Source organism: Schistocerca cancellata, chromosome 8, assembly GCF_023864275.1.
Source record: "Schistocerca cancellata isolate TAMUIC-IGC-003103 chromosome 8, iqSchCanc2.1, whole genome shotgun sequence".
Classification (NCBI taxonomy): Eukaryota; Metazoa; Arthropoda; class Insecta; order Orthoptera; family Acrididae; genus Schistocerca; species Schistocerca cancellata.
Genome location: NC_064633.1, coordinates 84845480 through 84989658, shown reverse-complemented (window position 1 = coordinate 84989658; position 144179 = coordinate 84845480). Strand labels below are relative to the sequence as shown.

Genomic DNA, 144179 nt, shown 5'->3' with positions numbered 1-144179 from the left:
CACTGTCACAGCGCCTTGAAATACAGCAACGACGGCAGATGAAAATTTGTGACCGACTGAGCTTCGAACCTAGACCTGCTGCTTACTAGACAGACGTTCTGACCACTGCACTATTACTTTTTTTTAAAGTTTGAGAAGAATTTCAGCACCAGGTAGGCGGAGGCAAAGAGGGCAGGGGTCGAAAATCCGAGGCCTGGCCATAGTGCCTCCCCCATACCTGTCACTGAGCAGCTGCATTATTCACATGTATTCCATGTTTGCACCCATATATTCCTTTAAATTGTTGAACAAAATTGAAGTAGTAATTAAGGTAAAATAAATTACAGATTGTCGCCTCCAATCGCGTGCGATCCTTGTGGAACATAACTTATAACAGTGAACAGGTTGACGGAAAAATAAATAACAAACGTTCATTCAGAAATATATTCATAATTTAAGTTATTATGCACTGGATGCATATGAAGTCTGTAAGGAAGCCATATATTTTTCAACAAATGGAAGAAGTTTCGGAGCCGGAGGGGGTTTGCCAAATTAGAACAGTTGTGATTTAAGAACCGACGTAAAAGAATATTCCAGGAATAAAAAAAAGTGAAAGAATAGTATTCTGCTTCTAATCAATAAAACTGTCCATCTCTTTGTAGCACACATAAAGCAATAGATAAAAATTTTTTAAAACATTCCTTACATTTGTTATTCTTCTTCAGCTTAAAATGTTCTTCTCCAATATAAAACATGCACTCTTCTAAGTTCTAAGTTTTGTTTATTACGACGTACAACACCAACTGTCCCAGAAGCCACGAATAACTGTTATTCTTTGCGGACGGGTAACATTTCCAGTCAGGTTTAAAGCTTCAGTTAAAAAAAAAATGGGTTCAAATGGCTCTGAGCACTATGGGACTCAACTGCTGAGGTCATTAGTCCCCTAGAACTTAGAACTAGTTAAACCTAAGTAACCTAAGGACATCACAAACATCCATGCCCGAAGCAGGATTCTAACCTGCGACCGTAGCGGTCTTGCGGTTCCAGGCTGCAGCGCCTTTAACCGCACGGCCACTTCGGCCGGCAAGCTTTAGTTATCGGTATATGACTTTCTGCGGTTCTGTGGATAGTGCTAATTTCTTCGTAGTCCAGTTCCAAATTCTGAACCTATTTTCACATAAGAAGGTGTGCGCTACAGTTTCTACAAGCCCACATTTGTCGCAGTATGAAGATGGTCTCAATTTGATTTTTCATAATGGTTCCGCTGTGGGTATGGTTTCGTTTACAACGTCGCACCATACGGCACTGACTCTAGTTGGTATTAATTTTATTGTTGATATTTTTCCAGACGTTTCTCCAGTTTTTTGTAGGTTAATTCACCGGAATTGGTTTGTGTAGATGATGTCTGGTAATATAATCATAGACGGTTCTAGTGTTGGTTTGTGCTGGAGGAAGTCTTATACAGCTCCAATCGCCATAGTACTTTCGGACGTAATCTAGGCTGGCGTGCTACATTAACAGGAGCGTTCCTATCTCCAGGATCTAACGAGGGGAACAGAAGTTTCGTGATGCCTGTCTTAGTGACGTGTATTAGTTTAAAAGCACGTCTTAATTCCAAGTCCCGTGTTTTGCCTCTGCAAAGTCGCCGTGTGGAAGGGTACTTTGAAGATATTTTGTTTCCACACATACCAAGAGGCTACAGCTAATATTTTATGTGCAGTGACCTGCAGTATCGGTAAGACTGCTGTGACATGATAAATTTTGCTAAGTATGTATGTATTTATAAACTGAACTTTCTGCAGTCAGTCTAACGATCGCATGTCATGGTCCTTCAACACGGTTCCGATGACATTAAGTTTCCTCTCCCAAGTGTTCGTGGCCATGCGCTTGAGATTCGCCCTTAATCACAATCCGAGTTGGAGTCTCTCTTCAGTTACATCTAACCAGTGCGCAGCTATTGCACTATTGTAAGAACCGACATGCAGTATTTTGGATTTAAAATTTTGTAAATTTGTGATAAGAACTTATGAGACCAAGCCCCCCCCGACCATTATCCACTCGCTCGCGGCCACACTGTATTCCCGCGTGGGTTTGGACGATGTCGTGCGCCTAGCACTGAAAACTTTAGATGAGCCGCCGAGACCCAAATAATTATACAGGATGTTTCAGGAGGAATAGTAAATATTGTAGGAGGTGGTAGTATGGACAAGTTGCAGAAGAAATGCCATATAACATGTGTCCAATTTTTATTTCGTACATACAGCTGGGTTCAATGCATTTACGTTTCGTATGTTGGTCCTTACAGGACCCAGTTGTCTACATTTCCTTGAAAATGACTTCCAGCGTTATTGGAAGAGGTTTATTTGGCTACAGGAATGCCTATGTTCCTCCAGCATGACGGGGCTCCTGCAAATTCTAGTCGTCAGGTGACACATTATCCAAACCTAACATTTTCTGAAAGATGGATCATTAGATATGGGCACTTCTCTTGGCCTCCAAGATCCCTGGACGTTCTCTCTTTGTATTTTTGCCTGTGGGGATGGTTAAAGGCGAAGTCTACAAAGAAAAAGTAAACCCAAGAGCCGATTTGATCGTTCGGATTATGAATGGTGCAGCCCTCATAAAAGAACGCAAAGACGACCTCAGAAGAGCTACACGTGGTGTTATCAAGAGAAGTCAAATGTGCATTGAAGTTGGTGGGGAAACTTTTGAAAATCAACTTTGAACGTCCTCATTTGCCTTTGATTTGAGTTTGTTAGGGTTACGTACTAACAGCTGTATCTCTGTCCTGAATAAAAAGTGGACGCATTTATATGGAATTTTTTTATGCATTTCGTCTGTACTACCACCTGCTAAAATATCTACTATTCCTCCTGAAACACCCTGTATATGGATATATGTGTGGTGTCTGTTCTTTCGGACATGTCCGAAAGAAAATGTTTCATGGCATTCTGCAACGACCTTCGATCTAGTTGTACGGGCTGATAGAGATTTCAGAGCTGCTTGGCTGTCTGAATAAAAGTAGATGCTACGATTTTTGTAGGGTCTACTCTAATTCTCCTCCGTGCTCTTGCTGATAGAAGATGTCATGTAATACTGTGGCCATATTCCCTAAAGAGATTCTAGGTAGTACACCAGACCCGGTACATTCATCTGTTTTCGACCTGTCAGCAAACCACTATATTATGTCTCCTGCACGGTTTAGTGGTTCGTTCTTCCACTGCTCCCTGCCTCCAACTGTTACATAGCAAGGTTTATTGAAACAGCTACAAGTTATTGTATAGTTAGTCGGCATTTCCCGAGCCAGCGCCATACTGATTTGGGATTCCGTATATTCTAACTATATCCAGCTATTTCCAACTTTTAGCCTTTATGTCCCTGCCGCTGTCTCCATTTTAAGCCACAGGTGTAAGGCTGGTTTGTCTAGCGTAATATCAATCCCAAGAGTGGATGTCCTGCTAATTCCATCTGTTTGTGAAAGCAGATCAGTCTCTGCACTTTGCCAGACTCCCTAGCAGCCACCTTATGTTCGACTTTGTTCATATCATAGGCCTATAAATTACCAATGGTCTTTTTACAGAGGTGTATATCCAGTAAGTACTGGGTTTAGACCCCATTTTACCCTACAGCAGCTTCTAGTGCTTATAAGATTGTCTTTCGCAGTGGAACACATTATTTATGTGAAGTGTTCATAATATTTTTCCATCCAGGGCTACCTCTAGATACATTACAACCCAGCTGTATGTATGTTCAATAAAAATTGGACACATGTTATATGTCATTGTTTCTGCAATTTGTCTATACTACCATCTCCTACAATAATTACTATTTCTCCTGAAACATCCTGTATAATTATTTGGCTCTCGACGGGTCATCTAAAGTTTTCAGTGCTAGACGCACGGCATCGTCCGAACCCTGACGCACGACATCGTCCGAACCCTCGCTGGAATACAATGTGGCCGCGAGCGAGTGGAATAATGGACGTGAGGAGGGGGGGGGGAGGAGGGGGGGAGTACCGCGCATGTGGTATACGGCAAAGATGGGAATTCGCGTCTGATGAGGAGCGTGTGTAGATATGTGCTGCAGAGAGGTTGGTTGCTGTGTCCCGACAGTGTCCACCGTCGGAGCTTCGAGTCCTCCCTCCGGCATTGTCCATAGTTTAAGTTAGATTAAGTAGTGTGTAAGCTTACTTGGTCCCATACGTTCTCACCACAAATTTACAAAATTTTAAATCCAAAATACTGCATCTCGGTTCCTACAATAGTGCAATAAGTGCGCACTGGTTAGATGTAACTGAAGTGAGTCTCCATCTCGGATTGTGGTTAAGGGCGAACCCCAAGCGAATGGCCACGAACAGTTGGGAGCGGAAACTTAATGTCATCGGAACCGTGTTGAAGGACCTTGACATGCGATCGTTAGACTGACTGCAGAAAGTTCAGTTTATAAATACATACATACTTAGCAAAATTTATCATGTCACAGCAGTCTTACCGATACTGCAGGTCACTGCACATAAAATATTAGCTGTAGCCTCTTGGTATGTGTGGAAACAAAATATCTTCAAAGTACCCTTCCACACGGCGACTTTGCACAGGCAAAACAGAGGACTTGGAATTAAAGACGTGCCTTTAAACTAATACATGCCACTAAGACAAGCATCACGAAACTTCTGTTCCTCTCGTTAGATCATGGAGATAGGAACGCTCCTGTTAATGTAGCACGCCAGCCTAGATTACGTCCGAAAGTACTATGGCGATTGGAGCTGTATAAGAATTCCACCAGCACAAACCAACACTAGAACCGTCTATGATTATATTACCAGACATCATCTACACAAACCAATTCCGGTGAATTAACCTACAAAAAACTGGAGAAACGTCTGGAAAAATATCAACAATAAAATTATACCAACTAGAGTCAGTGCCGTATGGTGCGACGTTGTAAACGAAACCATACCCACAGCAGAACCATTATGAAAAATCAAATTGAGACCATCTTCATACTGCGACAAATGTGGGCTTGTAGAAACTGTAGCGCACACCTTCTTATGTGAAAATAGGGTCAGAATTTGGAACTGGACTACGAAGAAATTAGCACTATCCACAGAACCGCAGAAAGTCATATACCGATAACTGAAGCTTTAAACCTGACTGGAAATGTTACCCGTCCGCAAAGAATAACAGTTATTCGTGGCTTCTGGGACAGTTTGTGTTGTACGTCCTAATAAACAAAACTTAGAACTTAGAAGAGTGCATGTTTTATATTGCAGAAGAACATTTTAAGCTGAAGAAGAATAACAACTATAAGGAATGTTTTAAAAAATTTTTATCTATCGCTTTATGTGTGCTACAAAGAGATGGACAGTTTTATTGATTAGAAGCAGAATACTATTCTTTCACTTTTTTTATTCCTGGAATATTCTTTTACGTCGGTTCTTAAATCACAACTGTTCTAATCAAAATATCCACGGGTATGCTGCCGGTCTATAGTGTCCAACGGGCACAATATTTCGGCGATCAAACATGTCGCCATCATATGATGGCGACATGTTTGATCGCCGAAATATTGTGCCCGTTGGACACTATAGACCGGCAGCATACCCGTGGATATTTTGATTATCAGATACGCCGGGAGAAACTCAAGAATCACACAACTGTTCTAATTTGGCAAACCCCCACCGGCTCCGAAACTTCTTCCATTTGTTGAAAAATATATGGCTTCCTTACAGACTTCATATGCATCCAGTGCATAATAACTTAAATTGGGAATATATTTCTGAATGAATGTTTGTTATTTATTTTTCCGTCACCCTGTTCACTGTTATAAGTTATGTTCCACAAGGATCGCGCGCGATTGGAGGCGACAATCTGTAATTTATTTTACCTTAATTACTACTTCAATTTTGTTCAACAATTTAAAGGAATATATGAGTGCAAACATGGAATACATGTGAATAATGCAGCTGCTCAGTGACAGGTATGGGGGAGGCACTATGGCCAGGCCTCGGATTTTCGACCCCTGCCCTCTTTGCCTCCGCCTACCTGGTGCTGAAAGACTTCTCAAACTTAAAAAAAAAAAATAGTAGTGCAGTGGTCAGCACGTCTATCTAGTAAGCAGCAGGTCTAGGTTCGAAGCTCAGTCGGTCACAAATTTTCATCTGCTGTCGTTGCTGTATTTCAACGCGCTGTGACAGTGCGGACGTCGGTCCTTCGATATTTAAGATGCAATTGTTTTTTGAGGCAATAGAGGTGATTTGCGAACATTAGTCTTGCCATCAAAATAACGGGACTCCAACGGGAACCAATCCTTAGTCATACCTTCGTGCCGGAGCTAACCCATGCCATATACATGCGAATTAGATTGTAGTTCATATTTAGTCAAATAACGAATGGTCAGTATACAAGTATGCCGGCCAGGGTGGGCGAGCGGTTCTAGGCGCTACAGTCTGGAATCGCGCAAGAGCTACGGTCTCAGATTCGACTCCAGTCTCCGACATGGATGTGTCTGATGTCCTTAGGTTAGTTAGGTTTAAGTAGTTCTAAGTTCTAGCGGACTGACCACCTCAGACGTTAAGTCCCATAGCACTCAGAACCATTTGAACCATTTTTGACGTATACAAGCATTTACAAACAGAAGAAGCAGGATTGCAGCGAACTGATCACTTAACCAAGTGCAACATAGAGTACCTGTGTAATGAGTCATTCCAGCTGCATAGCTGAGGGTAACATTTTTTAAGCAATTCATTGCAGAATTAATGTAATACCCGCACGATGATCTCTGTAGTCATACTGTATCATTAGCAGCCCGCGAATGTAGTACTATGTTCGTTAAATCGGATTACTCAAGCTGAGGCCAAATAAAGACAAGCGACGACGCCACAACACTATCTTTATTTAAGTAGGTAATCAGCGCTAAATTATGTGCGCCACCATTAACGTTGCCGTAAGCAGTTTGACAGCATAACACCATCACAACTACTGACAACCTGAACCATTATCATCACGCAGTTGTAACTCGCAGTGATTACAAGTTTCTCATGTTTGTCAAGAATAGCGGAAAGCTCCTCTGAAGTTCCGTTTCCATTACGCCTAGGACGGAGAGAATCCTAAATGTCAGTAATAGGTCACCTAGCGAAGAGAAGAGTCCACGTATTGTCTCAAGTTCTTGCAGTTTGATGTTAATGCAGTTCCAGTTGGTTTCGCACTAACGGTTTCTTTTGGCTATCTGAATACTCATATTGGAATTATATAAGTGTAATTGCTAGAACGTTCAACTACCTTAATAACACCTCATTCTGGGTTGAATACGACTCGGAAAGAAACGTTAATTTGACGTTTCCATCCAACTCCTGACGTCTTACTGAATGAAGTCTGAAGTGCACGCACAGTTGTGTTGCCCGCCGCAAGGATTCTGTGAAGTGTTGTGGCAGCTGGCGGTCATTGCTGAATACAGAAATGTGCTCCAGGGGAACTCGTCTTTGTTGCATTTTTTCCATACCATAATTAGCACAATAACATAAGGCTTGTTCTGCTGAAGAACTTGATGCCCACAAGTCCTTAAATAAGAATCTCCTAACGTGAGTAATGTATGAAAGGAAACAGACTTTAGGACAAAACAATGGACAGCTCCCTGCTTTTTGCGTTTCCGATAGCGTCTACGATAAGAATCTGGTGTCATATTATGTTTCAGAACCCTAAACTGTTTATTTTTTTACCTCATACTAAAACAAAAGTTATGATATGAGAAGAGGAAATGACTTATATGCTTCTCAGGAACTTGAGTTTTTCGTGTTTATTTTCCCACTTCATACTAAAACAAGGGCGTTAAAATGAGAAGAGGGAATGAAACATACGCTTCCAAGACATAATATTTCCTTGTGTGCTACTACTGCATACATGAAAGCCCTGCAGTTAATTTTTGTATGTTGGATAAATTTTGATATCACCTCACATTCCTTTGTGAGATGGTTCCTATTTTCTTGGGATTCATATAGAGTGGACATTTCATCACTGGTTAATAATCTGATGACTAATGACATGATACCCGTTGCAATTTCTCCATGGCTCCTGTGAGTAGAGTCTCACGTTGGTTACTATAAGAACACGCAGGCAGTGATATCCGCTCACTGCGGTCAGAGACAAGGTGATTTCTTTCTGTTTATGGCGAAGCGTCTGCTGCAGTGTCCACGCTCAGCCAACATAAACAAATCGCGGCGGCATTGGGCACTGCTGATCGCTGCGCTTGTCGCGAGCCTCGACAACAAGAGCGCACTGTCTCTGCTAACGATACTATGGAGTTAATACATCTTACTTAACGTAATATGCAGGACGTGGGTTGGGTGAAAATTCAGTTAGTAACTTCCCATCGCATTAAAATACTTTACAGTCATATTTGATGAATTATTTATTGTTGGTTGTCTCTCTAATGTTAATAGTATTGATTCAGATTGTGCATGAACACGAAAACACACACACACACACACACACACACACACACACACAGACCCACAGTCTTTGATTCTAGTGAGGCTGACAACTACTGTGTGTTGAACAACACATGCACCAGTCAGTTCCTCAGTTGGCGTCGAGTGGATGAGTTTTTTCAATTACCTTGCACTGCAATAATTGTAAGGAGGAGCCTGAAAGTAAATGGTCTTGTATGCTAAAGAGCTGCCACAAAGCAAATCTTGACCGATTATCAGATAATTGTCCACATGGGTTTTGTGGACGAGTATACTTTTAGTAGCCGCGCGGGATTAGCCGAGCGGTCTGGGGCGCTCCAGTCATGGGCTGTGTGGCTGATCCCGGCGGAGGTTCGAGTCCTCCCTCGGGCAAGAGTTTGTGTGTTTGTCCTTAGGATAATTTAGGTTAAGTAGTGTGTAACCTTAGGTACTATGCTCATTCAGAGCCCCAGTAAAAAATATACACTCATCAATGCGCGTGTCCCCACCAACATCGAAAATAAGAAAAACACCGAAAATGTCGAAAAATTCTGGTTCAAAATGGTTCAAATGGCTCTGAGCACTATGCGACTTAACTTCTGAGGCCATCAGTCGCCTAGAACTTAGAACTAATTAAACCCAACTAACCAAAGGACATCACACACATCCATACCCGAGGCAGGATTCGAACCTGCGACCGTAGCGGTCGCTCGGTTCCACACTGTAGCGCTTAGAAGTGCATGGGAAAAATTCTGGAACTCAGTCGAAAATACTATGAGCAAAATTCACCAGGATGACGTGAAAATACTAATGGGAAACTTCAACTCTTTATTTGGGCAGAAAAAACCTGTAGAAAAATCTTTGGTACAAATTCAACATACCGAAACGCTTAGACCAACGGCACACGTCTGACTGACATTTGCCAACAATTCAACCACAAAAGGACGTCTTCCCAGTTTAGGAAAAAACCAGTTCCCAGATAACATGCTTAGCTAACAGGTGCAAGCTGCTTTCGTTCGCCATTCGCGACTCGCTGAAAGCCAGATTTTTAATTCTTTTGTAGCACAGCTACAAGCAGGCTGATAAAAACTCAATAAGGGAATCGTAAGACAACGCTCGAGCAAAATTCGTCTTTCTACTTTCAGTAACTCTTAGTGTCAGAGCGAAAACCTTACGGTACTGCCAAATTCATAATGCCACTTTTGTTTTCTGCCGACATATTTTTTGTTGTTGTGAATACATAATTTTATCTATGAAATGTCACATTTTCATAATACTTGCGAATGGTACAGGAAATGAAATAAATACAGATCTTTTCGAAGTCAAAAGTTGGTAATATCCTACTAATTCGTGTTAAAATAGGTTCAATCGTCTCACAGACACTTAATGCTTTATTAAGATAGACTGCCGTCGTGATGTTTCTGTAGTAAGCTGAATTTAATTTGTATTAGTACAGTGAATATTTTAATTGCATTTTCCATTAGGTTACTAAACGCAACAGTAATTATCAAAGAGAAATTAATCAGCAGCAGAATTTTCTTTCACGATATCTAAAACGATCTGACAATGCTAAAGTTGTTTACAAATTCTACGCCTGTAGAAACCTACTGGTTCTAACGATGTCATTAAACCAGAGTAGTTTTAAGAGTATTTCCGTCTAGAAATGAATTGCCTTGACGGTTGATCGATCAAGAGCGGGAAAGGTAAAATTTTACAAATATATGACGAGAGGGACAAGTGATTGAGAGAGGACTTCCCTATCAATACAAGTGCCTGACAGACGACATTTCTATCTATCTCCTGGATTGTTTTGTTTCTCAAATCAACATAGTGCGTTATCATGCAGTAGCACAGGTGATGTAGTTTTGTTGCTCGATTTTCTTACACTGCGAAAGAAAGGTGTCTCAGTTGTGGCAACAAATGCCAGCTGTGTTGCACACACCCTGGGGGCAGAATTCGTAGCCCAAAACACACTTTTGGAATCATCAGATGTAAAATATCATGTTCACGTTACTCTTTCCTTGAGTTTACGTCTTTTGGTGGGGCACAGCCTTTATTTCTTCTTAGGAAGTTGACAATAAAGGCAACAAAATACGTCACCAGTAACAGTACTGCATAGGAATGCTCGATGAGTGACCTGATGACGTTCAATAATAGTCACTCCATTGAGTTTTGTTGTTTCGAATTAGAGCATGCAGTACTCCTACACCAGACTTCTGAACTTTGCCTGTTGAATGCAAACGTCGCATAATGGTTAAATAGTAATCTATCACATATATCAGTAGTCGAGACTTCCTTAATGTGGAAAATCATTCATGCCAGAACGATCTTTGTTGAAACACGAATATTTTTTTCTGGCGTATTTTTACCAAAAGCACTCGCTCCAGTTCATATCTTTCTAGCTGCCTCCTCTGCATTCACCCCTCTGTTATACCAAAAGTAAACGTTGTGTTTCAGGTGTTACACCTTTTTCCACTTGCGACTCAATTTTACAATGCTTAACTGTAGTTCATGATTTTCAAGTATGCAAAATCCAGTGCTTAACTGCAAGATGATAACTAGAACTTCAAATTCGAAAATGACAGTTGATACATACACTGACAGCGTGGCGCCGCGTTCACATGGGCGGCGCCGGATTTCAGGTGGCGGGTGGCGTCTGGCCGGTGGCCGGTAGCCGCTGCAGCGCGAGGAAACGCTCGAGCGTAAGCTGTTATGATCGCGGCGCAGCCACGAGCTGTCCTGCGGAATTGTTTCTGGAATACTTGTCGTTGCTGGTGGGTAGAATGTTAAGCGAATTATCTTCGATGCTCAATCAGAATCATAACTTTAGACCGAAATGTGAAAAAAAAAAAAAAATTGTTGGACACGAACAGGCGACCATAAGCTTAGAATGCATGACGATTACCATTTTTTCTTTTCTTTTTTTTCTTATTGTTCATTATTGATCGTGTGTTTGGACGTTGCGGACGTCGCAGGACATCCTGTTCAAATTCGGTGGTTGATCCTTCCACTCAGTTTTTTTATTACAGAAGCCAACCGGCTCTCTGACCGAACACGCTGAGCTACCGTGCCGGCTAGCACTAGACCACGGGCTCACACAATCCGAGAACATCTCGGAAGTAGACAACACTTCCTCCTAACGCTTCCGCATCTTACAGTGTTGCCAGATTGTGCAGATGGCCGGCCAGTTTTATTGGCTACGTTAAGTGAATAGACTCGGACTTAGTCTCTGTGGCAGGCGGCCGGCGGTCAGTTTTTATGTCTAAAACTGTACGCCAATGTGTTTCATTCACGTATCTGTGTGGCGCTAAAGTGTGGTTATGGATAATACGTATGCTCAGATTGCGAATGTAACATCATAAGTAAAGAGAGGGAAACGAATTAGGCGTCCTTCGTCTTCCGTAACATCAAATATATTTTAGTTATTCTATCCTAAATGAACTGCGCAGAAAATCATTCACCAGAAGTAAATAACTTGTTAGCTACATCAGATGATATTAACAGCTTTCCGGCGCGGGTTAGCCGTGCTTTCAACGGCGTCATATCGCGGATCGCACGGCTGCTTGCGCCGGCGGTGTTTTTATGTCTATGGCTGTACACTTGAGATATTTCGTTTCCCATGAAATGGTGGCAGACGTTGCTGTGGTGTCTTCGAAGCGCGAGCTTCGTCAGTGCAAGATATCTCAGCACAGCTGAGCGTACGTTTTCTTCCTGCTGCTAGTCTATTGGACAATGGCAATACTGTAGAATACTTTTTGACAACTATGTGATCATCGATTTATGTTCGTGGGTGGTTTATAATTATGTTAGTAAAATCACTCGATGTTTTTATGTCCTTTAAATTACATTTGCTTCATGATTCGTATTGAAGACGTAGGAAACGTATGTTATTTGGTCCAGGAAGCACGTTCAACATAAATTGATGCTTACACTGACATTTATGTTGCGAATTAGTCGTCTTATCCATCACATGGATAACGAGGATGCTCCATTTTGCTACAGCTGTTTCATAGCTATCAAGGGAACCTCCCCATCGCACCCTCCTCAGATTTAGTTATAAGTTGGCGCAGTGGATAGGCCTTGAAAAACTGAACACAGATCAATCGAGAAAACAGGAAGAAGTTGTGTGGAACTATGAAAAAAAAAAGCAAAATATACAAACTGAGTAGTCCATGCGCAGGGATAGTGTGAGTTCGGGAGCGCCGTGGTCGCGTGGTTAGCGTGAGCAGCTACGGAGTGAAAGGTCCTTGGTTCAAGTCTTCCCTCGAGTGAGTCGTTTCATTTTTTGTTTTCAGACAATCGTCACCACACGTACTGTTTATCAACAAATGTAGGAAATAATCATACAAATGTTCGACAATCGTTCGATCCCTTAAGGAACTTTCCGATGCCTTACAGTTCGGAAAATATTCATTGACAGTGTTATTGAAGTCGCGAGCTCTATTTGCTGGATTCATATTGCCCACGGAATGCATCTCACGTATTTAATGCACTCCCTTCTAAAGTAGCGAACAGTCAACTGCCAGCCATGGAGCCTCGTTAGCAGGAATACACTCTCTTCCGTGCGCTGTAGTCGACTGACGTCATGTGTTTCGATGTTTGTTTCGGTGTAGCGTCATCATACTACGGCGCAGTTACCTCGCATCGGACGGACGGACGGACAGATAGTAATTGTCTGAAAAGAAAAAATTCAAATTTTCACTCGAGGGAAGACTTGAACGTAGGACCTCTCGTTGCGCAGCTGCTCACGCTAACCACGGGATCAGGCGCTCCTGAGCTCCCTCTGTCCTTGTTGTTGCGTATCTTGCGCATGGACTACTCAGTTTGTATATTTTGCTTATTTTTTTCATAGTTCCACACAACTTCTTCCAGTTTTCTCGATTGATCTGTGTTCAGTTTTTCAAGGCCTATCCACTGTGCCAACTTATAACTAAATCTGAGGGGGGTGCGATGGGGATGTTCCCTTGTTAGTGGTATTGTGTGTTGGTGGCGTTGCCAGTTTACATACTGTGCATGTAACACACAATAAATGTGTTGGATGCCTCCTGTGATCAGTTTACTTGAAAAACGTTTGTTGCCATCGTAATTTATGTAACTGGCTCTCCGACTTCCAATTTGACAATTTGTGGAAAAATGGTTTACCTTGCTAGTCCTAGTTTCAAATATTGTCTGACAGATGACGTAGGCATGAAGGAGTCAGTAAAAGCAATTATTCGCTATTATATAGCAAACTTTTGAATCCACTAGACACTTGAATTCTCTATATTGATTCTGAGAGTTTTGTTATTTCTCTTGTTATTTACTGTCTCAATGTCATTCGTGAGAATAAAATTAAAGGCAGTTGGATTAGGTTCCTGATCTATAAACTATGATTTAATAGCCGGCCGCGGTGGTCTAGCGGTTCTAGGCGCGCAGTCCGGAACCTCGCGACTGCTACGGTCGCAGGTTCGAATCCTGCCTCGGGCATGGATGTGTGTGGTGTCCTTAGGTTAGTTAGGTTTAAGTAGTTCTAAGTTCTAGGGGACTGATGACCATAGATGTTAAGTCCCATAGTGCTCAGAACCATTTGAACCATTTAATATTCTGCGCTGCTAAATAAATTCTTTACGTAAAACAGAGTATCGGTTTCAGTCCTAGGATTGACGATAAACGTCAGAAAAACAATTACAGAATAGTGGCATATCGATTATTGAAACTTCCAGGCAGATTAAAACTGTGTACCCGACCGAGACTCGAACTCGGGACCTTTGCCTTTCGCGGGCAAGTGCTCTACAAACTGAGCTACCGAAGCACGACTCACGACCGGTACTCACAGCTTTACTTCTGCCAGTACCTCGTCTCCTACCTTCCAAACTTTACAGAAGCTCTCCTGCGAACCTTGCAGAACTAGCACTCCTGAAAGAAAGGATACTGCGTAGACATGGCTTAGCCACAGCCCGCGAAAGGCAAAGGTCCCGAGTTCGAGTCTCGGTCGGGCACACAGTTTTAATCTGCCAGGAAGTTTCATATCAGCGCACACTCCGCTGCAGAGTGAAAATCTCATTCTGGAAACATCCCCCAGGCTGTGGCTAAGCCATGTCTCCGCAGTATCCTTTCTTTCAGGAGTGCTAGTTCTGCAAGGTTCGCAGGAGAGCTTCTGTAAAGTTTGGAAGGTAGGAGACGAGGTACTGGCAGAAGTAAAGCTGTGAGGACCGGGCGTGAGTCGTGCTTCGGTAGCTCAGTTGGAGCCGGCACGGTAGCTCAGCGTGTTCGGTCAGAGGGATAGCCGCCCTCTGTAATAAAAAAACTGAGTGCACCGATCAACAACGAACTGAAACGGATGTCTTACGGCGTCCCCCCCGAGCCAATGCAACGAACGAAAGCGAACAAAATGAGATTAAAAAAAATTTAAAAAAAGTTGGTAGAGCACTTGCCCGCAAAAGGCAAAGGTCCCGAGTTCGAGTCTCGGTCGGGCACACAGTTTTAATCTGCCAGGAAGTTTCATATCAGCGCACACTCCGCTGCAGAGTGAAAATCTCATTCTGGATATCGATTATTGCTCCTCACCATCAACAATAGTTGTTACCCATAGTTTCGTATTTGCTATTTTACCGTCGTTACCCTTTAGAGACCAACCTGATCTTTCCACAATGCCATTTTTGACTTGCTTCTTAATATGTCCTGTAACTAAAGATTTGTTGAAAATATTAACTGTTAAATACGCTATTCCACAAATTAAAAACTTCCAGTTATTCTTCATATCTTGAAACTTACTACCGTTGACTTTCACTGAAGAAAAGATACATGATAATAAAATGAAATCAAAGATTAGAATGTCAAAGCATAGTGTGAATGGTTAAAATGAAATGAACTAAAAATCATCTTCTTGTCTAAAACACGTTACTCTCCCAGAGAACTTCGGCATCTCTCAAAATTTTTTACACCTCTGATGTTTAGCCACATGTGGACAAATAGTGGGTCTCATGATGCAGCACTGTTTAGCCGTCACAAAATAAAGCCTCAAAAATCAGTAAATAAAACTATTCTTCTACTGTTGCTCCGAATCGCATATACCAACCGCCCTCTGCAGCGACAACGACTCAAAGTCTACTGGGTATTTGATTTTTCTCTGCTTTCTCGGGCCTCATTACCTCTCCTTCTAGCCCAATCTATGTTCTCCAATTACGCCTTCATCGGCGAGCTTCTCCTCAATATTTTTCATTTGTGCTGAATTGTTTTGTACCCTTCTTGCATATACACGTGTGTCATGTATTTTTTACAGACTGCATGAATATATAAGGTGTGTATTTCTTCTCTTGTCAAATTAAATATTACATATCTTGCTGTGAATTAATTTGTTTGTCCACATTCCACTTACTGCGTTTCCTTGAAATTATATAAAATATACGTCTGTAAATAAAGAAAAAACTTGAAACAGCTGTTGCAGCTGATTGGTGAAGGGCTGAAAAAAAAAACCACCTCCGCTGATGCTGCTTAGTATCGCGTATAGCCTCCTCGGCTTCCACAACAGCTCGAAGTCTGTTGGGCCTTGAGCCCACAACTCGAGCCACATAACTAGGAGATTCAAGTAACTCATTCCAAGCGTCATGAATCACATCAGAAAGCTGTCGGCGAGTCGACGGTGACTGCCCCTTTTCTCGTATTACTCTGACCATTTCTGCCCAAATATTCTCAATGGGATTCATGTCAGCTCCTTTACGTGGCCATTCCATTACAGTAATATTACTATGGTCGTCGAACACCTCTTAACCACACGTGCCATATGAATAGGCGAGCGATCTTGTTGGAACATGATCTGATCATCGCCAAATCTTGCTGTCACAGAAGGCTACATCACGTTCTCCAGAATTGATATGTAATTGCGCGCATCGAATCTTCCTTCCACTTCCCACAGGAGCCCACACCCTTCGGCCGATATCCATGCCCATGCCGTTACCGACTCCCTGCCATTCCTTCGGCAACTGTAATATATTTTCGATTATACGTAGCACCTTCAGGCCGGTAAACAAGTACTTTTCCGGTTGATGCCGTAGAGAAAACTTTTTCGTCCGTGAAAATCACTCGCCTCCAAAACTGGAGAGGTTTGTCGACATTTTCAGCAGCAAAAGCAAGGCGAGCTTCTCTGTGGGAAACAGTCAATGTCTCTTTCACAGCAGCGCTTCTTGCTCTCAGTCCACCTTCCCTTAGACGACGAGTGACGGTCTTACTACTAACATTGAGACCCAAAGTCTGCTGAATTTGTCGTGGGGTGACAAATGGGTGGTTCTCACTGAAACGGTGTATCTGCTGATCCTGAGCTGCTGTTGTTTTGCGGCGACGCCCATGAGGTCTCCCATTCAGGTTACCACTCTCTTCCTTTCGTCTGATCCACCTGGCTTCCGTCGAGTTGGGAAGACCCATAGTTCGTGCTGTATAGCCATTTGAAGATCCCTCTGCATGGAGTGCTATTATAGCGCCCTTGTCTTTCTCAGCCAGATGGGCCATTTAGCGTTGACTGAATGATTCATCGCGGTTAATATCTGCTGCGGAAACAGCGCTAGTAGGAAACAGACTGCCTCCTCCACGACGGCAGCCACAACGCAGTGGCCAAGTATGTGTAACACGGAAATCGATGGCATAAACGAGAGGTCGCAAGCCCGTACCCGTGTCATTACATAGTGGAGCAACTTAGAATCTGTAATTTTTCTCAGAAGGGACTGGTCCACTCTTGTCATGTCTTATCCTGATAAATATTACATGAAATGAAATGTTTACGTTTTGCATATGCGGCAGGCCTAAAGCAAGAAACATTTCTGAAATATATGAGGCAACCTGAAAAACATTTCGTGAATTTTAGCTGTAGAAGGTTGCCTTATAAGAAGGAAAACGTGTTTATCCTCGCTCGCCGTGTTTCCAAGTGGTGCAGTTTTCTCTGAGGCATACATAATTCTCGCCGGGCGTAAGAAGCGACTCGACTAACGAGGAGAACTCGCCAGGCGTCATAGGCTGATTGTCCGGAAACTTTGCTCAGTGAAGGAGAGGACAAAATAAGCGAACCTTCTGCAGCCGAGAACGCAATTGAAGCGGTGGCTCAGTGGCTACCGTCGTTCCTTCTTAACTTTGATTCCCGTGTTCGAGACCATATTGGGTTTTTTTATTACTATTTTTTCCTACCTCTCTATCAGTACTATCTGCGAATGTTTTTTTTCTAATTTATGTTGAAATAATGTTGTCATTATTCGCCAATTAACTTTATGTGTAATAAATTAATTAAAAAAATAATAAACGAATGAGACAAGCTGATCTAAAATCATCTGGTCTGCCTCATGTATCGTTATATCCAAATGGTTTATAAATGTTAATCTACATTCAGATCCGATGACGGCACCTTTAGTGTGTTGAACCCGGTTACCCAGTAAACAGTATTTAAGCGATCTTGGCTTCTTAATTATTTCTACAACAGAGTGATCGCCCCACTACGCACTATGTGTTCCCTCTTTTTAACTTATTTCTTTACACAGTAAATTAACTGACGAATAACGATAACAGTGTTTCAACATAAATTGGAATAAACATTCGTAGATAATTCAGAGAGTGAGGGGGGGGGGGGGAGGAAAAACCGGGTTTCGAACTCGCAGCGCAAAGTTCCGAAGTCTCTATGGTAACCGCAGAGCCACCGCTTCAGTTGAATCCTTACCCGCTAAGAGGTATCTACACTATAGCAACAGCGCATTGAAAACTTTGACCGTCGTTTTCTCAGAAGCGGTAGAGTGTAAGCAGATAAGCTAAGACACGTGTTCGCTTATTTTGTCCCCTCTTTCACTGAGGGAAGTTTCAGCAAGATCGGGGTATGACGCTTGGCGTGTCCCCTCGTAAGTGGCGTGCGTTGGGGTTCAGTAGACAGAATGCGTCCTCTTTCCTCGACTACTCATTGACATGTTTGGAAACTTTCTTTCTTATAGTGGCACTTTGCATTATGAAGGCTGATTTTCCTGATAACGATCTACTAATGGACTTTGCTCCTAATTTACGTTACTGTGTAGTAGACCTACTGCAACTTCTTAAACCGGAAATGTTTATTTATTTGGATACTCCGCTTCTTAGTTGCTACATTTCGCTATAATATTTTCCTTTGTTTCAAAACGGCAAGTTAAGATGACCACTGCAACTTGGTAACATCAATAACAATTTAATACTTTGAAACAGTTATATGTGGTGTAGGAGGAGTGTACTCTGTTGAATGAGGAATACATTAAACACGATAGCTGCGTTCAATAACAATAATTAACTTTCGGTTACATGACAAAACACAAGTCGAAGCACTGTCAGTTCATCTCAGTACCCAGTAAAACTCAAACTGGAACGATCGAAAACATACTTTTGTGGGGAAGGCAAACGAATGACTGCGTTTTATTGGCCGCACACTAAGAATACGCAACAGGCCAACTGAAAACACTGCCTACACTACGTTTGTCCGTCCACTGCTATAATATCCTTGACAGAAGTGATTGACTGCGCTCGCAAAAACGTCCAAGGAACGGTAGCACGATTTGTAATGTCACGAAATAGGGGAGAGAGGGTGCCAGGTTTGATAATCGAGTTGGGGTAACATTCATGAAAACAAAAGCGTTTTTCGTTGCTGCGAGATCTTTTCACGAAATTTCAATCACCAACATCTGTTCTGAATGCCAATCCTCGGGAACTTACACAGGAAGAAACCATAGTAGTAATGTAATTCAAGGCTCGCAAGAAAATATTTAAGTGGTCCTTTTTCCCGCACACTGTTAATGACTGGGACGGTAGAGAAATAGTCCGAACCTTCTGCCAGGCACGTAAGTCTGGATTGCAAAGAAATCTTGTTGATGTAGCCATGTAGATGTAACAACGAAATTATGTTGTAATTGCAACATGTGACTTTTATTTGATTTGAACATCGAAGTTGATGTAGTCATGTAGATGAACAACGAAATTATGTTGTAATTGCAACATGTGACTTTTATCTGATTTGAACATCGAAGTTGTTTGCTATTTATTTACTTTTTGTTCATTAGTTTCAGCCATATATGAACACCTAGGCGCGTTAAATTGATATTGAAATAAAGTGTGATGCATGGACCAATAACAATAAATTCTTACCTACTTGTTATGGTACTGCAGTATCTGCCAGTGTCTTCAGAAGTGGATATCGCATATGACGTTCCTAGGGTGTTTATAAATGGATATTGCAGACGACTTCGAACAAAGTTTGAATGTAGCTTCGTAAAAGTTCCGTGATCAAACGATCTGAGTTGCTGGCGAATACAGTTTATCATTATACATGAGGTGAATAGGGCTCCGCCGGGTGCTGTGGTCGAGTGGTTCCAGGTGCATCAGTCACGAACCGCACGGCTACTTCAGCCGCAGGTTGGAATCCTACCTCGGGCATAGATGTCTGTGATGTCCTTAGGCTAGCTAGGTTTAAGTAGTTCTAGGTCTAGGGGCTGATGACATAAGCAGTTTGGTCGCATAGTTCTTGAAGCCATTTTTTGACCTTTCGCGTAAATTTTCTTTACATAAACGGCCGTATCTTTAGATTGCGTTGACATAGAAGCTCAGTTTTTTACACCACCAAGGGACCGGTTACCGCAAGAAGTGCGATACATTTCCGCTTATTATGTCTACCCGTTCTGGAGGTAAACGAGTTTCAAAGGTTGGGTAGACCGATAGACGGTCAAGAAAGTGAGACTAGTAGGGTTCCGTTTTTACCGGTTTAGGTGACGAAATCCTAACAACGAAAACAGCTACGACAGCTACTGAAGATGAGGGCCGCATAAATAACACCCCCTACTCTTTATTCGAAATGTTCTAGTTGTAGTCGATACATCAGCATATTAATCGTAGCTACGCTTTCGATCCAAATCATGTTTACAGGAATGCAAATAGAATCCATTTGCCTATACACGTTGTAATTCACATCCCAGTATTAATGCTACCGTGTTTTAGAAGTGCGAACATTCCCATTGCTAGCTAGCTTAAGAAACACTTAGGCTAATGAACGTTTTCTGGCTGTGGCGAGTCTAGTGGAGAATTCGAAACAGTGTAGAATATGTTTGGCAGCTATGTAGCCGTTTATTTCCTGAGGTGGTGCAGAATTATCCTACTAAATTTACCCTCTAATAAGAGTATTTTGTTATTTCGATAAACATCCCGAATGATTGTCACATAAGCGGTGACATAAAGGAAGAAAATTCATGTTTTTGAGCCCAGAAAGCTCTATGCAACAGAATCTGTAGATCATTTTACCATTTTCATTGAGAAATTGCCGGCTTATTCATGTCTGGGGTAATAATAGAGGGCTGCATGGGTTGTCTGCTAGCGTAGTGGAAGGAAGGTCTGGTTTGTTTTCGGTTCTAATCTCGATGGAGGCAGGTAGAATATCAGTAAAGCAATTTTAAGAAATTCTCGCGGCCCCAATACGTTTTATCGCTACCTTTATTCTGTACTGGCGCCCTGTGCATGTCAATATGACACTCTTGTAGAATTTCATACATGTTACTGCCTACTTTTTCCGCTTCTGTCAATAATGGAATTTACTTAAGTGTGGCACTGAATGATTTTTAACTGAATTTCGTTATAAATCTTCACGCATTGCTAAATTTGCACACTTTCATGGTAGGTCAGCAACGGTAATCCAGTAGGACTGGTCTGAACGTTGACACAGACCGTTTCGCGGCCGAAAGCGGATAATATTTTGCTAATTCGTAACGATCCGGCGTTCTTTGTCTTACTAAAACAGTTATGTTATCTCGATAAGTTGAAATTCATTTTTATTGGTACAGTTCATACCAATTAGCGTTTCTTCCTTCATTCTGTCTTATATTTACGTGTTGTATTTAACACACTAATCAGCATTAATATAGTATTACAAATTATTGAAAACAGCCTAAAAAAGGTCAGATAGTTTATCAATTTCACGCCTGTGCATAGTATGTTGGTAGCACTTCGTCGCCTTGCCGGTTATGCTGTGTAGCAGACTTTAAAGCCGTGCGGATCAGCATAACGAAAAGGCGAGGGGTCTCGCTCGTTTTGTCCACGACTGTACAATAGCACTCAAAAGAAAAACGATTTAGAGCAGCAGCTGAGGAACCGATCCACCTCCTAAACAGTACGTTGGAATAAATCTGTTATTTATTGAGGAAGTAGCGTCTTATACACAACCAATTTTCTTCTACTCAAGCGATGTAAACGACCGTAGTACACAATAATAAATTCATTTTATTAAAAGAAAGTGTACATATTCAAAACGAATAATGTAGAATATAGTTTCGCAAATTAATCTGAAACCTTAATTCAGCAGTCCCATTTCTGAAGATATTGCACTGCAGTTCAGTCTGCTCTCCTGTTAGTACCATAGTTATACAACAATTTACTTTACTTTGTATGAAGTATGTAATATTCACTGCGTAATTGTGCAGTCATTACTTATCACTTCTCAGTATTATATCTGATTACGTACACATCTCAGAAGACCAGTTGTCAGTTGCCTTTGCTTCTGTGATTCAAATTTGGGTTATTTGGTTCTCTTATTGTTGTTATGGATGATGAGAATATCATTAACGCGATCGTAATCTAGACAACTTCTTTTCTGAGTCAGTACCAACCCTGCCTTACTAAAATTTCTTTCAATTGAGGCACTACTGGCAGGTATACAGAAAACTTCTTTGCTGAGTTTCGACAGGGTACACGAATTTGTTTTCCACCATGAAAGAAGGTCTGTGAACTCATCGTTTGGACTCTCCATGTTCATATATTTCTCAATCTCATCTTTCGATTTTGAGGTGAATATTCGCCAATTTTTAAATTTATTTGTGGGAGAAGGCATGACTTCTTTGGTTACGTTCGTATCAACAACGTTATTTAACATTTTTCGCACATCTTGATGAATTTTTTCTCTTCTTTCTTCGGGAAAAACTAATAGTTCCTTGAAACAGGGATGCAAGAACGTTGCCACGTAATGAATGTCATGCAGTTCATTTAGAACTTTCTGTTTTATAAACAGTTCTGCCCTTTTGTTTAGCTTACACATTGTCACATCGTCGGTTCCAGTTTCGCAGAGACCTATCAGTTTCAAAATCCACGGCACTACAAATGGTAGTGTTGGCTCATTGTCTCCTTCCAAATCGTCCGTGGCCTCTTTGAAAACCTTCAGAAATTGAATAACGCTTTCCACAGTCGCATTCTGATACGACGTCATTATCTCGTGTTTGTTTGAATCATGCAAAACCGTCTCTATTTGGTCTCTCTGTGAATGGAATGAGTCTAACATCGTGTACACACTGTTCCACCTGGTTTCTACATCATGGTGTAAGGTTTTATCTAATCTCGTGACTAAGCCAGATCGCTTCATAAAGCCTACCAGTTTACGTACAGTCAGAATGGAGTCATACACTGCAGGAATCTCATCCATTAAGATACCTTCATTGAATGTGTGCCTCAGTGCTGTATTAATACGGTGCATCACACATGGGAGTCGTTTGTGTGCTTCTAGTGCTTTCTTGATGTTAGCTCCTTGATCTGTAACGAAAGTAACCTGTCTTAGTTCCGAAGACGTTATCTGCAACTCTGCCATTTGTTCATATATTTCCGTAATGATATGTTCACCAGTCTTGGCAACATCTGGAAACCTCGTAGTTAAGAGTACACTGTTTTTTAGTATCCATTTGTCCGTCGACTCATCAATATAGCTGGATGTGACAGTCAGGTAATGGGTCTTACGATAACTGCCTGTCCACAGATCGCACGTCATTGAACACTGGTTTTTACCAATTGCGTCTTTTACTACTGGAATAAGTTCACTCCTGACTTCATCAGCCAATTCCTTAATATGTCGTGCTACAGTCCTTGGGGAAGGTAGCAAGTCTTGGGCGGTGATTTGTCCATATTTTGCTCCTGTATTTATCAGTTCTTGAGCTAAGCTTATGAACCCTTCACCACTTACCATATTAAATGGTCGGAGGTCTGTTGCACACATTAAAACACTTTTGTCCCTAATAGATATTTTATCAGCACTGGCAGCTGCAATGCTTTTACAAGTGTCGATTATCCTTACATTTATGTCTGTTCATTCCAGTTGTGCTTCCTTTGTAAGCAAGCAATGCTCCACAATTTCCATTTTGGCACTGAACGTAACCAACTGGAAGGTGTGTATCTCTTTCAACAACCACCTGAAACAGTCGTAATAAACACCTTCATGTATTTTTCGCGAAGACAATTTTCCTTTTCGTTTACAGACACAAGAAACTTATCAATTCATTAAAAATGCTAGACAAACGAAGCGATTCGATTAATCAAATACTATCACGTATCGAATTTGGAAGCTCTATTCTGTAATTATTTAGTAATAATTGAAGGGCTTACCTTAAATTTTTCCCAACTGGAACTGCCATTCCTTACTCCCACTTTATTTATCAGAATGTACGTCCCATCAGCAAGTTTCTTCAACACAACATCTTTTGTGATGGTAGTCATTGCACTGGTCCCGGTTCCGGAACCACTCGTGCTGAGTTTAGTCCCGTGACAGTTTACAGCCTACCGCTACGTTACGATAATGCGAGTCTCTCGGCCAGCTCGCGCTCTCGCAGTCTCGGGCCGGCAAGTGTCCTATTCGACAACCCTCGTCTCAGCTCAGTTTCGTAGCGTGACGTCAGTCATCCCCACCTCAGCGCCTGTGCCAGCGTTAATGAGCTGCGTAGTCAGCGAGAAGCGAGCGAGACTGACAAGGGAGCCTCCCCATCGCACCCCTCTCAGATTTAATTATAAGTTGGCACAGTGGATAGGCCTTGAAAAACTGAAGACAGAACAATTGAGAAAACAAGAAGAAGTTGTGTGGAACTATGAAAAAAATAAGCAAAATATACAAACTGAGTAGTCCACAGCGAAGATAGGCAACTTCAAGGATAGCCTACCTCCGGAGCGCCGTGGTCCTATGGTTAGCGTGAGCAGGTGCGGAATGAGGGGTCCTTGGTTCAAGTCGACCCTCCAGTGATAAATTTGATTTTTTGGGAGTGATTATCACATCCACAAGAAAACCTAAATCGGGCAAGGTAGAAGAATGTTTTTACCCATACGCCAAGTGTACAAGTTAGGTGGGTCGACAACATATTTCTGTCATGTGACGCACATGCTGTCACCAGTGTAGTATAGAATATATCAGATGTGTTTTCCTGTGGAGAAATCGGTTGACCTATGACCTTGCGATCAAATGTTTTCGGTTCCCATTGGAGAGGCACGTCCTTTCGTCTACTAATCGCACGGTTTTGCGGTGCGGTCGCAAAACACAGACACTAAATTTATAACAATGAACAGAGACGTCAATGAACGAACGGACGGATCATAACTTTGCGAAAATAAAGAAAGTAAAATTTTCACTCGAGGGAAGACTTGAACCAAGCACCTCTCGTTCCGCAGCTGCTCACGCTGACCACGGTACCACGGCGCACCTGAGCTTGTTCTTGATGTTGCCTATCTTGCCTATGCACTACTCAGTTTGTATATTTTGCTTATTTTTTTCGTAGTTCCACACAACTTCTTCCTGTTTTCTCAATTGATCTGCGTTCAGGTTTTCAAGGCCTATCCACTGTGCCAACTTATAACTAAATCTGGGGAGGTTCCCTTGTGAGCAGCGTTTTGACGTGCTCTACAGTAGGTTGCCGCCGCAAATAAAAGCCATAATCGCCTCACAAACGGACATGCCGCTGGCTGACGTGGAGCAGTGCGCTGCTGGCACGTGACGACGACAACAATAGAAGAAGCCGATACAGACGGCGGCGTTCGAGAAGCAGATCTTCCGGCGGTACTACCACTCCGCAAGGCGAGGTACCGTGGTGCTGGTACCACCGACGATTCGGCGATCAGGCAAGGAAGTGCACATCGCCATGCTCGCACCCAAACACCACCGGCGGTCGACAATAGGCGCAACCGACTGCCAGTTATCCTCCAAGCGCCTGTTCGTTACCGATAGGCGTTCCGGCGTAAAGTTTTATTGACACTGGGTATCATACCACCAACAGCCGTACATCGTTGCCGGCCGCCAACTGCCTTCCGTCTGACGGCTGCCAACAATTCTTCCATCGCAACATATGGCACACAGAGGATGGAGCTTAATCTCGGCCTACGTCGCGCGTACGAGTGGAATTTTACAGTGGCTGACGTCACGGAGGCGATCGTCGGGGCTGACCTCCTGGCGCACCACCACCTGCTGCCGGACATCGCGAACGCACGATTGGTAGACAGCGCCACTGGCTTAGGCCGGGGCCACACGAGCGGAATAGCTGCGGAACGTCAGACGCGCGGTAAATGACCGCACCGCTATGGCGCACGGGGTATATGCAGCAGTCCACACGGGGCGGAACGTCTGCGGCCGCGGAATTTTGCCGCTTGCCAGCCGCATCGCCCATATCGAGGCGGAAAACCCGCTGCGGCACACGCAGCGCTATGGGTCATGAGAATCAATTGGGCATTTCACACGGGCGGTGCGACAGGTGTGCGGAGAAGGGCCAGCTGACAGCAGTCAGTGCTGGGAGCGGAGTAGAGTGGCCATTTGCAGCAGGCAGTTGCGTGCTCCGTTCCGTGTGACTACAAAGTGACTTCCACGATGTGCCCACTAGACATTGAGAAAATAGATATGGAGATTCTGATAATGGAAGTGGAAAAAAGGTCTTGTATTTGGGATGTAAGGACCGAGGAATACAAGGACAGAAATAAGAAGGATGCAGCATGGCATGAAATCTGCTGTGCATTATTCGATGATTTCGCAGATCATTCAAACACAGAGAAAAAATCCGTTGGTAAGTTTTTCGTCCACTATTAGAATAATACAATTGGTTCAAAGATCACTCTGAATTGCAACATAGTTAGCGAATTAGTTTTCTGGAACTCGTTAAGTATTTTTGTTTAGATTGCTGAACAGTGATAAGTGTTGAGAAAGCCCTGCATTTCTATTATTGTTGACATGTTACACATTGATAATGTAACAACAATGCACAAATATAACAATAGAAAAGAACAGCATATTTGGGCAGTAATATATAAGAATTGGCAATAATGGTATCGATTCTTTTGCATCGCATGAATTAAGCCACATGATCGCCTTGGACAATTACAATATTGGATAGAGTGATAAATCACAAAAAATAGAACATTAAACAAACCAGATTCAGTAAGCACTGCTCTCAAACGAGTTTCTGGATAGTGTATGAAAGAGTCAACAATAGCTAATTAGTTAGTTTTATTAAGTTTCAGGTGAATTTACAGGTGTAATTACCGATAATAAGCTAGAACAATAAAATTAATAAAACTGTAAATATTAAGGAAAATGCATAAAAAAGTTCATTTTCTGCTCTATGTAACACCTCAGATTTTGCTGTCCTGCCAAGGCACTTTACCAGCCTCACTTACAAAATAATTTGCCATTAGATCTCTGTTTCTTATTGCTGACACACTTCTTCTTCTTTCATCCAAGTTTGTTGCAGTCTCAAATCCATTCACAATAAATGTGTCTTCAATTTGGTGCCCATCTCTCTCGCGCACATAATTATGCAGAACACAACATGCTTTTGTTATGTCAACAGCAAAATCCAATTTCACATTCATGGCTCGCTGGAACACGCGCCATTTGTTCGACAATATGCCGAAGGAACATTCAACGTTCCTACGAGCCCGTGACAAACGGTAGTTGAAAATTCTCTTCCCGCGTGTCAACATTTTACCACCATATGGTCGTAGTACGTGTTCTGAGAGTCCAAATGCTTCGTCACTACAAACACATACGGTGTAACTATTCCAGTGGCATTTGGTAAACCAGAGGGCTCTGGTATACACAATGTATTTCCGTTCAGACGTTTCCACAGGGTAGATTTTTTAAAAATTGTGCTGTCTGAATCTTTTCCAAACGAGCCAATGTCAACAAAAACGAATCTATAATCTGAGTCTGCCACTGCTAAAAGAACAATGGAAAAGAAGTCCTTATAATTATAAAACAGTGAACCACTCGTCTTAGGTTTGACCAACCGAATGTGTTTACCATCGATTGCCCCTTGGGAAATTTGCACGGATTTGGAATCCATTGGCAATATTCTTCGACTCCTCCTCTGTCGGCTGAGGCAGACACTTGTCACGCAGGCAGCCCCAAATCGCACAGCACACTTTCCTCACTATGTCAGCGGCTGTTGACTTGCCTATTCTGTATGTATAGTGCAGATCAACTAAGCGACAACCAGTAGCCAAATACCTAAAACGAAAGATATAAATGTATAAAAACTACGTTCAATATTTAGTCATTATTTAATGATGTTAAAGATTTTAAAGTTACATCAAATTTCTGTTTCTTTTTTTCTCCTTTGTAGGCCAGAAGGCACAACAAAAGTGGCGTAACATTAGGGACTATTATCGGAAATATGTAAGGAAAGTGAAGAAATCTGGTTCAGAAGCAGTAAGAATATTAAAATACGTGTACGCTGACCAGCTGGGGTTCTTGGCACCTGTTTTAGAAACAAGAGATTCAGTTTCAAGTCTACAGGAAGACGAAATTCGGCACTTGGAACATCCTTTGGAATTTTCCCTGGCAGAAGACGACACCGGCAATCCAGTAACATCAGTTGACGCCTCAACACCTGAGCAGATTTCAGTAGGCTCATCAGTTCCAAAAAAGAAAACGAAAGTGAGAAGCGTGAAAACAGATCTTGAAGCTAAATTATGCAAATTTCTGCATAGTCCTCCAATTCGTTCTCCGTCCGCTGAGGACGAAGACAAATCGTTTTTTGATTCCTTGCCGGCCGCGGTGGTCGTGCGGTTCTAGGCGCTCCAGTCCGGAGCCGCGCTGCTGCTACGGTCGCAGGTTCGAATCCTGCCTCGGGCATGGATGTGTGTGATGTCCTTAGGTTAGTTAGGTTTAATTAGTTCTAAGTTCTAGGGGACTGATGACCACAGCAGTTGAGTCCCATAGTGCTCAGAGCCATTTGAACCATTTGATTCCTTGTTGCCCACGCTGCGTAAGTTTGATTTAGATCAAAAACTAGAATTCCGTATGGAAGTTTTACGCCTACTTCTGCGCATCCGAAACGCGAAATCGCAACCATTTCATGGCTGTTATGCAGCGTGTCAGCAACCTATGCAACATGCACCAACGCATGCATAAGCCCAGGACATTTCCAAACATTACATACACAAGGAAATATGTACAACCAGCGTGCAGCTCCTCAATTAGTGCAGATGCCGTCTCAACAGTATCGAGCTGAAAGAATTCTGACGTCTAGAGAACAATCGCCTTCTATTTCACCAGAGTTCATTGATTCTGACTTTTGAGTAGAGGGTTTTTGCAGAAAAGTGAATTAAAAGGAGTTACTTTCCCTTTTTGCATGTCCATTCTGTTAATTTCATTTACAGTTAATTGATGTTTCTTATCCTCAAAAGACAGATTTACATGTAACATTTCATTCAATATCAATAAAGAAAAGAGAATTAAACTTGTTCGTTTATTGACCTAATCATTATATATTTTTTAATTGAAATGAAAGTGTTGTTAAAACTAATGATAGACATTACTGGGTTTCTTTAATTTTAGCTGAGATAATTTTTGGCTGAGACAGGATACTTACACGTTAGAATTCGCTTACCTTAAAGTTATAGCCAGCATTTCCATTGAAGGTATAGCGAGTCTTATGTTCGTGTCTTGCTTCTGTAAAGCGTTTCTAAGCGTGTGATGTAATTCATCGAAGCTTGAGAAAGACATTCGGAAATAGTTGAAAAATTTCATTTCATCCTCTCGTAGCTCGTTAACTATAACGTAAAACGCTCCTTGCAACAACCGACTACTCACTACGGGATGAACCCAGTACTTTCGGTGTATTTTTCTTTTTTTCAGTATTTTTAACCCTACGTATGCCACTACTGCACAGTGTCGAGCATCCATCGCGACTACCACCTTGAAAAAAAGGAGGAGAGAACAATTCCGTCTATTTGCTTGGCCTCCTCGCGGCTACGGCGAACTATCTTCATTCTAAGAACATTTCGCGCTTTACTAGAATGAAAAGTGTGTTTTTTTTCTCGTCTCTATTGTCATTTAATCGCAAGGTAAACAGTTACCAGGTCGACTTCACTTACTTTCTTAAAAATTGTGTTGATAATAGTTATTTAATGTTTCGTGAATGAAACAGTGTAGACAAGAGAAAATGACACATACAGCAAATAGCTAACTCTGCACCTGAATCTGCAAATGTCTTTTTCTACTTTTAAAATGATGAACCTCTGAAAGATGCAACATTAACATAAAGTGTGACTGTAAATGCCTTCATAGACGACATGCGGAAAATAGACACGGCACAACTCTGCATTGTGAGCGAGAATCGCCTCGAGCGTGGCGCGCCGTAGGCAGATGCGGCCAAGCGCCAATATATATCACTCGATTACTCGAGACTGGAAAGAGATATGGCTCTTCTTCCAGTGTTAAAAACAATTTCGATATCTTAGCAACAATTCGTACGCAGCATTATACGACCTCAAATGCACCAAACGCAAAGTAGCCAGCGACGACATTTTTTACTGCAAACTTTTCAAAATATGCGCGCGCTGTATTTTACTTAATTATGAAGTATCACGATAACCATGGGCAGCAGCGAAAAGAAAACCAGTTCATTATCAAGCTGTGATATCAGGCTAATACATGCGTAAAAATAAATTTTTTTCGTCCAATAGCTTCCTCACAATCGAATGAGAGAGATTGCGTAGCGCAGAACACAGACGAATTCCAAAACAGGGGTTTTTAATTTTTACACGAAAAGTATAAGTTGTAATGAGAAACTAACTACATGGACGGATGTAGCTTTCCTTCGTTTACATGAAACAATTTTTTCGAGACAAAATAGATGACTAGATATTTGGCTCTCCGCACGAACATTCCGCTGCTAGCCGCATGGCTACAGGACTCTGCGTCTAGCCGCAGACCGTCGACCGCTGCAGAAACAATCCGCTCGTGTGGCCCCGGCAGTCACGGGTTTCCGTCGCAACACCGCAACGCACAGTGCCAAGTTGGTCCATGCTACGGAGGGTGAGTACACTGAATTACTGCTTAACTATCCGAACTTGACCAGGCCGCCCGGCGCTCCCAGGTTCATACCACATGACACGGTGCATCACATTCAAACGACTGATGGGCCCCCAGTAGCATGCCGACCTAGGGGTCTCGCTCCGGACCGATTGTCGATAGCGAAGGCAGAAATTGAGGCCACGATTCGCGAGGGCATAATACGGCCATCTAAGAGCCCGTGGTCCTCCGCATTACATCTTGTTCCGAAGAAGGGTGGAGCTTGGCGCCCATGCGGTGACTACCGTGCGTTTAACGCGCGAACAGTGTCGGACAGATATCCCGTTCCGTTACTGAGGGATTATAATCACGCTTTACATGTTACCACGGTGTTCTCAGTTCTGGACTGCGCTAAAGCGTATACACAGATTCCAGTGGCCAATGACGACGTTCCAAAGACTGGAATAATAACGCCTTTCGGTTTATTTGAAAGCAAATTTATGACTTTCAGTTTACGCAATGCCGCTCAGACCTGGCAAAGGTTTATAGACTCGGTTCTCCAGGGGTTGCCGTTTTGTTTCGCCTACCTTGACGATGCGTTAGTGTTCTCTGCTGACCATGAACAACAGCGACAACATCTGCGAGAGATTTTCGAGCAATTGGAGCGTTACGGTATCGTCTTCAACGTGGACAAGTGTGTTTTTGGGCAGTCAGAGGTGACATTTCTTGGCGATAAGATTTCTGCTGAAGGCTCTCTTCCTCTTTCCGAGAAGGTGGACGGTATCTTGCAGCTACCCCGAGCAACAACGATCAAATAATTACGTCGTTTTTTGGGGATGCTCAATTTTTATCGACGACACCTTCCCCACGCTGCGGAGCTGCAGGAACCTTTCAAAAATGGTTCAAATGGCTCTGAGCACTGTGGGACTTAACATCTATGGTCATCAGTCCCCTAGAACTTAGAACTACTTAAACCTAACTAACCTAAGGACAGCACACAACACCCAGTCATGCAGGAACCTTTGACGGCGGCATTATCAGGCCCTAAAGTAAATAGCAAGTCTCTGATACAGTGGACAGAGGACATGTGTTCTGCGTTCGAGGCAACAAAGAAGAGCATGGCCAACGCGGCGCTTCTCGCACACCCACGGCTCGACGCGCCATTAGCAATTGTCGTAGACGCGAGTCAGACGGCGATCGGATCCGCGTTACAACAATGGTCGGACAACGCATGACAGCCACTGGCGTATTATTCCCACAAGCTTTCGCCTGCACAGAGAAAATGGAGCACATATTACCGTGAGCTCCTGGCGGTATACCAAGCAGTGAAATATTTCCGCCCCCAACAAGTGGAAGCGCGAACTTTCACGGTATATACAGACCACATGCCACTCACGTTTGCCTTCCGTCGGAATAGTGTCAATTGTCCCCCCCCCCCCCCCGTCAATTTCATCACCTTGAATTCGTGGCCCAGTTTACTACCGACATTAGACATATTTCTGGGATCGAAAACATTGTTGCGGATTGCCTATCACGGATCAGCAGTATTTCCAGTACCATAGACTTTCCTGCACTGCCACAGGCACAGAGAGACGACGAAGAACTCCTTGCCTATGTTAAAGATACGGCTTCCGCATTGCAACTGAAACTCGTTGATGTTCCGGGGGAAGATACACAGCTAAACTGCGACGTTCCTCGCGGCCGACCTCGTCCCTTTCCGACGCCGGCTTTTAGAAGACAAGCCTTTGATACAGATTGTGCCATCCAGGGGTACGCCCGACATTCCGCCTAATATTGCAACGCTTCGTGTGGCCGGGCATACAAAAAAACTGCCGCGAGTGGGTCCGATCTTGTCTTCAGTGCCAACGCTGCAAGATTAACCGACATGTACACGCACCGATAGGCGATTTTCCTGATACCACCGCCCGCTTTGCCCACGTTCATTTGGATGTAGTCGGACCACTTCCACCTTCGAACGGACAAAGATATCTGTTTACAATGATCGGCCGTTTTACACGTTGGCCGGAAGCAGTGCCGGTGGTTAATATCACAGCAGACACATTAGCTTCCGCTTTTGCAATGACTTGGTTGGCAAGATTTGGGTGCCCACTACATATTACCACTGACCGCGGACGGCAATTTGAATCAGACCTGTTCTCACTGTTGTGTCTAGACAAGACAGCCTAGACACAATGAGAGGAAGCCGAAAGGCACGCGCTTAAACTCACGCAGGCTGGCGTGAGGTCTGAAACAGGATACGTAATGAATGCTATAAAGAAAAGTACGTAGCTTCTGGAATACTTAACTTTAATCCTCATTTGTAGAACATCGCTCTTGATGATACATTAATAGAATCTCAATATCAATTGAATACGGCGCCTTGCTAGGTCGTAGCAAATGTAGCTGAAGGCTATGCTAACTATCGTCTCGGCAAATGAGAGCGTAGTTGTCAGTGAACCGTTCCTTGCAAAGTCGGCTGTACAACTGGGGCGAGTGCTAGTACGTCTCTCTAGACCTGCCGCGTGGTGGCGCTCGGTCTGCAATTACTGACAGTGGCGACACGCGGGTCCGTCGTATACTAGCGGACCGCGGCCGATTTAAAGGCTACCACCTAGCAAGTGTGGTGTCTGGCGGTGACACCACACTCACAGCTGGCCAAGTTCTGTGGTTACACCCAGCATAAGACCACAAATGATCACCCAGCAAGCAACGGAATGATCGAACGCTGGCACCGTTGTTTGAAGGCTGCGCTGTTGTGCCACGAAGAAACCTGGCAAGTGGTCTTGTTAGGCTTACGGACGACTTTCAAACCAGACCTGCGGTCGTCAGCGGCAGAACTGGTTTATGGAGAAACACTGCGCTTTCCTGGTGGCTTTGTAGACGCTGATGCCATAGAGACAGTTGCTACTGGCCAGCCGGATTTCTTGCGACGCTTGAGGGACCATGTATCAAAGATTCGCCCTCCGAAAGCCACACGCCATGGCAAGCCGCCCACTTTCGGGCACCAGGACCTGGAACAATGTCGTCACGTCATGCTCCGCACTGAGGGCGTTAAACCGCCTCTACAAGCTCCTTATTCTGGTCCATATGAAGTGCTACGGCGCAGTGCCCACACGATGGATATCCTAGTGAACGGCAAAACTACGACTGTTGCGTTGAATCGGGTATGTTTTTCCTGACACCCCACTAGCGGCACCTCGTCGTAGGCATCCACCTACCGCTGTTCCAGACACTGACGCCACATCTCCGGCGCCGCCTCTTCAACATCCGCCGCCCAACGCAGCACAGCATCCGCCTCCTGACGCTGTTCCCCCTCCTCCGACGAGGACGACCCGTTCTGGACGTCGGGTGCACTTCCCGGCGCGGTATCTCGACGCCTACGCTCCGCTTCCGCCCGGGGGGCTGATGTACCGACGCTGCCGTGCGCTAATTCAAGCTCGCCGGTGTGTGTGTGTGTGTGCGTGCGTGCGCGTGTGTCAGTGCAGTGCTGTGCGGTCGTAATTACTGTACACGACGTCTGTGTAGTTCCACGCCCAACCTCTAGAGGCACTGTGTTTTCTAGCTTTTATATACGTTCTGTCTTCGACCATAGATATAATAGACTGGCCCTGACGTCATTTTCGTGGCTCCAACATCTCTGGGCTAAAGTCACGTGAATGTTGGCAAAACATGGTTGTTTCGCGTTGCGCTTATGGCTGTACTCAGTGTTTTGTCGGGGAAATGGCATTACATTTCACGTGTAAGTGTTCCTATGACAGTGCAGATGCGTTTATTGAAATCTGCTGACGTGATTTTTATATGTTTTTTACACTTGAAATAGAGTATCACGTAAATTAAAGTGTTGAAAGTGATGCCTGTAAAGTCAGACTCATATTACATTTTGGAAAGTATCTGTGATAATTCGGTTACAGAAGTAAGTATAGCTGTTTCTTGTTCCTACTCGTAGGTTCCCTAAGGATGAAAACCGAAGGCAGCTTTGGATACAGGCCCTGAAACGGAAAAACTTTATGCCATCTGCACATACGCGCCTTTTTGTATATACAAGTGAAATTATAAGAAGGTAAGAGCACCTATAGTCGACACACGAAGAGAATTTTTTTCTACCTTCTAATACTATTAAATAAATGTAGCCTCCAAAATTATTTTCTGAAACTTCAAAGTCTCACTTTTCATCTAAAATAGCATTTTTTTAAACTGATAGTTTAAACTTTTCTAAAAATAGTAGGAACTGAACCATTGAAGTGCACCTAAAATTGATACGCTACAATGGACCTGCTCCCAATTTTGGCACCTAAAGTTGAAATAATTGCCATAACCCATTTCCTTTTATAAGTGACTAGAGCACAAAACGCGGCGAATCCAATGTTTAAAGTTTTGACACAAGCCCACTCTTACTGTTTAAAAGAATTCTAACGACATTTTACTTTAATTGATAGATTATAGTAATTTCGCCCCACTGCCCACCAGAGGAGCGTTCGATTTATTTGTTAGATTTTATAAATGGTACTGTGAACAAATCCAGGTCAAATGTAGTTCTAACATAATTTTTCGCAAATAAAAAAGTAATTTTTGTTGGAAGCGTTTGGCAGTCAACTGAGAAATGTGGGTAAAATACGATACAAACATAGGATGGCAGACCGCTGGTTTGAAATCCCGCCACGTTTTGCCAACAGTCACGTGGTTTATGTTGGAGCCACACCAGCCCTATAGCTTCTGCACAGCAAGGCCAGTCTACCAGTATCTATGGTCGAAGCGTTCTGTTTATTATTATTATTCCTTGTTTTTTGAGTTAATTGGTAGTTCCGGGCCTCCTGGCTTGTGTGGACGACTACTGTTTTCTCTGCAACAACTACGAAAGTTTTCCCAGGATTAAGGATCCTTCTGTAGAGGCTGGAAGCAAATTTTGTAACTCCGATCAGTCCATGCACGCCGGGCGTCGTCAGATACGCGCTCGCAACAAAGTTATTGTTGCTGAACGAAAGGTCTTTATTCTCCTGAATCATGTTAAGCAAAGGTCGGACAGCCACCAGTTTAGCTGAACTCGACACCATTATTGCCTCAGTACCACAGAAACGTCGGCAGAGACCCTGTAGTATGCAATGGCGAAGAAATTTATATTCCCCATCGTCAATGTGATGGTGACAAGGCTAGAATAAACATGAAAAGGTGCATCGGTTACAAGCTATTTATACATTGCAGAGGTTTCACTTGCTTCCTGTTTTCGCCTCAGTGCCATAGAAACGTCGGCAGAGACCCTGTAGTATGTAACGGCGAAGAAATTTCTGGTTCCCATCGTCAATGTGAGGGTGCTAAGGCTAGAATAAACATGCAATAGTGCATAAGTTATTTATACTTTGGAGACTTTTCATTTCCTTACCGTCATCACCTCAGTGGGCCTCGGAGGCCTTGTAGTAAGCTATGGCAAAGAATTTCTGTGACTCATCGTCAATGTGAGGGTGCAAAGGGTAGAATAAACATTCAAAAGCGAATCGTTTAGAAGTTATTTACACTCAGAAGATGTTTCATTTACTTACCATTATCGCCCTAGTACTATAAAAACTTCGGTGAGAACCCTGTAGTATGCAATGACTAAGCATCGTCAGTGTGAGTCTGCCAGGACTAGAAAAAAACAAATAAACGCACATCGTTTCCAAGTTATTTATATTCAGGAGAGGTTTCATTTGCATACCATTGTCACTTCAGTACCATAGAAACGTTGCTGGCCACCTTTCAGTATGTAATGGCGAAGCAATTTCTGTGTCACATAGTCATTGTAAGGTGGCCAAGCTACAATATACATGATGAAGTGCATCGGTTACAAGTTGCTTAAACTCAGGAGGGGATTCATTTGCTTATCATTATCACCACCGTTTCATACAAACGTCGGCGGACAGCCTGTAGTTTTCAATGGGGAAACAATTTGTGTCCCATCGTAATTATGAGGGTTCCAAGTCTAGAACAACCACGCAAAAGTGTATGGGTTACAAGATATTTACACGCAGGAGAGGTTTCAGTTCCTTGCCATTGATGCCTCAGCACCACAGAAACGTCGGCAGAGACCCTGTAGCATGCAATGGCGAAGCAATTTGGGTGTCACATCGCCAATGTGAGGCTGCCAAGGCTAGAGAAAACACATAAATGTGCATCGGTTCCAAGTTATTTATACTCAGGAGAGGTTTTATCTGCTTACTGTCATCGCCTCAGTACCATAGAAACGTCGGCAGAGTCTCTAGAGTACGCAATGGCGAAGTAATTTCTGTGTCCTATTGTTAATGTGAGGGTGCCAAGGCTAGAACAAGCACGGTAAAGTTCGTCTATTGCAAGTTATTTATACTCACGAGAGGTTTCCTTTCTTTACCTTTATCGCCTCAGTACCATAGACACATAGGCGGATACCCTGTAGCATGCAATGGCGAAGCAAATTCTGTGACCCATCGTCAATGTGAGGGTTCGAAGGGAAGAATAAACTTGTATAAGCACATCGGTTACAGATTTTTTATACACTGGGTGGTTTACATTTACTTACTGCTATCGCTTCAGTACTATAAATAGTCGGCGGAGACATTGTAGTATGCATTGGCGAAGTAATTTCTGTGCCCCATGGTGAATTTGAGGGTGACAAGGCTACAAAAAACTTGCAAAAGTGCATTGGTCACAAGTTATTTATACTCAGGGGAGGTTTAATGCGCTTAGCATTATCGCCTTAGTACCGTTGAAATGGCGGCAGAGACCTTCTAGTATGCAACAGCGAACCAATTACTGTGTTCCATCGTTAATGGGACAGTACAAAGGCTAGAATAAACATGCAAAAGTGCACTGTATACAAGTAATTTATACTCAAGTTAGGTTTCATTTGATTAACATAATCATCTCAGTACCATAGAAGAGTTGTCGGAGACTTCGTAATATGCAATGGCGAAGCAATTTCTGTGACCCATCGTCAATGTGAAGGTGCCAAGGCTAGAATAAGCTTGAAAAAGTTTATCGGTTACGACTTATTTATACTCAGGAGTGGATTCAATCACTTACTGTTATCGTCTCAGCACCATAGAAATGTCGGCGGAATTTCTGTAGTATGCAATGGCGAAGCAACTTCTGTGTCCCATCGTGAATGTGAGGGTCCCAAGGCTAGTACAAGCATGCAAAAGTGCGTCAATTGCTAGTTACTTATAGTCAGGAGATGTGTCATTTGTTTATCGTAATCGCCTCAGTACCATAGAAACGTCGGCGGAGACTCTGTATTATGTAATGGCGATGCAATTTCTGTGTCCCATCGTCAATGTGAGGGTGCCAAGAGTGGAATAAAGATTCAAAAGTATCTCGGTTACAATTTATTTGTACTCGTGAGAGGTTTTATTTGCTTACCGTTATCGACTCCGTACCAATGAAACGTCAGCGTACACCCTGTAGTACGCAGTGGCGAATCAATTTCTGTGTCCAATCCTCAATATGAAGGTACCAAGGCTAGAATAAACAGGCAATAGTCCATCGGTTACACTTTATTTTCCACTCAGTAGAGGTTTCAGTTGCTTACCGTCATCGCCTCAGTACCATAGAAACGTCGGTAGTATAAGGCAAATTGTTTACTGATTGTAGAGTTTGTGGGATTGAGGTCCAGAATGTATGCATATTGTACAACAGTCGGGGACACCCAGAGGCTGGCAAAGGGTGTTCTTCGACCTGCTGCATCACCTGCCCTCACTATTTAAGACTATTTGCATTGTTTGTACAGTCGCAGCGTTCAAGACGCTTCTGTGCACATCATTTGGCTAACTAGTATTTGATCACGAGGTCACGAGGTGTGCACTGTACTGCAATCTAAAGTCTGATTGTCTCCTCATGACGATAAAAGAGTCATTTGTGAGGATGGGGTGGAAATCCTTCTATCCTCACACTATTTACTTGATAGGAAAGTAGGGGTTGGGGCTCTGACTGAGAGATAGAGAGGGAATGAGTGAGTGAGTCGGGTGGGGATTTTATGAATCAAATACTATGGTTCTTTTATCATAGTGTAATTATTGTTTGTATGTGATGCGTGGTTTGTGTGTGTGTGCATATGTGTGAGTGTAAAAAGTATCTATGAATATGTGTGCGTGTGTGTGTGTGAGTGAAGAATATGTACGAATGTGTAAATACATCTATATACACTCCTGGAAATTGAAATAAGAACACCGTGAATTCATTGTCCCAGGAAGGGGAAACTTTATTGACACATTCCTGGGGTCAGATACATCTACATGATCACACTGACAGAACCACAGGCACATAGACACAGGCAACAGAGCATGCACAATGTCGGCACTAGTACAGTGTATATCCACCTTTCGCAGCAATGCAGGCTGCTATTCTCTCATGGAGACGATCGTAGAGATGCTGGATGTAGTCCTGTGGAACGGCTTGCCATGCCATTTCCACCTGGCGCCTCAGTTGGACCACCGTTCGTGCTGGACGTGCAGACCGCGTGAGACGACGCTTCATCCAGTCCCAAACATGCTCAATGGGGGACAGATCCGGAGATCTTGCTGGCCAGGGTAGTTGACTTACACATTCTAGAGCACGTTGGGTGGCACGGGATACATGCGGACGTGCATTGCCCCGTTGGAACAGCAAGTTCCCTTGCCGGTCTAGGAATGGTAGAACGATGGGTTCGATGACGGTTTGGATGTACCGTGCACTATTCAGTGTCCCCTCGACGATCACCAGTGGTGTACGGCCAGTGTAGGAGATCGCTCCCCACACCATGATGCCGGGTGTTGGCCCTGTGTGCCTCGGTCGTATGCAGTCCTGATTGTGGCGCTCACCTGCACGGCACCAAACACGCATACGACCATCATTGGCACCAAGGCAGAAGCGACTCTCATCGCTGAAGACGAGACGTCTCCATTCGTCCCTCCATTCACGCCTGTCGCGACACCACTGGAGGCGGGCTGCACGATGTTGGGGCGTGAGCGGAAGACGGCCTAACGGTGTGCGGGACCGTAGCCCAGCTTGATGGAGACGGTTGCGAATGGTCCTCGCCGATACCCCAGGAGCAACAGTGTCCCTAATTTGCTGGGAAGTGGCGGTGCGGTGCCCTACGGCACTGCGTAGGATCCTACGGTCTTGGCGTGCATCCGTGCGTCGCTGCGGTCCGGTCCCAGGTCGACGGGCACGTGCACCTTCCGCCGACCACTGGCGACAACATCGATGTACTGTGGAGACCTCACGCCCCACGTGTTGAGCAATTCGGCGGTACGTCCACCCGGCCTCCCGCATGCCCACTATACGCCCTCGCTCAAAGTCCGTCAACTGCACATACGGTTCACGTCCACGCTGTCGCGGCATGCTACCAGTGTTAAAGACTGCGATGGAGCTCCGTATGCCACGGCAAACTGGCTGACACTGACGGCGGCGGTGCACAAATGCTGCGCAGCTAGCGCCATTCGACGGCCAACACCGCGGTTCCTGGTGTGTCCGCTGTGCCGTGCGTGTGATCATTGCTTGTACAGCCCTCTCGCAGTGTCCGGAGCAAGTATGGTGGGTCTGACACACCGGTGTCAATGTGTTCTTTTTTCCATTTCCAGGAGTGTATATAGAGTGATACACTGGAAAGGATAATAATAGTATGTGTAGCCACTATAGTTCCATCACTTAACCGACTGAGCTATATTGACTACGCAGAGAAAACAGCCATATATTTTACACATGAAGGGTAACTTGATGAATCATCATCTCAAGAACTCGTAGAGCAATGGAAAATAAATTAATAATTGTAATACTTTGACTATAATGAGAGAGGTGTGAAATAAAACACAAACACGGTTTGAGATTATAAATACATAAATTATTTATTTATTTAAATATCATACATGGGGTGTAGTGTTTCAGGAATATCATTACAATCTGTATGTATCTTCTCCTTTGCACCTGTACAGTATTTGCCAAATAAAGCTTTTTGACATGCAAGAAATTCAGCTCATATCTCCCTCAAGCCAATAGATGCCTCAAAGTACTCAGGTTCACAAACACATTTAATCTGTTTCTCTTTTGGTTCAGCGTTCATGTGCAAACAAAGGTGCTGCTTCAAATCATCAACATGTACACTATGCACACGTAGAGAGTTTACAACATCATTGCATGCAGAGTCTATGCTAGGCAAACAACAGTTCAGTCTCTCCAGTGCAAGACATATGGCAGTGTCCAGATCATATAACTTCATAACTGAGGCATGCCTTAGATAAACACAGTTGTCATCCAGTTTCACACAAAATGCACAGTCATCAAACGCAGTTGTAATAGAAAGTGTCACACCAGTAAGGCCAATGTTTGAGGGAGAAACAAGTGGATAATACTCTGTAGTCATCTCCTGAATGATGTAGCACTCTGCACAACATATTTCATCCCAGTCAAAGTTGGGAATTGGCACTTTAACACATTTTGACACGTTTTCAATCACTATTCTCGCTTGCAAGTTCCAGACATGATGTGCTTCTATAGCAATGTTCACATGTTGCGATCCACTGGGAGTTAAATTGTTTGTGGAGATGAAAAGCATAGGTGCACTCGACGCCTTCTTATCTACAGTATCTGCATTCTGTGGTTGCACTATCACAGGGATGTTCTGGTGGGATGGGTCATATGTTGGTGACCAGTACTGACCTCCATCTTGTTGTTGTTTAGGACCACTGCCAGTGACAGCATTCGAAGTGTTGGGGGCCGATCGTGCGTCCTCATCACACAAATCAATGAATGGGATGGACAACAGCAGCTCCTTGTCCCGCTCCAGCAAGTGGGCTATGTGCGCTACCAGATCCCACGTGGCCACTACTGGTTCAGACGTGCTGGAGGTTGTTACCACCACAGGTCTAGAGGTCACTGCAGCTCCTTGTCCTGCTCCAGCAAGTGGGCTACGTGCGCTACCAGATCCCATGTGGCCACTACTGGTTCAGACGTGCTGGAGGTTGTTACCACCGCGAGTCTAGAGGTCACTGCAGCTCCTTGTCCTGCTCCAGCAAGTGGGCTATGTGCGCTACCGGATCCCACGTGGCCACTACTGGTTCAGACGTGCTGGAGGTTGTTACCACCGCAGGTCTAGAGGTCACTGCAGCTCCTTGTCCTGCTCCAGCAAGTGGGCTACGTGCGCTACCAGATCCCATGTGGCCACTACTGGTTCAGACGTGCTGGAGGTTGTTACCACCACAGGTCTAGAGGTCACTGCAGCTCCTTGTCCTGCTCCAGCAAGTGGGCTACGTGCGCTACCAGATCCCATGTGGCCACTACTGGTTCAGACGTGCTGGAGGTTGTTACCACCGCAGGTCTAGAGGTCACTGCAGCTCCTTGTCCTGCTCCAGCAAGTGGTCTACGTGCGCTACCAGATCCCATGTGGCCACTACTGGTTCAGACGTGCTGGAGGTTGTTACCACCGCAGGTCTAGAGGTCACTGCAGCTCCTTGTCCTGCTCCAGCAAGTGGGCTATGTGCGCTACCAGATCCCACGTGGCCACTACTGGTTCAGACGTGCTGGAGGTTGTTACCACCGCAGGTCTAGAGGTCACTGCAGCTCCTTGTCCTGCTCCAGCAAGTGGGCTACGTGCGCTACCAGATCCCAAGTGGCCACTACTGGTTCAGACGTGCTGGAGGTTGTTACCACCGCAGGTCTAGAGGTCACTGCAGCTCCTTGTCCTGCTCCAGCAAGTGGGCTACGTGCGCTACCAGATCCCATGTGGCCACTACTGGTTCAGACGTGCTGGAGGTTGTTACCACCGCAGGTCTAGAGGTCACTGCAGCTCCTTGTCCTGCTCCAGCAAGTGGGCTATGTGCGCTACCAGATCCCACGTGGCCACTACTGGTTCAGACGTGCTGGAGGTTGTTACCACCGCAGGTCTAGAGGTCACTGCAGCTCCTTGTCCTGCTCCAGCAAGTGGGCTATGTGCGCTACCGGATCCCACGTGGCCACTACTGGTTCAGACGTGCTGGAGGTTGTTACCACCGCAGGTCTAGAGGTCACTGCAGCTCCTTGTCCTGCTCCAGCAAGTGGGCTACGTGCGCTACCAGATCCCATGTGGCCACTACTGGTTCAGACGTGCTGGAGGTTGTTACCACCACAGGTCTAGAGGTCACTGCAGCTCCTTGTCCTGCTCCAGCAAGTGGGCTACGTGCGCTACCAGATCCCATGTGGCCACTACTGGTTCAGACGTGCTGGAGGTTGTTACCACCGCAGGTCTAGAGGTCACTGCAGCTCCTTGTCCTGCTCCAGCAAGTGGTCTACGTGCGCTACCAGATCCCATGTGGCCACTACTGGTTCAGACGTGCTGGAGGTTGTTACCACCGCAGGTCTAGAGGTCACTGCAGCTCCTTGTCCTGCTCCAGCAAGTGGGCTATGTGCGCTACCAGATCCCACGTGGCCACTACTGGTTCAGACGTGCTGGAGGTTGTTACCACCGCAGGTCTAGAGGTCACTGCAGCTCCTTGTCCTGCTCCAGCAAGTGGGCTACGTGCGCTACCAGATCCCATGTGGCCACTACTGGTTCAGACGTGCTGGAGGTTGTTACCACCGCAGGTCTAGAGGTCACTGCAGCTCCTTGTCCTGCTCCAGCAAGTGGGCTACGTGCGCTACCAGATCCCATGTGGCCACTACTGGTTCAGACGTGCTGGAGGTTGTTACCACCGCAGGTCTAGAGGTCACTGCAGCTCCTTGTCCTGCTCCAGCAAGTGGGCTACGTGCGCTACCAGATCCCATGTGGCCACTACTGGTTCAGACGTGCTGGAGGTTGTTACCACCGCAGGTCTAGAGGTCACTGCAGCTCCTTGTCCTGCTCCAGCAAGTGGGCTATGTGCGCTACCAGATCCCACGTGGCCACTACTGGTTCAGACGTGCTGGAGGTTGTTACCACCGCAGGTCTAGAGGTCACTGCAGCTCCTTGTCCTGCTCCAGCAAGTGGGCTACGTGCGCTACCAGATCCCATGTGGCCACTACTGGTTCAGACGTGCTGGAGGTTGTTACCACCGCAGGTCTAGAGGTCACTGCAGCTCCTTGTCCTGCTCCAGCAAGTGGGCTACGTGCGCTACCAGATCCCATGTGGCCACTACTGGTTCAGACGTGCTGGAGGTTGTTACCACCGCAGGTCTAGAGGTCACTGCAGCACCTTGTCCTGCTCCAGCAAGTGGGCTACGTGCGCTACCAGATCCCATGTGGCCACTACTGGTTCAGACGTGCTGGAGGTTGTTACCACCGCAGGTCTAGAGGTCACTGCAGCTCCTTGTCCTGCTCCAGCAAGTGGGCTACGTGCGCTACCAGATCCCATGTGGCCACTACTGGTTCAGACGTGCTGGAGGTTGTTACCACCGCAGGTCTAGAGGTCACTGCAGCTCCTTGTCCTGCTCCAGCAAGTGGGCTACGTGCGCTACCAGATCCCATGTGGCCACTACTGGTTCAGACGTGCTGGAGGTTGTTACCACCGCAGGTCTAGAGGTCACTGCAGCTCCTTGTCCTGCTCCAGCAAGTGGGCTACGTGCGCTACCAGATCCCATGTGGCCACTACTGGTTCAGACGTGCTGGAGGTTGTTACCACCGCAGGTCTAGAGGTCACTGCAGCTCCTTGTCCTGCTCCAGCAAGTGGGCTATGTGCGCTACCAGATCCCACGTGGCCACTACTGGTTCAGACGTGCTGGAGGTTGTTACCACCGCAGGTCTAGAGGTCACTGCAGCTCCTTGTCCTGCTCCAGCAAGTGGGCTATGTGCGCTACCAGATCCCACGTGGCCACTACTGGTTCAGACGTGCTGGAGGTTGTTACCACCGCAGGTCTAGAGGTCACTGCAGCTCCTTGTCCTGCTCCAGCAAGTGGGCTACGTGCGCTACCAGATCCCATGTGGCCACTACTGGTTCAGACGTGCTGGAGGTTGTTACCACCGCAGGTCTAGAGGTCACTGCAGCTCCTTGTCCTGCTCCAGCAAGTGGGCTACGTGCGCTACCAGATCCCATGTGGCCACTACTGGTTCAGACGTGCTGGAGGTTGTTACCACCGCAGTTCTAGAGGTCACTGCAGCTCCTTGTCCTGCTCCAGCAAGTGGGCTACGTGCGCTACCAGATCCCATGTGGCCACTAGTGGTTCAGACGTGCTGGAGGTTGATACCACCGCAGGTCTAGAGGTCACTGCAGCTCCTTGTCCTGCTCCAGCAAGTGGGCTACGTGCGCTACCAGATCCCATGTGGCCACTACTGGTTCAGACGTGCTGGAGGTTGTTACCACCGCAGGTCTAGAGGTCACTGCAGCTCCTTGTCCTGCTCCAGCAAGTGGGCTACGTGCGCTACCAGATCCCATGTGGCCACTACTGGTTCAGACGTGCTGGAGGTTGTTACCACCGCAGGTCTAGAGGTCACTGCAGCTCCTTGTCCTGCTCCAGCAAGTGGGCTACGTGCGCTACCAGATCCCATGTGGCCACTACTGGTTCAGACGTGCTGGAGGTTGTTACCACCGCAGGTCTAGAGGTCACTGCAGCTCCTTGTCCTGCTCCAGCAAGTGGGCTACGTGCGCTACCAGATCCCATGTGGCCACTACTGGTTCAGACGTGCTGGAGGTTGTTACCACCGCAGGTCTAGAGGTCACTGCAGCTCCTTGTCCTGCTCCAGCAAGTGGGCTACGTGCGCTACCAGATCCCATGTGGCCACTACTGGTTCAGACGTGCTGGAGGTTGTTACCACCGCAGGTCTAGAGGTCACTGCAGCTCCTTGTCCTGCTCCAGCAAGTGGGCTACGTGCGCTACCAGATCCCATGTGGCCACTACTGGTTCAGACGTGCTGGAGGTTGTTACCACCGCAGGTCTAGAGGTCACTGCAGCTCCTTGTCCTGCTCCAGCAAGTGGGCTACGTGCGCTACCAGATCTCATGTGGCCACTACTGGTTCAGACGTGCTGGAGGTTGTTACCACCGCGAGTCTAGAGGTCACTGCAGCTCCTTGTCCTGCTCCAGCAAGTGGGCTATGTGCGCTACCGGATCCCACGTGGCCACTACTGGTTCAGACGTGCTGGAGGTTGTTACCACCGCAGGTCTAGAGGTCACTGCAGGTCTTGACAGGATGGCAGGCGAGGTTGCTACAGGTCCAGACATGGCAGAGATTGGCACGTTGGTGCTCGACCCTGATGGCTTGGATGCGTCGATGGCTACAACTGGACAAAGACAAGGAAGCATTAGACATGGACCAATATGAGGAAACAATGAATAATGATAATAATAATAATAAGGCTAGCCAGAGAGAAAGGTGTGATATGGGATGCTTACTTCTCCTTTTCCTCCTGTTCAGCATGACTGTGCTGGAGGGCAACCGCTGTTGAAACTCCATTGTTCTTCTCCTTCTTCTTCTTCTGCTGCTGCTGCTGACTGACTGAACAAGACTGAGGTCCCAGAGCTGCTGAGCTTCCCTATACCCCCTCCAATGACGTCACCAGATACTGCCATCCTACTGGTTGAAATCTTACACGTGACAGAACTAAGGGCTCCTATTGGCTCCCAAAATTTTCTCCCACCATCTTGGACTACATCACAGAATGGATGACAGTGCTCTCTGGTGGTGGTACTGTGTACTAGACCTCGAGACAAACACACTCGTTTCCCGCCATCTTGGATAATGGTACTTGTGTCATCAGCTGACATCATGGCAGCCATCTTGGATTATGTCACAGATGAGAGCGCCCTCTGATGGCAGTACTGTATACTGGGTCAGTTGGAGTCCGGACCACATGGTGAACACACTGGATGACTGTACTGCATTAAATAGTTTAAAAATAGACTTATGTCCAGCACTGGTTGAGTCCTCTCCCCAACCAATCCCTACTAGGAGGAGGTGGCGGTTGGGTGACTTAGGTTAGTGGAGGTAGCCCAAGTGACCTATCTTCGAGCCATTTTCTTAGGTTAGTAGAGGTGAGTTGCATTGTCCTAATGAAATTTGAACTTCCCGCCATTTTCTGTGGGAGGGGGTTAGGTTAGTGGAGGTAGCCCAATTGACCTATCTTCCCACCAAAATCCGCCATCTTGAATAACATCAGGCCACCATCTTGGATGATGTCATTAACTGACGTAATGGCCGCCATCTTGGATGACGTCATCGCCACCATCTTGGATAATGGTACTTTGGGGAAGAACCCCCTTGCCCCAGTACTAGCATCCCCCAGTAGCTGAGTGGTCAGTGTGACAGACTGTCAATCCTAAGGGCCCAGGTTCGATTCCCAGCTGGGTCGGAGATTTTCTCCGCTCAGGGACTGGGTGTTGTGTTGTCCTAGTCATCATCATTTCATACCCATCGACGCGCAAGTCGCCGCAGTGGCGTCACATCGAAAGACTTGCACCAGGCAAGCGGTCTACCCGACGGGAGACTCTCATCACACGCATTAAAAAAAAATCTGAACTAATAAGACTCTTTCCTTTTACCCACTGTGCAAGGAGTACACGTCTGGAACTTTTAGTTCCAAGCAAATTAACACACACATATAGAACTACAGTAACTTGTGAGATTCGCGCACACACTGCGAAGACAGTTTACAGAATGATTTCTGTTTAAGAATCGAAATTTGCTAGTGAGGTCCCACAAGATCGCTTGCAGCTGTTTATGACACATTCAGCAGAGGGTTGTCTGTCTATCGTGAGAATCTTAGATTTCTGATCCTGTAACTAACCCCCCCCCCCGCTCCACCTTTTTTCTTCAATCCTTATATGTTTTTATTCCCGAAAAGGTCAAAATATGAACGGGGAAGTGCTCCTATTTGGAATCAGAAAGTAACTACTAAGTTACTATGCCCAATGATCCTATAAAAACATGCATTTGCATGGAGTTCTTGTCTTTGTTAATTACATATTGATCGCAAAATTCCAGTTTTCATTGCAAATATTATTTATTAATTATCGATATTTTATAAAAGATTATTAATTTAGAACGCTTAAGTTAAGAAAATTTTAAGACTCTTTGTTTGGACTCTATCCACTGTTTTTACCGCAGGTATGGTTACACGCGATCCAGCGTGCTAAGCATCGTAGAAATACGGAAAACAGTAATTGTCACAGCGTCGAACACACCATTCAAATGCTGCATTTCTACCCTTGCCGCCTTATCATTTGCAATTTGAACCGAACAGAAATTATCTGGAGCCAAGCTAACGGATTTGTGGCGAGAAATAACTAGACGTTAAGCTGTCAGGCGTGCTGGAACTAATGCACGAACCTTCGTCACTCGTCACTGCCAAACACTGGAGGTGTGCAAGTCATAAAAATAGAGGAGAAGACGTAACACGTGGTTGGCTACATGAATTCTGTTGTTAATCTCCTCGTTATCAACATTGCAGATGACGCTTCCAGTGCTGAAATGGATTCCTCGGATTCTGATATGGAAGGAGTTCAAAGATTACCTGACGACTGACTATAAATAATACCTTCACTGGCTTCAGTATTTAACTATGCGCTGAAATCTCTGCAATACGCTCTTTCGTCACACTTAGCTTACGCAGAAAAATTACACTGTGCTTAAGTTGGCAATTTTCATCACTCTTGTATTAAATTACAGTTCTGTGGGAGGTTTCCGTATGTCGCGTATGGAGCATACTGCCGGAGTTTTGCCTTACATTATTTCATTCTATTTAAACATTAAATGACATTCGAAGCTGTATTATTTGTCTGCTCGAGACGAGCTTTTTACAACTGCAGGTTAGCATGACTAGCTGGTTGGCCAGTGCTGTCCTAGTTTAAATGCGCCGGTAAAGCTGTTGATATTGTCGCCGTGTCGATGAGCGTGTAACGCACAAAATAGAACGAATACTTATCATCGTGTTTGATTATACTCGAGACAGCTTGGCTTACGCTTCACGTGGAACGAAATCCAATACGATTACAGGAAACGCAGAAGAATACATAGTGTAATGTTTACATCAAGTTTATTCTTATGATGAACGCCTTAGAGCGATTCTGAACTAGTGACAATTTTTTTTGTTCAAAAATGGTTCAAATGGCTCTGAGCACTATGGGACTTAACTGCTGTGGTCATCAGTCCCCTAGAACTTAGAACTACTTAAACCTAGCTAACCTAAGGACGCCACACACAGCCATGCCCGAGGCAGGATTCGAACCTGCGACCGAAGCGGACGCGCGGTTCCAGACTGTAGCGCCTAGAACCGCTCGGCCACTTCGGCCGGCAATTTTTTTTTTTTTTTTTTTTGTGAATTGGGCAATAGATATTTGTATGCTACTACAATGTCATAGTAGAGCTATTTCTCATCGAGATTATTTCATTGATTCCATCTCATATCTAGAGTTTCATTTATAACACACGTGCGTGACATTTAGTTTCGCGGCATCGTTCTTATTTGGATTACGATATTCACTTATAAGTCAATGTGGACCAGTGGTGTGAACCCGCTGGTCACGTGGTATCAACACGAAGGGCATGGCGGGGATGTGTGTTTCATTTGACAGAGTTGAAACAGTCGTTCGCTGCTGTAGGTATGTGTACAGTTTACAGTTGATAATTTTATTTCATCGACACATCACGCAAGCTAACTGTGTTTGCGGTAACAGTATAGCCAGACTTTGACGATCTGTTCTACATGAAAATAAATGTGGTTTAAGACTTTATGAGAAAAAAGTAATTACCTCAGTGTGACATTCACATAACGACTCTCTTACCGGTAGATTTTAATTGACGATTTTGTAAAATCTAAAATATTTCATATCAAAAGTAAAATGAATGTGTTTGTAATAAATATATTTTTTTAGAGAGTCGACAGCATTTAGTCTTGTCATCGATTATATGAAACTTGGTGGAACAAATTAAAATTTATTGCCTACTATTAATCGGTTGCCCTGACAGGTGGTCTATTGTGTGACGTAACTTTCTTCATTGTCAGGCCAAATTTTTTGAGACTTCCACAGTTAGCTGTGTTTTCATGTAACTTAGACAGCGTTAATGGATTTCATGAAGCAAGAATGATCAGTTTCTTCATCTTAACTGTGTATTCGCCAGCCGTTCATCACCTAACCACATCACATGCCCATACCATTTGAAACTCCGTTTCTTCACCTCTTCGGTGACGCGCATGCGAGTTTTCTTTTGCTTCACAATTTTTTTATTTGGTATCTTCTCTCGCATTGAAACTCTTCAACTTCTCAAAAAATCCATTTGTATGGCTTTGTCTTCTTCAATCTTGTGTTGTTTCCCAGGATTGCGCCCTATGTAAAAAAGTTCTATTTATTATTGATTCATGTAATCTTTTTTGTCTTTTTGTTAATTTTATCTGACCCAAGAGTGGACCTCAGTTTGATAGCTTGTTTAGCCTATGTTGTCCTTTGCCTTATGTATTAAACTGCTTGTGTATTAGCTTTAGTCTTGTTTGGATAGAAAATGAGATCTTCATAAAATTATTGGTTAAGTGACATATTTATAAGGCATAGTTCATATCAGTTCAGCCAAGCTAGGAAAAAAATCTTACTTTCATAGTCTCGGATGTTATTGAATTTAGCATATGTTAAAGTGAAGAACTAAGTAAGGAACAAGTATTAGTTTTAGTTTTCTCCAAAAAAGTTTCTGCTCAGAGATACAGCCCTTCAAAGATGAGACTGTGCATACCATTTTGAAGATGTAAATTTTGGGAAAAAAATTAAAATGCTGTATTTCTAGAACAATTCCATATATTTTGTTCTTTTATTTAAAAGATAAATGCTTTATGATAACGGAAATCCTCTACTTGGTCTTACCTGTCAAAGTTCTTTTACCATAGCATTCTGAACTTGTTTAATAGTTTATGGAAAAAAAAAATTTCAAAAATGCCATTCCGTGAAAATTTTATTATTATTATTATTATTATTATTATTATTAGTATCACATAGTTCTATATTCCCTGAAAAGGTGATCTTCCACTTTTAGGTTGAACAGGTTTTATAAAAAAATTGAAATTTTTGCCATGCATAAAACCTGTTTTATTATCACATAACACGCTCATAAAAATAAAAACCTAGCCTTATTTAACATAATTTTAGTTTTGAAAGATGAGTAAGCGACTCATTTTTTCAAGCATTTTAATTGGTTCCAAAATGTATGTAAACGGTCCAGAGACTTAAAGGTTCAGTTTATACAACTTCTGTGCACTGTGTTTTGTGCTGAAATTAGCCAGTAAATGAATTAAAAATGTGTGCCACTGCTTCTGTATCTTCCTTTGATATACGCCTTCCTGTTGAACCAATGGGAACTGCAGCACTTAGAATTTCAACACACTGTATACGGCAAGTGAGCACTGATGGCATTGTTGCTATCTTTCAGCTGGAAACCTGTATCCGGTAGCTGGTCCATGTGGTGGCATAAAGTTCACTACAATTTCGTTTAAGTTATAACTGGTGTCAATAATCTCTACAATCCACCTGTCAGTCACATGCCACAAACATCTTCCTTCTCAGGTTGTGAATCTGAATATTTGTTGTTTCTGCTGTTTCTGAGGTGTCAGCTGAATGAACGAAATTTCTTTTTTCTTGCTCTCTGAAGTGCGTACAGTAGGAGTTCGCCCATCACTTTGAGTTCAAAAATGTCTTCTGAATTCCTTTCACAAGAGTAGTTTGTTTGGGCCATTCTTCTTCTTTCTGCTCATGGAGTTCTTAGATTTCCTGTTTGGACAAAAGAATGAGGGCTGGGGATGTGTAAGATTTCATGACTCTTATAAAATCCTCAGCATCGTGAATCACAGCTGTATTTGGTCTGGAAAGATTGCTTTGTAGCATGGTGCTTCAGCAGGCCTCCTACAGTCACAAGGCGCCTTCCCATGACCAGTAGCACTGTATACTCAGTCAGTTGGCACAGGCGACTTTCTCAATTCAAACAGCTGGTAACGATTTTTAAAGTGACTAGGAGCATAGTCAGAAATAATGATCTTCTCTGCCCCTGTTTGCAGTTGAAGAATTTTGCACATTGCTAGCAAAGCATTTGCTGAGTCATGTCCTGTGAAACACTTGTGGCCTTGATTTGAAAATGTCACTTCTGTAAAAACTGAAACCTGGTCATTACTCAAATGATTCCCTTGTACTTGTGGGGGAATTACAGACCAGTTCTCAGTAAAATTACAGTGAAGCACTAAACATGGTTCTTCAGTCTCTACACACACTTTTTCTGCAGTATGTTGTTGTTGCAACTTCTTCAGATGCTGGTGTGTTACAGCTTTCACTGACCATTTACCAAGTTCACCAACAAAATTGTCAAAGGCAACAGTTTTCTTAATTAGTTTATTTTCCTCGCATGTCGCATATGTAATTTCTGCAGAGTTATCTGCTACATCTTTCAGGCAAAGTGTCCATAAACACAGTCCTCCCTTTCCAGGGCAGTCACCACATTCTGGAAACAAACAAGTATCTCGCTTTATGTTATAGACTACTAATGACTTCACACACCCAACAAGGTGTCATATGTCACGTGCTCCAGTAAGTTCTTCGAAGTTACCACACAAAGTTCAAAAATCGCGCAGCACACACATAAACGGACACCTCTAGGTGGTTGTGGAACTACCCACTTAAGTCGTAGGGTATAGAAGTTTGATCTTCCAATATGTGGAGTTGTATAGTTGCTCTTATAAAGTGCAAAACTTTCTTTAATACTGAAAGCGTTACCTCTTCACTTTCACAACTTTTTGACCTTCAACTGTTACAGTTAGTGTCTTTTTTGTTGGCACTCTGGTGAGAACAATCCCATTTATCGTTCCAGATAAAATGACTGAGCTATTTGAACTTGAGCCGCTTCTACAGGATGACCATAATAGGGACCTGGTCTTCCAAAGACTCCTTTTACATACCCCACGTTTCTCGATTTGTCTACCATGTACTTTTGATACTGATTCAATGTGGTTCAAAATTATTTTCTTTTAAAGTGTCTCTGGAATAATAGTTAAAACCTGTGCCTTTTCACTGTAGGATGCAAAATATTCAACAGCTGAATTGATATTTGTGAAAAATTCCCGGCAAGAGTGCTTTGGTTAATTTTCTTCTGAAGATGGAATTTCTACTTTGAAGAGTGTAGTCAGTTTTGCTGTTGTGTATTCATCCATAGCCTTAGTAATTTCTGTGCATATTCTTGATGGATAGAGCTTAGGACTCGACTTCATTGACCACGGTTTCTTAACAGGACTAACACCTACCTCTGTAGTTGACTGATTCAGGGTATTTAATTCTTCCTCTATTGATGCAAAATCTGCATCATCTGCACCATGCGAGGCTTCACCTTGTTCAGATACTATCATTATTGTTATTCTGTCAAAACATTTAGCACACAGTCATCACTGGAAGCATATTCACTTTGAAACAGAGTCTTCAAATGAGAACACTTATTCCCAGCCTGAACGAAGTCTGTTTTGTGTTTGTCTTATATATCACAGTCAGCACACTTTCCCGGTGGCCCCAGTCAGAAGACATTTCAAACAGTCCTTTTCACAAAGCACACTGCAACTGTGTCAACTGGCAAATTCCTCATGAAAACACAGAACTTGCTGGATGGTCTCAGATTTCTTAGAAGCCTCTTCAATAAACAAATTAGCAATGGACAGCTACAATACAGAAACCTGCAATGAACAACCATGACAAAGAAACTACAACAAAGTGTAAGAAGTAACTGCAACAAAAACGCTAGAAATGAAGATTCTAACAAAGAAATTAGTTAGAAACAACTTCAGTGAAGACAAACATTACTCTTGAAGGTTAAAAAATTATTTTTTTAAAATGAAACTTGTCAAACTTAAAATTGGAAGCTCTCCTTTACAGAAAATTTATTCTTGTTGTCAGGTGCAGTATTTACATGTGTGTTTTTTGTGATGTTACACAATCAATGTGAGTGGTAGTTAGCATATGTGTATACCTTATAACCTCAAAAAGATGACTACAGTGGAAGAGACACAGAATAACACACATTCAAACATGACACAAAATATTTATGTACATATTTGCACTTAATGAGAAAAATCTCGAAACACATTGTGCTAAGTACAAAAAATACGTAACTAGTGCAATATTTCTTTCTTTAAATAATGAATGACACCTGCAAGCTTGCAGAAACATCTATTATTATGTATAAATTGAGTCAAATGTTCCTACTTCCCAGACAGCTATCAGTTTGTTACATCAGCAGTTTTTATTAGATAATAAACCTTCATTAGGTCTTTTTATGCCTGTTATGTACGTATCATACAGAAGGTGTGAAAATGTAAGGGGGTATCCTATACGTAACTTGTACACCTTAAAACATCATTACCCTCATATTACATTTTCCCGCATTTTTTGAAGTCTGTTGAAAATTGTAAAAGTGGATTTTCAATGTACTTCAGTCCATAAAATGAAGCCAAGTGTACAAAGTATGTTATGAAAATGGGTACTTCTTTGTTTAAATCTTGCATCTTAAATCATTAAAAAGTCACATTGCCACATAAAGAAAAAAATTTTTGTCATAAAGGGTTAAAATGAAATATAATAATTGTTGTGGTGTTAATTATGGTATCTACATTACTGGTGATGTTAATTAACATTTCCAAATGTCCACCAAAATGTAATTTGTGTATATTCAGTCGTACACAGTCCAACGCAAGTTAAAAATTATTAACATATTAGAAGCAGCAGATGTGTATGTCCTATCAACATTAAAAAAAGACACTTTTACATTTTTCTTTTGAAGGTTCGCCATGAAATTATCATACCTTCCCTCCTCCACCATCACGACTTCATTGTATTTTCTTTCCATGTGGGTAGAAGTTGAGTCCCGTCAAAACACACCATCTTTGCCTTGTAACAGTATCATGAATTTGACCTTCCACAGTCGTACATTTCAGGTATGATAGATACACTCCTGGAAATGGAAAAAAGAACACATTGACACCGGTGTGTCAGACCCACCATACTTGCTCCGGACACTGCGAGAGGGCTGTACAAGCAATGATCACACGCACGGCACAGCGGACACACCAGGAACCGCGGTGTTGGCCGTCGAATGGCGCTAGCTGCGCAGCATTTGTGCACCGCCGCCGTCAGTGTCAGCCAGTTTGCCGTGGCATACGGAGCTCCATCGCAGTCTTTAACACTGGTAGCATGCCGCGACAGCGTGGACGTGAACCGTATGTGCAGTTGACGGACTTTGAGCGAGGGCGTATAGTGGGCATGCGGGAGGCCGGGTGGACGTACCGCCGAATTGCTCAACACGTGGGGCGTGAGGTCTCCACAGTACATCGATGTTGTCGCCAGTGGTCGGCGGAAGGTGCACGTGCCCGTCGACCTGGGACCGGACCGCAGCGACGCACGGACGCACGCCAAGACCGTAGGATCCTACGCAGTGCCGTAGGGGACCGCACCGCCACCTCCCAGCAAATTAGGGACACTGTTGCTCCTGGGGTATCGGCGAGGACCATTCGCAACCGTCTCCATGAAGCTAGGCTACGGTCCCGCACACCGTTAGGCCATCTTCCGCTCACGCCCCAACATCGTGCAGCCCGCCTCCAGTGGTGTCGCGACAGGCGTGAATGGAGGGACGAATGGAGACGTGTCGTCTTCAGCGATGAGAGTCGCTTCTGCCTTGGTGCCAATGATGGTCGTATGCGTGTTTGGCGCCGTGCAGGTGAGCGCCACAATCAGGACTGCATACGACCGAGGCACACAGGGCCAACACCCGGCATCATGGTGTGGGGAGCGATCTCCTACACTGGCCGTACACCACAGGTGATAGTCGAGGGGACACTGAATAGTGCACGGTACATCCAAACCGTCATCGAACCCATCGTTCTACCATTCCTAGACCGGCAAGGGAACTTGCTGTTCCAACAGGACAATGCACGTCCGCATGTATCCCGTGCCACCCAACGTGCTCTAGAAGGTGTAAGTCAACTACCCTGGCCAGCAAGATCTCCGGATCTGTCCCCCATTGAGCATGTTTGGGACTGGATGAAGCGTCGTCTCACGCGGTCTGCACGTCCAGCACGAACGCTGGTCCAACTGAGGCGCCAGGTGGAAATGGCATGGCAAGCCATTCCACAGGACTACATCCAGCATCTCTACGATCGTCTCCATGGGAGAATAGCAGCCTGCATTGCTGCGAAAGGTGGATATACACTGTACTAGTGCCGACATTGTGCATGCTCTGTTGCCTGTGTCTATGTGCCTGTGGTTCTGTCAGTGTGATCATGTGATGTATCTGACCCCAGGAATGTGACAATAAAGTTTCCCCTTCCTGGAACAATGAATTCACGGTGTTCTTATTTCAATTTCCAGGAGTGTATGATGCCATTTATATTGATAAGAAGTTACATGGGAAGCTGCATGTTACAGATCTTAAGTTCCTTTGCATTACGACTTTGCAGTGTGGATAATTAGATATACGGTTTCTTCGTTTGTGTGCAAAGTAGTTTGTTGGAAGTAACTAAAATTAAGTTTGAGCACAGTGTTTTTCCCACCAATATCCATGTAACATAAACTGCCTTTTTTACCTGCAGGACATAATGACACTAACAATCAGCTTTCACCAGTGGCAGTGTCGAGACTGCATTTGTGACCACTTCATAAAGATGATGGTGACTGCCTCAAATCTGTCACCTGTATTTTATGTATAGTTGTCGGGACCTTTTCAGGAATGTGAATATTGAGATTTCAGTTGGATTGTTCGTGTTATTAATGCTTCAAACATATGAGAAAGTTCAGAGTTTGAGCCTGTAGATGGGAAGTAGGTGTTTTCTTCCCCCAACAACTTTCTGTTCCACTTACAACAGCTGGCTGCCTCTCAACCTTCCCTCCTTGAAGAATGATCTAACATTTCCAGAAGATACCTAATAGTTTTTTCCCTACTTCTAAATGTGTGTATCAACAGTACTTGAAGTCCTGCCTCCTGAAGCTGAGTAGGCCCCTGCTGGCAAGTCATTCTGTCACTTTGTAACCAAACAGTTTCGGTGTGTCGCATGAAGTGAGTGTTTGCCTAATTTGATGCTAACATTTGTGCACTTTTAAGGTCAGTTCACTCTGAAAGGAACATCACTGTCAAATGGTGATGTGTTCACACTGAGCAGAATGTAAACACACACTTCACTTAGCCCAGAACCAAATGGTGAAAGTACAGTTTATAATAAAAGATGTGATACAGGAAATTGAATACAGTATCAGAATTAAGGATCTAACAGTGATTAAGATTATAATAGGCCCAAACAATACTCTTGATGGATGTTCTTGACAAAAGTTGTACGGTAAATTTTCCACATTGCTGAGAAGTGAAAGAATAGCAAAAATGCCATCTGACTATTTCAGAACACCAACATTTGTGTGCTAGATTAAATACACTACTGGCCATTAAAATTTCTACACCAAGAAGAAATGCAGATGATGAACAGGTATTCATTGGACAAATATATTATACTAGGACTGACATGTGATTACATTTTCACCCAGTTTGGGTGCATAGACCCTGACAAATCAGCACCCCGTAATGACGGCCTTGATACGCCTGGGCATTGAGTCAAACAGAGAATGGATGGCGTGTACAGGTACAGCTGCCCATGCAGTTTCAACACGATACCACAGTTCATAAAGAGTACCGTATTTACTCGAATCTAAGCCACACTTTTTTCCGGTTTTTGTAATCCAAAAAACCGCCTGTGGCTTAGAATCGAGTGCACAGCAAACTGAAGTTCTGAAAAATGTTGATAGGTGCCGCCACAACTAACTTCTGCCGTCGAATATATGTAGCGCTACACAGGCATCCTTTGTAGGCACAAAGATAAATACTGGCGCCAAAAGCTCTACGTCAATAAATAAAATTAAAAAAAAAAAATTGGAAGACGAGCTTTTTTCTCCGCCCGAGTTTCGACCACTGCATTTTCATACATTATCCAACGAAGTAAATACAAATTCCGTATTGTTCATCTTCGAATTTCAATGTACTACGAAAATCCGACTGATAATACTGGGATTTTTGTCAATATGGCCAACTCTACGTTCTGAATTTTTTTCCTACCTGTGAGAAGAAATGGTTGCTAATAGGAACCTCATGAAATGTGAATCACATGCAGTATTCTCTTCACCATAAGAATAATACAAATATAAACATTTTGCCATGTATTCTTTCGTGTTTGCTTCTATCTCATTTAAATCCTGTCTGCCAAATAAACTACGAAACTAGAGTGAGACAACAGCAAACGTGGAAGAATATACGTATCGTGTCATGTTTATATTCGTATTACTCTTGTGCCTAATAGTGATACAGTCAGAAATGAAGCACGGCAACTGACTAGATTTTTAAATCTAAGATGACTAATTTCTGTGCAGAATTTGATGTACTAAAGAAGCGGCCGCAAAGATTTTCAAACGGAGAAAAATTTTCGCCAAACTCTCGTTCAGAACATGTTCTATCATAAGCAATCTATTATTTGGTTCTTGTTGATCATTATCAAAGAAAGCAGCAGTGTAAGTAACAACAAATAGCAGTCTCTTGCCATTGTTTCGGTAATAAGACGATTCTTCTCTTTTTAATTGTAGGCGGCGGTAGCACGCACAAAAGCAAGCCATGCCGCGAGCAGCGACAGGCCGTAAACACGCACTATCAGAATGCGACAAACAATGCATGACACAGTATAGTAATGCATTTTCAGCTTGGAGTGACTGACGTAAATACCTATAACATAGATAATGGCACTTATCAGATCAAAGCAAAATAAGCAATCAATTCAAACCAGACGAAGCACGTGAAAAAGGAAGGTATCCGTATAAATACGAACGGAGCGCCTGACGCATAGCAATGGCTACCTGGTAAAGCTTAACTGCTAAGCTTTCGACTCTAACCAAACTACTGTAGCTGTATCGTCATTCATTCGACCTAAATTGTGTCTCATATTACAATGGACCAACTTTGTTTCGATTTGAAGGTGGGGCCTAAAACTTTTCTCTCCCCTTGAATTTAGAGTCTCAAATTTCAGGTGTGGCTTAGATTTGGGAATTTTTTTTTTCCTTTATTTCGAGTCTCATTTTTCAGGTGCGGCTTAGATTCGAGTGCGGCTTACATTCGAGTAAATACGGTAGTGACTGGTGTATTGTGACGAGCCAGTTGCTCGGCCACCATTGACCAGATGTTTTCAATTGGTGAGATATCTGGAGAATGTGCTGCCCAGGGCAGCAGTTGAACATTTTCTGTATCCAGAAAGGCTCGTACAGGACCTGCAACGTGTGGTCCTGCATTATCCTGCCAAAATGTAGGGTTTTGCAGGGATCAAATGAAGGGTAGAGCCACGGGTTGTAACACATCTGAAATGTAACGTCCACTGTTCAAAGTGCCGTCAATGCGAACAAGAAGTGACAGAGACGTGTAACCAATGGCACCCCATACCATCACACCGGGTGATACGCCAGTATGGTGATGACAAATACACGCTTCCAATGTGCGTTCACCGCGATGTCACCAAACACGGATGCTACTATCATGATGCTGTAAACAGAACCTGGATTCATCCGAACAAGTGAGGTTTTGCCATTCATGCACGCAGGTTCATCGTTGCGTACACCATCGCAGGTGCTCCTGTCTGTGATGCAGTGTCAAGGGTAACCGCAGCCATGGACTCAGAGCTGATAGTACCTGCTGCTGCAAACGTGATTGAACTGTTCGTGCAGGTGGTTGTTGTCTTGCAAACGTCCCCATCTGTTGACTCAGGGATTGAAGTGTGGCTGCACGATCCACAGCCATTCGGATAAGATGCCTGTCATCTCGACTGCTAGTGACATGAGACTGTTGGGATCCAGCACAGCGTTCTGTATTACCCTCCTGAACCCACCAATTCCATATTCTGCTAACAGTCATTGGATCTCAAAGTTGGAAACATGATGGTACGCATTTCTCCTCCTTACACGAGGCATCACGACGATGTTTCTTCAGGCAACTCCGGTCAATTACTGTTCATGTATGAGAAATCTGTTCGAAACTTTCCTCATGTCAGCATGTTGTAGGTGTCGCCACCAACGCCAACCTTGCGTGAATGCTCTGAAAAGCTAATCATTTGCATATCACAGCATCTTCTTTCTTTCAGTTAAATTTCACATCTGTAGCACGTCATCTTCGTGGTGTAGTAATTTTAATGGCCAGTATTGTATGTACTACTGTTATGAAAAGAAAACCCCATCTATACTGTGTTGCTTTATTTTTTGTAGCCAGATAACATAAGAAATAATTGTGGTTTTGTCATTTGATAGATCTTTTTGGGTCAAGAGGAATGTTCAGTATGAGCCATCAGCTATGGCTAGTGACATAGTAATGGTTGTTGTGGCATGCCCTTTGGTGCATGTATTCAGTTCTGTTGTTAGTTGGCAAAGCCAATGAATTGGGGAAAAAGACTAGATCTTGTGACACACTGATCTGTATTTTAGACAGAGGTATTGGTTAGGTTTGAAGGTGGCAGTTAGTGTTGGCAAAGCCAATAAGCCTGGTACTGAAAAAACATTGGGTTGTGGTAACAGTCTGGTCTGTACTGTAGCCTGTTTGAAAAATCACCAATAACATGACATTATAGTTGCCACACTGTTTTTAAGGCATTTATTCCACATTTCCTATATCACAAATCAAAACCAATGACTGGCTTCAAACCTTCCTCTGTATCTGACTTTATTTTGTGTTAAAAGGGGCTTTTAATTAAAATTTTTTCATCTCTTTATGTTCTGGTGTGCATGTAGTAATATTTTTGTTCCATATATTGTAATACCTCAATCATTTTACATTATTTGAAAGCTAACGTCTTTTCTGGAGAATGCTTACAGGAAATATCTCGGTCCTCATGTCATAAAAACAAAGCTAGTAACAAAATGAGTGCTGAGCAGACAAGAACATGAAATCCAGCACAGTGACTAGCGCATTGCAAACATAGGCCAGCTTTTGTCAGCAGTAGACGATGCGGCTCTCCCCACAGAAATGTAAACATCAGAACTTTTTTCCTGGAAAACATTGACATTCTGTTCAGTTGATAAGTCTTTGTAAACGTTTCCATTTGGAATGCATTGGGTGATCTTTCAACATTCTTTCCTCTCAAATTTGAAACAATCTTTACTCCCATAATCTGTGTATCTGACAACCACTGCCATAAGGAAATTACAACACATTGCAACATAAGGGTTTGTTCTGGCTGAATCGACAAGTGGAATGAGGTTGATTATGGTACGTTGCGTAGTATTAAGGGAGATTGTGGGACAAAAGGTATATTTGATGCGAGTTACTGGCTTTGACCAGTGACATCATGTTAATAGCTGCTGTTACATCACATTTTGGTGTGTATATTGAGTTTTGTTGTTAGTTGCCAGAGCCAATGGGTGTGAAAGCAAAACACTGGTTGTGACAACACTGTTGTATAACGTATCTCATTTGAAAAATCGCCACTGGTCATCACAATAGTCACCTTGTTTACCCTGCTTCTCACGTGTTTGCTACATCACTGGTCAAAGTCAACAACTCACAGTGAATATTCCTCTTTGTCTGAGGCTGCATATTGGGTCTTCTCACATTTCACTGTGTTAACTTGTTCTGATACACTGTGATGGCAAGTCGGGGTATACGGTGTCCGACCTCCCTTTGCAAGGCGTAGTGCAGCTGCTCGACATGGCACGAATGGAAGAAGTCGTCAGAAGTCCCGGCAGAGGTATTGAGCTGTGCTGCCCCCGTAGTAGTTGTCCATAATTGTGAAAGTGTTGCAAGATTTTGTGCACGAACTGACCCCTCTATTACGTTGCATAAATGTTCAATGGGATTCATGTTGTTTAAAGCTGGGTAGCCAAATCTTTTGCTCGAGTTGTCCAAAATGTTCTTCAAAACAATCGTGAACCGTTGTGGTCTGGTGACATGACATCGTAGTTTGGGAACGTGAAGTGTGTGAATGGCTGCAGATGGTCTCAAAGTATACAAATGTGACCATTTCCAGTCAATGATAGGTTCATTTGGACCAGAGGACCCATTCCATTCCGTGTAAGCACAGGGCACACCATTATGGAGCCACTGCCACTTCTGCAGTGCATCCTTGACAACTTGGGTTCGTGGATTTGTGGGGTCTGCGCTACACACTAACGCTTCCGTCAGCTCTTACCAGCTGAGATCAGGACTCGTCTGACAAGGCCACAGTTTTCCAGTCATCTATGGTCCAATCGAAATGGACAAGAGTTCAGACAGAGGTACTGTAGGTGATAATGTGCTGTTAGCGAAGGCAATAATGCTGGTTGCTTGCAGCCATTAACACCAAATTTCATCGCATTGCCCTATCGGATACGTTTGCCATATGTCCCACATTGATTTCTGCTGTTAATTCACACAGTGTCTATAAGCACTGACAACTCTACGTAAACACCGCTGCTCTCGGTCGCTAAGTGAATGCCGTCTGCCACTGCGTTGTCTGTGGTAAGAGGTATTGCTTGAAATAGGGTTTTCTGAGCATGCTCTTGACACTGTGGGTCTTGGAATATTGAATTCCGTAATGATTTCCAAAACGAAATGTCACTTACATCTAGCTCCAACTACCACTCTGTGTTCAGTCTATTAGTTTCTGTCCTATGGCCATAATCATATCAGTCTCGTCACACGAATCTCCTGAGTACAAATGCCTCTGCCATCGCTTGGAGTAGCTTGCACCAGGGAGATTTTTTCTGGCTGACATGTTCAAAAATTCTCGTGTATCTGTTACTCTACATTCTCTCTTTGTGACACATAGTTGTTCAATTGTGTTGTAAAATATTAATCTTCAGATGTAGCTCTTTTCCATGTTTCTTGTTTCTCCCGTCTTAGTCAAATCCAGCCATTTGACTGTGTATAGACATTTACATTACTGCTGTTGTCTTCTGGTCCAGATTTTACAGGGTCATTATAATTAAACTCTGAATGATCATAGGACAATGACATTTCGTGGAAACGTCTTTGAGGACCTGAAGTAGAAAATGGATGAAACACCGAAGGGGACATATTTTGATTTCCACATGAGACAGTAATATCTGTTCATCATGTACCACATTAACATTCCAGGTTACAACTGTTGCTCAGTGTGATAACCACCTGGTTCTGTGAGTTATGTGCACTCTGTGTGGATGCCATTTCACAGCTGTTAACAGTGCTTTTCAAACTGTGAGCCGTGGAATATTCAGCTGTTGGAACACAGCACTGCACTGCATGGAGATCACCCATCACGTCGCGCATTCTCAGGAACATCTTGAACAATTTTTGTCACAGTTGGTCCTCTGCCTCTCACAGGAGCAATCCCCAAATTGCGAATTAATTCAAACTGCCAATCTTGTTCTTCAACCCCATTATGGAAGGGAACCTCTCTATGTATATCGATAGTCGAGGAGAGCAGCTGTAGCACTGTTGCTGTTTTGATGAAACAGCTTTACGAGTAAAGCCATACTCACCTTGTCCAGACTCATGTTGACTGCCTGCAACTGTAATGCACACTAATGCTTGTTTGAACCATACTTAGCCATACCAGTAGCGGCGTCTAATGGCAAGTCAGGGCACTAAAACTACTAACACAAATCCTGCAGTGCAGTCTGAAAATCATTCTTACAAAGTGGAGTACCCATACAGTAGACAGTTTTCAATCTGCACTGGGGCAAGTAGTGGAACTTTAGTTAAAACCGCTCTGTATGCCAATTAGGTTGTTTTCTTTCAGAGTATACTAAGGATATTTAGCAATTCTATGCAGTCACCCACTCTATTGGAAAGTTGTGCAGGTCACAACAGTACATAAGAAAAGAAACAGAAGTAATTCACTGCGTTAGAATATAAAGCGGTAGCTTTATTGAGAGGAGTTAAAGCTCATTATGCATGTCTTTACAAAACTGAGAGGCAGCTTCTGTGATCTGAGTTTATTAGCCTTCCTGTCACAATATTTCTTCCGTATTGGCTCACCAAGATATTGAAATTCATGGACTCCCACAAATTTTCCATAATCTATGTTCATGAAATCCCTGCATATTCATCAACAACAACAACAACTTGAACAGTTTCCAGGCCCAGGCTAGGTCTGTTTAGAACATAACATGCACCATGTAGTTTTGTTTTCCCACTGTCTGTGTCCACTGTGATCCAGTCCTCAACCATCTATCGCTTGGTATTCCTCTTGATCATTTCCTTTGTGTCTGCATTTTGTGTATCTTCTTGGGACTCCTCTTGTTTTCCATTTTCTTTGACTGCATGTACCATTTTAGCCTGATGTTTATATCCTGTTGTGTAAGGGTTCCTCTTCCACCCTTTCATTCCTCATCCTCTCTCTCCTTGTTACTCCTTTCCTATTTCTGAGGAACTTCATTTCACAAACCTGTAATTCTATGTACATCTTTAGTACCAGAGTTCAGATGCAAAGGTCAGTAACTTCTATATTTTACTTCTTTGCTTTTTTTGTGTCATGCCTTTGTTCCAAACAAGGCTCCTAACACATAGCAGTGTTGCTTCTACCTGACTCCTATGTTCACTGATCTCCTCCTCATTTCTTCCATTTTCATCTGTCACATTTCCCAAGTACTAGAGATTTTCCACCTTCTGAAATGGTTCGCCTTCAATCCCTAGTGTGCTAGTTGGTCTATTTTTATTTCTTGTTGTAACCAGATCCCACTTTCATTCATTAAATTTCATTCCATACTCTCTGTTTCTTCACAAGCATCCAGCTGTTCCTGACTCTCCTCCTCTCTTTCCCCAGATAAAGTGTTAACTATGGTACTTTTGTTGCAGGTGGTCAAATATTTATGCTACTTGGGAACATCTAGTGGCTCCGACATTGAATCCTTGCAGTAGTACGTGAACCTCATTCCCAGCATGTGCATCAACTAGTGATGAGGTAGGTACTGTAAACAGAGCAGCAGGGCATGCCGGGCACCTGCCGAATCTACCGAAGTCGTGAGTAGACTGCCCAGTGGTGAAATTATCTGCAAGCAACTGTAAAATCACTCCAGTTTGTTGAAACAGGCAACTGAGTGTGAGCAGAAAAATTTTTATTCAGTGATAATTTTGTTTGTGGAAATTTGTGAAACAAAAACCTGTCCAGAATACGAGAAGACATTTTACGTGTGTGTGTGTCTATTTTCTGAACTTCACATCACTTGGAGAGTACATACAGTGACAGAAAAACAAAATTACAACACCGAGAAAGACATTTGCAACATAAATGAAAGTTGGTAGGCATGTTGCTACATATCAATTTCATGCTAGTTGCACAAGAGTGGCACTAGTAGTGTCAAGAATGCCTTTAATACAACAAAGAAGTAACTATCAACACTTTTGTGAGTTTGAAAGAGGTTGTGTAATACGGAAACGAGAAGCAGGATGTTCCTAATCCAATACTGCAGAATGACTTGAAAGTAATGTAGCCACTGTACTTAATTGCTGGCAGTAGTGGTCGCGAGCGTGACGATCACGAGCGCAGAATTGTACATCAATCTGTGATTCAACCCATTGTTGCCATTGATAAATAGCATTACAGGGCCAGGCGCTAATGACCATAGCAGTTTTGCGCCCTAAAACCATAACAAAAAAAAGCATTACGGGGGTTTTTCCAACAGGATAATACTGGCCACATACGACCTGTTACCCAAAATGCTCTATTGAGTGTTGGCATGTTGCCTTGGCCTGCTCGATCAACAAATCTGCCTCCAATCGAGCATGTATGGGATATCATTGGACTACAGTTCCAGTGTCATCCACAGACAACATTAACAGTCCCTGTATTGACTGACCAAATGCTACAGGCATGGAACTTGATTCAACAAACTGGTGTCTAGCACCTGCACAACGCATTGCATGCGTGTTTCCATGACTGCTTGCAACTCCCCCTGCGGGTTCGGGGGTTAGAATAGGCCCGCGGTATTCCTGCCTGTCGTAAGAGGCGACTAAAAGGAGTCTCACATGTTTTGGCCTTATGTGATGGTCCCCTCTCGGGTTTGACCTCCATCTTTCTAAATTATTCCGAAGAGCGAGCCAATTGGGGAAGGGCGCCTTACGTGGTGCACTGTGTATCCGTCGTGCAATTAGACCTTTAGCCGGCTTTCACGTCGTTGCCATGGTGTCCCGCTCGTTTTCGATCTTTAGGGCGGGGATACGTCCCTGGGTGCGATTACCACGCTGCCCTCTGCAGTGTTTCTTTTAACTGCGGCGACGACCTTGGACAGTTTTGCACCTAAGATCCAGCACGGTAGCCAGTCCGTTGTGGTGGGGCCGCCATGTACCCTCTTGGTTGTAGCCCCCTGACAACACAGGGATCGCTCTACTGATGCCTGCGCCGTTAACTCCCCACGTATGCCAAGGAGTAGATGCCTATCCTCCTGGGGTATCAGGACTCCCGGCAATGGCCATCCTGCCAGGTGGCCTTTGCTGTGGCTGGGTGGCGCCCGTGGGGAGGGCCCTTGGTCGGAGTAGGTGGCATCAGGGCGGATGACCCGCACTGAAGCATGGTACATCATCTCTCGCTGGCGGCCAGCCGCCAGCAGTCTCTAAGCGTTCTCGGGCTCAATTTAATGCTCAGAAGTACGATCCGCAAACGTTCCCCTCCCTGGCCACGCCGTGGGAAGAGCGTAAGTCCCAGGATGGAGGTAACAGTTATTCGCCCCGATTCTTAGTTTGCACGAGAGCTGATGGGGAGTCTTTTCTCTCCACAAAGCCTCAGTTCTTCGTCGAGCATTTAGAGGACAAGTTTGGGGAGGTGGAGGGCTTGTCTAAAATGCGCTCTGGCTCAGTACTGATACAAACGGCATCCTCCGCCCAGTCACGCAGGTTACTTGCTTGTGACAAGTTGGGGGATGTTAACGTTACTATTACTCCACATAAGAGTTTAAATATGGTCCAGGGTGTTATTTTCCATAGGGACCTCCTTTTGCAGTCTGATGACGAGCTGCGCGCCAACTTAGAACGTAGAGGTGTTCATTTCGTCCGGCGCGTTCATCGGGGTCCGAGGGACAATCAGGTTGCTACCGGTGCCTTCATCTTGGCCTTCGAGGGTGATACGTTACCGGAAAAGGTCAAGGTGATGGTCTACCGATGTGACGTCAAGCCCTATATCCCTCCCCCGATGCGGTGCTTCAAGTGCTGGAAGTTCGGCCATATGTCTTCCCGCTGCACTTCCAGCCTCACATGTCGAGATTGCGGACGCCCATCTCATCCCGATACTCCATGTGCCCCGCCTCCCATCTGCGTCAACTGCGGGGAGCACCATTCACCTTGCTCGCCAGACTGCAGAATATTCCAGAAAGAGCGCAAAATCATGGAATATAAGACCCTGGACCGACTGACTTATACTGAGGCCAAACGGAAATACGACCGATTACATCCAGTGAGAATGACAACTTCCTACGCCGCTGTTACAACACCTGTGCTAGCCCCATCAGTTTCGCGCCTTTCGGCCGGATCGACGAGTGGTACAACTCCTCCTGCCCCCTTGCCAGTGGGGGGCTCTACCCACCCGATTGCTCCTGTGCCACCTACCTCAGGAGCAACACCATCCCCCCCATCGGGGACGTCGGTCCCCGCTTCTACGCCGGAGAAGTGTCCAACTTCTTCGGCTTCTCACGCTCGCAAGGGGTCCCTTGGGTCCCTCCCTTCCCAGGTTTCCACCGGCGGGAAGGCTGACGATAGACAGTGGCGTAAGTGCCCACAATCTGCAGGTCGAAGGGCTTCCCGATCCTCCTCAGTCCCGGAGACTGAATCGGTGAAGCCCTCCCAGCCAGTTAAACCCAAGGAGCAGCGTGAGAAATCAAAGAAGAGCAGCTCTAAGCCCAAGGAACGCGCGGTGGTAGCCACCCCATCGCAACCTTCTAGCTCTGCGTCTGAGGACGCGGTGGAGATTCTGGCGTCCGCTGAGGACCTCGATCTCGCCGGTCCCTCAGACGCCGTGAATAGCAATAGCACTAGCACGGGTGCTCAATCGGAGGCAGCAGGTGACCCAGCGGCGTAATCTGCCGTCCCAGTCCCGGCACGCCTTTCTCAGCCATGGACAAAACCATCCTCCAGTGGAACTGCAGCGGTTTCTTCCACCATCTAGCTGAGCTCCGCCAACTTATCAGCCTTCACCCTTTCCTCTGCATTGCTCTGCAGGAAACTTGGTTTCCAGCAATGCGCACCCCCGCCCTCCGTGGCTATCGGGGTTATTATAAGAACCGAGCAGCTTATGAAAGGGTGTCTGGTGGCGTCTGCATCTATGTCCTTAACTCACTTCACAGCGAGTCTGTCCCTCTCCAAACAGCTTTAGAGGCTGTCGCTGTTAGGGTGTGGACGCCGCAGGCTCTTACCATCTGCAGTCTTTACCTTCCACCGGAGGGTGATGTCGCGCAGCATGTCCTGGCTGCGCTGATAGCCCAATTGCCGCCACCTTTTTTATTACTGGGCGACTTTAACGCCCATAACCCTCTGTGGGGTGGGTCAGTGGCAACAGGTCGAGGCGCCACCGTTGAGCATTTATTGTCGCAGCTCGATCTCTCGATTTTGAATGATGGTGCCTCCACACACTTCAGTGTGGCGCATGGCACCTACTCCGCCATTGACCTTTCAATCTGTAGCCCTAGCCTCTTACCATCTGTCCACTGGAGTGTGCATGACGACCTGTGTGGTAGTGACCACTTTCCGATTTTTCTGTCACTACCACAGCGTCACTCTTCTGGGCGCCCTAGCAGATGGGCTATGAATAAGGCTGACTGGGACTTGTTCTCCTCCACTGCCGCTATTGAGCCTCTCTCAACTGATGCCATTGATGTGGTGGTTACATCGGTCACCGCTGGCATCGTCACTGCCGCCGAGTCTGCCATTCCCCGTTCTTCTGGGTCCCCTCGGCGGAGGGCTGTGCCTTGGTGGTCGCCTGAGATCGCTGAAGCGATTAAGGATCGCCGGCGGGCACTCCAGCGTCACAAGCGACATCCCTCCATGGACCACCTTATCGCCTTTAAACGGCTGCGTGCGCGGGCCCGCCTCCTTATCCGCCAAGGCAAGAAGGAGTGCTGGGAGCGGTATGTGTCCACCATTGGACTCCATGTCACTCCATCGCAGGTCTGGGCCAAGATTCGACGGGTCTTCGGCTATCGGACCCCTGCCAGCGTCCCTGCGCTCTCACTGAATGGAGCAGTTTGTACTGACTCCGACGTCATTGCAAACCGCTTAGCAGAGCATTTTGCTATGAGTTCCGCTTCTGCGAATTACCCCCAGGCCTTCCGCTCCATTAAAGAGCGGATGGAACGTCGGAGCCTTTCTTTTCGCACCAACGCTTCTGAACCCTACAACGCTCCATTCAGTGAGTGGGAATTTCAGAGTGCCCTTGCCGCTTGCCCTGATACCGCTCCCGGGCCAGATCGCATCCACTGTCAGATGCTGAAACACCTTTCAGTGGACTGCAAGCGACGCCTCCTCGACCTTTACAACCGTCTCTGGGTCGAGGGTGAGTTTCCATCGCAATGGCGGGAAAGTATTGTCATCCCCATTTTGAAACCTGGAAAGAACCCTCTGGAGGTGGACAGCTACCGCCCCATTAGCCTCACCAACGTTCTTTGTAAGCTTCTCGAACGGATGGTGAGCCGGCGCTTACATTGGGTACTGGAGTCTCGGGGCCTTCTGGCTCCGTCTCAGGGTGGGTTCCGGAAAGGCCGCTCCGCCGCCGACAATCTGGTGAGCCTGGAGTCGGCCATCCGTACTGCCTTTGCCCGCCGTCAGCACCTGGTCGCTGTCTTTTTCGACATGCGGAAGGCGTACGATACGACATGGCGTCATCACATCCTTTCTACGCTTCATGGATGGGGTCTTCGGGGCCCTCTGCCGATCTTTATCCGTAATTTCCTGTCGTATCGTACCTTCCGCGTGCAAGTCGCAGCCTCCTATAGTTCCACCCACGTCCAGGAGAACGGTGTGCCACAGGGTTCTGTTTTAAGTGTCTGTCTGTTTTTAATAGCCATTAACGGGCTCGCTGCGGCCGTGGGAAATTCTGTCTCTGCTTCCCTGTATGCTGACGACTTCTGCCTTTATTACAGCTCTGCTGGCATTGCAGCTGTTGAACGTCAGCTACAGGGCGCTATCCGTACGGCGCAGTCTTGGGCTGTAGCGCATGGGTTTCAGTTTTCGGCAGCCAAGACCCGCGTTATGCATTTCTGCCGGCGCCGAACAGTCCATCCTGAGCCGCGGCTTTATCTTGGCGACGAACTCCTTGCTGTGGTGGAAACCCACAGGTTTTTGGGGGTGGTTTTCGATGCCCGGTTGACTTGGCTGCCTCATATCCGGCAGCTTACACAGACGTGTTGGCGGCATCTCAACGCTGTGAGATGCTTGAGCCACACCCGCTGGGGCGCCGACCGCTCTACCCTGTTGCGGCTCTACCATGCGTTAATCCAGTCCCGTCTGGATTATGGGAGCCTGGCTTATGGCTCAGCATCCCCATCTGCGTTACGGGTGCTGGACCCAATTCTCCACTGCGGGATACGCCTTGCCACTGGTGCTTTCCGCACCAGCCCTGTGGACAGTGTGCTAGTGGAGGCAGGTGTACCCCCACTGCGGTTCCGGCGCCAACGTTTGCTGGCCGCTTATGCTGCCCATGTTCTAAGCTTGCCCGGGCATCCAAATTATCGTGTCCTGTTCCCGCAGTCAGTCGTCCATCTGCCAGACCGTCGGCCCCGGTCGGGTTGTCCGATCGCCGTACGCGTCAAGGAGCTTCTCTGTGGGCTTGGGTTTTTCCCTGTTCCACCTCCTTTCCGGGCGCCTCTGCGTACACCCCCGTGGTGTGTTCCTTGCCCTTGCCTTCGGCTCGACTTGGCACAGGGCTCGAAGGACTCGGTCCCTCCAGAGGCCTTCCGCCGCCGCTTTTATTCCATCCTGGCCACGTATCAGGGCTCTGGAATTGTTTACACCGACGGTTCGATGGTTGCTGGTCGTGTCGGGTATGCGCTAACTCTAGGGGACCATTCCGAACAACGGTCCTTGGCGGCTGGCTGCAGCGTTTACACTGCTGAGCTAGTCGCCATCTTTAGAGCCCTAGAGTATATCCGCTCCTGCTCAGGTGAGTCCTTCGTTATCTGTAGCGATTCCCTGAGCGGTTTACGAGCTCTCGACCAGTGTTTTCCTCGTTCTCGTCTGGTGATGGCTATCCATGAGTCCCTGCATACTCTTGCGCGTTGCGGCCGCTCTGTGGTCTTTGTGTGGACCCCCGGTCATGTCGGTATCCCGGGCAATGAACATGTTGACCGCCTGGCGAAAGAGGCCACGAATAAACCATCTCTGGATGTTGGCCTCCCAGAGGCTGATTTGCGGGCAGTCCTCCGCCGAAAAGTTTTTGCGCTTTGGGACGCTGAATGGCGCGATCGGATTACACCCAATAAACTCCGTGCCATTAAGGAGACGACGACTGTGTGGCGGTCCTCCATGCGAGCCAACCGCAGGGACTCAGTCGTCCTTTGTCGGCTCCGCATTGGCCACTCCCGGCTAACACACAGTTATTTACTGCGCCAGGAGGACCCTCCTGTATGTCGCTGCGGGGCGGCTTTGACGGTGGCCCACATTCTGTTGGCCTGCCCCCTTTTAGCTGTGGTCAGGCAGACATTTGCGCTGCCTGATACGCTCCCTGCCGTTTTATCCGATGACCCTGTTATGGCTGCCTTAGTTTTACGTTTTATTCGGGCAGGGAGTTTTTATTCTTTCCTCTGAGTGTTTCTGTTTTATTTTATTTTTTGTTTTGATTCTGGCCTTTGGCCTATGATTTTACACTGATCTTTTAATGTGTTTCTAAGTGGTTGGCTTTTCCTTTTTTATTTCTATGGTCAGCCAACCACTGTCACACTCTGTGTGGTTTTAGTTCGTTTTGTCTTGTCCTTGTCTCCGTTTCTTTTGTTCTGTATCGTCTGTGTCTATTCTGTTCCTCGTTTTTATTCTCTGTGGATGTTCTTTGTCTTTGGAAAAAGGGACCGATGACCGTAGCAGTCTGGTCCCTTTCATCCCCCAAACCAAACCAAACCAAACTGCTTGCAACAATCTGGTGGTTACACTGGTTATTAATGTACCAGCATTTTACATTTGCAATCGTTTATCTCGTGCTTACACTAACTTGTGATCTTGCAATGTTAATCATTTAAAAATGTTACTTGGACAAATTTGTTCTGTCAGTGTACATTACTTGTACACTAGTAGGTGATGTAGATTGTAGGCAGGACTCTTATTGAGGTTGTGCTGTTGTGCTATGTTGACCTTCTTCCAACTTCATGATGCATATTTGTGAAACATATCAAAGGATTTGTTGAGATTAAAGTGGAAACTTTTTTACTGGTATTTGTTTGGATTGAACTCAAATTGAAAAGAACTTTTTGACTGTTTTGTTCTCTCTCGTTTGAGTTACATGAAATTGAGTAAATTTCCCCTGTTAACATCACCTGTCTATGCTATGATTAGCTTCTGATTTCATTATTGGTATTCCTGCTGCTAGATCCTCTCTCTTCCAATTTGGATGGATATAGTGATCCATTTGGTATTGGGCATCAGCACTGATCTGTGACGTCATCAAAATGGTGGTCATGAATAGCTCGCCTAAAAACTCACTCACACTCACACTCTGCAGTTAGCTCCATAAAAGCCATGTGCAGAGGTAGTACATATCATTCTTCTGCCGAGTACTGTCATAAGCTATGTGATTGATATAAAAGTGTCATAATTGACAATCTGGCAGTTATCAAATTTAATCCAAAACTGTTAATTCATTCAGTAAAATATTGGACAATGATGTTTGTACGCACTGGTGTATAAACTTCTTCACAGCTTGGATTAAGTGATATTACTGTTAGATGTATTAACGTGAATAGTGAGGAGGAAACGTCATTCCATTGAAAATGTATCGGACAAAGTACGCCTAATGCAACAAATACTCGGGTGCTTTGTTTTATAGCCCAAATAAGCAATTATGGTACACATATGTAAGTGTATATTCAACCCTCAGATTTTGTAGGTGGTAGACTGTCAGTCATAATAAACAAAGAAAATATTCATAATACTGTGAGAATGCTGTAGCATTAGTGAATAGAGCATCGAATGTTAACTGATTAGTGGTGAAGATAGCCTGGTGTGAAATCTCCGTAAATTGAGAAGTTGCTAATCACTATGCAAACTCGTTGCAAATATACTCTTTAAAATGAAATTTATGAACATTTTATATATGTTTTGTTGCAAATAATCACACCAAGCTGCTGAAAGATTTCCTTTACTGATGTGCAAGTTGTTTTGACCTAGCCATAATCATCTGGCTGAAGTTAAAAAATTTTTAATGGCAAATTCCACGTCTGCCTTGGGGGACACGTCTGCCTTGGGGGACACGTCTGCCTTGGGGGACACGTCTGCCTTGGGGGACAGACAGTGGTATGTGATGGTTCCTTTTTTCCTGTTGTTTGCCTGATCTTGAAATAGATTCCTTCATTATCTTTGTATATTTTACCTGCATTTTAATGTAGAAAATATTTTAAAGTGTTAACCTCGGAAGGAAACTTGCTTACAGAAACAAAACGAGGGAAGACATATTATTTGGTTAGCAACTAGGTCCTAGAGTAGTAAGTGCATGACAATACTTTTCCCTTCTGAGTGGGAAGGTGTCGTGATAGGCAAACACGTTGCCTCCTGTTTCTGTTTGGTAACCACAGATCTTTTCTTAGGCTCCCGTTTAGAAATTTTGCGCTTCGAAAATGGATGAAAAGTTGTCGAAGATTGCATAGTTGAAAGTGTTGACATCAGAGAGAACATTTATATTTTCTGCTGACTTCACTTGCCTATGAAGATTTTGCTTCATCCCCAGAGATTAAACTGTCACAGGAACTGTACTTTCGTGTGAGTTTCAGGGTTTCACACAGTCTTGCTGTCCCAGGATGTGGCAAGTCCTTTATTATGATTTGTTGATTATCACCACTACCTGCTCCCACAGATAAGCCATTGCTGAAGACTCAGATTTGCTACCAGCTTTCTCAACTGTACATCTGCAAATGGAATGTGTTTACACATGTTAACTCAGATGGCTGAATAGACACAAATGAAGATGTATTTATGAATGCAGGCATTGCTGTCGGAACAATATAGCTCTCAGTTCCGTGGATTGTTTTCCAACTTTTTCATGACATATACCTCCTTGTTCGTTGTTGAAGCTACTTTTCCAACCTCTTATCTCCAAAATCATATATTCAGAAGTTATTTGCAGTGAAGATTTGTGCTGCTGCTCATATTTTAGATGTCTTCTAAAATTCCCTGGGAACTTTCTTAATCATTGTGTACCATTAACATCATAATAATCTTATGTGCCTGTACTTGTTACATCCCTTTATATTACATAGATTGTTGCTTCACACTCTGCCAGAGTGCTACTAACAGAACAATCTGTACTATAGTGGAGAAACTACTTTGCACCATGCATTGAAACACACATGCCAATATCTTTGTCTCAGCTGGCAGGGAACAACCTGAAAAGTAGTTAAAAACTTATTTATTGACACCATAAGTACAATACCTGGCGAAACAATTGAGCCGAACAGAGTAATCCCAAAACGAAGTTCAGTAGTAGATCAAAGGCTCTGTCTCGGAGACGGATGCTATCAGATGGTGAACAAGCATTGATGACATAGTGTGGTATAGTAGCAAAAGGTGGAAAGAGAGCGATGCTGTTAAAGTGGCCATATTTTAACTGTGTGTACTTTGAGTGATGGGTGGTGGCAGTACCCGTCGGAGGAGTCACCACTGAGGACATTGGCATCTGGTAGTGTCAGTGAGGTAGTACATGTGGGCATTACTACATCCCACTCCCTCAGAGTCGAGACGACTTGTCGGCAGCTCCGAAACCTGAGAGACCCAACTTGCTGGTTGGCCCCATGAACGCATCATCCACGGCACTGTCAGTGGCCGGAGCTGCTGCTGTCTCTCTGTTTGCCGGTTGCGGGCTGTCGGGCCCAAAGTGGCTGGGGTGGAGGTGGGCTCTGCACACTGACTGAGGTGAGGGAGCTCAAAATGGGGTGCCAGCTGTGACAATGCCGTCTTGATGTCTGGGACCACCTCTCCCCCCCTGGCCTGAACTGATTCCAAGGGAGAGACACAAGGTGCTGTGGTGCCCCATGTGTTGCCTGGAAACTGTGTGGTGGGAGGTTCGAGTCTGTCAGTTCAGAAGATGCGGGTGTTGCAGGGTGAGGAAAAGAGGGAGGCACCCAGATGGGAATGACTGGGAGTGAGTAAGGCAAGGTAGGAGGAGAACGGTCCAGTGGGGGAAGTTGCCGTGGTGGCCAGAGGAGGTGGCGGCGGTGACTGCCTGGCGGTGTGCAGGCAGAACTGGTTGAAGTGGTGGGTGACTTGCCTGTCCTCCACTTTCGTCACAAACAGCTTGCACTCGTGTGTCTTCTGGCCGACTGCCAGGATCTGTCTGCCCTGACGACCGAAAGCACGTACCCGAACTGCAGTGCCTGGGTGGAACTTTGGTGACAGTGAAACTGGCAGGGGACATAGGCCCGGTGTTGGCATGTGAATCGGTGAACACAGCTGGTGGCCATGCAGAAGCTCTGCCGGACTCTGTAACTCCAGTGGGTGTGGCTGTGTAAGAACTTAAAAATTACGTTAAAGCATCTTCCGTTGCACTGTGGCAGATATGTTTTAGCATTTCAGTTGTGAAGGTGCACACTGTACGCTCAGCTTCACCATTAGATTGTGGGTGAAAAGCTGGTGCCCAAATGTGGCAGAAGTCGTTTATTGCGTAGAAGTTCTTGAAGGTTTGCGATAAAAACTGGGGACCACTGTTCGGGAAGACCTCTGACGGAAAAGATTTTTGACAAGGCCATAACGGTGCTTCCCCTCCCCATTGTGGACCTGAGACTGGCTATATATCGGAAGTGGGAATATGTGTTGATCACAGTGAGCCAATTTGTGCCTAGAAAGGGCATTGAAGTCAAAGTGGACCTGTTCCCACAGCTGTACGCCAGGGGGGGCAGTCTTCTTGGGAGCTGTTTGTTGCCCGATTGGACCGTGTGTTCTGGTTGTTGATCCCTTGTCAGTATATGTGGAGCCACTCCAGTGTTTGACCGAGCGAGGTGGTACAGCGGTTAGCACACTGGACTCCCCCCCTGCGGGTCCGGGGATTAGAATAGGCCCGAGGTATTCCTGCCTGTCGTAAGAGGCGACTAAAAGGAGTCCATCCCCCTCACGGGGGTAGTTAGCGCCTGCGTCCGGAGACGGACGGTTCCACGACCTATAATTGTGGTCTTTTTGGTTTTTCACTTCTCGTTTCTTCCTTCCTTTGGTTGGTTCCTTTCTTTGTTCTTCTCCACCTCACTGTCTTCCTTTCTCTTTTCCTTGACTTCTTTTCCTTGCCTTCTCATTGCCTTCTTTTCCTTGCCTTCTCATTGCCTTCTTTTCCTTGCCTTCTCATTGCCTTCTTTTCCTTGCCTTCTCATTGCCTTCTTTTCCTTGCCTTCTCATTGCCTTCTTTTCCTTGCCTTCTCATTGCCTTCTTTTCCTTGCCTTCTCATTCCCTTCTTTTCCTTGCCTTCTTTTCCTTGCCTTCTTTTCCTTGCCTTCTTTTCCTTGCCTTCTTTTCCTTGCCTTCTTTTCCTTGCCTTCTCAGTGCCTTCTTTTCCTTGCCTTCTCATTGCCTTCTTTTCCTTGCAATCTCATTGCCTTCTTTTCCTTGCCTTCTCATTGCCTTCTTTTCCTTGCCTTCTCATTGCCTTCTTTTCCTTGCCTTCTCATTGCCTTCTTTTCCTTGCCTTCTCATTGCCTTCTTTTCCTTGCCTTCTCATTGCCTTCTTCTCCTTGCCTTCTCTGGTCTCCGCCTCGGCATTTGAGACAGTCTGTCCTCTTTCTCCCTCTCTCTCTTTTTCCTCTTCTTCCTTCCTCCCTGTGCGTGCCTGAAGGCCGACCCACGCGTTCGCACGCATAGCCGGTGACGGGGTAACGCGTAATTCCCGGCCCTGGGTAGACATGTAAGGCACGCGCGTACCCCCTGGTAAAAACCAGGCCCGGGGAGGGGTGATTGCCTGAGCTGATACCTTCTGACCATGCCGATTGGTCCCTCCGTCTGTTTCTCGGGAGGTGTGACCTGAGGTGTAAACATTCACCTAAGGCGGGAGTGCCCTCTGAGAGGGTCCCCACAAGGAAGGAGCGCGCCATCGGAGACGCTGGCAATCATGGGGGATTCCTCCGCAATGGATTCTACTCCATCTCTCTCGACTTCTGCCCAAAAACGGAAACGTGACCAGCCACCAGTGACAAAAGTACTACCGCCTGCCCCACAGTTCCTCGTAGTTTCTCGATCTGAGGACGGAAAGGATTTTTCCTCTGTCAACCCTTTCGTTATCCAGAAGGGCGTAGATGCCATAGCCGGATCTGTCAAATCTTGTACCAGGTTGCGAAACGGTACCTTATTACTAGAAACTGAGAGTGCCTTTCAGGCACAAAAACTGCTTCGGGCCACACTCCTGTACACATTCCCTGTCCGGGTGGAGGCCCACCGAACTTTGAATTCGTCTCGTGGTGTAGTCTATACTAGCTCCCTCGACGGATTGACTGACGAGGAGATTCAATCTTTCCTCGCTGAGCAGGGCGTGACGGCTGTCCATAGGGTCATGAAAAAGGTCAACAATGACCTTGTACCGACCCGGACACTTTTCTTGACCTTTGATAGTGTTAAGCTGCCATCGCGCATCAAGGCGGGCTACGAGGTTATTTCTGTTCACCCCTATGTCCCGACCCCTATGCGCTGCTACCAGTGTCAGCGTTTCAATCACACTCGGCAGTCTTGTTCCAATGCGGCTAAATGTGTCACTTGTGGCAGGGATGCCCATGAGGGTGACTGTCCACCTCCGTCTCCTCGATGTGTGAACTGTCAGGGCGACCATGCCGCATCCTCCCGCGACTGTCCTGTCTATAAGGAAGAACGCTGTATCCAAGAAATTCGGGTCAAAGAGAAAGTGTCCACCTCGGCTGCTCGCAAGCTATTGGCTAGTAGGAAGCCCGCGCTGCTCCCAGCGGGGAAATATAGTACTGTCCTCGCCTCTCCTCGGACTACCAGGGAGGTAGCAACCCAGACATGCGATCTGACCTTCAGCACCACGGTCGTCCGTTCGGCCAGTGCTAAGATCGCGCGGTCGACGTCTCCTCTTCCTCCCATCACCCCACAGACACCAGCCCCTTCATCAGCTTCTGCTAAGACGAAGACCCCGAAGTCAGATGCACGGGCCTTCAAGAAGGAACCATCCCGTGCAGACTTCCTACGTACCTCGACCTCCCAGCCTTCGACCGGTACTTCCACCAAACGTCCTTCCAAAAAGGCTCATAGGAAGCACAGTTCTCCTTCTCCGCCACGGCGCATTTCTTCTCCTGCGACACCCAGCGGTTGCCGCCCCAGGCCGTCATCCGTTTTGCCTGGCCGCACCGCTGGTAGCCGTACATCTGGCCGTTCACCGGCGGAGGAAGCTCCCCCTCCCGGCCATCCTCCCGAGATGGCCGATGAACCTATAGACCCAATGGACGATGACTGTCTGCCTACTGATAGCGGCGGCAGTGTCGCTCGAAGCCATGCCCTCAGCGGCCTTCGAGGTGACCCCTTTTTTCATCTTCCTTTTCTTACGATGGCACTTATTCACTGGAATATTCGCAGCATTCGCTCCAACCGAGAGGACTTGAAGTTGCTGCTCCGCTTGCACCGCCCGCTCGTCGCAGCCCTCCAGGAAACGAAGCTACGCCCATGCGATCAAATTGCCTTGGCACACTACACCTCTGTGCGTTTTGACCTACCCCCTGTGGTAGGTATCCCAGCTCATGGAGGGGTTATGTTGCTGGTCCGGGATGATATTTACTACGATCCTATCGCATTGCACACTGGCCTGCAGGCAGTTGCCATCCGCATTACTCTCCCCACTTTTACGTTTTCCTTTTGTACCGTTTACACTCCATTGTCATCTGCCGTGTGTTATCCATCTCCTGCAGCATACCCCCTCTCCGTGCTCCTCTAGTTGGACCATCTCCAAGGCAGACTGGGGGCTCTTCTCTTCCAGGGCGACCTTTCAGGATCAAACCTTCACAAGCTGCGATCGTCAGCTGCTGCTGCTGAATATTCCATCCCTCACCCTACTTCTTCTCCACGTCGCGTACCGGTCCCCTGGTGGACCGCAGCATGTAGAGACGCTTTACGTGCTCGTCGACGTGCTTTACGCACCTTTAAACGCCACCCTACAGTGGCGAATTGTATTAATTATAAACGATTACGTGCTCAGTGTCGTCGTATTATCAAAGAAAGCAAGAAAGCCAGCTGGGCTGCTTTCACAAGCACCTTCAACAGTTTTACTCCTTCTGTTGTCTGGGATAGCCTGCGCCGGCTATCTGGCACTAAGGTCCACTCACCAGTTTCTGGCTTGAAGGTCGCGAATGACGTCCTTGTGGCCCCTGAGGCTGTCTCCAATGCCTTCGGCCGCTTTTTCGCAGAGGTTTCGAGCTCCGCTCATTACCACCCTGCCTTCCTCCCCCGCAAACAGGCAGAGGAGGCTAGACCACCTAACTTCCGCTCCTCGAATTGTGAAAGTTATAATGCCCCATTCGCCATGCGGGAACTCGAAAACGCACTTGGCCGATCACGGTCCTCCGCTCCAGGGCCTGATTCTATTCATATTCAGATGCTGAAGAACCTTTCTCCTGCGGGTAAAGGTTTTCTTCTTCGTACATACAATCGCATCTGGATTGAGGGACATGTTCCCGCATGCTGGCGCGAGTCTATTGTTGTCACGATTCCTAAGCCGGGGAAGGACAAGCACTTGCCTTCCAGTTATCGACCTATCTCGCTTACCAGCTGTGTCTGTAAAGTGATGGAGCGAATGGTTAACTCTCGATTGGTTTGGCTGCTCGAGTCTCGACGCCTACTTACCAATGTACAATGTGGATTTCGTAGGTGCCGCTCTGCTGTTGACCACCTGGTTACCTTGTCGACCTTCATTATGAATAACTTCTTGCGGAAGCACCCGACCGCGGCTGTGTTCTTTGATTTGGAGAAGGCTTAAGACACCTGTTGGAGGGCGGGCATTCTCCGCACCATGCATACATGGGGCCTTCGCGGTCGCCTCCCTTTTTTTATTCGTTCCTTTTTAATGGATTGACAGTTCAGGGTATGTGTGGGTTCTGTCCTGTCCGACACCTTTCGCCAGGAGAATGGGGTGCCACAGGGCTCAGTTTTGAGCGTCGCTCTCTTCGCCATCGCGTTCAATCCAATAATGGATTGCCTCCCAGCTGATGTATCAGGCTCCCTTTTCGTGGACGATTTTACCATCTATTGCAGCGCGCAGTGTACACGTGTCCTGGAGCGCTGTCTTCAGCGTTCTCTTGACCGTCTTTCCTCTTGGAGTGTCGCCAATGGCTTCCGTTTTTCTGCCGAGAAGACGGTCTGTATTAACTTCTGGCGCTACAAAGAGTTTCTCCCACCGTCCTTACGACTCGGTCCCGTTGCTCTCCCAATCGTGGAGACAACCAAATTTTTAGGCCTTACATTTGACAGGAAACTTAGCTGGTCTCCACATGTGTCATATTTGGCCGCCCGTTGTACCCGTTCTTTAAATGTCCTCCGTGTTCTCAGTGGTATGTCGTGGGGAGCGGATCGAACCGTCCTACTTCGTCTATATCGGTCGATCGTCCGCTCCAAGCTGGATTATGGGAGCTTCGTATACTCCTCTGCACGGCCATCCATCTTACGCCGCCTCAACTCCATACAACATCGGGGTTTACGACTTGCGATCGGAGCATTTTATACTAGTCCCGTAGAGAGTCTTCATGCTGACGCTGGCGAATTGCCACTCACCTACCGGCGCGATATACTGCTTTGTCGGTATGCCTGTCGGCTACTGTCAATGCCCGACCATCCGTCTTATCGTTCCTTTTTTGACGACTCTCTCGACCGTCAATACGGGTTGTATGTCTCTGCCCTGCTACCCCCTGGAGTTCGCTTTCGTCGCCTCCTTCAACACCTTAATTTTTCACTCCCTGCAACCTTTCGAGTGGGCGAGAGCCACACGCCATCTTGGCTCCAGGCTCAGGTCCGCGTTCACCTTGACCTCAGCTCGCTCCCAAAAGAGGTTACCCCTGGTTCGGTCTACCACTCCCGTTTTTTGGAACTTCGTTCGAAGTTCATCAACATGACTTTCATTTATACAGATGGCTCTCAGACCAATGACGGGGTCGGGTGTTCCTTTATTGTCGGGGCACAAAGTTTCAAATACCGGCTCCATGGCCATTGTTCGGTCTTCACAGCTGAGCTCTTTGCCCTCTACCAGGCTGTTCTTTACATCTGCCGCCACCGACATTCTGCTTATGTCATCTGCTCTGACTCCCTGAGCGCCATCCAGAGCCTCAGTGATCCGTACCCGGTTCACCCTTTCGTACACCGGATCCAACGCTCTCTTCAGCAGCTGGTGGACGTCGGTTCTCCGGTTAGCTTTATGTGTGTTCCTGGCCATGTCGGTATCCCTGGGAACGAAACTGCAGATGCTGCGGCCAAGGCTGCGGTACTCCAGCCTCGGACAGCTTCTTGTTGTGTCCCTTCGTCCAATTTAAGCAGGGTCATTTGTCGGCGCATTTTATCGCTGTGGCATGCCGATTGGGCTGTACTTACAGACAACAAGCTTCGGGCCTTAAAACCTCTTCCCGTGGCTTGGACGTCCTCCTCACGCCCTTCTCGGCGGGAGGAGGTAGTTTTAGCCCGGTTAAGAATTGGACACTGCCGGTTCAGCCATCGCCATCTGCTGACGGCTGTGCCGGCGCTGTTCTGCCCATGTGGGCACTTGCTGACGGTTCGACACATTTTAATGTCCTGTCCAGATTTTAACACACCGCGTCTAGATCTTAACCTGCCAAGTACTTTAGATGCCATTTTAGCGGATGACCCACAAGCAGCTGCTCGTGTTCTTCGTTTTATCAATTTGACAAACCTCTCTAAGGACACTTGATGATGCTGTTTTTTAATCCTATGCCTGTCAGTCTGTCTTTTATCGTGTTTTCCCTTTTAGTTGTTGTTGTCAACTTGTGCCTCGCGGTGCATTCTTAGAGTAGTCAGGGCGCTAATGACCATTTAAGTTGTGCGCCCTAAAAAAAAAAAAAAAAAAAAAAAAAAAAAAACACTGGACTCGCATTCAGGAGAACAACGGTTCAATCCCGCGTCTGGCCATCCTGATTTCAGTTTTCAGTGATTTCCCTAAATCGCTTCAGGAAAATGCCGGGATGGTTCCTTTGAAAGGGCACAGCCAACTTCCTCCCCATCATTCCCTAATCTGATGAGACTGAGACTGATGACCTCACTGTTTGATCTCTTCCTCCCAAACAACTGAACAGAACTCCAGCGTTTGTCCTGGATACCTCCCCCCCCCCCCCCCTTCCCTCCCCCAGTCCCACTGGTTAGAATGTAGAAACCGCAGAATGTCATTCTGTATTGAGAAGGGTATGACTACTCATGGTAGTGCTGTTCTGTAGCTAGTAGAATTAGTCCATTGACCAATAACAACTGTTGTCATAGATTGAAATATTAATAAACGGGTCTGTCTTCCATTGCGGCAGCTACTCCAGCCTCCCGGTAATGGGAAATGTCTATCTCGACCTAAAATCTCATCTTCGCCGAGTAACGGATTGGGACCTGTTGGAAGCCAGGAGAGGGCACCTGCGTTGGCATTTTTATCCTTAATATGAAAAATAATTTTATAATTGAATTTGATTAATAAGTGCTCAACATTGCAATCTGTGAGTCATTTTATCAGAGAGCCGTGATGAGGGGATTATAGTCGGTTAAAAAAATGAAACTTCACCTCATACAAACATACGTTAAATTTCTTGACCGTGTAGGTAATGGCTAATACTTCTTTCTCAGCTTGGGAATAATACCTGTGAGCTGTCGTCAATATCTTGAAAGTGTAAGCCAGACCACGCCAACTCGAGCACTTGTTGCTTGTGCCCCCTGGTGCCACATCAAGTGACATCATTGCTTTTCCCTTGCATCCCCTATTTCCTTTCGTGTAGTTTTCGGTGTTCAAAATCTTATCAAATGGGACACTGTTAATCTCTCTCGGGAGCAATCAGCACAAGCAGAAAAGGTTCAGATTTAGGTGTGCCATTTTTTTTATTGCTCAGTGGGAAGATTCGTATTTCTTTGTTGGGTCTGATGGGAAAACATTGTTCTTAATGTGCTACTCAACTGTAAATATCAAAGTGTTGACAGTGCGCTGTCACTACGAAAGTAAACATTTCTCAGTACACGAAGGAATTGTTGGACTGGTCAGAAGTGAACTGATTACTAAAGTAAAATCAGAATTGGCACAATCTGAAGAGGTAAGCCCTGTTCATAGTGTTCATTCTAAAAGAAAAACAAAAATATACCTTTTTGTAATTGTACTCGTATCTATAGAAACTTGAGCTCTTTGGATATCGTTGCTAAACTAAATTATGAGACTGTTTTGTATGGCAAGATTTTGAAGTTACAGTAATTACTGCTGCTGTTGTCCTGCAGACATCTGAGCTGAATCACACATAGGAAAGCACAGTTTGAGCAAGCTACATTGTTAGACTGAAAATTACAAAAAGTGGAAGACCTTTTATGGATGACAAGTTTGTAAGTGTTTCTCAGAGTATTGAGAGGTAATATGCCTCGCTGTAGTGGCCCAATTCGAGGCTTTAACCTTGTCTGAACACAATTTCTCGAAGAGTGAAAGGAATTGTTGTGGGATTAATGGAGCAGTTGCGCAATGAATGTTGTAACTTCATAGAGTACTTGGTTGGCCTCAGTGAGAGCACTGACAACTGCAGCATACCTAAACTTGCAATTTTTTCAACGGTTGTCGAAAAAGATGTCACTGTTGCGGAGGAACTGTTAGATACTATTTCTTTGAAAAGTACCACAACTGGGAAAGATTTTCCTGGCTCTAGAGAATGTTTTGAATGATAGGCAGTTGTTGCTTGAGCATCTGTAATGTTGTCAGAAGGGGTAAGTTTTATAGGGCATGTGAAAAAAATGGTGTGGAAAGCTGGGCTTCTCCCAATTTTGTCAATACACTGCCCTTTACATAAAGAACAGCTGTGTGCAAAATTTTTGCATAAGTTTAGATCCATCATGGGTAAAGTTGCAAAAATTGTGAAGTTTTGTAGAAAGCAAGGCTTGAATCATTCGGAATTTAAAGGATTTTTGGAGGATCTTGAATCAGTTCACAAAGACATTACTTTTTCTGTGACGCGCAATGGTTAAGTTGCTCAAGAGCGCTCTGTCTTTTTTGATTTGAGACAAAAAAATAGCTCTGTTCACTGATGATAAAGTTTCCCTACCATTAGACTTGGATAATGAGCAATGGATCGCTGACCTCCCTTTCATGAAAGGCATCACAGGGTATTTACGTCATTTAAATGTCTTGTTGCGAGGTAAAAATAAATTAAGGGATACTATGTGTGACGGTAATGAGAGTTTCAAATTGCAGCTTCCACTTTTTAAAAGTCTGCTTCAAGGAGGAAATTTTGACAGTTTTCTCTTTCTGAAATCCTTGAATTTAGGCATTTATGCACCCAAGTCTTCTAGTTGAGCTGATGAAACTACACTGCAATTCGGTTTTGATAGACTGATATTAATATCACAATGGTGATTTGATTTCATTTCATAAAGATGTGCATGCGTGCACGCACTCTTTCTCCTTTCTCTCGTATGCATGCAATGAATGAAGGCCTCATTGGTCAAAAGCTTATTTGTGACAGTTTTTTCCTTGTGCCTATCTGTGACTCAGCATCTCTGCTATGTGGTGAGTAGCAGCTTTCCTTTTCGTAATACTGTTACATTCCATCCTGGATTTTCTATTGTTTGATTTTTTGCCTGACAGCTTCTTTTCAATCCTAACACAGTGCTGTTTTGGTTTGTTAGGATTTTCTAATGCATTACCATATTCACAATGTCCTTCCTTCTTCCTCCTCTTTCCTGTGAATACTCTGCTTACGAGCCACACTTCATCAATTGTCTCGGCCGCATGCAACAGGTGGCTACAAGACCACGCTGATTGTTGGTGCAGAGTCTTATGCTCCACTAATATCATTAGTCCATACTTTCTACTTGATCACTCTCCCTGCGTCACTCTACCGTATTTTCGCGTGTTTTTTTCCCCCGCACCTTTCCAGTGCCACACAATCTCGTTTCTCACCCTACGAACCCTTCCCCACCCCCACTCTTTCTCCGTTCCACCCCAGTTTGCATTCACTAATTTCACCTGATCCAGTCACATCTGCCATCCCCATTCTTCATACTTATCCACCCTCAGACCTGCTACCTGCAGTAAAATATATATTTATGTCTTATCTCTGATCTCATTGTGACTTCGTGTCAATTTTAGTGAGTTTTCACCTTTTGCTATCGTCCACTCCCTCATATTTCACGTGTTTCCCCTTTTGCCTCTGTTTCATCCTTCTCGTGATTTTTCATACGTATTTTATGAATTTTTTCGGACATAATTCTAAGTTATTTATGTAATATTTCGATTTTTTCCACCGCCATGGATCCTTGCTCCTTCCATCTGCGTCAGTAAAAAGTTTCCTTATTCCTAGCCAGAACCCAGTCCCACATATTGATCCTGCATTGTTGTTTGACTCGTAGAATCCCCCCAAAAGGCCTTACCATCAAATTACCCATCTCTGGCTGCCACCCCTCCTTCCACCATGACCTCCATCTGTTCAGAGTCCACCAATCATTAGTCCTGCAAAACCATATCAACCAAGCCCAAACCTCCTTGCAGTACCTTCTCTCCATCTGCAAAATTCTCCTGCTGTGCAGTCCCAAATTCCTGGATCCCATAACACACACTGAAACTATCTCTCCAGGAACTAGAGAAACATGCACAACACCACTTCAAAAAACTGTCCACTCAGCTCACTTCCTACTCCTGCTGTGGAGTAAAACTGTCCACCACCTTCACAACCAGCTCCAAACCTCCCTCACGTTCCCTCATAGCTGACAAACCCTGTCTTGCAGACTTAGTACATTTACCCCACCCTCCAAATCTCCCTCCCACCACCACACACACTCCAGAACCTAAACAGATGCAAAACATGGTTGTGATCCTTTCCTCCAGAAGCCTTAGCCCCACAGAAATATCAGTCCTTTCCAAAGGCCTCAACTTTTGCTCCACTACCAAATTCAGTTGTGCAGGACTTGTTAAAGACCTTCTCTCCTTCTCCCGGTCCCTACAGTGAAAACACTTTTTCGCCACCTATGCTACCAATCAGATCCAACCAAAGACCAATGTTGAACCCTGCCTGCCTCAGTTCACTCTCCATCCAACTGTGATCCACCCCCAGGTGCCCATCAATCAACCCCTGTTAACTTTCCAGAATTTCTTAACCTCGAACTTGCCCCCACCATAATTCCCCAAATCCCTCAATGTGCAAACTAACCTTACATCTGTGGAAAGAACTGCTGTCCACCACCTAAAATCTGACCCCAACCTTATAATCCTACTTGCAAAGGCTGTTGCTAGAACTGCAAGGATTACCTGGTAGAAGAGCTCCTCCAGCTGTCGATACATCCACCAACAAACCTTGCCACAATGACTCCATTCCAGAAATTCGGTACTGTCTCCAGTCTATCCTCACATATTTAAGCCCATCCCAGAACCTCTCTCCTCACCCCTACCACTCCCTGCACTCCTACCTTCTACTTCCTTCCTAAAGTCCATAAACACAAACACCCAGGATGCCCCATTGTGGCTAGTTACTGTGCTCCCACAGAGAGAATTTCTGATCTTGTAGACAAACACCTTCAGCGTATTACCTGGAACCTACCCTCCATATAAAAGATACCAACCATTTCCTCAATCGGCTCTCCACAGGTCCTGTCCCTTTACCACAATGTGCCTAGCTCATCACTATTGACACCACCTTCCTTTGAACACTACCTTTCCCAACAGCTGACAGATTCCAAACCAACCACCTCCTTCCTGGTCAACAGCACCAAGTATATCCTCACCCACAGTTACTTCTCCTTTGAAGGCATTACCTACAAACAAATCTGGGGTATGGCTATGGGCACCTGCATGGCATTGTACTATGCCAACCTATTCGTGGGCTATCTAGAGAAATCTTCCGTTAAAACCCAGAATCCTAAACCCCTCACCTTATTCTGGTTCACTGATAACATCTTTGCAATCGGGATCGAGGGTGAGGACACCCTATCCACATTCCTCCAGAACCTCAACAGCTTCTCTCCATTTGCTTCATCTAGTCCTACTCAACCCAACAAGCCACCTTCCTACATGTTGACCTCCACCTCAAAGATAACTACATCAGTACCTCTGTCCATATCAGACCTACTTACCACCAGCAATATCTCCACTTCGGCCTTATCTTACCAGAGTCTTCAACACCCAGCTACAGAACAGCATTCCTCTTGTAACTCAGTACCACCCAGGACTGGAGCAACTGAATTACATTATCTGGCATTTTTTCTACTACCTCTTGTTGTGCCCTGAATTGAGAAATGTTGTGCCCACTATCCTTCCCACCCCTTCCACTGGGGTATTCTGCCATCCACCAAACCTACACAATATACTCGTCCATCCCTATACAGCCCCTGCTCCCAGTCCCTTACCTCCTGGCTCGTATCACTGTAATCGTCCTAGACGCAAGAACTGTTCCATACATCCTCCCACCACCACCACCACCACCACCACCACCACCTATTCCAGTCCATTCGCAGACATCAACTAGCCCATGAAAGGCAGGGCTACCAGTCATGTGATCTACAAGCTACTGCGCTGCATTCTACGTGGGCATGACAACCAAGAAGCTGTCTGTTCACGTGAATGGACACCTACAAACTGTGGCCAAGAAAAAAGTGGACCATCCTATTGCTCAGCACGCTACCCAACACGACAGCCTTCATGTCAATGACTGCTTTACAGCCTGGGCCATATGGATCCTTTGCACGAACACCAACTTTTCTGAATTGCGCAAGTGGGAACTTCCCTGCAATATATCCTACATTCCCATAATCCTCCTGGCCTCAACCTTCGTTAGTCACTGTCCTCACCCATCCAGCCTCTTCCCTGTTCCCATTCCAGCACTACACAGCCCTCTTGCCTTTTCTGCTCCCGCCCCCCCCCCCCCCCCCCCCCCCCCAGCCACCCACTGCAGCATCTTCCTTACCCCCAATCATGCAATGCTGCTTGCAGTGTAGCTTTTGCTGAATTGTTACAAAATAAAAATAAAAAGGTCAAGTTAGTCTGATGCTTTGTTGGAAGCTATACTTCAAATTGCAACTGCCAAAACAGTTGTTCCAAATATCTGAAAACTAGTGGCGTGAAAGTGATGCCAAAGGTAAACAAAGAAGGTTGTAAATTAGTGCAAAATAAGGAGTGCAAGAAAACTGTTCTTTCTGTCTGTGCCCAAAATTGGCATTATAATTGTTATTGTTGTTGTTCATTTCAATAGCAGTACATCACCTGACATACACTGATTTGCCGAGCCCCTATCACCAAACGAGATGACGCTCACCTCACTAAGCACTGCCACAACACAATCCCCTCACTAGTACCACAGCAGTGCCATGTCTGCCTCCCTGACCTTCCACCACCCAACCAGTGCTACAGCAGCAGGGCACCGGTGCTTTTGTTGGTGCCAGCCAGTGCTTGCGAAGCACCCTAGTTGGTGTGCCCTGGTGTAAGTCACTGGCTGCTCAGTCACATCAGAATACCAGTGTGCCAGGATGGCTGCAACCTCGTAGAGGCATCGGCTACAGTTGCTGACTCTTTTCCAGGCGGGAAGGTAGCTGTATGAGGGGGTGAGCGAAGGCAAGTTTTTGGTGTCCAAAATGCGGTCTCGCAGTGCTGTGTCTGAGCAGATGGGGTACAATTTTTTCATAATAGATTCGACGGATGAGTGATGTTTGAAACATTGAGAATGAACTTATTTGTGGTACGAAACTTCCTGAGAAAAATAGTTACTCAACGTTCTTTGACAGAGGCAGCGCCTTGACGGTATTAGTTGTCATCGGTTTGATGCCTTCATGTAAAATTAAATGTCTCAAGTATTCAGTCAATAGCTGAAAGAATTCACTTTTGTTGAGTTTACACTTTAAAGCTGCTTCGTGTCGTGTGTGGAACAGCTTTTACAGATTCTGGAGATGTTCCCCTGTGGAAGTTCCAGTTACTATGGTGTTATCAGAATAATTCATACAGCACAGTATATTTCGCATTAATACTCGAGAAATCTTTGAAATGGGACAATTCCTAACACTTGAGCGCTTTTATTTAAAGGGAACGAAAGGCGTGTCGGTTACCGGGAGCTGCTGCGACTCCTTGTCAAGCAGAAGCTGCAGATAGGTTACAGCCGAGTCTGTTTCAGAGAAATATCTCCCACCAACTAGTTTGGCCATTAAATTGCCTGGAGGTGATATTGGATAGCAATCAATGCGAGTCTGTATGTTCCAACATTCTAAAGTCGATGCATAGTCAAAATTTTCAGGGCAGCTTTTCAATGGCTACAAGTGGCATCGCCCATTGACAGAGTGCAGTTGGCTAAGTGACATCCAGTTACGTTGGTCGATCAAGTTCTTTAATATTTCCACAGAGCTAGCAGAACAGAACGAGCTCTACAAAAGTGAGGGTGAGCAGAAGGTTCGATTGTGACATGGGATCTGAACCTCTTTGTATGACAGTCCAGAAGAGAGATTGGCATATTCTATGCACAACACTTGCAAGTCCTGAAAAGGTACTTCATCTGATAAATTACTTTGATATGATTACACTAATAAAATTCTAGATGGAATCACATGCATGTGCTGTTGGTGGAATATGAGTAATAAATTACACATTTCCTCGAACTGCAACTGAGTTATTAAGAGAGAGAAATTATAATTGGTGATAGTCATGAAATAATGGTCACTTGATGTTACTGAAACCTTTTATTTTTCAATTAAGTGTTTTGGATGCTGCTTGCTAAAAAAAAAGTAAAAGATTTTTGTTAAGGGTGTACACAAATACAAAAGCATATTGAATAAGAAATTTACGTATGAAAGAGCCAGTATTACAGGAGAGACTTCTTGAAGAGTACACACCATTGAGAACAAATTAAATACAAAGCCTTAAAAATTGGCAGTTGTGAATAAATACAACACGAAGACGCATGATATTCATGGAGCCACTCTCATAACCTTGTCGGATGCTGACCGAGCAGCAGCCACACAGAGCTAGTCTCATTTCCATGTGGCAAAGTTCTCGATTGCCAGACCATTTGAGAAGTCCACGGTACCCACATTGTGGTAGAGGAAGTAATGTAACAGTTCTGGCATTCCGCAGCTGGAACAGTGTTGATGACACTGCACCACGTGACTCGATTTGAAATGAAGTGAAATGTGGAACCTGCACATATGTTCTACTTGGAAATTAAAAAGTAGAGAGATGTACAGTACTTATTCTGGCCATGGGCACGTGTGCAGTGGCTCGTAGCCCATAAAATTGTTTGTGAGAAATGGACGGCAGCTATTTAATCCACAGTAGAATATTTGTCTGCCATCGAACTGTCAAATGCATAACAAAAAATGTGTAGCAAACATGAAGCAGTAACATTTGGGAGCTAGATATACAAAACTTGTCACCCCTCCCAAATAGGAGTTATACACCTTTAATAGTAGAGCATCTCCTGCAAGCAGACCGTGGTCACATCACAGTAGACTTTTGGCCACAGCAGTGTGGACAGCTCGGTCAGATTACCGTGTTAGAAATTGCCACTCGATGGATCGAAAAGTCTCGATATTTATCCCTTGTCAGTCACATGTAGGATTTGTATCTGTTGTTTACCGTTTCTGATGATTATGGAGGGAATGTGGAAAAATAGGATAGGAATAATTGCATTTTTATTTAAACAAATGCCACCGTGACTATCGCTGTACTTGACGTTCATCTCCAGGAGACATGGCCATAACCACATAGACAGTAGCGCCACAAATGGATGTTAGTGATAACCTGCAGATTTCCAAACCCAAGCAGAATAATGTACTCGTGGGAAATGGTTATTGTTCACAGTAAGAATATTTTATTTCTGCTTAACTGTTTTGCAGTAAGAAAATTTCCTTGAATGAATGGAATAGTAGACAATGCAGATTAATATTTGGGTACTTAACGACCTCTTTACTTTCTTGTTGTAATAGGTACAACAACAAGAGAATGATTCAAGCAGAGATGATTCAGTCTTGTTTATCTGATGTAGCCATCCCGATCTGTGTATCAACCGAATGGACCAACCTGAGGTACAAGCTGACATGAATTCGGTTGACCATAGATTCTATTAATTGAAACGCGCAGAAACTTTCTTCACACACTACGTAGTCTTCGGATGGCCGCTGTTGAACAGTAGAACGGGCTCCAGCAGCAATGTCTCAGTTATCTGGGAATACCAAGTATAAACGTATCAGGATACAACACACGAGGTGCTGGAACTCTTTATTCAGTGTTATCCCTGCGGCAGACTGTAGTTTCACAGATGTGTAAGAGGAAATGAAATGGAAACGAGACAGCCGGCCTGGAACCGCGCGATTGCTCCGGTCGCTGGTTCGAATCCTGCCTCGGGCATGGATGTGTATAATGTCCTTCGGTTTAAGTAGTTCTAAGTTCCAGGGGACTGATGACCTCAGAAGTTAAGTCCCATTGTGATCAGAGCCATTTGAAACCTTTTTATTATTATTTCTTTCCTTTCTCACACGTTATGTCTGGTTAAAAATGGAAAGTGACGCGGACCTTGATCAAGCGTGACTTCCTTTTAACTGTACGGTATATGTTACATTGCATTTAGGAACTTTCAGGTAATTGAACATGTATCAATAATTACGGATTTCTGTAATTGTATATATAAGTTTGGATGTAGCTGTATTGTATTGATGTACTGGTGGATATTGTGTGGTATGACTCCTGTAGTTGATAGTATAATTGGTATAATGTCAACTTTATCCTGATGCCACATGTCCTTGACTTCCTCAGCCAGTTGGATGTATTTTTCAATTTTTTCTCCTGTTTTCTTTTGTATATTTGTTGTATTGGGTATGGATATTTCGATTGGTTGTGTTAATTTCTTCTTTTTATTGGTGAGTATGATGTCAGGTTTGTTATGTGGTGTTGTTTTATCTGTTGTAATGGTTCTGTTCCAGTATAATTTGTATTCATCATTCTCCAGTACATTTTGTGGTGCATACTTGTTTTATAAGTTTATGTTGTAAGGCAAGCTGTTGATGTATTATTTTTGCTACATTGTCATGTCTTCCAGGGTATTCTGTATTTGATAGTATTGTACATCCACTTGTGATGTGATCTACCGTTTCTATTTGTTGTTTGCAAAGTCTGCATTTACCTGTTGTGGTATTATTATTATTATTATTATTATTATTATTTCTTTCTATTCTCAGATGTTCTGTCTGGTCAAAAATGGACAGTGACGCGGACCTTGATCAAGCGTGACTTCCTTTTAACTGTACAGTATATGTTATATTGCATTTAGGAACTTTCGGATCATTGAACATGTATCAATAATTACATATTTTTGTAGTTGTATATTATTATTATTATTATTATTTTCGATTATTCCCATTTAAAGAGCGCGTTTCAACTTGGATTCCTTTGTGATGATTGATTGTTTTTTCTGAGCCCAGATTTTCTTCATGTGTTCACTCTGTTGTTTCTTTTGCTTCACTGTCCATTTGCATCCTGGTCTCTTCTGTGTTGTGATGGCAAATTTGTTTTTTGATGATGATCCTGAATTCAGTTCTATTTTCTGCATAGTTTACTGTTGTGTGTGCTTTTTTGAGGTCCTCTTCGATTTCTTTTATCCATTTTGTTTTTCCCCTGCTGAGTTAAGAATTCGCTTTGAAATTGTGTGTTCATTCATCCTGTGGATATGCCCATAGAACTGCATTCTTCTTTTCCTTATTGTATCCGTAATTTTGTCTGTGTATTTATATAATTCTGATGTTGGTCTCTTCTTCCAGATTCCTTGCTCTTGTATAAGGCCAAAAATTTTCCTGAGAATTTTCCTTTCTTGTTTCTCTATTTCTTTGATTTTAGTTTGCCCACCTATTTGTGTTGTTTCAGATGCATACAGTGCCTCCCGAAGTACGACAGTGTTGTAGTGCCTCAATTTTGTGTTAATGGATATGAACTTCTTGTTATAATAGTTCCACGTGAGTTTATATGCTTTCTGTAGTTTTTTTGTTCTTTCCTCATTGGCCTTTAGGTTGATCCCTGATGGCTGGATGATTTCTCCCAGGTACTTAAAATGTGGTACTTGTACGATTTTCCCATGTGTTGTAACAATAGGCAATTTGTCTTGTGGCACTCTTCCTATGTATTGGGTTTTCTTGTAAGAGATTTGCAGGCCAGTTCTTTGTGCAATTTCGTGTAACTTCTCTATGGTGTTAGTGGCTTCGTTTCTATTATTTGTGAGGATTGCAAGGTCACCCGCTAAAGCTAAACACTTCACATTGAATCTATTATCTTTTCTAATGCCAATTTGGATTCCTGTGACTTCTTTTTCCCATGTCCTGATAATTTTTTCAAGAATGATATTAAAGAGTAATGGTGAAAGTCCGTCACCCTGTCGCACTCCAGTTTGGATTTCAAATGGTTCAGAGATATCCCCCATAAATGTAACCTTGGAGACTGTGTCGGTTAATGTTTGCTAAATGATTGCTCTTGTCTTTCTATCAATGCTGAATTCTTTCAGCGCTACTGTCTATGGAGTTGTAGGCCTTTTTAAAATCTACAAAAGTGACCACAGTGTTTCGGGTGTTTCTCATATTGAGAATCATTTTCAGATTACAGATCTGTTCTGTGCACGATCGTCCCTTGCACAAACCAGCGTGGTATTCTCCTATTTGTGGGTCAGCTTCTTGTTTTAATCGATTCATGAGAACTTTTGATAGATTTTATGTGACCGGCATGAGTGAGATACCCCTGTAATTATTTGGTTCAGTTTATTCCCCTTTTTTGTGGAGCAGATGGATGAGTGCGCATTCCCATTCGGAAGGGATCTGTTCTGTTTCCCAAATGTTTAATATGATTTTGTTGATTTTTTTCTTGTTAATCTTTCATCATTTAGTTTCCATAGTTCTGCAATAATTCCATCTTCTCCTGGAGCTCTATTGTTTTTCAGTGTTTTCATAATTTCTACTATTTTGTTGATGGTTCATGGTTTAGCATCGGGATTTGGTGTAGACGAACGGTAGAGAATATCCTCTGTAGGTCGTTCGCTGTTGAGAAGTTCGTTGAAATAGTCTGCGAGGATTTGGCAGTTATTCTTAGTGTTAGTTTCTAGTGAACCATTCGGTTTCTTGAAGCAAAGATTGGGTGGCTGGTATCCTGCAATATGTTCTTTAAACATTGTGTAAAAAATTCCTGGTGGTGTTCTTTTTAAAGTCTTGTTCTATCTCATCTAGTCGCCATTTGTCATAATTTCTTTTTTTCCCTCCGAATAGTTTTCGATGTTTGTTTTTGGATTACTAGAAATTGTTGCCATTTTTCTTTGCTTGGTCCTACATTATATTCCACCACCTGTGTTTCCTCCTTCTTGGGGGTTGACCCAATCTCATCGATGATTTGAGGATGTCCACAAGTTCTGTCCAGTTTGTGGTGTTTGACTAATTTCCTGTAAGATGTTTTCCTTGTTGAGTTTTGTCTATTTGGGGTCTGGTCTCAGCTCTTTTAGTTTTGGCTTTTTTCTATTGGGTTGCAATCTGGGCTTTATCTATATAAGATGGTGGTCTGATTCAACAAAACCTCATTTTCACATTCAGAACTTCTGCTGTGTTACTCTTGGAGATGGCCACATGGTCTATCTGGAATTCACCCAACATTGTGTTGGGTGACTTCAAAGTACACAGTTTCTTGTTGGGTTTTTGAACTGTGTTGACATAATTAAGAGGCCGAAATTTGCACAAAAGCTTATCAATCTTTCCCCATTCTTGTTAGTTCTCCTGTGAGCTGTATGGATTCTGGTGAGTTTACTGTATTTTTTCTCTTTGCCTAGTTGTGTGTTAGTCGCCGAACAAGATTATTGCATGGTGTTTGGCAGTTTTGCTTGTCGTCTCTTCAAGGTATTTGCAGAAGTCATCCACTGTCTAGGGGTGCTTCTTGTTATAGTTGTGTGTGTGTGTGTGTGTGTGTGTGTGTGTGTGTGTGTGTGTGTGTGTGTGTGTGTGTGTGTGTGTGTGTGGTGGTGGTGGTGGTGGTGGTGGTGGTGGGTGTGTGGTGTGTATGTTTTGATCCTCAAGGTATACGCTTTGTTGGCCGATTTGATGGAGAGTGTTGATATACATTCTGAGGCAGACTGGAAGTCAATGACAGTCCGTGATAGATTTGTGGACTAAAAATGCTGTACCAAACTATTTGAGTCCTTTCTCATTAGTTTTTAACTCTGGTTTTCCTTTGTAGATCCTGTAGTTGTCTGTGTCAAAATGGTTTTTGTTCGTAAATCGTGTTTCCTGGATTGCAAGGATTTTGATCTGGAATTTTTGCTGCACATCTGGAAGTTGTTTGATCTTGCCCAGTTTGAAGAGCGTATTAGTATTAATTGTACCGATGAAGTGTCTTTGTTTTGTGTGTAATAATTTGGACGTCGTCTGGTTCTCAACCTTCGGCGTAACATAATTATCCTGGTCCACCAGAACCAAATGACCAGGTAAAGCCAGCCTTGCGATTGGTGCCCGGGGTAGTGGATTCGTTCCTTGTGTTATCGTCATGTTTGCTTTTCAGGTTGAAAAGTAACTTGGTGGTAGTCCTTCCGAGGAAAGATCACGAGGAATACGACTCGATTGTTGAGATCAAGAAGGTTGTTGCAGCCACACCATCTAGGCGAACAGACACTGACCACTGACCCCTAACCACTGGATACCAGGCAGACGTTAGTGGATTTCAGTTGATACCCTGGGTATTTTATTTTCCCGGTACCCTCCATATCTGGAGAGCATTCCCCTATCTGCCACGTGGGGAGGCGCCCGATGGGAGACTATAAACTCCACATGGGATTATTATTATTACTACTACTACTACTACTACTACTATTATTACGGTGTTACAACCCTGTGTGGATTTTAGCCTCATCAGCATCTTTCCTCCATTCTGCCCTCTCCAGCGCGATTCTCCGCCATCCTCACTCTGAGAGATTTTATGTATTCTTCCACATCATGTATCCACCATTTCGTGGCCTTCCTCTCTGTTGTCTTCTGGTTGGCCTCCACCCAAAAATCTTTAGTTGTTCTTCCAGTATTCATCCTGAGACCATGTCCAAGCCAGGCTAGTCTTCTACTTTTTATAATTCTTAAGATGTCAGCTCTTTGTATGAGGCGGTCCGGCTCAGTATTCGTCCTAGATCTCCAGAAACCATTATTGCCCTGAACTGCCCCATAGGTCTTGTGCAGCACTCTGCGTTCAAATAACCTGAGCTGCTGCTAGTCAACGCTCCTTATGTTGTCCTTGCTTCACATCCGTAGGTCGCAACTGGCCTGATCATGACCTTATATAGTTACAGCTTCAGCTGCCTAGTTAATAACCTTGAGGCAAACAATTTCTTAAACATGTGGAAGCATCTATTACCACTTAGGATGGGCAGTTTTATTTCAGTTGACATAGAATTTGTGCTATTAATATAAGAACCCAAATAGTCAAAGTTCTGCACATGTTCCAAATTGAAACAGTTTGCTGATAGTCTATTCAAGTTATTATTTTCCTTCCTGGTGAAATTCATCTACTTCGCCGTTGTTCCATTTGTAGAAAGGCCTCTAGGTTCTCTAGGTTCTGTGGCTTCTCTCAGCTCGCATATTGTCCTTTCTAGTGATACCCTTCTTCTACTAATAATTGCGACATCATTAGCATATGTGCATGTCTGAGTCGACTTTGTTCCTGTGTAACCAGATATCTGAAGCTTCTGCATGGCTGCTTAAAGAGTCAGATTGAAAAGCATTGTAGATAGTGTGTTCCCTTGTCAGAGTCCTTTACTAATGCCAAACTAATTGCAGTGTGAGTGGATGGAAAACTGAACAGCCTTGGAACCAGCCAATGTCGCTTGAATAAGTGAAACATACTTCAATGGTGTACCAAGCAGCAGCAAATCACTTAGCATTTGTGTTCTATCAAGACTAACAAAGGCCTGCTTGAGGTATAAGTACCGTATTTACCCGAATCTAAGCCGCACCTGAAAAATGAGACTCGAAACAAAGGAAAAAAAGATTTCCCGAATCTAAGCCGCACCTGAAATTTGAGACTCGAAATTCAAGGGGAGAGAAAAGTTTTCGGCCGCACCTCCAAATCGAAACAAAGTTGGTCCATTGTAATATGAGACACAATTTAGGTCGAATGAATGACGATACAGCTACAGTAGTTTGGTTCCAGTCGTAAGCTTTACCAGGTAGCCATTGCTATGCGTCAGACGCTCCGTCCGTATTAATAGGGGTACCCTTCCTTTTTCACGTGCTTCGTCTGGTTTGGATCGATTGCTTATTTTGTTTGATCTGATAAGTGCCGTTTTCTCTGTTATAGGTGTTTACGTCACTCTAAGCTGAAAATGCATCACTGTACTGTGTCATGCATTGTTTGTCGCATTCTGATAATGCGTGTTTACGGCCTGTCGCCGTTCGCGGCATGGCTTGCTTTTGTGCGCGCTACCGCCGCTTACAACTAAAAAGAGGCGAATCGTCTCATTAGCGAAGCAATGTCAAGAGACTGCTATTTGTTGTTACTTACTCTGCTGCTTTCTTTGAGAATGATCAACAAGAACCAAATAATAGGCTGCGTATGATAGAACATGTTCTGAACGAGAGTTAGGCGAAAATTTTTCTCTGTTTGAAAATCTTTGCGGCCGCTTCTTTAGTACATCAAATTCTGCACAGAAATTAGTCATCTTAGATTTAAAAATCTAGTCAGTACCCGTGGTTCATTTCTGACTTTATCACTATTAGGCTAAGAATAATACGAATATAAACATAACACGATAAGTGTATTCTTCCGCGTTTGCTGTTCTCTCACTCTAGTTTCGTAGTTTATTAGGCAGACAGGATTTAAATGAGATAGCAACAAACACGGAAGAACACATGGCAAAATGTTTATATTCGTATTATTCTTATTGTGAATGGTGAAGAGAATACTGCTTGTGATTCACATTTCATCAGGTTCCTATTAGCAACCATCTCTTCTCACAGGTAGGAAAAAATTCAGAACGTAGAGTTGGCCATATTGAAAAACATCCCAAACAGTCTTGGCAGTCGGATTTTCGTAGTACATTGAAATTCTAACACATTCGAAGATGAACAATATGGAATGTGTATTTACTTCGTTGGATAATGTATGAAAATGCAGTGGTCGAAACTTGGGGCGGAGAAAAAAAGCTCGTCTTCCACCTTTTTTTTTAATTTATTTACTGACGCAGAGGTTTTGGCGCCAGTATTTATCTTTGTGCCTACAAAGCATGTCTGTGTAGCGTTACATATATTCGATGGCAGAAGTTAGTTGTGGCGGCACCTACCAGCATTTTTCAGAACTTCCGCTTGCTTTGCACTCGATTCTAAGCCGCAGGCGGTTTTTTGGATTACAAAAACCGGAAAAAAAGTGTGGCTTAGATTCGAGTAAATACGGTAGAGGTTATGAAGCTCAATGTTATACTCATACACCTTTTGATGTATTTGCCTCGACACAAAATTTCGTCTGTTGTTGACCTATTAGGCTGCAATCCACACTGCACATGGTGCTAACCTGTTCTAGATAATACTAGAGAAGGTGTTACAGGTTTCATTCATCTAGGTAATTCCTCGGTAATTTGAGCAGCAGGTCTTGTCTCCTTTTTTGTGTATTGGTTAAATTACGCCTAAGGTCCATTCTTCTGGAATTCCATATCAATATAAGTAATTTGTGCATTCTCTTATTAAGATCTGTTCTCCCATTCTTTAGCAGCTCTGTAGTTATTTCACCAGTTTCTGGTGTTTTGTAATTTTTTAGACAATACACTGCTTTCTGTACTTCCTTTAATGTTGGTTCCTCTACTTCTGGATGTGCGGTATAATAGAGAGGCTGCTCATTCCTGGTAAGACTGCCCTCCAAAATTCCCTTGAAATATTCTCTCCATCTATCCATAAGATCTTGTTTATCTGTAAGCAAATTTCCCTTTTTGTCCTTACAAGCTGTTATTTTCAGTCTATATTATCCTTTGGGAGAGCTCTTCAATCTCCTCTACCTTTCTATTCATTGCTTCTCTTTTTTTCCCTCCTACATACCCTTGCTGCCTCTACTCTCCTTTCCTTATATAATGCGTGATTTGATCTAGTATTCCGCTGCAAGCGTTTCTGCCTTGTGCCTTTTTCTGTTCCACTGCCTGTCTACATTGATCATCATACCAGTCTTCATTCCTAAGTCTCTGTTTCCTGCAGTATTTCATGTGCTGTTGTCTCAATGGATACAGAATATGGTGGAGATGATGTAGACAAAGTATGGAACTATATTGAAGAGTTCCACTCTTCGTCTATATCATCTCCACCATCTTTTGTTTGTAACTCCTGTCCTCTTTTTCTATGTTTCATTTCTTTACTCTGGTACTACTTCCTTTGGCAGCCATGGCAAGTTTATCTCATTCTGGCTCCTACTAGGTAATGGTCAAAATCAGAATTAGCTCCTTGGAAAGTGTGCACATTTTCCATATGGGATGCCCACCTCTTTGATACCAATATATGGTCTGTTTGAGTCGCTTCATTTGTTCCTGGTATTTTCCACGTCCCATTGTAGATATTTTCCCTTGGAAAACAGGTTCTTACTGCTTTCAATGTGTTTGCAGAAACAATCTGGGCAACTCTCACCATTCAGCATGAAGACTTTCTTACCAAACACACTTCTGAACTCCTTTTCCTTTCCAGTTTTGCATTGTTGTCTCTAAGAACTATTTTAGAATGATGTGTGGGTATTGTCAAAATTTGCGTTTCATACACAGAGCACCCCCCCCCCCCCTCCCCCCCCCACACACACACACACACACACACACACACACACACACACACACACACACACACACACACACACACCAATTAACCATGGACCTTGCCGTTGGTGGGGAGGCTTGCATGCCTCAGCGATACAGATAGCTGTACTGTAGGTGCAACCACAATGGAGGGGTATGTGTTGAGAGGCCAGACAAACGTGTGGTTCCTGAAGAGGGGCAGCAGCCTTTTCAGTAGTTGCAGGGGCAACAGTCTGGATGATCGACTGATCTGGCCTTGTAACAGTAACCAAAATGGCCTTGCTGTGCTGGTACTGCGAACAGCTGAAAGCAAGGGGAAACAATGGCCGTAATTTTTCCCGAGGGCACGCAGCTTTACTGTATGGTTAAATGATGATGGCGTCCTCTTGGGTAAAACATTCCGGGGGTAAAATAGTCTCCCATTCGGATCTCTGGGTGGGGACTACTCTAGAGGATGTAGTTATCAGGAGAAAAAAAAAACTGGCTTTCTACGCATCGGAGTGTGGAATGTCAGATCCCTTAATCGGGCAGGTAGGTTAGAAAACTTAAAAAGGGAAATGGATATGTTAAAGTTAGATATGGTGGGAATTAGGGAAGTGCGGTGGCAGGAGGAACAAGACTTCTGGTCAGGTGACTACAGGGTTATAAACACAAAATCAAATAGGGGTAATGCAGGAGTATGTTTAATAATGAATAGGAAAATAGGAATGCGGGTAAGCTACTACAAACAGCATAGTGAACGCATTATTGTGGCCAAGATAGATACAAAGCCCACGCCTACCACAGTAGTAAAAGTTTATATGCCTACTAGCTCTGCAGATGATGAAGAAATTGAAGAAATGTACGGTGAAATAAAAGAAATTATTCAGATAGTGAAGGGAGACGAAAATTTAATAGTCATAGGTGACTGGAATTTGTCAGTAGGAAAAGGGAGAGAAGGAAACATAGTAGGTGAATATGGATTGGGGGTAAGAAATGAAAGAGGAAGCCGCCTGGTAGAATTTCACACAGAGCACAACTTAATCATAGCTAACACTTGGTTCAAGAATCATAAAAGAAGATTGTATACATGGAAGAAGCCTGGAGATACTGACAGGTTTCAGATAGATTATATAATGGTAAGACAGAGATTTAGGAACCAGGTTTTAAATTGTAAGACATCTCCAGGGGCAGATCTGGACTCTGGCCACAGTCTATTGGTTATGAACTGTAGATTAAAACTGAAGAAATTGCAAAAAGGTGGGAATTTAAGGAGATGAGACCTGGATAAACTGACTAAACCAGAGGTTATAAAGAGTTTCAGGGAGAGGATGAGGGAACAATTGACAAGAACGAGGGAAAGAAGTACAGTAGAAGAAGAACGGGTAGCTTGGAGGGATGAAGTAGTGAAGGCAGCAAAGGATCAAGTAGCTAAAAAGACAAGGGCTAGTAGAAATCCTTGGGTAACAGAAGAAATATTGAATTTAATTGATGAAAGGAGAAAATATAAAAGTGCAGTAAATGAAGCAGGCAAAAAGGAATACAAACGTCTCAAAAATGAGATCGACAGGAAGTGCAAAATGGCTAAGCAGGAATGGCCAGAGGACAAATGTAAGGATGTAGAGGCTTATCTCACTAGGGGTATGATAGATACTGCCTACAGGAAAATTAAAGAGACCTTTGGAGAAAGGAGAACCACTTGTATGAGTATCAGGAGCTCAGATGGAAACCCAGTTCTAAGCAAAGAAGGGAACGCAGAAAGGTGGAAGGAGTATATAGAGGGTCTGTAAAAGGGCGATATACTTCAGGACAATATTATGGAGATAGAAGAGGATGTAGATGTAGATGAAATGGGAGATATGACACTGCATGAAGAGCTTGACAGAGCACAGAAAGACCTACGTCGAAACAAGGCCCCGGGAGTAGATAACATTCCATTAGAGCTACTGATGGCCTTGAGAGAACCAGTCCTGACAAAACTCTACCATCTGGTGAGCAAAATGTATGAGACAGGTGAAATACCCTCAGATTTCAAGAAGAATATAATAATTCCAATCCCAAAGAAAGCAGGTGTTGACAGATGTGAAAATTACTGAACATCAGTTTAATAAGTCACGACTGCAAAATACTAACGTGAGTTCTTTACAGACGAATGGAAAAGCTGGTAGAAGCCGACCTCTGGGAAGATCAGTTTGGATTCCGTAGAAATATCGGAACATGTGAGGCAATACTGACCCTATAACATATCTTAGAAAATAGATTAAGGAAAGGCAAACCTACGTTTCTAGCATTTGTAGACTTAGAGAAAGCTTTTGACAATGTTGACTGGAATACTCTTTCAAATTCTGAAGGTGGCAGGGGTAAAATACAGGGAGCGAAAAGCTATTTACAATTTGTACAGATACCAGATGGCAGTTATAAGAATCAAGGGACATGAAAGAGAAGCAGTGGTTGGGAAGGGAGTGAGACAAGGTTGTAGCCTATCCCTGATGTTATTCAATCTCTATATTGAGCAAGCAGCGAAGGAAACAAAAGAAAAATTCGGAGTAGGTATTAAAATCCATGGAGAAGAAATAAAAACTTTGAGGTTCGCCAATGACATTGCAATTCTCTCAGAGACAGCAAAGGACTTGGAAGAGCAGTTGAACGGAATGGACAGTGTCTTGAAGGTTGGATATAAGATGAAAATCAACAAAAGCAAAACAAGGATAATGGAATTTAGTCGAATTAAGTCGGGTGATGCTGAGGGAATTAGTTTAGGAAATGAGACACGTAAAGTAGTAAAGGAGTTTTGCTATTTGGGGAGCAAAATAACTGATGATGATCAAAGTAGAGAGGATATAAAATGTAGACTGGCAATGGGAAGGAAAGCGTTTCTGAAGAAGAGAAATTTGTTAACATCGAGTATAGATTTAAGTGTCAGGAAGTCATTTCTGCAAGTATTTGTATGGAGTGTAGCCATGTATGGAAGTGAAACATGGACGATAAATAGTTTGGACAAGAAGAAAATAGCTTTCAAAATGTGGTGCTACAGGAGTATGCTGATTAGATGGGTAGATCACATAACTAATGAGGAAGTATTGAATAGGATTGGGGAGGAGAGAAGTTTGTGGCACAACTTGACCAGAAGAAGGGATCGGTTGGTAGGACATGTTCTGAGGCATCAAGGGATCACCAGTTTAGTATTGGAGGGCAGCATGGAGGGTAAAAATCATAGAGGGAGACCAAGAGATGAATACAGTAAGCAGATTCAGAAGGATGTAGGTTGCAGTAGGTACTGGGAGATGAAGAAGCTTGCACAGGATAGAGTAGCATGGAGAGCTGCATCAAACCAGTCTCAGGACTGAAGACCGCAACAACAAAAACAACAACACCACAGAGTACATATACATTCGTTACGTGGGGTGAAAGCAATAACAGATCTACGCATATCCTTCGAGACTAAACCCAACTCCATACTCCCCTTCTCTTTCGTCTTTTCCTGAGTAGTACAGGGGTAATTTCTGCTTATTACCTACAAACAAATCCGCATTACGGCTGTGGGCACCCGCATGGCACCATCCTATGCTAACCTATTACTGGGCCTTCCAGAGGAATCCTTCGTAAAAACCCAGAATCCTAAATCCCTCACCTGCTTAACATTCACTGATGACATGTTTGCTATCTGGATTGAAGGTGAAGACACCTTGTTCACATTCCTCCAGAACCTCAGGAACTTCTCCCCCATTTGCTTCACCTGGTCCTACTGAACCCAACAAGCCACCTTTCTAGATGTTGACCTCCACCTCAAAGATGGTTACATCGGTACCTCCGTCCATATCAAACCTAATAACCACCAACAATACCTCCACTTTGACAGCTGCCACCCATTCTATACCAAGAAGTGCCTTCTGTACAGCCTAGCCACCTGTGGTTGTCGCATCTGCAGTGATGAGCAGTCCTCCTCTAAATATACAGAGGGTCTCACTGAAGCCTTCACTGACCATAATTATCCTCCCATCCTTGTACAAAAACAAATCTCCTGTGCCTTATCTTTCCAGTCTCCTACCACCTTCCAAAATCCCACTGTGTGGCCACAGAGGAGCATTCCCCTCGTAACTCAGTACCATCCGGGACTGGAGCAACTGAATTACATTCTCCGCCAGGGCTTAGACTACCTCTCATCATGTCCTGAAATGAGAAATGTCCTACCCATTATCCTTCCCACCCTTCCTACCGTGGTATTCCACCGTTCACCGAACCTACACAATATACTCGTTCATCCTTACACAACCCTGCTCCCAAACCCTTACCTTATGGCTCATACCCCTGTAACAGACCTAGATGCAAGACCTGTCCCATACATCCTCCTACCACCACCTACTCCAGTCAGGTCACTAACATCACCTATCCCATCAAAGGCAGGGCTACCTGTGAAACTAGTCCTGTGATTTACAAGCTAAGCTGCAACCACTGTGCTGCATTCTATGTAGGCATGACAACCAACAAGCTGTCTGTCCGCATGAACGACCACTGACAAACTGCCCAAAAAATAAGCGGACCACCCTGTTGCTGAACACACTGCCAAACATGGTACTCCTCACCCCAATGATTGCTTCACAGCCTGTGCCATATGGATCCTTCTCACCAACACCAGCTTTACTGAATTGCGCTGGTGGGAACTTTACCTCCAGTACATCCTACGTTCCTGTAAGCCTCCTGGCCTCAACCTTTGCTAGTGACTGTCCTCACCCATCCAGCCCCCTCCCTGTTCCCATTCCAGCACTACACAGCTGTCATTTCAACACCACACCCAGTCTTTTAATTTATTTTATTTCCCTCATTTCTACTACTTCCTCCCTTGCCCCTTCCACACCTTCTCTCCTGCCCTCAGTCTAAACTGCAACACTTGACTGTCTGACACTCCCACCATACTATCCCTTCCCCTGCCTGCCCCCAGCCTCCTCCTTACCCCCACCCAGTCACCACTCCCATCATGCACTGGTGCTGCTGTTCGCAGTGTGGTTTCAGCTCTGAGACTGCAGACGTGTGTGTAATTTGCATTTGCGTGTGTGTGTGTGTGTGTGTGTGTGTGTGTGTGTGTGTGTGTGTGTGCTGCTGACAAAGGCCTTAATGGCCGAAAGCTATGAGTGTGTGAATCTTTTTATTGTGCCTATCGCGACTTGGCATCTCCTGTATATGGTGAGTAGCAGCTTTCCTCATCTGGTATTGTTACAATCCATCTTGGATTTTCCATTGTTGGAATGAATGAGTGGTATTTAGCAATTCATCTTTGTTTTCTCCAGGTTTAACGTAGCCAATATTAAAATCTCCACATATTAGCAGAATTTATTCGAAGTTTTCATAGTACATGATAGTTAATAAACTGTTTCTTATTTTAGCAGAAACCACTGAATTTTTAAATTCTTGGGAATGATAAAACATGACATGCACTTCTTTGTTAAATATTTTGTCCATTCGGAATCATTATAAATCTCTTACAGGTACCTAACCTTCAAATGATGTGACTTTTGTTTTAATTGTTGAAACCTGATTACTTTCAGAACACATGCTGTGCCTGCCACAAAGGAGGATAAAAGGGAGAACATTGTAGAACATTGCCTTGACACCGGTCATCTTATGGAATACAACAACACGGAGATTCTGGCTTGCACGTCCAGCTATTGGGATAGTGTTATTAAGAAAGCTGTTGAAATCAGACTATCAAGCAACCTTATTAACAGAGATGGTGGATTTTGTTTAAATGCTGCTTGGAATCCGGCTCTCTCTCACATCAAAAAACAAAGGGACAGAATTAGTGCTACCTCACCTGTTGATTAATAGTAACTATCAATATTTCTGATATTGGTTATCTTTGGCTGTGTTGACACTTGTTCTGTGTGTGGTGTCTTCCTTGTTTCTCCTCTGTGAACCAAGGTTGCTTGCACATTTTTTCTTCCTTGCATTTGTATCTTGAAAATGGCAGGGTGCGCTCCTGTCGAAATATTCGCGGTGTTCGACGACGTCACCCGGCAGCAAACCCGTAAGTTATTTGAACATCTGAATAACGGTAACAGCAAATAGTCTAAAGCAATGTAATTCACAACACTTGCTACTCTGCTCAGTTTCTAAAAGTCCTTAGGTATGGGACCAAAACAGATGACCCTTGTGAAACATTATGAATTAGTTAGTGTGAAAACCATTGAATGCTATTAGCTGGTTGTATTAAATGCAGTGTTAGTATTCAGTGGCTTTCCAAGAGGTCTGCAAAAGTAATAAAATCACTTGAATTTGGTGAAACTTCTCACTTGGCATACATTTCCCTCTTTTTCTTGAGTAACACTAATGTGTTGGATGTTGAATGTGGCCAATACCATTGCTGATTTACCTTATCCCTGTTTTTGTGTTGTACATTAATGGATAAACATTGAAATAGTGATGCGCGCGCACACACACACACACACACACACACACACACACACACACACACACACACAAAACTTATCTCTGTTCTTATACCTACACACGCACACTGACTGTCGCGCGCGCGTGTGCGCGCGTGTGCGTGTGTGTGCGTGTGTGTGCGTGTGTGTGCGTGTGTGTGCGTGTAGTCAGTTATTCCTGTTTACTACATACCACTGTGGTGTCGAGGAAGTTGATATAAAAAATTTGATACCGGACATTGTTGTGTACCGTCCTTCAATTGGTCTACAAAAATCATCTAAGTTACAGCACCTGTGGTAAGCCATACTTTAATCTTTCCCACTGGCTTCTTTGCCCTCAAAAATCAAGACACTTTTGCTTTGGATGAGGGATCCTGTTATTTGTGCCATACTTTTTACTTAGTTTACACACTCCCTGTAATACCAGTCGTGGGTTGACTGTGTCGCAAGCAGCTGAAAAAGCTACGTACACAACCCGGTGACTCTTCTTCCTTTGAATCCATCCTTGATGTATTGTCACTTTTATTACCTGTAATGTGCAGCAGTTGCCTGTTCTGAACCCAGCTTGGTGTGGGATCAGATGAGGCTACATTTATTCTTAGAGCCACTTGAATATCATCCTTTTGTGAATTGTAATAAGGTGGCATAGTAATGAAATTGGCCTGTAGCTTGTATGGTTAACTGGTTCTATGCACGATTTAGAATGCCAGAGACTTGTGGTTTCCTCCAAATCTTGACTATTTTGGTGTGTGTCCTGCAGTTACTTATCAGAATGAGTAACCATTTTTTGGCTGTGGGTCCGAAGTTTATCTGTTCAATGCACATGTTATGGCTGGCTGCCTTGTGATGTCTGCACTTACTGATTGCCCTTTAGAGATCTGTTGTTCTAAGTGACTTAGATGTTTGTGTGATATCTCTCTATTCTGCTATTTTTTGATGTCTTGTGTTTATCTAGTGATCTTCTATTCTTGAGCAGCTGATGTGCAGCTTGATCGGATTTAACATTTGTGTGTGTTGTGATTTTTATAGGGTTGCAGGCTAAGTAGAGAAGTAGTCTCCATGCCTTGTAGCTACTAAGTCATATGTTCTTTCCTTTTAGTGTCAGATATTGAGGGGATGATGAAGGGGGGTGTGTGTGTGTGTGTGTGTGTGTGTGTGGGGGGGGGGGGAGACTTAACAGGCACTCACCACAGAAGTTACCAGTGCCCTTAAGCATATTAAATGGATCAAATGTGGATAAAATGACTAAAATTGTTGTCTCACAGTGAGGAGGAAACGTGTAAAATGACACTCATTTACTCACTCCCGTCTCATTTTGGTTGGCCCACACACTCACTCTTATCTCACAGGCTTTAATACAATGGAGAAGGGCGGAAGGTGGTAGACGTGTCATTAAAACAGAAGTAAAACCACAGAGGAGCTAAAAGGAAGGCACATGGAAATATGACTGGCTGACCACTTACAAAAAACATGCATGAGCTAGTCACCCTGTTAACACATTGAGAATGTCTTCCTAAAATTTGCCGAAACAAGTTAGACAGATCACAAAATCTTCCTCAGCTACTACATCTGCCCTTGTGTCCCCCCCCCCCCCCCCCCCCCACACACACACCCACACCCACACCCCCTTCCCCAGCTGTTGTTCCCCAGGGGGTCCACAACTCTTTTGTGGATACGTGCGTGGCGAGCACAGGGCCCCGAGCTACTGCAGTTCTCCATCCTTTCTGGGCTGCCCTACCCCCTTCCCCATCCCTTCTCATCCCCAATCCTCCCCCCCCCCCCCCCGCCCCCAATCTCCCTTTCACATTCCCTCTTTTTGGGAGTAATGTATCGAGCCTTCGGCCGGAGATGTATGTTTGAAAACTCCAGGATCCTGTTTCCTTTGTTTTTCTCCATCCTCACACTTTCTTCCTCTATTGGTCTTTCCCTACATTCACTCTTCTCCTTGCTTTCATGCCCTTACTTCAATCTCTGCCTCATTCTCCTTGCCCTATTCTCCTTGTCTTCTTTTCCATGTCTTATTCTCCGCTTCAGCATTTTGAGATTCTTTCTTTCATCCCCCCCCCCCCCCCCTCTCTCTCTCTCTCTCTCTCTCTCTCTCTCTCTCTCTCTCTCTCTCTCTCTCTCTCTCTCTCTCCTCTGTTCTTTCCTCCCTGTGCATGTCCCAAGGTCGACCCACACGTTCGCACGCGTAGCCGGTGACGGGGTAACGCGTAATTACACGCCCTGGGTAGAAAAGTAAGGCACGCACGTACCCCCTGGTAAGGGCCAGGCCCAGGGAGGGGCGATTGCCTGAGCTGTTGCCTTCCGAAGATGTCGATTGGTCCCTCCGTCCGTTTCTTGGGAGGTGTGACCTGAGGTGTGGACAATCACCTAAGGCGGGAGTGCCCTCTGAGAGGGGCCCCCACAAGGAAGGAGCACGCCATCGGAGACACTGGCAATCATGGGGGATCCATCCGCAATGGATTTCTCTTCTTCTTCCCTGTCTCCTGCCCAAAAAAGAAAGCTAGATGAAACTCCTGTTCAGAAAATTCTACCACCAGCACCAAAGTTTCTTGTTGTCACCAGATTTGATGGTCAAGATTTCTCAACAGTCAACCCTTTCATCATTCAGAAGGGTGTAGATGTGATTGCAGGACCAGTGAAATCTTGTACTCGGTTGTGCAATGGTACCTTGCTGTTGAAGATAGAGTGTGCCTTCCAGGCCCAAAAATTACTTCTAGCACTCTCTTACACACATTTCCTGTATGGGTGGAGGGCCCACCGCACCTTGAATTTGTCGTATGGCATGGTGTATACCAGGTCACTCGACGGACTAACTGATGAGGAGATTCTGTCTTTCCTCTCTGATCAGGGAGTCACGGCGGTCCATCGGGTCGTGTAAAGGGTCAAGGACCTCATACCGACCCGAACCGTATTCCTGACATTCGACAATGTGCAATTGCCTTCATGAATTAAAGCGGGTTATGAGATCATTTCTCTTCGGCCGTATATAACCACCCCTACAAGGTGTTACCAATGTCAGTGGTTTAACCATACACGGCAGTCTTGTTCAAGTGCGGCTAAATGCGTTACCTGTGGCAGGGACGTTGACAGTCACGTTGCTCACAGATCTGCAGGCAGTTGCCCTTCGAATTACTCTCCCCACTTTCACATGTTCCATTTGTACTGTTTACACTCCATCGTCTGCCTTTACTTGGGCAGACATGATATAACTGATTGCGCAGCTTCCTACACCATTGTTGTTGATTGGAGACTTTAATGCCCACCATCCTCTTTGGGGCTCTCCAGCATCCTGCCTGAGAGGCTCCCACTTGGCAGACCTTTTCAACCACCTCAATCTAGTGTGCTTAAATAATGGTGCACCTACCTTCCTTTCGGACGCAACGCATTCCTATTCCCTCTTGGAGCTCTCAATATCCACTATCCAACTTGCACGTCGGTTCGAGTGGTACGCTCTGTCTGACACATACTCGAGCGACCGTTTCCCCTGAGTAACCCCCCTCCTGCATCACAACCCCTTCTCCATGTTCCACTAGCTGGAACATCTCCAAAGCTGACTGGGTGCTTTTCACTTCCCTGGCGAACTTCCATGATCAAAACTTCTCCAGCTGCGGTAGTCAGGTCGCATACCTCATGGACGTTATTCTCACTGCTGCTGAATATTCCATCCCTCGTACTTCCCCTTCTACACGTCGAGTTCCAGTCCCCTGGTGACTACAGCATGCAGCGATGCTATTCGTGTTCAGCGACGTGCTTTGCGCACCTTCCAATGCCAACCTACGATGGCGAACTGTATCAGTTACAAACGACTCCATGCAAAATGTCATCGTGTTATCAAAGAAAGCAAAAAGGCTTTCTGGGTGGTTTTCACCAGCCCATTCAACAGTTTTACTCCCCCTTCGGTTGTCTGGGGTGGCCTGCACTGGCTATCTGGCACCAAGGTCCATTCCCCGATTTCTGGTCTGACTGTAGCGAATGAAGTCCCTGTGGATCCTGAGGATGCCTCAAATGCCTTCGGCTGCTTTTTCGCGGAGGTTTCGAGCTCTGCCCATTACCACCCTGCCTTCCTCCCCTGAAAACAAGCAAAGGAGGCATGGCTACCTTCTTTCAAGTCTTTGAATTGTGAAAGTTACAATTCCACCTTCACCGTGCGGGAACTCGAAAATGCTCTGCTCCGGGGCCCGTTGGTATCCATATTCGGACGCTGAACAACCTTTCTCCTGCAGGTAGAGGCTTTCTTCTTCGTGCCTATAATCACATGTGGACTGAAGGTCATGTTCCCCACTCGCTAGCGTGAAGCAATTGTTGTTCCCATACCCAAACCAGGAAAGGACAGACACCTTCCTTCCAGTTATCACCCCATCTCCCTTACCAGCTGCGTCTGCAAGTTGATGGAGCGCATGGTAAATTCTCGATTGGTTTGGCTCCTTGAATCTCGATGCCTCCTTACCAGTGTCCAATGTGGCTTTCGTAGGTGCCGATCTGCTGTTGACCACCTAGTTACCTTGTCGACCTTCATTATGAACTACTTTTCGCATAAGCGCCAGAAGGTGGCTGTGTTCTTCAATTTGGAGAAGACTTAAGACACCTGTTGGAGAGTGGACAGTCTCCGCACCATGAACAGTTGGGGGCCTTCGTGGTCGCCTCCCTCTTTCCATTAATGCATTTTGAATGGCTCGAATGTTCCGGGTACGTGTGGCTTCTGTTTTGTCACATGCCTTTTGACAGGAGAATGGGGTGCCCCAGGGCTCCATTTTGAGCGTGGCCCTTTTTGCCATAGCTATCAATCCAATAATGGATTGCCTTCCAGCTGACGTTCCAGGCTCCCTTTTCGTGGGCGACTTTACGATCTACTGCTGCGCTCAGAGAACATGTCTCCTGGAGTGCTGTCTTCAGCGTTGTCTCGACCGTCTATATTCCTGGAGTGTCTCTAACGGTTTCTGTTTTTCTGGTGAGAAAACGGTCTGTATCAACTTCCGGCGTTACAAACAGTTTCTTCCACCATCCTTACTTCTCAGTCCCGCTGCTCTCCCATTCGTGGAGACAACAAAATCTTTAGGTCTTACATTTGACAGGAAACTTTGCTGGTCTCCACCTGTCTCTTACTTGGTTGCTCATTGTACCTGTTCCCTAAATGTCCTCCGTGTTCTCAGCGGTACGTCATGGGGAGTAGATCGAATGGTCCTGCTGGTGACTGGAGCATTCTACACCAGCCCTGTTGAGAGTCTGTATGCCGAAGCTGCCAAATTACTGTTAAACTACTGGTGCGATATGTTGCTTTGTCGGTATGCCTGCTGACTGATGTCAATGCCCAACCACCCGGCATATTTCTCCTTCTTTGACGACTCCCTTGACTGCCAGTACGGGCTGTATGTATCTGCCCTGTTACCTCCTGGAGTTAGCTTTCATTGCCTGCTTCAGCAACTTGATTTTACCCTCCCTACGCCACCTTGGCTCCAGGCTAAGGCTCGCGTTCACCTTGAACTCAGCTCGCTCCCAAATGAGGGGACAGCAGATTCGATATACCGCTCGAGGTTTGTCGAACTTCGTTGGAGGCTTGCTAATAACTTCTTTATTTACACAGATGGCTCAAAGCTTCCTGCTGGCACCAGATGTGCCTTTGTCGTTGGGGATGATGCCTTTCAGTACCGGCTCCTTGACCAGTGCTCAAGTTTTACAGCTGATCTTTTTGCTCTCTCTCAGGCTGTTCAGTATATCCCCCGCCACCGTCATTCTCCCTATGCCATCTGCTCTGATTCTTTGAGCACCATTTAGAATATCCATGACCCATATTCGGACAACCCTCTCGTGCAAGGAATTCAATGGTCCCTACAGTCGCTAGTTGATACCGGCACTCGTGTCCTTTTTTTGTGGATTCCTGGCCACGTTGGTGTGCCTGGGAACAAAGCAGCTGATGCTGCAGCCAAGACTGCTGTCCTCCTGCCTCGGACAGCTTCCTTTTGTCCCATCAACTGATGTTAGTGGGGTTCTTTGTCGGTGCGTTTCATGATTGTGGCCTGAGGCTTGGTCCTCTCTCCACGAAAATAAGCTTAGGGCCATCAAACCGATCCCCACAGCTTGGACGACCTCCTCACACCCTTCCCGGTGAGAGGTCATTTTGGCCAGGTTACGGATTGAGCATTGCCAATTTAGCCACTGCTACCTGTTGTCCGGTGACCCTGCCCCGCAGTGCCCCTGTGGTCACCCATTGACAGTGCGCCATATTTTATTGTCCTGTCCCTGTTTTATTCACTCTTGTGTTGTCCTGTCTCTGCCGTCTACCTTACAGGAACTTTTAGCTGATGACACTCGAGCAGCTGCTCGTATCCTTCGTTTTATTACATTGATGGACTTGTCCAAACCTAATCCCCTCATAGCGTCAATAATCTTCAGGTCAGTGCCTTCTAGGTTCTGGCTTTCAGGTGTCTCAGGTGTGGTAACGACAAAAGTTTGCAGTTGAAAATGAGGCCCAGAAATGTCTTTAAAATTTAGACTGGTATCCCTCATATGCAAGCCAGGTAAATTAAAAATACAAGGATGATGATTAAAACGCGCGACCGCGCACGCGCACAAACTGCAGAAAACTGAAAACTCGTCATTGTGCAACCCTTTACCTTCCACACTGTAAGTTGCAATTGATGGGTCACTGTCGCAACACTGGAGGAGAACAGAAAACAGTACAATCATCCACAAATAAGGAGCACTGTACAGGACTCCATATGGCAGATGTGATACTGGTTATGCCTACAACAAAGATGGTCGCACTTACAATACTGACCTGAGGGACACCATTCTCCCACTCAATATGATCTGACAGTGTGTCACTATCTCGGGACATAAAAGACTGTTGATAGGGGAAGGATTATATGGTGATGGGAGATGGACATGAAAGCCCAAAGGATGCAGTTGTCGACAGTGGACCAAAATCTCCAGAATCCACAAAGAGAGCAGCTAAGGAGTTGCTTGGCCCTTAATAACCAGACCAGGCAATGGTTAACTGTGCACTTCAGATTCTTGCCTACACAGCTTGTTAAGGTGATTCTTCTGTAACAACTGAGACAATTTAGTACTTTTCTGGTTTGGAAAACAGTATCAAAATTGCCTCTCTCCACGAGTTGGGGAAGTGAACTGTCTGTTACTCATTGTTTTACATGGCAAGTTTCCCCAGTAGGCCCTATAAACCGTAATGCCCACACATCCATACTTAAGAATGAAGTTAATTCTTAAAGCATGCATGACAAAATAATACAGGGTGTATTAGAAAACACCTTTATAGATTTTAAAATTTTTATGAACTTATTCATGAAAATTTGACTTTTTCTTGGTGTAATTTTGGACAGTTGATCATGTTTAGACTTGTGCGATATGCTACTACAAGATGGTGCCCACCCAAGCATTAGCAGCAGTTGCAGCAAAGATGGATGCCGTTACTGGTCCTGACAAGGGAAACTCCACATTGCACACCCCTCAGATTTAAGTGGTAAAACAGCGCAGTGGATAGCCCGTCAAAAACTGAACACAAATTGGGCATGAAAAAAGGAAGAAAGTGTACTAAATTGTGAAAAATGAGCAAAATAGAAACTGAGCAGACTAAGTTCTATGATGGTGTGGTTGTGTGGCGACTGTGTTGGACTGCAGAGCAGGAGATCCATGTTCAAACCTCCATTGTGCCCCATTTTTTGCCCCCCCACAAACAATGATCTTTGTCTGGTCATTGGTGGCGTGTCTGTTCTTATGTAATCTTCACAATTGCCATACTATACATTGGTTTTAGGATGAGTCATGTGGTAAGAATATATTACCGTTGCAAGTAAATGTGATGACTAGTGAGAGCAGGCAAGATGCCGCATAGACATCTTTCAGAAATGAAAACAACAAATGGATGGGTGTGAATTGTTACAACAAAGGAATTAACCCATTATATCCCGAAATAATTTTTTTTTTTTAGATTGTGATAAAACTTCATATCCACCATCTAAATGGGTTAATAATTATATTCTGAATATTTGTTATTGTGGCCTGAAATTTATACTTTTTTTAACGTATGATATATCATACGGTGGGCAGTAAGGGATAGAATTCTTTCCAGATTTTTATCACTCTTAAAATGTTGAATTTTTCATGATTGTCATTCAATAACTGCATAAATAAAGAAAAAGTAATGCTCCGATTTTTAAACTTTATTATTATTATTATTATTATTATTATTATTATTATTATTTCTTTACTTTCTCAGACGTTAAGTCTGGTTAAAAATGGGAAGTGACGCGGACCTTGATCAAGTGTCACTTCCTTTTAACTGTACGGTATATGTTATATTGCATTTAGGAACTTTCAGGTAATTGAACATGTATCAATAATTACGGATTTCTGTAATTGTATATATAAGTTTGGATGTAGCTGTATTGTATTGATGTACTGGTGGATATTGTGTGGTATGACTCCTGTAGTTGATAGTATAATTGGTATAATGTCAACTTTATCCTGATGCCACATGTCCTTGACTTCCTCAGCCAGTTGGATGTATTTTTCAATTTTTTCTCCTGTTTTCTTTTGTATATTTGTTGTATTGGGTATGGATATTTCGATTGGTTGTGTTAATTTCTTCTTTTTATTGGTGAGTATGATGTCAGGTTTGTTATGTGGTGTTGTTTTATATGTTGTAATGGTTCTGTTCCAGTATAATTTGTATTCATCATTCTCCAGTACATTTTGTGGTGCATACTTGTTTTATAAGTTTATGTTGTAAGGCAAGCTGTTGATGTATTATTTTTGCTACATTGTCATGTCTTCCAGGGTATTCTGTATTTGATAGTATTGTACATCCACTTGTGATGTGATCTACCGTTTCTATTTGTTGTTTGCAAAGTCTGCATTTATCTGTTGTGGTATTGGGATCTTTATTATTATTATTATTATTATTATTATATTATTATTTATATTTTAAATATACATTATTTATTCATGTGTGAAGGATACATGGTAAAAACAAATTGTTGAACAAACAAGTAACTTTAATGTATTACATGAATAAAAAGACATTGCTATAATAGGAATGCATGACAAAAATGGCTTATCAGGAAACTGTCTTCTTAGCACTGGTGATACAAAATGAAACACCGCTTCAGATAGTCCTACATTGCATTTTACACAATGGAATTTTGTGCATTTACCACACTGTCCACATCCTCTTTGTGTGCTCTGCTCGTCGGTCATATGTCCAGTATTATCAAATGTGATGTCTTCTTGCACCTGAGATAGAAATCGTGGTCTCACACCTCTTGGCTTTTCAATGTTGGGTGACGTCAGGATTGAAAGTTCTACAAGTCTGGTAAATTCCAATAGGCTCATACTGTTATTTAGTTGCCTGTATAAGATCCACATATTCACAACAGCCCCATTCAGGCAGAACCTGATCAACGGCCAATACCATTTCTTTGATCTTATTTGAATGCGGTGTAAACTTCGTAGATTGTCAAAAAGGTCATCACCTCCCATGTGGTGATTATATTCCTGCACAAGAGAAGGCTGTGATATGGAAACCCTCTTTCTTGATTCTCTATTCCAGCTCAGGCATGTACTCTCACCTAATACACCTACATCCTGTACATTTGTTCCCAGTCACTTGACTATTGGCATTCCATCTTCCCAGTGTGATAGAATTTTCTATATCACGTAACACACGAGTAGTACCTCTGGGTGTCTTCTTTATATCTGGCATAGGTGCCTTCTCCAAGCGGTCATTTTTCAGGGTTCCTATGCATTTGATTCCATGTGAAGAAAGAGATTCAAGTAGGGGCAAGAGTTAACGTAATTATCAATGTACAGTCTGCTGTTCAGAGGGATGTAGCCCACACAAAGCTTTTCAACAACAGGCCGCCCCAGTGTCTTCTGGGGATCTCTTTGACTTGCCCCAACATTTGACTCAAATCTGATGAGATATCCAGTAGATGTAGCTAAACACTGCCATTTGAAACCATAGCGAATTGGCTTGCGCGTTACAAACTGTTTCATAAAGTGGTGCCCATAATAAGGCTCCATGGCCTCATCCAAGGAGAAATTTGACCCTAGAGGCTCTGAGTTCTTGAAATTTCTTATTTAGAGGTGAAATTAGTGGATGAACTTCATAAACTTTCTTCTTTTTCAATGCTGTCATTATCATTGACATGGAAGAATTTGTGAATTTTGTCAAGAGTTTCTGGAGATAGAATTGGAAACAAGGGCATTGTTTGTGTCAGATTGGGTCTCCCAGTACACATGTCAATGAATGACCTTAAATATCCATATAAAAGCAAAATAGCAGTGTGGGCCTATTTGTAAATTCAATCATGACTTATTTGTATGTTGTGTCCTTTTTGCAGCATATTTTACTGTCCCTCTCATCAGAATCTCACCTAAATCATCAAAAACTAGGAAAAAGGTCAACTGGAGTTCAATTAAATGTGTGGAGATGTTTTATTATATCAGGCGTAGGATCACGAGCTAACTCAAATTTTTGTGAAGTCTAATTTTTCTTCTATCCAGTGTCTTTTTTTTTCCCCTAAGTTGGGATCGTGATCGTGATTGTGATTTGGAACAGCAAGGATTTTGCTGCTGAGTGGATAAAGATGTAGCATCTTCAATAAGGCCGTCACTTTTTACTACTCTTACCTCTGCAGTTTGTCCCAGAACCTTTTTCCCTGAATCAGCAACAGTGGTGGGTTGTCCTTCTGAATCACTAGCTGTGTCATCTTTATCACTGTCCTCACCATCATGTGGTTGAGCAAGCACAAATTCAAGTTCCTGTCATTCGTCAGTGGCAGTTTCATCATGATCCTCTGTGGAGAATAGTATATTTAGGACCTCTTCTAAGTTTTTCTCTCTCCTTTACCAAATTGTATCTGAAATAATTCGTACTAATTGATAGAAAATTATCTCTTGCTGCCCTCCATATGATATTTCATATGTCAAAGTATAAGCCAATAACACAACAATGCTAATAAAGTAAGCTTTTTATATTGATTTGGAGTACTCAAATTAGTAATCCATAGTAATATGTGCAAAATTATAACAATATACATCATAATTGTATCATTACTTACCACTTATCGATGTCGAAAAGCAGCAGAATCAATAGCACTAGAATAAATGCCTTCCACCATGAAATAAACAATCCTGTTCTTCACTGTTATTGTTGTTTCCAACAATGGGCTTCTAAACTAACAATAAAAGGTATAAAAAAGGTTTCAATTGTTGCCCATGAGCTTCTGGAAACTACAATGCCTAAGAATAGCATGCGTATGATAAATCATACTATGGGATATAATGGGTTAAAGGGCCAGAAGTTCCAAAGTGGAACGCAAGAGTCATAATATATGGTACTTGCATAGAAAATGTCATTAGGTCCATTCTTAATACCTCACTGTTGCAAACGGATGTTACGCCATAACAAATTTGAGTACTGTGAACAGACATTTCAGTGACTGGATGGACAGCTCATAAGTATTTGGAGAGAGAGAAGAAAAAAGGCACAAGGGAGATTTGAACATGTAACTCCCGCTTCGCAGTCAGACACCGTTACCTGATGTTGCACATCTTGCGCTTGGACTATTCACTGTTTCTATTTTACTTTGTTTTTCACACTTCAGTACACCTGCTTCCTGTTTTCATGCTTGATGGGTGTTCAGTTCATGACGGGCTCTGCACTGGGCCATTTTACCACTTGAATCTGCGGGGTGTGTGATGTGGAGTTTCCATTGTGAGTGTGCTTGCTGTGTGTTTTGTCTATGGAAACATCAAAACTTAATGTTCATACAGAATGTGGTGAAGAGCCTCCCACTAGGCATATCATTTATGAGGGGCCATGAGTGTTATGTTAAAATGATGTTCGGTAAGACATAACAAATCCTTGAATTATCCCGAGGCATGGGGAAATGATGTAGAGCAGGTAAGACTAAAACTTGGAACAGTTCTACAAAATCGACAGGGCACACTTCTCAAAAGCTTTGAGTCCCATGTATGACTCCTATGTGTTAAAGAATTAGTTACACTTAAAGCCATACAAGACCTAAAAAGACAATAATAGGATCGCTTGTAAGGACTTTTGTGCTAATGTTACACGGTTTGAATGAAGATTATATGGGAAAGGGTATGTGCTGTTAAGTAGACTTTCACCAAAGTGGTAAGATAAATCAACTGTAGAATTTCAGGCAGTAAAAAACTATGAAAATCGCTATAACAGAAATTTGGTAACTGCAAATTGAATGTGTTTTGTGCATTGAACAATAGCAAAGGTTATGGACCTTTCTTTTTCCAAGAGGAAAGTATCAATGGGATAGCATACTCAGATAAACTGAAAAAACTTGATCCAAGGTTGATGATTGCCGAGAACACCACACACAGTTATGCAACATGCCTTCTTAAGAGCTACACTACCTCACAATTTAAGAAGTTGTGCATGGCATGCTGCAGTGACTTTATTGAGAAATCTATTTCAGATGGAGTGTCAGTAGCATAACTAATGAGTCAAATTGAACTTGTTTAGGTGTAAGAGAAACTATGTATTCAGCTATAAAATGACTCCAAATCAAATGAATAAATCAACGTGTTCTAGGCTGTGAAGTCGTCATTGACACACCTGTTACGTGTGACCGTAACTAACATACCTGATGCTCCATTGTTGCTCGAAGGTACATCATCTTCAGATATCCTCTCTGAGGTTTTGAAATTCTGGTGCTTCTGGATTCAGTGTTGACTGTGCAACTGTGACAGTACTGCTGCTGGAATGCTCCCCGCATGTACTGATTCTGCATCGACATTATCTGCACAGTATTCGTGCTGATAAATTCTTCAGCTTCTGGATTTGATACAGCTGTCCATACGCACAAGTGGCCCAGTCTCTGCTGACAGACATGGGATGCCTTCGTGGCATTGCAGCTTGGCTGTACTGCCTTGGGAATATAAAACTGGTACATCTCGATCTCGTCTGAGGAACACTGACAGCATGGGGAATCCATATTTCTTTCAAAAAACACTCCATACTTCTACACCAACAACAGCAAAGAGCAAGAACTGTGTGCTTCACCTTCGTGATGCTTTCCTGTAGAAGTGCTTTTTCTCCAAAGGGTCCCTTTCAAAAAGAATGTAATACTGCTCCAGGAGTGCAGCAGTCGGAGAGGGATGTCCTTTTATGTAATTAAATCTGCCTCTAGAAATGGAAACTCTGGGGCAAATTTTAATAATGTCTGTGAAGTGATGGTATTCTTCTGGGACTGCACTGATATTTTGAATTTCCATACCTAACAGCCCACCAAATGTGTCCCAGTTAGCCTTCCTAAAATTGTTTATCTTCCTCCACTGAGTATAACTGGTAGCATTTTGCACATTATTGGTTGGTGCTGCATGTCACGAGTCTGCAAACCACTGTGAGGTGCATGGCATAGGGTACGTCCAATTGTACCATTTTTTTAGGGTTTCTTCCCATTCTATTCACGTATGGCACGGGGGAAGAATGATAGTTTGAATGCCTCTGTGCATGCTGCAATAACTCTACTCTTGTCCTCATGATCCCTATCTGAGTGATACGTAGGGGTTGTAGTATATTCCTAGAGTCATCATTTAAAACCGGTTCTTGTAACTTTAATAGACTTACTCTTCATAGTTTACGTCTGTCTTAGAGTGTGCCTGATCAGTTTCTTCTGTGTCTCTGTGAGACACTCCCACAGATAAAACAAACCTGTGACCATTCTCACTACCCTTCTCTGTATATGTTCAGTATTCCCTATTAGTTGTATTTGGTAAAAGTCCCACACTTAGCAATATAATAGAACTGATTGCATGAGTGACTTGTAAGCAATCTCGTTTGTAGAATGACGGCACTTTCCCAATATTGTACCAATAAAGCAAACTCTTACTGATGTCGCTCACTCCAATGCAGGGAAACAGTGATCACAGTTTACAAAAGGTTATTGTCCAAGGAAAGAAATATCTGCTTCAATGAGAATAACAAAATCTCAATTACAGTGTCTCATAGTATAGACTTGACAGTATTGTGATTTCAGAGTCTGACAAAGTAATGCAATTATGATCTTCACAGACAAATACACTTCTATGGAAAATATTCTCAGTCCAATGAAACTGTCCTGAATGACAGCAGCATAGGAACACACAACTCTGCCCTGGATACAATCTGATTGTACCAAAGGAGACGACAACGAATGCTGACTAATGTGGCATTGGTCCCTACAACGCACTTTGAGAGCATCCTCAGAAGATGGGGCGTGTACAGATCTTCATAGCGGCGGGCGCGAGAATACTCGTGGCATTGTTTCCTCATCACGTGTGGCGGATGCAAAGAGGTACCTTGGAAGTCCTGTTGATTCAGTTTTCTCTCTGTTGTGAGTCATATAGGTGTTCAAATCTAACATTTCTCCCACTTCATTTTTAATTTCTTCTGTTAGCATCATTATGACACCATGTGCTTAGACACAGACTTGACGAAAAGTTTAAAACGCAGAGAAATTGTATGCACTTACCTTTTCACACCACCACCACCACGTCGATTGCAGGTCCACTTTTCTGATAAGCCAGTACTTCGTTGGCTCTCACACTACTTTTTCTTGTCCAATTTCCATTTTTTGGTCCAGGAAACGTGTACATTGATCATTATTCGTGTTTTATGAATTATAAAGTTTATACTGTTCTGCAAACAAAGTACAATTAGTCTCGCCGCATTTAACTGTTATATCCTGGATGAGGCTTCAAGTTTAACGACCTCTTCCTTCTTAAAGTTCCACAATCTATAAATTAGATCATATTAAAGTCCTACTCCTTTGTCCACATGGTAAATTTAGGATCTACAGGAATTTCGAATTTAAAGTTAGACGGAGGTTGTTAACAAGTACGAACAGTGTTGGTACTTAGCTTTTATGATGGTGGCTTAGTTATTGTCTTCATAGTATATATTGGCTTCGTTGAGTCTAGGAGTGATTGCGCCGAGAGGTTCCCATCGTTTTCTTTATGTGATGTTGAGACTAACTGGTTTTTATGGTAACACATGGTATTTTGTCTTTTAGAGAAAAAGTTACTTTAGTTTATGAACATCGCTATTTAATGAATCTTCTCACATTTAACACCACTTCTACACATATATAAAATGAAACTTATTGTCTTTCACCAAATTTACAAGTGTCTTCGGCCATATACATATCACGACCTTACCCAGCCGCCACTAGTGATAAGACCCCAAACCTCGTGTTCCAAAGATCCATCTCGTACCAACAAGACCAAAGATAAGGGTCTTAGAGTTGTTAAACTCAAAGCCAAAGACAATATTTACACAAAATAATATATGTAAGGAAATTACAGAAATAAATAATTTTACGTTTCTCGCAATTACCAATTTGTTTCGGGCCATTAGTTTAAATGAGGAATGCAAAGAAAAAGCTTGCTACTGTTTTTTTGCATGCTTAAAGGTTTCGCTAAATGGTATATTCAATGTGCTTTGGAAACTATTATATGTGACTAGTCATAAGTTGTAGATGCCATTGCCACATAAACAAGGTTAAAGTGTATGAAGGTAATATACGGAGTCTAACAGTCTTCAACTCGGACATTGGAGTATTGGCTACTTCCAAGCTGTTTACTGTATCGAGTATTACTATACTAGTTCAGGGTTCAAGGTGGTGATCAGTTATAAGTTGATGATATATTTGGAAGAAACTCTGGATCTTGTGATGTACATGGTTCAGGGCATTCAGAATCCCCATCAGAAGTAATCTCGTACTCTGCCAGTGGTTCAGGAATTGGCAGTCCTTCCCCAAGTAGAACTGGACATACGGCAGATGGAATGTTAGGATAGATCACTGTCTGCTTCTTCTTCGATATTCCCTGCTTGATAGGAGGAACCATAGAAAAGTAGCAGTCACTGACATGGTTAGTTGGCTCACGCCAGATCATGGGCACTACAAAGGGCATTGAACGACCTTTCCCATGCATCCAGCATACTGCGGCATCAGTTTATCTCACTCAAAATCGCTAAAATGTACAGCACCAACAAAGTCTTTTGGTTGTTGCAGCTAAATGAATAAATCATTGAATTTTCAAAGTTGTAAGGTCCTCATTGCTGCTTGAAGATACATCCACTTCAAGGCTTAAAAATTCCGGTGCTTCCAGAATCAGTGTCGAGTGCGCAATCTCAATGGTACCCTTGCCGGAACGTTCCTGTCTGCCCCGATTCCTTGCCGACAGTGTCTCCACAGTACCTGTGCTGACAAATTCTTCAGCCTCTGGATTCGATACAGATGGCTATACACTCGACTAACACAGTATGAATTGACAGATGTGGGATGCCTGTGTTGTGGGCAGTTGGTTGTAGTTGCAGCCTTCTCGTAAGTCTTGAAATGGAAAGTTAACCTGTGGAGCTGGTCAAGCTAGACCACAATCGTTCTGGTGTGATGAGCAGCTGAACACAGCAGCAGAACGTTTATTGGTTATCTTCGTTTACGCAGGTATAAAGAAAACTCACTTTCTTTCTCTTAACCTCTTCATTCCTGAGATCAAAAACATTCGCAAGAAATTTTTCTTCTCATATTTTCCAACAGATCAAAAAATATTTGTTCTGCATTTTTATTGTGCTTGTGGCTTGATGATTCACTAAGGTATAAATAGAGGTCCACTTGTGTAAACATCTGTCTCACTTATCATGAAAATGTATTAGTCTTTGCTTTGTATTTTCTCTTCCTGTTACAGTAAAATTTTTATTTAGACAATCATCTGGATATGCTCATGCACGCAGAAAATAGGTCTCTTAATGTTAACATTTTCGAAATATAAGATTTCCAATAAAGGTTTTTGTCATTGCCGTGAAATAACTTCATAAGTTCAAGGAAATAGGAATCATACAATAATTTATGGCAAGTAATAACAGTAAAAAACTAGACTTCTTAGAGTAAGATTCAAAACAATTATTTTCAACAATACATAAATTAATTGCACATTTGATGCACATGACTCTTGCCTTGGGAATGCAGCTGTGTTTCCTGAAATTTGAAACATTTTTTGAGTCAAGAAATTTTAGTAGGTGCTCAACATTGTCAAACCTAAGTTCTGAAACTGGTTGTAAAAGAACTCTGCTTGGCTATTTATTCAGATTTTCTATATCAGCTACATCTTCACTATCAGAGGAATTCTCCTAACTGGCATGACATATTTGTAACTAGTAATATCTTTGCAAACATGTATTTCGTAGTCAACCATGACAGTCTGTTTTGTTTAGCTATTAGACTGATTGAACACCATCTGTGGTACATCACCCAACAATTGGCAATCACATGGTCTATAAAATGATTAAGAATCCAAACCGACCATTTCCTGTGTGAATATAACAGCTGTAACATGATACAAATCTGCCATAAAGATAAACATCTCCCATATTATCATTATACAGTTTCGCTATTATTAGTTGTCGAACATCTAACTTCTTTTTTCTTGTCTGCATTATGACCTAAGGTCCATGAATGAGGATGCTCACAAGGTGCATTATTTCGTAGTAATGAACTAAACTTTTGTAATCTAAATTAGCACACGAATTGTTCTTTGCAAGGTGCTGCATTCTAATGTTAAAACAAATGATTAAAAGGTCCACACTTGTGGATCACCATTCTAGAAGTGGAAAAACCCGCATATTTGTGGGAGGGAAAAAAATAATAAATGAAGGTCCACATATTTGGACCGAGAGAACGATGAGGTTAAACATTAAAACAAAAAATCCTGAAACCATTAAAATCGTGCAAATTGTTTTAGAATGTTGATTGAAGGTCTAAAGTTCGCAAATTCCCCCACACTCCTCATTTTTAAATGTCAGAACCAATAGACTTTTTAAAAAAACTTAATCATTCAAAACATTTAAAGGTAATTACTGAAATTCTGAATTACCCAAAATTTCTTTTTCCATAAAAAAATTACTCATCCAAGGTCTTTAAAATAATCACTGGAGCTCTAAATAGCCCAAATTTTCTTTCCTTTAAACATTAAAACATATCTTAAAAAAAAAAAAATTAAAATCATTCGAGGTATTCCTTTTAAAACAATTAAGCTTAAGTTCAGAATCATTTTCAAATTAGTGTGCCCTAACTGCCCCTAGGGATACTGACATGTGAATAACTTAACAGCAGTTCAGCCAATCCGGTTGTCATAAAGCCAATGTTAGTATAGTAACCAGAAAAACCTACCACAAAATTTAATTACAATTTAGACATGATTAACATGCACTAATGCTGCTGCACACGAATCATCCTCTAATCAGTATCAGATACATCGATACATGGCTCGCTTTAATACAGTCCCGAGCTAAGGACAAACATTACAAACGACAAATTATCACTATGTCTTAACCAACTTTATGTTCACACTGCCTCTTGAACATGAGACGATTTGGAACTATACAGTTAAATGTAGCTTTATGATCACAGATATTAACCTCCCTTACATGCAAATTTCAGCCAGGAGAACGTGAGAACACGTATCTACAATTACAAAGTGCTCTGAAGCTGACATCACATCTCTAGAATACAGTGCACATAGTTCAAAATTATTTACACAGCCCAGAAAGTCATCTGTTAGCTAGACAGAAAATGGAAATTTTCAGAACACTACCAGTGTAAAATTTTTTTTGACACTACAATGATAAGCCAAACCCGCTCTTGTCACAGAAGTAGTAGCAAAACTACTCCCGAGACTTGCTAACTGAAAACAGTTTAATTTACAGTATGATCCGGCACGTGACCAGAGTCGATCCCAGTCAGTGAAATTACTCTATATAAAAATCGGATACATAGTAATAAATTATACCCAGAGCTGTGGATGGACACTGATAGATGAGTTCCGTTGACCCTCAACGTTCGTGTAACTTCTGACACTGTATGGAGAGAATGGGTATTAATAGGGCTGGTCACACCCACCGTTCTGAGTATCAGAAAACACATTCCTGCTTACATAACTATGAAGGAACAGTTACAGTCGGAATACACTGTAATGTCAATTATTGATCATTATTCATCAATGAATATAAAATATAATATTAAAATGGTTCATTGGTATGAATTAAGGCTTAGAGTATGCTGCCCTCTAAACTCAGAACTACAAAATCTGCACCAAAGATTGTCGTTGCCCCAGCGCTTACATGTATAATTGAGGGTTACCATGGAAGTAGCGTCCTGTTCTGCTGTTGATGATAGTGGTGCTGTCAAAGATTGTACTGGGGGGAGATACGTTGTATGTTAGTTATGTGATGCCTTAGAAATATGGTTAATTTTGCTCTCTTCTGATGTCAGCGCCATGGAAAATAACTGTACTATGGCGGAACCACATCAACATTTGTGTAATAACAGCGGAACAATGTTACTAAAGTGCATCAATAGTTGTCGTGGAAACTGCATACTAACCTGGTGAGCCAGGCATCAGATGATCAGAGATTATTGTGTACTGCGAAAGATATCTCAAGGGTTGACAATTCGACCATGAAAACAGTGTTTGCATAGATATGTCGGCGGTTGCCATGGAAATAGTGTCTTATTTGCTGACTATGTTTTCAAAAGTCTTATAGTCAAATTACTGTTAGAGCCGGTGAATGACTTAGTTCAAATTCTGAACTGAATGCCAACACTGACCAAATACAGAAGTGCGAGGCACTAAGTCTGTTGTGATGTGTTTTCCACCATCGACCGACTAAACAGCAACCTCCGGACCACTGACCCATCACTCGGGCAATGCCGGAGCACTTGCCGCATTTCCAGTACACAACTAGGATGTGCCTGGCTCTTGCTACACAGCTTACTCCGTGCTCCATCATCCAGACCACCAGTTGCCTAAGACTTGCCCGGAGCGTGCTTAAAAGGCTATCTGTGCCTTGCATCTGTGAACACAGACAATTTCTATTTACCTAAAGGTGCACTGATGCCAGAAATATACGATTGCACGTATGCATCGTGGAAGTACAAATTAAGTCATACAACCATATCAGTATGCCTTGGGGTATAAAACCTGTTCATTATCTGTCTCATCCGAGAAATGCTGACAGCATAGTGAATCTGTATTTCTTCCAAAAAAGCACTCCATCCTTCCACACTGATAACAAAGAGAAAGGCCAAATAGAACTATGTGCTTTGCCTTTGTGAGGATTGCCAGTGAAAGAGCTTTTTCTCCAACGGGGTTCCTTGCAAAAAGTGTATAATACTGCTCCAGGAGTGCAGCTGTCTCAGAGGGATGTCCTTTTATATAATGAAATATGCCTCCTCTAGAAACGGACACTATAGAGCAAGTTTTAATGATGTCGATGAAGCAATTGTATCTCTTCCCCTACTGAGGATAGCTGGTAGCATTTTGCATATTATTGGTCGGTGCTGCATGTTCAGAATAGGAGCACATACTACTTTTTGATTGTTACATTAGTCCAGAAGCATTCTGATGATACTATTGCTTGAACTTTTATCCAATAGTTCAGTGTCATTCTCTGTATATTCAAGAACCCAGTTTCAGCCCACAGTGCAATTTTCAAGTGTTTGAGTACATAAATAATAGAAAAGGTTATTAGCAGATTAAAAAAACCGTATGTGACAATTACCTTACAATAATATCTAGTTCATCACGGGCCATGTGATGCATTTCCCTGTGAATTGTGTCTGTGTACACAGCTTGGTTCTCTGTAACATTCAAATTATATTCAATATACCTTTCAATTTCTATTTTATTGGTGAATACACTTCAAAGCAGCTCTATAGATCAAACTTCTTTTCTATGTCAGCCAATTGGCAGTTTTCACCTAAGCATATAAATTGCTGTGGCGCTAATGTTCACGAGGAATTAGTTGTTTGTTCATCCGTAGATGATTTATGAAGTGATATCAGACATGTCATCGTAATTGAATCTGGCAACATTTTTGTGAATTTACTTATTCCTTCATACAGTGTACTTCTAGATTAACATGTTTTGTTGTTAATTTTGATGTTGTGTAGAGTGTTATTTTTAAATATTTGCAAAGAAGTTTACAAAATATTGTCTTCTTGGCCCATCTGAAAAAGCTGAGTGAACATCTCACCAGAATGACTGAAAGATGCTGAGCTCAAGAAAGTGGAAAGAGATTAGAATTATTCATCACAGGCCTGGTCATAGGATTATACAGTAAGATTAATTACACTACAGCAGTTTATTGTAGAATGAAAGCTGTTTTATTATTCAATAAAATTGTTTCGTTCCCTACTATGATACCTAAATAACAAGTGACTTTGTAGCATTAATTATTTGATTTCACTTTTCTGTGGAGCAGCAATCATATAAAACTTTATGAAAGGTATAACTGCCGTTTGGCTGTACTACAGGTTTTATTTCACAATATAGATTTTGGCCATAGACCATTACCAAGTGTTAAAACTGCAACAAAGCACAATAAAAGTACAAATACTGGACAAAGCATCAGAAAAATAGCAAACAGTTGAATCAATGTATTTTCTGCATGATTTGTTCTTTTACATATGTATTATAAATCAGCAGATGTGAGTAGAACCCAAGCCATCGTCAAAACATTTATCTTAGATTATATAATTGTATGAGGTGCACTTTCATTGACTTTATAACTATTTGGATTTTAGTTGTCTTGTTAACATCCTTGGAAAATTTATTGTACAGTCTTATTCCTATGCAGAAAATGCTATTTTGTGTGTTTTGTTTGTGTCCTTTGGTAAATGTATTTGTCTGTCTCTTGTTCCATAATAATGAATGCTGCTGTTTGTGAGGTAACTACTGCTGATCTATATATACCAAAAATTTAAGTTTGAATCTGATTTTGTGTGATTACCCAAACTGTTTAGTTGTTGACAGTATTATTTGGGAAAGGAACTGAAAGATTAGTGTGCTATTGTCCAAACAACAGTTTAAAATGACTGTCTTCCAGGAGATGATGTGATGTGCACACTATGTGTGGATTTATGTAGATACCTCAACTTTAAATTAAATTGTCATTTAAATTTCCACTATGAAACACTGCATGTATAATTACAATTATTTGAAAGCAGCTTTTCGATGTAATCAGTATTATTTGATGTGTGAAGTCACGTAATAATTTTGTTGTATGACAGTCTCTCTATACATTTTGTTAAATAAGGTAAATGTTATTGTTTCTCAAGAATTAAGTTATCAACAGAATCTCCAGTTTTCAATTGTACGCTGATGTAGTGTTTGAAATAGTTTTTGCACTATGTACCTGAAAAGTTTATCCAAAATGAAATGTGAAGTTCTTGGCGATCATGTTAATCCTTAAAGACACTCTCACCTTTGTTAATATATACTGACTTCTGCAGTTGAATATTTCTCTAAGAGGCACTTACAAATGTAAAGGTCTGTTAGTGATACTTCATAGTGTAGCTACTGACTTTGTTAGGTTCAGTTTTATTTTGTTACTTGATATGCATATGCACAGAATGAGACAAATAAAGTCAAAACAATACACATTTGTGTAAACAGTATGTATTCTGTACAAATAATATAACAATATGGTCAGTATTGAATGAGTGTACAAATTTTCACTCAAGCAATACACTAATATGGAATTATTTGTTGAAGTAAATTTGTAATATTCTCTCATGATCTAATCCTTCATACCATCATTCATTTTACACCAGATAGCTATAGGGGCATTTTTGCGATCATCTTCTTTCCTTTTAACTTGATGTTAGAAATTATTAAGCTTTGTTCAGTTTGTGTGGTTAAATTCAATATATATTAGAATTTGTGGAGGTGTACATTTTTGTACTTGTTTTGCATATGATACAACCTGTTAATCATCACATGATTTTTATATGTGTGTAGAGCATAGAAGTTGAAATTTTCATAGCATTGTGCTCTGTTGGAAATAATTTATATTGTTTCTGTTTTAGCTAATTGTTTGAAACCATAAGAGTTGTTAACAGTCCAATGCAGTTAATGTACTTGCAGTAATCCCTGCATACCTGAGGGGATATTTATGAGGACCAAAACCAGTAGAATGGATGAAAAAGCTGAATACTATGACATCTCTCTCATTTGTCAGCAAGGGTACATCTGCCAATGTGAGCAATGATTCCTTTTCAAGTGGCTGCAATTTGTCATACAACTGGTGCTATCCTGTAGCTTGTGAGTAACTGTGTGTCACAAACTCTTACCACCTACAATTTGCAGTAGGAACTATGTGCATCAGAACTGAAGTGGACCAATGAAACGTCGCATCATCAAGCCACAACAATTGATGGTTAGAGTCCTTACATGAGCTGTACTACCACTTCTGTGATGACGGCTTAACTAAAAGGAGTGGTGAGGCTGGTGGAAAAATCTTCACACTGTCATTACTGCAAGACCATCCAGAAGCGCTAGAGATAGCTCAACTGGTCTCGGATGGACTGAGCAATGGTTGCAGTTGGAACAAAGTGGACGAAAGTGAGAGCTAGTTATCAAGGACCCAGGCTGCTGATAGCATTAGGACAGTAGAAAAGTAATTTCCACTGCCTGTGAGTCCTGCATCAGTGTTTCTTCCAGTTGGTATGCAGCAGCCAGGGTGACGTACTCTTCCTGGTTCTACTGGCTGTTGCAGACTTAATGCACTCCTGGACTGATGTTGATTCTGCCATAGAGGCAGTTGGTATTTGACACCAAACAACACTTCAGTTTTCTTACTAAGAGGAAGTTGGTGCCAGGCAGCTGCATTCTCACCACAGTCCTGCAGGGAGGTACAGCTTGAGGACTTCGGGACCAAAGGATATGAATCTGGATGTGCCTCAAAATGTTTTTCTTGTGGCACATATTTTGGCTACACTCTGAACTTTGACACATCCAGCTCATAAACTAGTGGTAGTACAGACTCTGCATAAGTGCCATGGAATTCGGTGTGAAAGCATCCACCAGGGATTCCAGAATAAGAGAAAATCGTCATTCTGCACCCTTGATTCACTAGATCTGAATTAGTGTGAGACAGTTATGTGAGCACGTGCTGTTACACTGGATCATGACTGAAGGGCCGTGTAGTACATACATTGGCATTATCACGAGAGGTAAGCTACTTGCATCTAAAGATGAGCAGTTTGTTGGCACAAGATTTTCTTTTTCTTTGTATATATTTGGTACTCCTTTGTGTCACTAGAATGTGCACATTGCTGTCTGTAAAAATTGTTCTGGAAGTGATGGGATAGGCAGTCATATTTTCTCTAATGCCTACAAAATTTTAAATATACTTTTTAATGTTTGCTTATTTGCCTCCTTTTTTTGAGTCATATTTTTAGGATCAGTGTAATTCTGACACCCAGACATGAGACACGCCTTACATGAGTAATGACTACATGCAGTGAATATCAATAATAACAGCAATGACAAGTCATTTTTGTAATAATAATAATAATAATAATAATAATAATAATAATAATAATAACCCGAAAGTTCCTAAATGCAATATAACATATACCGTACAGTTAAAAGGAAGTCACACTTGATCGAGGTCCGTGTCACTTTCAATTTTTGACCAGACATAACGTCTGAGGAAAGAAAGAAAGAATAATAATAATAATAATCTGTAACTCAACAATTATTTGCTTATTCCATCAGGTGAATTACGCTTTTTACTCTAAGTATTGATAGCAATTTTTGTTAACATTTGAAGGAAGCAAGTCTGAATGACCAATAAAATTACATTAAACCATTTTTGTGGCACATTGCTGCAACAGTATTTTGATGCTTCAACTATTAAGTAAAACTAAATAACATAACCAAATTCTCCATTTGATAGAACTGTCTGTCGTGGATTTTAAGTACACCAATGTCACATTTCTTCAATATATTGTCTGAATATTTGTCGAACAATTTTTATCTCAAATTTGTATTCTATATTGTTAACAATAGTACTTGAGTTATCAAAGTTGTTACTTGTAAAGAAGTCACAATTTCAGCACAGTTATCTGGTTGTACTCTGTCTTGTCTGGTGATATTACATTTGTAATATGAATGTATTATTTTGCACCTCTATTCCACTCTTACTCATTATTTTGTTACTGATATCCTGTAACTCAATTGCCTGATTGTATATATGTACTAATTTCAATTACATCCGCATTGTGTATTATTGTGTATTGTATCATGATGTAAGCAGCTGTGCCATAATTCTGAATGAAATAAAATACATTTGACATACATAACTGTTTTAATTCACGCCCCTATGAATATCTGTCACTCAACACCTGTTTCACCTTAAGGAATGTATATTAATGTGAAAATGAGTAGCTGGACCCTAATTTGAAATACATGGTCCCGTCACAACTGACTGGGTAAATCAGTTCATCAGAGGAATGCAAGGGTGTAGCACCCCTAATAGTATGGTGCATAGTAAAACACCAGTGTTAAAGTTTCAGATTGGTAACAGCTTTTCTTTACTTAATAAATTGCTGAAGTAATTCAATCATCTATCCACCTGTTGTATTCTATATCTTAACTGATGAATTGAGGACCTAAAGGATTTAGGAATGATTTTATGTATCCATTAACAAAAAAAGACATGAAACGAATTCTTTAAGGTGTTTTATATTAACAATCATCATTGCCCTGCTCTACACTATTTACGTAATATCCCCATTATCAATGCAGTCATATAGATGTGTGTCCATCTAAAACCAACTTTTCCTCTTTGAATGCTGATGCACAAATACACCTCAAAGATGAGGCGCTTAAGAAAATACCCACATTTTAGACAAATGTAAAAACTATTGAATGATGAGAGGGACTGTTAAAAATAGTCTATGGGAGTTTAAGGAATTGTACTGTTATTTATCAATAACACTCCAGCAGATCATAAATATATTAGAATAAGAGGTAGGTAACCACCTTTGGGATGGGGTTTGGGTTTTGCACATTCATTGTTCCAGCATTAGAAATATTTTTTGGGTTTTTAAATCAGTGCTATAAGTACATTAAAAATTAGAGTGAAGAGAGATTACAAGCAAAAAAAACTAACTTCACATTAGGTCTCTTCAGTGCCTGGTTCAGACATTGCTGTACACACAGTTCCAATGCTCGGCAGATAGGAATATCAGTCATGGTGTTCCATAGGAATCTTCAGTGTCTCATATATTGTAAGTGGATCTTCAAATTTTGCTGTGGCATTTGAAATTTTTCTTTGTGCACCCTGGGAACAGATAAACGTGCCAAAAGTCTGTCCTTGATTTTCAAGGCTGCTTCAGTGCAAGTCCCACCAAATTTTGTCTTACAAAAACATGGATGATGAGATTTTTTTGGTTATGAAGTACACAAATATTGTGGATTTAAATGTAGGGGATGATCTGATTTCCTTTAAAGTTCAGAAAATCAGTGGACAGCATTGTGAAGAAACTGAAAGGGCAATGATTCCTCCAGTAGATATGAATGATTTCTGTCCACCCTTCATGGAAATTCAGTCACATATTGGTTTCTTCTTTACCTTGAACTGAATAGTCAATCTTCATTTCTGCCCTCACATGCTCAACAGACATAAAGTTTTGATTCTTCATGCATGTATATACTAGTATTTTGTCATTACAATTTTTGGAGATGGATTTCTTCTCTGTAAATTGTTATAACCTTCAACACCTTCTCCCCCTCTATGTGCAATTTAAATCTGGCACATTTATGATATCCATCTGTCTTTGGAATTGAGAATTGTACATTGAATACTAACACGTATTTTGAAAAACGTGTTGGCTAGCAATTATATTTATTACATATAGTTTTAAAGTATTTTTTTCCATTACTATAGTATGGTTCGATGGAAGAGTTATTCAAAATGTGCTGCCTTAGATGATCAGAACCACTTTCAGACAATCTATTAATGTGACTTATTTCTAACATGTTTGTCTTGATCAAGAGTAGCTTTTTCAGTATTTTGAAAAAGCACTTCTCACTGCAGCTTCTGGCACATTTGAGGTAGACACGAAAAGAAACATGGCAAAAACATCATTTTCCCCAGTTGTGTGTGTGTGTGTGTGTGTGTGTGTGTGTGTGTGTGTGTGTGTGTGTGTGTGTGTGTCTGATAGATTCATTTATGAAGAAGGACTTTGCCCAAAACGTACACAGGGTATTTCAGAAGCGATGGTCAATAATTCATACATAGAAAGTACAGGCCAAAAGTAGCTAAAAAGCTCCAATAAACATGGGTCTGCAAATCAACCATTGCTGGGGTATTGCATTAATTCAAGTTGGGAACCAACTGTAAACATTCCTGGATACCGTGGTATTTATGTTGGTACCTCAAGGTTTGGGATCGACCATCTGTTTATTTACGCAAGCGCAACTACTTCCCTGTCCTCCTCCGTGCACTGTTCTGTACTGGCCTCACAATCAGTTATGAACGTGAAGGCACCATAGAGAGGTTACACCAATGAAGAGTGCGCTGAAATTCATTTCCTGTATTGCAAAGCGAATGCCAGTGCCCCTGAGGGTGCACGATTATATGCAGAAGCTTTTACTCTCTTCAGGCAGCCCGACTGGCGTACATTTAGCTGGTTACATGAACACTTTAGAGGAACCAGGAGTTTTGCACACCATGTACAAGGTGTTCGACCCAGAACCATAACACCTGAAGTTGAGAAAAGGGTGTTACGTGTTGTACAAAAACATCAGAGTACTTCAACAAGGAGGATTGCTACCCAAGTGTGTGCCCTGAATCTTAGCAGTGTGTGGTGGATTTTATATAGGCAAGTACTCTGTCCGTATCATCTCTAGCAAGTGCAAGCCCTCAACAATGCAGACTTACCTTCTAGGGAGAATTTCTGCCAATGGGTGCAACAACAAGGACCTTGAATCCCCTGTTTGTAAGCAGTATTCTGTTCACAGATAAGGCTGGATTTACACGTGATGGTAATTTAACTACCATAGCTGTCACATTTGGGCTGATGTCAGTCCTAATGAAACGCACATATCCACACTATCAGGAGCATTATTCATTGAACGTCTTGGCAGGACTGCTCGGAGACCGCATAAATGGACAACACTACCTACCCTATGCGGTGATACATGCGGTTTCTGCGGTCTGTACTTCCACATGTACATGATGATGTCCCACTGAACCTATGCCTGAACAAGTGTTTAATGCTTGACGGAGCTCCAGGGTGTTTTCATTTACGAGTGCTCTGGTTTCTAACTTGGATGTATGGTCAACATAGGGTAGGCAGAGGAGGGCCTGTGCCATGGCCTCAAAGGTCTCCAGATATAAATCCCTCAGATTTCTGTGTGTGGGGTCATGCCAAAAGCCTGGGCTAAACCAACAGCTGTACTGTAATTTTAATGTCATTTATTCAAACATTACCATTTTATACAAAAAAGTGTCATCTACAGGTGTAATCTGCCATCAGTGAATGAACCACAATGACGAAAACTAATGGAGTCTTCACAAGGAAACAGTACAACTTATTAAGCATGTTATGCCAGCATATTGGAGATACTGGAAGGTGTCAGATAGATGGTAAAAGGTTTTAAATTGTAAGACATTTCCAGGGGCAGATGTGGACTCTGACCACAATCTAATGTTTATGAACTGTAGATTAAAACCGAAGAAACTGCAAAAAAGTGGGAAATTGTGGAGATGGGACCTAGATAAACTGAAAGAACCAGAGGTTGCAGAGAGCTTCAGGGAGAGCATTAGGGGACGATTGACAAGAATGGGGGAAAGAAATACAGTAGAAGGAGAATGGGTAGCTTTGAGAGACAAAATAGTGAATGTAACAGAGGATCAAGTAGGTAAAAAGATGAGGGCTAATGGAAATCCTTGGGTGACAGAAGAGATATTGAATTTAATTGATAAAAGGAGAAAATATAAAAATGCAGTAAATGAAGCAGGCAAAAAGGAATACAAACGTCTCAAAAATGAGATCGACAGGAAGTGCAAAATGGCTAAGCAGGCATGGCTAGAGGACAAATGTAAGGATGTAGAGGCTTATCTCATGAGGGGTACGATAGATACTGCCTACAGGAAAATTAAAGAGACCTTTGGAGAAAAGAGAGAGACTTGTATGAATATCCAGAGGTCAGATGGAAACCCAGTTCTAAGCAAACAAGGGAAAGAAGAAAGGTGGAAGGAGTATATAGAGGGTCTATACAAGGGCAATGTACTTGAGGACAATATTATGGAAATGGAAGAGGATGTAGATGAAGATGAGATAGGAGATATGATACTGCGTAAAGAGTTTGACAGAGCACTGAAAGACCTGGAGTCGAAACAAGGCACCGGGAGTAGACAACATTCCATTAGAACTACTGACACCCTTGGGAGAGCCAGGCCTAACAAAATTCTACCATCTGGTGAGCAAGATGTGTGAGACAGGCGAAATAACCTCAGACTTCAAGAAGAACATAATAATTCCAATCCCAAAGAAAGCAGGTGTTGACGGATGTGAAAATTACCGAACTATCAGTTTAATAAGCCACAGCTGCAAAATACTAACGCAAATTCTTTACAGACGAATGGAAAAACTGGTAGAAGCCAACCTTGGGGAAGATCAGTTTGGATACCATAGAAATGTTGGAACATGTGAGGCAATACTGACCCTATGACTTATCTTAGATAATAGGTTAAGGAAAGGCAAACCCACGTTATAACATTTGTTGACTTAGAGAGAGCTTTTTACAATGTTGACTGGAATACGCTCTTTCAAATTATGAAGATGGCAGGGGTAAAATACAGGGAGCGAAAGGCTATTTACAATTTGTACAGAAACCAGATGGCAGTTATAAGAGTCGAGGGGCATGAAAGGGAAGCAGTGGTTGGGAAGTGAGTGCAGGGTTGTAGCCTCTCCTCGATGTTATTCAATCTGTATATTGAGCAAGCAGTAAAGGAAACAAAAGAAAAATTTGGAGTAGGAATTAAAATCCATGGAGAAGAAATAAAAACTTTGAGGTTCGCCGATGACATTGTATTTTTGTCAGAGAGAGCAAAGGACTTGGAAGAGCAGCTGAACGGAATGGACAGGGTCTTGAAAGGAGGATATAATATGAACATGTAAACTTAGATGTTGAGTGTTTCATCATATTAGGTGTTAATTTATATACCTCAATAGTTTTGTTAACTTCTCAGTTTTTTACACGACATATGGTCATTTACAAAGTAAATAAAGTATTAGCGAAAATTTAATTGTTTCTCCAGGTATTATCTTTAGGTGTGTATGTGGTCACAGACGTTGTTGTAATTACTATTTGCTATAAACTTTTCTTTCTTTTACCAATCAACGAAAAAGTAAATTTAATGCTATAGAATTATAAAAGTGTAAATACCAAATATACTATACTGATGTTTATTTCTTCATCTGAAGATTTTATTTCCCAACATTTGAGTTTGCAAAACTGAATTGCAGTGCCACATACATGGCAAAACTTCTAGGATGATATACATGATCTAACGCAACATTGTAGTATCCAGTACATAGTAGTTTATTAAAGGATCTAGATGCATCTGAACATGGACAGTGAGTACTGCAGATAATATCTGTCAAATGTCTGACAGACATTGATTGTACCGAGTATCCAATGAGAGTGGCTAGTACCAAAAGTGCATGAGCAAGCATTCAGACCCCTAGGATAAGGAATGAGAAAGAAAATTGCAATGCACACAATGATTCAGCAGTGCCACAAACATATAGGATAGGTAAAGGGACACCAACATTACCAAGAATGATTTGGTCATGTAAAAGAGTGAAATATGGAATCATTCCCCATCAGCAATTTAGCAAATGTTGGACAAACAAGTCTTATCACAGTCACTCCCAAACTGGATGGATGACGAATAAAAGAGTGATTACAGGCAAGGCTCAAAGTTATACCCATGAACAGAATCAAATCAACAATTAAAATAATAGTTTTCCAGCAATGTGTTCATGTTGTGGACACTAAAGTAATGCTAATACATCAAATTTCTGCTGCTAAACAGACAAATACATAAAGATATGAGACAGTACTGAATCTCAGCATAGAAGCAGGTAGAGGTGTGTGTTTTCAAGATGGTGTGCAATGCATGCTCATCCTATTACCAAGGCAGGTCATAGCATTGCAACTGACTTCTTAGGTATCCATGTTATTAACATTTATGCTCTGTGACACAAATTCCAAGCAAAATCAGTTTTTTACAACAGAAATAGCAGTACTTAAAATAGTATCCATCCTCCAATGATCACTGCTGGTGATTTTAATTGTATACATAGTCATATACACTGACGGAAAAAAAAAGTTCGCAGCACCAAGAAGGAGTTGTGTGGCCAATGGAAGTTTGTAGGTATATTTCTACACATGAAAGATGATGATTATTCAGATTTTGTGCAAGTCACATAAGGAGGGTGGCAATAGGGCCACTAGAGGATGCAATTCAGTTTTGCTTTAAATACATGCTGTAACGGTCGTGGGCATTAGTTACCTATCAGACTGGACATGGTGAGTTGATGTGAGCCAAGAATGCCTTTGAGGCAATAAAGATGCCACTATCAGCATGTCAGTGAGTTTGGATGAGGTCATGTAATAGGGTTACAAGAAGATGGATGTTAATTTTGTGATGTTTCATGAAGACTTGGCAGGAATGTACATGATTGCTGGTAGTGGTGGTCACAAGAATATATGATCACAAGATTGGACTTCAGATGGCCACAGGGCACTACCAATAGGGAAGATCATCATGTTCAGTGTATGGCTCTGGTGCATCATGCTGCATCTGCAGCAGCACTTGGCACCACAGTGACACAATGGACTGTTAAAAATCAGTTACTTCAAAGACAGCTCTGAGGCAGATACTCTGTTGTGTGCATTCCACTGACACCAAACCACTGTCATTTGCATCTTCAGTGGTGTCAAGCAAGAGCTTATTGGAGGATAGGATGGAGGTCTGTTGTGTTTTCCAATGAAAGCTGGACTTGTCTCAGTGCTGACTAGGAGGCGGCCAGTTGAGAGCGTGCAACCAACCTGTCCGCATGCTAGACACACTGGACCTACATCTGAAGTTAAGGCCTGGGAAGTGATTTCATATGATAGCAGGAGCACTGCTTTGGTTATCCCACACTCCCTAACTGCAAATTGGTATGTCATTTTTGTGATTTGACCTGCTGTGGTGTCATTCATGAACAGCTTACAGTGGGTGTTCTTCAGCAGCGTAACACTCACCCACATACTTCTGTTGTAACCCAACCTGCTCTAAGAGGGTCAACATTTTGCCTTGGCCTGCTCAGTCACCAGGTCTGTCTCCTGTCAAACACATATGGGACATCAGATTACAACTCCAGCATCATCCACCAACGCATTAACCATTCCTGTATTGACCAACCAAGTGAAACAAGTATGGAACTCCATCCCACAAACTGACATCTGGCACCCATACATCACATTCAACATTCTTGCAGTTACACTGGTTATTAATGTACCAGCATTTAAAATTTGCAATGACCTATATCACACTTACATTAACCTGTGATCTTGCAATGTTAATCACTTAAATATTTCATTACTCTACATTAATTACTTTTTGATGTTGCAGCTTTTTCGTGTAAGTGTAGAGCAAGCACTTAATAATAATTGCACTCTGAGTTGCAGTAGTGGCTAAAATACCCAAACAGAGAGCTTATTCGTATATCATAGATGATGCAGTGAGTTTGTTAGACTGCTTTATATGTCAACAACAACTTGCAAACAAATTACAAGTAAAAAAATTTTGGCCTCTTTCTGAAAATTCAGAATATCATGTCAGCATTGCTCATACACCACAAAAAATCTACAGTGGGGGAGGAAAATTGGAACTTAATTGCACGTTACTACATGAATCAGAATTACAGTTCAAAAAACCCAGACCTGAAATAGATGGACGTAATGGAGAGAGGAGAACACACCTGAGATCCACTGGTGGATATTGAAGCTTAAACCCACAGCAATAAAGTGTGTGGAAGAACGAGCAAAGGAAAAGGTTACCTGGTGAAAACTGATGCAAGAATATTACATTTATGGTAATGTGACAGTTATGGGGCAAGTATGTTAAGGCCAAAATTATTAACTTGACAAAGAAGAAAGAGTATGACAGATTATAACATCAGGGCCAGGGACAGAAATTATATACAACAACAAATTGCAGTCTCACATCCTCAGATCCAAGAGCTCAAAACAGGATGCAGCCATTTTGTAGAAAGATTGCAGATGAATGAAGGAATTGCTTGTGACACACAACAGAACATCAGACAGGTTATTGACATTTCACCTCCTTATGTTCTACAGAATGTGTGGCACATGCACTTATTGCAAATTGGTTAAATACTGTGGTATCAGTGTCTCAGAGTACTGAAGAGTGGAATGAGTATCTACTAACACCAGTTAGTATGGGTGAGATTTATGATTCACTCTGAATCGTCTGGTCCCATTGGTTTCCCAGTAGAATCTTATAGCAAATATTGGCATGTTCTAGGGCACACATGAGGAAAAAAAGAGTGCCTCCAGTGGAATTTCACAGTTGCTGTAATGGAGCTAATCCCAAATAAAACCAAAATCACTGCAGCTGATGTATGTGACAGACTGCATTAGCCAGTGCTGATTACAATATATTCACTAGGGTAATTAACAGCTTACTAAAAACATAACTATATACCAGGTGATCAAAAAGTCAGTATAAATTTGAAAACTTAATAAACCACGGAATAATGCAAATAGAAAGGTAAAAATTGACACACATACTTGGAATGACATGGGGTTTTATCAGAAGAAGAAGAAGAAGAAGAAAAAAAGACAAAGTTCACAAAATGTCCGACAGATGCGCATCATTTGGTGATGATCGTGTGCTCAGCCGCCACTTTCGTCATGCTTGGCCTCCCAGGTCCCCAGACCTCAGTCAGTGCGATTATTGGCTTTGGTGTTACCTGAAGTTGCGAGTGTATCGTGATCGACCGATATCTCTAGGGATGCTGAAAGACAACATCCGACGCCAGTGCCTCACCATAACTCCGGACATGCTTTACAGTGCTATTCACAACATTATTCCATGACTACAGATATTGTTGAGGAATGATAGTGGACATATTGAACATTTCCTGTAAAGAACATTATCTTTGCTTTGTCTTATTTTGTTATGCTAATTATTGCTATTCTGACCAGATGAAGCGCCATCTGTCGGACATTTTTTGAGCTGTTGTATTTTTTTGGTTCTAATAAAACCCCATGTCATTTCAAGCATGTGTGTCAATTTGTACCTCTCTATCCACATTATTCTGTGATTTATTCAGTTTTCAAATTTGTACTGACTTTTTGATCACCCGGTATATATGAAGACAGTAACTGTTCTCAGAAGAACAGATACCATTTATGACCATGTAGCTTCTCTAGAATAAATGATAATTAATTGAAACCCTCAGCTGCCGACAGGTGATGTTGATGTACCTCGATGGGGACAGCTGAAAATATGTGCCCCAACCGGGACTTGAACCCAGGATCTCTTGCTTACATTGCAGATGCTCTATCCATCTGAGCCACCGAGGATACAGATGAATAGCGCAACTGCAGTGACTTATCCCTTGCATGTGGACTGTTGGGAATGTGGGTGTCACGAGAAACGTTCAAGGGATAAGTCCCTGAAGTCGTGCTATTCATCTGTGTCCTCAGTGGCTCAGATGGATAGAGCGTATGCCGCATAAGCAGGAGATCTCAGGTTCGAGTCCCGGTTGGGGCACACATTTTCAGCTGTCCTTATCAAGGTGTATCAACAACACCTGTCGGCAGCTGAGGGTTTCAATTAATTATCATTTAAAAACTTGACTGCTTAGAGCATTGAGACACTACCAAAAATCCAGGTTCCTAGACATACAGTGACTGCCATACTGATGGATTATTGATATCTTGGGAAAAGCAGGCAACTTTGCGTTTTGCATTTCTCAATTCCCAAAAAGAATATAGCAGAGTAAATTTGACTACTTCAAAGGAGTTGAGGATAAATTGAAATATGATAGGAAATTCATCAAAATTATCAATGATTATCAACAAGAGCCAGACGTGAGCTCTGTTGTAAAGGTGGTATAATCTATTCCAAATTAGAATCTTGTGAATTAGTGAGGGACAGTATACATTATATTTTATTGCCTCATCATATCAGAAGTTGCCCTCTTGTTAAAACAGTTATTGTCCATCACCCAGTAACTTGCTTCACACTATCCAATTCCATAACCTCAATACTTTGTAGAGTTGTTTTATGTAATGCTAACACCAACAGGTGTCAGGTGACATCTACAGGCTGTGGGATATGACAGGACGAGAAGTGATACGCCAGTATGGCAATGACGAATACACGCTTCCAGTGTGTGTTCACTGCGATGTCACCAAACATGGATGAGACCATCATGATGCTGTAAACAGAACCTGGATTCATTCGAAAAAATGACGTTTTGCCATTCGTGCACCCAGGTTCGTCGTTGAGTACACCACCGCAGGCGCCCCTGTCTGTGATGCAGCGTCAAGGGTAACCGCAGCCATGGTCTCCGAGCTGATGGTCCATGCTGCTGCAAATGTCGTCAAACTGTTCGTGCAGATGGTTGTTGTCTTGCAAACGTCCCCATCTGTTGTCTCAGGGATCGAGACATGGCTGCACCATCTGTTACAGCCATGCGGATAAGATGCCTGTCATCTTGATTGCTAGTGATATGAGGCCATTGGGATCCAGCACGGTGTTCCATATTACCCTCCTGAACCTACCGATTCCATATTCTGCTAACAGTCATTGGATCTCGACCAACACGAGCCGCAATGTCGCGATACGATAAACCGCAATTGCGATAGGCTACAATCCGATCTTTATCAAAGTCGGAAACGTAATGGTACGCATTTCTCCTCCTTACACAAGGCATCACAACAACGTTTCACCAGGCAACGCCGGTCAACTGCTGTTTGTGTATGAGAAATCGGTTGGGAACTTTCCTCATGTCAGCACGTTGTAGGTGTCACCACCGGTGATAACATTGTGTGAATGCTCTGAAAAGCTAATCATTTGCATATCACAGCATCTTCTTCCTGTCAGTTAAATTTCGCGTCTGTAGCACGTCATCTTCGTGGTCTAGCAATTTTAATGGCCAGTAGTGTACTATCATGATTCACACCACTCGTTTTCAGTCAACCTGGTTACTACAGTAAAATAATTATTACCTCATTACCGAATGTATGTTAAATGGTAACTATCATCAAACAAGGAAAATAAAAAATTCCAACATAATTTTGGTTTTTACAAAGCATAATATAACTAACAGTTTTCCAAATGAATTTTTGAGAGGACTCGGGACCCCTCAGGCCCCATGGAGTTGCCGTCTATGGTTTGTAGTAACTGTCAGAAAGCCCTCGAGAAAAATAGGAGTAATACTTGGTGTTCCACAAATTCTGATCTACATAAACGATTTAGAGACAATCTGAGCAGCCCTCTAGATTGTTTCCAGATGATGCTGTCATTTACCATCTTGCAGAGTCATCAGTTGATTCCAAATAATGAAAAGTGTGAAGTCATCCACAGGAATACTACAAGAAATCTGCTAAATTTCCATTACACGATAAATCACACAAGTCTAGAGGCTGTAAATTCAACTAAATTGTTCAAATGGCTATAAGCACTATGGGACTTAACAACTCAGGTCATCAGTCCCCTAGACAGCACACATATCCATGCCCGAGGCAGAATTCGTACCTGCGATCGCAGCAGCAGCGCATTTCTGGATTGAAGCGCCTAGAACCGCTCGAAATTCAACTAAATACTTAGGGATTACAATTACCAGTAACTTAAATTGGAACGGCCACATACAAAATGTTGCGGGGAAAGCAAACCAAAGGTTGCTTTGAATTTGCAACAACTCTGCTGTGTACACTACGCATGTCCACCCGCTACTGGAGTACCGTTGTGTGGTATGGTACCCTCATCAGATGGGATTGAGAGAGGACATCGGAAAAGTCCAAAACGGACATCTGACCGCCTTGACACACTGTCCAGCGAGTGCAGCAAGGTGGAGGTTTCCTGCTGTTTTGGCGTGGCATTATGTGGGGCCTACGTATGCCGCTGGTGGTCATGGAAGACGCCGTAACGGCTGTATGATACGTGAGTGCCATCCTCTGACCAATAGTGCCACCATAGCAGCAGCATATTGGCGAGGCATTCGTCTTCATGGACGACAATTTGCACCTCCATAGCGCACATGTTGTGAATGACTTCCTTCAGGATAACAATATCGCTCGACTACAGTGGCCAGCATGTTCTCCAAACATGAGCCCCATTGAACATGCCTGGGATAGATTGTAAAGGGCTGTTTATGGATGATGTGACCCACCAGCCACTCTGAGGGATCTACGCTGAATCGCCTTTGAGGAGTGGGACAATCTGGACCAAGAGTGCCTTGATGAGCTTATGGATAGTATGTCATGACGAATAAAGGCACACATCAATGCAAGAGGACATTCTACGGGGTATTAGAGGTACAGCAATATGGACCACCCCTTCTGAAGGTATCGCTGTATGGTGGTACAACATGCAATATGTGGTTTTCATGAGCAATAAAAAGGGCAGAAATAATATTTATTTTCATATCTGTTCCAATTTTCTGTACTGCTTCCGGGGCTCTCGGAACCGAGGTGATGCAAAACTTTTTTTGATGTGTGTATATTTGGTCTCGTAATGGCGGCAATTCCATTCATGACAATTGCGGGGATGGTAACGCTCAAAACTGAACTCTGCCTATCCGTTTTTCCAGTATATGGTGATTACTAAGGGCCACACAAACTCTAACTCTGAAATGACGGAGGAATCAGAAGTTTTTAATAGAAGTTATAGATTGCTTGGCTGCTACATCTATGTGTTATCACCACATTGCAAGAGGACAAATATCACTACCAGGTGTCATGAAATTATGAAGGCCTTCCTAACAGGGGACTCCAGTGGTAAAAGGTGGTCAGTTGTAAGTTTGGACCTTCGAAATCCTCATTGAAACGGTGAAAGCAAATTTCGGGGTTCGTCGTAAGTTGCATTGAGAAGTATCATTTATAACTAACTGACATACAGTCAAGCATGCATATTTGGAACAGGCACAGTAGACGTCGACATCAGGAGAAAGAAAACTGGCGTTCTACGGATTGGAACGTGGAATGTCAGATCCCTTAAACGGTCAGGTAGGTTAGAAAATTTAAAAAGGGAAATGGATAGGTTAAAGTTAGATATAGTGGGAATTAGTGAAGTTCGGTGGCAGGAGGAACAAGACTTTTGGTCAGGTGAATACAGGATTATAAATACAAAATCAAATAGGGGTAATGCAGGAGTAGGTTTAATAATGAATAAAAAAATAGGAGTGTGGGTAAACTACTGCAATCAGCATAGTGAACGCATTATTGTGACCAAGA

The 144179-nt window shown here is 43.3% G+C and overlaps 1 protein-coding gene and 1 long non-coding RNA gene across 2 annotated transcripts; both read left to right on the top strand.

Annotated features, from left to right (window-relative positions):
- Positions 1–26030: 26030 nt before the first annotated feature.
- On the top strand, positions 26031–28571 carry LOC126095380 (uncharacterized). Its single transcript, XM_049910184.1, has 3 exons — positions 26031–26223; positions 27781–28094; positions 28389–28571. Exons 1-3 carry the CDS (start codon positions 26031–26033, stop codon positions 28569–28571), a joined length of 690 nt encoding a protein of 229 aa, XP_049766141.1.
- A 20278-nt stretch (positions 28572–48849) lies between these two features.
- LOC126095065 (uncharacterized) lies at positions 48850–105274 on the top strand. Its single transcript, XR_007521904.1, has 3 exons — positions 48850–48914; positions 64141–64246; positions 104916–105274. It is a non-coding gene; the product is annotated as an uncharacterized LOC126095065 (long non-coding RNA).
- Positions 105275–144179: the final 38905 nt, after the last annotated feature.

Bases quoted from the DNA above. Each gene is read 5' to 3' on its own strand.
- LOC126095380 (XM_049910184.1), top strand. From the start codon at position 26,031: ATGTGCCCACTAGACATTGAGAAAATAGATATGGAGATTCTGATAATG. The intron at 26,224-27,780 runs GTAAGTTTTTCG...TCTCCTTTGTAG, and splicing joins CACAGAGAAAAAATCCGTTG to GCCAGAAGGCACAACAAAAG. The intron at 28,095-28,388 runs GTGAGAAGCGTG...TAGTGCTCAGAG, and splicing joins TTCCAAAAAAGAAAACGAAA to CCATTTGAACCATTTGATTC.